At 33.9% G+C, this 129,010-nt stretch overlaps 1 protein-coding gene and 1 long non-coding RNA gene across 3 annotated transcripts; one reads left to right on the plus strand and one right to left on the minus strand.

Annotated features, from left to right (window-relative positions):
• Positions 1-17,135: 17,135 nt before the first annotated feature.
• LOC127540173 (uncharacterized) lies at positions 17,136-56,406 on the minus strand. Of its 2 annotated transcripts, XR_007948106.1 has the most exons (5): positions 55,888-56,406; positions 50,920-51,016; positions 49,655-49,787; positions 49,505-49,555; positions 17,136-22,001 (listed from the first exon to the last, which is right to left on the minus strand). It is a non-coding gene; the product is annotated as an uncharacterized LOC127540173 (long non-coding RNA). The 2 variants fall into 2 exon arrangements; XR_007948107.1 differs by lacking the exon at positions 50,920-51,016.
• Positions 56,407-58,737: 2,331 nt separating this feature from the next.
• PCDH10 (protocadherin 10) lies at positions 58,738-119,207 on the plus strand. Its single transcript, XM_051964540.1, has 5 exons — positions 58,738-62,345; positions 64,072-64,130; positions 64,711-64,817; positions 74,048-74,353; positions 114,308-119,207. Exons 1-5 carry the CDS (start codon positions 59,697-59,699, stop codon positions 114,325-114,327), a joined length of 3,141 nt encoding a protein of 1,046 aa, XP_051820500.1. The 5' UTR covers positions 58,738-59,696; the 3' UTR covers positions 114,328-119,207.
• Positions 119,208-129,010: the final 9,803 nt, after the last annotated feature.

A 129,010-nucleotide genomic window follows, 5' to 3' on the forward strand; every position in this document is an offset into this window, starting at 1 on the left:
AAGCTTGGACTTTCCTCAAAATTGTTAAAATGGAATGTCTAAAAGGAAAACACTTGGATGAAACTTTTATCACCACAAAATTCCAGACATTGTTCCTAGTAAAAGACTGTTTTACCTTGGAATTATATCATCATTGACTCCTGTATCTTTGCTCTTGAATACTGACAGATGAATTTATTACTCTGGTGTCTTCAATAGTGATAAATATGTCTACAGACATTTCATTTCCATAAAAATATACTACAATTAAGACACAGAGGTTACACTCATCTGTCACAGTTCATACTGGAAAGGAAATCATAGATGCATAGTTTTTAGGGCTTAAAAAATGTCAAGATTTTCTATTTGAGGTAATGATTATTCTTGGTTGTGTTTTTAAAAGAATAATTATATTCTTTTTTATTTAAGAATCTCTGAAATATTTCAATAGGCTAACTGTTCCAGAAGAAAGGATTACTCCACAAGCTGCTAGTATTGATATAAAAATTCAAAATAAGGGTGGCATACCATGGAGCAGAATTGAGATGCTTTACTACCATTCTCTTCCAACCTTCCAAAGAGAGGTTTCAATTATTTAAATGACTCTTCCCTCCAGCACCTGACCAGTTATGCAGGATAGTATTCAGATAACACATCACTAGGAATATTATCAGCAGACTACACAGTAATAATATATTAACCTAGAAGATTAGGGTATTAACCATTCAAAATTATGAAGAATTTATTTATAACTGCCATCCTCCCAAAGGAGTTGAAATGTAGCTATCAGCTTAAAAGGGGGTGGGGGTGTTTAGAAGACTTCTGTTTTAGGGGAGATACTTGGGAATATATGCTAATTCCAAATATTTTCCTGGAATAATTTCCCAGGATTTTATTTCCTCTGAAAATGCTATGAATATATATACTACAATCTATCATTTATCATCTTTGCATTTAATAAATAACATTTTTCACCTTTGAAAAAATACAATTTTGTGATAGGTCATGTGTGAGAAAATGATTTGTTTTTCCTTGGTGACTTGAAGTTTTCTTATGCAAATATGGCTATGGATCTGTGATTTTTGAATGAATGGGTGTGTTCTCTCTCTAGCATCCATACTACAATGCACCCTCACCCTCTTCTTCTAAGTATTTCTTGCTCATGTATCATAAATCCTCCAAAAATGAACTAACCAGTTTTCGCTTCAGTGAAAATTTCAAGGACACCAGTGCAACATGAAAACTGTCCATCTCTTATCCTTTGCACTGTTTTCATGACCCAATTTTCTCATTTTTTTCCCTACCTATCCTCTAAAATGTCTTTTATACTGTTTCTCCAATACAAATCATTGGTGAAAATATATTGAAGCCTACTTAACACTTATCATCTTTTTTTAAAAATTTATTTTATTTTATTTTCAGTTGCGAATTCTCTTCCTCCCTCTTCTCCTACTGCAACCTTATTGAGAATACAAGAAAAACTACACAACAAATATGTACAGTTAAGCAAAACAAATTCCCACATTATCTAGAGACAGAGAGACATTTATTTATACATATGCACACATTAAAATGCATATGTATATGTCTACATATGTATGCATTTTTTAATAATATTTTTATCATAAAATTGTTCTCCTGGTTCATTAGTTCAAACACATTTTTCTGTTTTTTCTGAATCCATCATTTTCATCTTTCATTACAGCAAAATAGTATTACATTGCATTCATATACACCTCATAAAACATGTCATAAAACATATCTCCATATTAATCATAATTGTTAAAGAAGAAACAGATCAAAAGGGGAAAATAGGAAAAAGAATAAAGTAAGTATAAATCTGCATTCCAAATACCTCAGTTCTTTATCTGATTACAGATTACATTTTCCTTTGTGAGTCCTTTGTACTTGTCTTAAATCATTGTATTGCTGAAAAAAGATGAGTCAATTAGATGTGTACAATGTTTTCCTGGTTCTGCTCATTTCAGTTTGCATCAGTTCACACAAAATCTTATCAGGTTTTTCTGAAATATGGCTGTTCATCATCACTTATTGAACAATAGTTTTTCATGACATTTATATACCATAGCTTATTTATCCATTCCCCAATTGATAGCCATCCTTTCAGTTTCCAATATTTTGCCATCACAAAAAGGGCTGCTATAAAAATATCTTGCCATTTAGATCCTTTCCCCCTTTTTATGATCTATTTGGTAAATAGACCTAGTAGTGGTCTCACCAGATCCAGCCATCTATCTTTCTACTGCATCTGTGTTGCTCACCTGAAATTCATAATCTTCTAATATTCCATGGTTCATATATAGACAAAGGAAAAAATTAACTTTACAGCAATGGAATTTTGTGACAGGCAACAGCTTGTGATTATTGCCTTTGAATAGCTTGCCCTATTTCCTATATGCAATATAAGCTCCTTTTCCTATTCAATTCCCTACCCAGTTCATTTTCCACTGTCAGTCCCTCTTTAAAATCCATATATAATTCATCAGCCTTCCCATTTAACTGCAAGTAATAATCTGGACAATATACATATTTCATCCACTTTTTTTATCTCATTTGAATGAAAGAGCTGATCTCATCTGTGTAAGCACTAACCTCAGGGAAGATCTCCAATAATATTTTGAGATTCAATGAAATTCACAGTATCTCCAAAAAAAACAAGAACATCTGGAGAATTTCAGCATGCATAAACAATTCTGCTTCTATCTGGACTTTTCACAGGATAGCCTCCATGACACTGACAAATACCTTTGCTAAGCATATGGTTTCCTGTTTTATTCCTCCCTTGATGCTGATGCTCAGGATCCTTGAACAAAGTTATCTCTGTGGCTCTATCGGCAACCCTTGTGTCAGAGACACTCACACAAAAGTTCCTGGACATAGTTTAGGAGATGTTCTCAGTCTCTAGTATGTTGCCATCACTCAGACAATTGAGAAACTTTCTCATTTGAAATTGCTTAAGATGCTGTTATCAACTCTCCCTGCAAGCACACAATTCGCAAAATTCAAAGGATATTCAGTTTCATTTACAGATCTAGGGAAGCAAATAGGGATCATAGAAGTTACTGTGGCAAATAATATAATATGCACTCTCCTGTCTTACTGTCAGAGGATCAGACCTATTAAATATTTCCATTCAGGGAACTCAAATACCTGAAGATGTTGTAGTATCTTTTTTTTTTTTCCTCTACCAATGAATCCTGCCCTAACTGAGTGTGCTATTCTTATTTTAGGGGGCTAGTTCATAACATCCCAGTTTCCATTTAACATCAATTGGCTTTTAGAAAGAATTTATTTCATGGAAACAGAAAGAACCATGTATTTATTTTTAACATTTCAGAGGCACAATCCCCTCCACGTTACCTCAGTGTCTGGAGAAAAAAAAACTCACAATTTACCTCAGTGTTTACACTTTATTAGCCCTACCAAATAGATGACCAAAGACAATATTGAGGAACGTACAAAATTACCAAAGATCTAGATCCCTTTAATGGAGTCCATTTGGTCTCAGTGGCCAATCTTATACCTCCATAATGATGTTCCAGAGAGCTTTGTTTGAGCTGAAAATATTTGTCTCCTTATGTGCAATTCAAATACTGTGGCACAAAAGGGAACTAGCTTTGGGTTTCTCCCTTGTGTGACACTCCTACAAATTTTCAACCTCAACAAATAATGCTACTCTCATCTTAAGCAGATCTCCTGCTCCAATATCTGCTTAAACCAATGTGAATTGCACAGACTGATCCATTCTCTTCCTCAGTACCTGGATTATATGCCTCCCACTTGCATTAACACATCATGGGTATAGGCACTTGAAAAACTTAACCTAAATCCCTTTCCTAATCTTCCCTATATCTCCATAAGTCTGTTTGGGGCCAACTGCTTTCAGTTATTTAAATTTTCTTCTGCAATTTGTAGGAGGAAAGGGGTGAGAAAAATCAAACATTCTTTCTGTAGTGCTACCACACCAGGGGAGAAAAAAAGATTTTAAAGTTTCCATATGGGAAATGCCTTAGTTGAAAAGAGTCCTCAAGGCTACTCTCTTTTTACTGGATAAAATGATTTTGATTTAAAAATAAACACAATGGAATCTCATATCTTCTAACCTGCTCAGTCAACTATGTAACAGTGAAGATTTCATCTCTAGTTGAAAATAATTTTCAAAAGCCTAGTTGTTGCTTTCTCATGTTTTTATCAAATATACCCTCCATGTGGGCATAGATAATTCCCAAAGTAAACTTAAGAAGAAGACTGATGATTTCTTCTCTGTCACATTTAATTTTAGCAGTAATGGCAGGCAAAGTATATATATCTTATATACTTGCACTTTGTTAACAAATTTATAATAATATAGAGAACAAAAAAGGTATGGTTTACACTAGAATTTAACTTTTTAGTTCACTCCAGAAAACATTTATTAAATATCTGCTGTGTGTCAGACATGCATCTTGGTGTTAGGGACGCAGCTTTTCTTCCTCTTCCTATTCATATTACTACTACTACTACTACCATCACCACCACCACCCACCAATAATATTAACAATTACATATTGCATTTTTATAGGATTTTAAGGTTTGCAAAGGACCTTACCGATGTAAGAACCTTACATTTTACTAGGGATATACAAACATTACTAAATACATGATGATACCATATAAATCACTACCAAATAAAGAGATCGGCAAAGGAGTACCATAAAAAAATAATAATAATAACATCTGTTTGAAGGTAGAAGTGAGGAGTAAATACATTCTAGATCTTAAGGCAAAGACATAACTGGATTGTTGTCCTATCACAATCCGGAACCTTCCTAATTATACACTCCCTAGACTATTCCAATCAGCATAAATATATAAGAATGAGAAATGTAATATTTAATTCAGGGGAAAACAAGTAGGCTATTTTGACTGAAACTTAAGAGTGCATAAAGGAGAATATGGAATAAGTAAATAAAGTTCGGTTAAGATTTAGATTACAGAGGATTTAAATATTAAATTGAGCAGCTGGTATTTTATCTCAGAAGCAATAGAAAACCATTTAAAACTGTTGAGCAAGAGGAATGACATGGTCAGCAATGTGCCTTAGCAAGATTATTTTGGCAACTAGATGGAAGCTGGTTAAGAGAATGGGAAAGGTTGGAACTGAAGGAACCAGTGAATCTAATTGATTACAATAATCTAATTGAGTGTTGAAGAACCAAGAGATAATCTGTAAATGTAAAGATAAGAGAGAGATGGGTATTATATATATATATGCTAATGACTTGGTAAATTGGTATAAAAGGTGGAAATCTAATATGAGGGATTTATTTTACTTTAAATCTAAAGGTAACATTTTCTCCTAAATAGTATATTCCATTTTAGAAAATTTTACTTAGAATGTTTTTCTTCCTATCCAACAAAATCTGTCTCTCTACAACTTTTGCCTTACTGTTCCTAGTTCTACAAAAGGCAAAAGAAATTTAATCCTTTTACAACACAAAAGATCTTTTATTATTTGAAGAAAGAAGACATCATTCTCCCCTTCCCTTAAAATCTCCTCTCCAAGTGAAAGTCTACTGTGCTTTTAAGAAATCTTTATATTTCATGGAAGTTAGTCTCATCATTGTAGTTACTTTGATCTTGATGTGCTCCAGGTGATCAAATCATGTTCAAAGTATTGTATTCAATTCTGGATATCACATTTTAGAAAGGACACTGACAAGTTGGAACAAGTCCAGATAATGAAAAATACATGGTGAGGAGATATAGACCTATGCTATATGAATTCTGGAAAAAAGACAAAAGTGAATAGTTAGAGAAGCCATGATCTTTGTCTTTAAGCTTTTGAAAAGTTATTCTATTTAAAAGGAATTACACTTCATCTGCCTGGCTACAAATTCACAGAGGTATCCTGGAAATGCTTGCAAGGGCTGATTGTTAAATTTTTTAGCATGAACATCTATACTTGGGAACTGGCAAACATTACAAATTAAGGCTTGAATTACAGTTTTATTGATTCTCTAGAATTATGAAAGTGATGAAGAAAAAGCTAACTATGCTGACTAGGCTTAAAAATGTGTTTTCTCTTGAAGAGCAAATTGTTAAGCATTTGCTAGCACACTTCAGTTCTTAGGTCTTAGGGCTGGCACATAGTGGGATAACACCTGCTCGTTGATTTGTTTTTGAAAGATGTTGGCTCAATATAAGGTTGTTGTTTTTGTTTTTGTTTTTTGACAGAACTGAGCAAAGTGGAATGGCCTGTCATATAATATACTGAGGTCCCTATCACCCAAGGGTTACAATCAGAGGTCAAATTATTTTCTCTAATCAGTATTATAGAGATCGTTCCTACCTAAATAGGGTATGGATTTATTGTACATTGAGATGGAATGGATCTACTCTATCCATTCCTACTATAGGTTTCTAAATGGTTCTCCAACCTGAAAACCTGTTTCCATTCACATGGATCCATAAATAGTTTCAATTTAATGCTTGCTTTAATTACTTATAGGGCACATATTCAAAATCTTTTTTTTTTTAAATCTGAAAAACTGTTGAGAGAAAATAAAATATTGTTAAATAAAAAAATAAAAATATACATATTTCAGTTATTTCATTGCTCTAATTTTACAAATGAAGAAATTGAAGAAAATAAAGCTTATCTAGGTTCACATAATAGTAAATGTCTAAAAAGGGATTTGATTTTGGGTGTCCCTAACTAAAGGTTCAATATTGTATGCACTAAGCCACCGAAGTGATGATGACGAATGTCATTGCAATAATTCATTAAGCTTTGAAATTTCTAACATATTTTCATTTGAGATTCGCAATAACCCCACTTGGGAGACGTTAGCAATGTTCCTATTTTATATTTGAGAAAACCAAATTTCAGAGAGGTTAAAGGACTGCAGTAGTCACACAGCTTATGGCAGGTCTACCTGACTGCAGCATCAGCATCCCATCCAGTACTCAGACCACAAACACTTTTTGTTATCACTGAAACATATTTTGCTATTTCATGCCACAAATCTAGAGGATCCCACAATTATAAATGTGAAGCTGGAAGGAAATTGAGGATTCATCTCATTCAATCTCCTTGCTTTAAGAAGAGGAAAAGGAGGTCTAGGGAAGCTAAGTAGGAAGATTAAAGTAATATAGAAAGTAGCAAGATAGGATTTGTGAACAGGTCTTCTCTCTGATTCCAAATATGGCACTTTATTATAACTCACTGTCTCCTCTATCCCTCCATTACATATAGTCAAGTACACACACACACACACACACACACACACACACACACACACAAAATCATACTTATACACGCCCATACTCATACATCCCCACACACACAGACATATGCACACATGTTGTTACAGTAGATAGAGCACTGGCCCTAAAACCAAGTTCTTTAGTTCAAATATGGCTGCAGACATTTACTAGCTGTGTGACTCTGGGCAAGTCAATTAATATCTGCCTCAGTTTCCTCATCTGTAAAATGAGCCAGAGAAGGAAACAACAAAACACTCTAGTATCTTTGCCAAGAAAACCCCCAAAACGGGGTCACAAAGAGTAGTATATAATTGAAAAATGACTGAACAACAATATTTATGTATGTGTACATATATATATAATGTGTATATATATATATATATATATATATATATATATATATATATACACATTATATATATATATATGTATATACTCATGTTGATATATGTGGTTACCCCTTTGGCTTTATCAGGCACTTAGGAACATAGAATCATAAATTTACAGCTAGAAGAGACCTCAGACACTATATAATCCAACTCCTTATTTTACAGATAAGGAAATTGAGGCCATATAGGTAAGGTGATCTTTTGTTATTTACAGATTATGAACATTAAGAAATGCCTCTCCAATTTCCAAGATTCCATTGCTTTGCAACTCAGATGAGAAATCTCCTGAGCATATTGCAAGATTCAACCTTCTCCCACATTTTAACTCTTTTTATATGGATTTCTATATTAAGCTTTTAAGTCCCTAAGTAAAGTTCTTTGCTGATATTTTGATGAGGTGTTAAATCTTCCTCTGCTATTCTTATAACTGACAGTTATTTTTCCACTTCAGCTTTAAAAGAGACTATTGGTGAGGTCATACATTGGAATAACTGTTTTTTTTCCTACTTTTTTTCTCTGGCTATGGACCCATTATAATCTACCAAAAAGTGAAAATAGTTGTCAACATGACAGAAAAACTCTTTTTCATATGCTAGAATAGCTTCAATAAATTTGGAGTTCTTAAAAGTTCTTTATTATAAGGTACTGTATGCTTACCTCTGGTAGCTTCTTACAAGACTGAAAAACATTGAATCCTCAAATAACATCCTTTTAAAAATTATATGCATCAAATATATGACAAGCCTTAAAAATTCTGATTATGAACTTTTACTTGGTTACAGTTAATATCATACGAAGGAAGTTTTACTATGAACATGATAAGATTTTTTTTTTCCTTCAAAGGGGATATGAGTTTTGCAACTTAAACTAAAATGAGGTTATAGTATCCAATAGCAAAGGCCAAGTTTTCTTCTTCAAAAACAAAACAAAACAAAACAAACAAACAAAAAACTCTGCATGTAAGCAAATAGCAAGGTATTTTTGCCAGCTAAAATAAAGCACCCAAGCAGCCACTAAACTGATGGGATGAATGGGAGGAGAATAACATTTTTTTCTTCTTTAGCTCACCTTTTATTCTGATTTGTATTCAATCACATGCTGGCAAAGAGATTCTTGGGAATTTTTAACAAATAAGATGGTTTTACAGGACAAAGAGTTACAATCTCTGCCCCAAAAATGGAGGATAAAGAGGGGGGAAAATGGACATTACATTTTAGCCTTATGGTATTATTATTATTGCCTTTTTAAAAAGTAGATGTGGAAATCATGACTAAAGAGCAGAAAGAGCATCTTTTTTTTTTTTAAAGTGAGGTTTGTTAAACCATCCAGTATATCACAGAAAACTAAAGCTCAGATGGCTCACCGATAGCAAGGAAGAGCTAAAGCTGGTAGTAGAATGTAATGGTCAGTCATCCAATCAACAAGCATTTATTAGTCAACTACTATATATAAGAAACTATGCTAAGAGTTGGGGAAAGAGAGACAAAAGAAAATTAGTTCCTACCTTCCTGGGAAACAATATATGTCTGTTTCTATATATATATGCAATATACATGCATATAAGCTGTAGAGGTATGCTTATATATGTATGGTATATACATGTGTGCATACATTCATGTGTATATATACAAGTGCCTGCATATGCATACATAGATATCTACACACATGCATAACAATATCCTTATATTGTTTCCCCTAGTCAGACTTTTTTTGATGGATATTCATGCCAAGGACTAAGTAAATGGGTTGCAAAGGTCTAGTTGTCATGTGTCCCATAAGAGGAAATATAGATTTGAATTAAAAAGACAAATTGTAGTCTTGGTCCCCAGTGAGCAATGCTAAGTAAATGATTGCTTACTTTTATCCTAAGTTTTGATTTCTATAAAGCAGAGATAAAATCTCATCCCTAACTAATTCACAGGATTACATAATTAACAATGACAAAGCACTTAAAAGAATGGGCGATAAATCAAGCACGATGAAATAGTGACATTTTTAATTTAAGGTTTATATGATTTTTGTTGAGATCATTCATATGCTACTTCCCCTCTATTTCCAGCCTAAGTAACATAATGGGTAATCAAATATAGAACTTATCAATAAGAAATTGCTTCACAGATATAGAAATACATTAAACTCAGCAGGAAAACAGGCAGAGTTAGGGAGAAAGGAAAGGATCACTTAAGAAAACAGTAGAATCAGAAACAAAAATCTCAAATAATAGTCCTTAGCTTCAGTAGATAGATCATAAGGTGGAATATAGATTAAAAGAGAAAGTATAAAAACCAGGGATCAGATCCTAAGCTAGTTGAAGTGGGTTGAGGGGAGTGGACTGGACTGAGATCACTTGAGTTAGAACTTACTATAGTTGATAACATTCTTTCGATTCCATCTTCTATGTGAAAGGGGAGAGAGCTAAGTGAATAAAAGAAGTTAGAAGAAAATGCTCAATGAAACTGAGGAGGTTAGCAGAATAGATAAGAATGCAATATCAAACAATATGTTGCTTACCAAAAAAAAAAAAAAAATGTTCTTTGCCCTTTTTTGAAGAGGACCAAAGACATCATGGGTGATGTCTTGGCTTCTGCATGAAGTGGATTTAAGTGAGACATAGTTGCACAAAGATGTCAAATACACTTTCTCTTCTTGAGTCATCGAAGTCCAGAGGTAGAACAAAACTCAGGATGACTGGAGATGGTCCAGGATACAGTGGATGACCTAGGCATCTTTGAGGTTGAAGCAAGCCCTACATGCTCTACAGTGCCTGCTTCAGCTATCTTCATGTCCACTAGAACAAATTATTCTGATCTATCCATTCCACTGGGAAAAGTTTTGGGGTAGACATTCCTCTAATTCATTGACATGTTGTCTATTAGATACCTTCAATGGGGTATAACTTATCTGCCTGAGGTGATTTTACCAGGATATGGTTCTGGTGAAAGCCACAGCTTCTTAGAGCCATTGATAAGATTTGGGGGAGAGGTACAAGTCAAAGTTGATGAATAGTCCTTAAACCGGCTCAGAAAGTTCTCATATCAGAAGCACGAGGTCCCCCTGAACATGCCATGCATTCCACATTTGAAAAATGAAGGTGATTATTAAGTTAAAATAAGGGACCTATTATATGTCAAATTAAATTTTTAAAGTAGAGAGTGATCATCATAATATTGGTCAAAACAACACTAAACATAGACATGATTGAAAAAAAAAGACTAGGAAAATTACATTATTTTCAAAGGCACATAAATAATTTGATATTAACTCATATATTAATATGTACTTAATACATATTAACTGAAGTTATGGCATTTTAAAGAAAAATAACTAAATACAGGGAAAAATAGATAGTAAAACAATGATAGGAACTTCAATGTCCCTTTTGAAGATCTAGATTAATATCACAAAAGATACACAAGGGAAGATTTAAATATATTATTTAAAAAATTAGATATGATAAGTTTCTAGCAATTACTGAACTAAAATGGAACTAGAGCTTACTACCTTGAAACTGTACTAAGACTTTTGGAACAATATAAACACATACACACAGACATCTAAGTATATACGTAGAAATGATTCTACTCTATTAAATGTTACTCTCCTTTTCTCTAACCCTGCCTATTTCCCTGATAAATTTAATCTATTTCTATAGCTGTGATGCAATTTCTTATTGATAACTTCTATATTTCATTACCCATTCTGTTACTTAGGGTGGAAGTAGAGTGGAAGAAACATATGAAGGATCTCAACAGAAATCACATAAACCTTAATTTAAAATGTGGCAATTTCATTATTCATACATGCATAAGTATATGCCTGAGTGAAATGGGAAACTGAGGACTGCGCAGAATAATAATTGCGGGAAATTCAAGACTCAGCACCAAGGATCTGTTAATTATTAAGGCTCTGGGAAGAAGAACAAAGACTTGTTTTTCTAGCAGAAATACCTGAAATAACCCCCTTGACCATTTCTTAACTGTTTAGAGAAGAACATAACTAATTATTTAATAGCCTGGAGATCTTCAAGTCTCCAAACTAGCTATCTCTATTTGTTGTTTGAGGAAGTCTGAGGTAAACTAAATTTCCTTGGTTATTCTAGAAATCTTCTAACCCCTCTGGTTTAATGGATTACTTACCTCTAAATAAATCTCCTTATTGTGAGGGATTATGTGATTTCTCATAAAATTATTAACTAATTTAGATTGACGCTATAATCTAAATTTTAGTTTATGAAGGTCTGATGGGTTTGGGAAAATGAAATTTTTTTGTACAAACCTTACAATAGAATGCTCATACTAGCTCAAGCAAGCATTTGTAAACCTTGTAAAACTGACCATCATAAATTTAGGTAAACACATCTGCAATAAGTCAATTATATTGACCTGGCTAGAATTTAGCAAACTTGTGCTACTTCCATTTGAGCAAGCATTGAGCAATGTAGTAAAAATTAACCAGTTAAGGGGAGGGGGTGAGTCATGGATTCTTGTTGTTTATTACTATATAATCACCCTTAACTTCTGTGAAATCAGCCTCTTCTCTCAGACTGCCCATTTCTCACAAGATTCTAATAAAGCTCCTGTTCTTCATTTTGAGAAATCTCTGAGTAGTCACTTTGACTTAGGACTTGCCTTACCCCACATGCCTATATAAACAAATGTGTGTATGTGTGTGTATAAATATATATACACATATACACATATCTAAAATACTTTTACAAAATTAGACCATGTGCTAGAGCATGCTAACCCTCTTAAACAAATTCAAAAAACAGAAATATTAAGAATCCTTTATTTAGAATAAATTATAACCAAAAAGGAGCTTTTAAAAAAAGGATTTGTAATCCCTGGCAAATTCCAGGCCCGCCAGAAGAGTTCATTTTTATGTTAAATTCTCATAAAGTTTTAAGATTCTTCATCCCATTGATGACAATGCAAACATAACGTTTATGTATCAGGTACAGGATTGGAAAAACAACAGAAATAACAAAAGATATTTAAGAACTGAAATTCTCTAAAGTTTCAAATGACTTATGGATTCAAAATTTAATGCTTTTCTTATGGCTCTCTTGTTAATAAAATCAGAATCCCAAGATTTGAACTAATTGTCACCAAATAACCAAATTACTGGAAAAGTAATCTTTAAGAGGTTGTATTAAATTGTGTTGAAATGTGTTTTATGAAAGATTTTATCAAGAACATATAAAGAACTACAAGAGATATTGAACTAGAAGATCAAATCCATTAAACAAAAAGCCAGTTAAGAGCTGATTGGAGGGAAAGTGTTTCCAGAAGACCAGATGGCTACAAAGGACATCAGAAGTTCATGATAAAATGTGATGATTAAGTGGATATTGGGTGCAGGTCATTTCTAACCCAATAATCCTGTCTTAGGAAAATCTGACTTTGGACATTCTTAGCTGAGAGGTTTCTTTTCATGGTCAGGTTGAGCTTGATTCCTTGTTCCCTTGTGTCCTATTTGCCCTTAAGGATTTATCCCATCTTTTCAGGGATTTCCTTGCTGTCTTTGTATGTATCTTGCCCTTTTTGAGGGAAATTAAGTGTTGCTTACATGTCCCTACTCCTATTAGAGTCCATGTTACTGATACTGTCCATGGTTCTGCAGTGTCTGGAACTGACTTAAAAGCCTTGCATTGGTCTCTGAAGCAAACTCCTGACCAAAAGAGAGGAATATCAGCCTCTGGAAAAATTTAGATCCATATATTCTGTTCTAAGCAATTTCTAGTACTTCCCCCTGCACCTTCCTCCTCATTCACTTCCACACTAAACTTTTGAGAATGTTTGCTTTGTTTCAAGGACATTTTTGCAATCTCTCCTTTCCCGTAGTTCAGCTATTTCGTTCACTCTAGTTTGAAGATCACTCAGCAGCCTGCTTATGCTGGCTGGAGGCAACTTAAACCAAACCTGTGGTTTTGCCAAGGAGGTGCCAGCATTCTGCTATATATCACCTGTGACCACTATTCTTTCTCTCTACCTAACCACCCCCTTCCTCCATGTATATAATCTTTGCAATTTACCTCTCTGGACATTCCTGCCTCAGCAAGATAATACAATGTCCCGATTGAAATTCCTTGACCCTAAATAAAATGATTCACTATTATTATGCTGATCAACTCGTTGATTTGACTTTTTTTAGACTCAGATATTTCTCAGATAAGTGGAGACCAAATAATTTAACCCTGAAAAATGCCAGTCAAGCACAAATCATAACTACAATAAACAATTTCCTCAAAGCAAATGACAACAATTAGACAACATATTAAAACAGCTCTTTGGAGAAAATTTTTATCTTTACTAAAAGAAAGATCAGCTCTATTAATGAATTAGGCATTCAATAAATTAAAAAACAAGAAAAACAAGCAAAAATGAAAAATAGAACCAAACATGAAAAGAAAAATTCTGAAAACAAACAAAAAAGCAATAAACAAATCTGAAAACAGAAAAAAAAATATTGTTAATCAAATCACTAATTTGCTTTTTAAAAAGAGAAGGAAAAATAAGATTTCCAATTTTTTTAAAAAGAAAGAATTTGCCAAAAAAATATACAAAAGAAATAATTAGAAATTATTTTTACCAATTATACTCCCCCAGTTGATTAAAAAAAATAAGATGGATGAATATTCATACAATGTAAAACACTCCTATTAAGAGAACAACAAACTAATTTGAATAACCTAATCTCAGAAAAAAGATAATTGGCAAATATTAAAGGAACTTCTAAGGAGTTAAAAACCTCTGGACCATATGGATTTACAAGTGAATTATGTAATATTTAAACTATAATTAACATTATATAATTTACAAATTATATATATATGTGTGTGTGTGTTTGTGTGTGTGTGTGTGTGTGTGTGTGTGTGTGTGTATCTTCTAATATTGTTGGAGAGATTGTAGAAAGGTAGTCACTTTAATGCACTTTTGGTAGAGGGATGAATTGGAGCAATAATTCTGAAATCAATTTGAAAAAAGACACAAAGTCATTAAACTGTACATATACTTCATATTCAGTAAAATCATATACATAGATAGAGATACATATAAAGTGAATATATATATGTGTGTGGATGTTTGTATGTATGAATGTATATGCAGGTATATGTTCCCAAAGAGATTTTCTTTAAAAGAGGGAATGTGCTTAACTCTACAAAATTCTTTATAGAAGCACTCTTTTTTTGTAGTGGAGAATTAAAAACAAAATGATTCCTATCAATTGTGCAACAAATGAAAGAATGATGGTATATGATTATAAGGGGAAATTATTCTAATTCTATGAAATAACTTAAGTTTTAGATTGAGCAAAACTTGAATGATTTTAGGCAGAATGAGGTAAACATAAGCAGGAGAATAAGTTATATAATGAGTATGGTATTATAAAGAAACAAACAAAAAATATGAAGGATTTAGGTATTCTGATCACTGCAATTGCTATTCCAGTATGCTTCCTACCTCTTGGCAATAAGAATCAGCGAGATGTTTAAACTTATATCTCTTAAATATTCCACTAAATACTTGTTCCATATGCTTTAAAAAAAAAGCCATAGTGATTTGAATAGTCTAATTTCTATAAAGTACAGATTTACATTTTCTTCCATCTTTCATGACAATTAATTTTTGAAATTAGTTATTGATATCAATATACTGATGGAAAATACTGTTGCTTAATATGTGAGGTTAATAATCATAAAGACATCAGCTGGATTTCTTCACTAGTGTAATTTACCTCTTGACATTGTACAGTTAGTGTTGAATCAACAAACTGTATGATAAGTATAGAGTATCCTAGGAGATACTGCTTTTGTGAACTTTAGCAAATTGCCTAATCTTTCCTATTGCCTCAATTACCCTATCTCTAAAGTGATCAGTTAGAATTAAAAGACTTTCAAGGCTTCTTTTAACTTCAGATCAATTATTCTATGATCTCATGATGTATGGTTTATTATTAATAAAATAAAGAATTTAGCTATATTGGGTGTCTCATTGTTTTCAAAAACAAACACTTTTTATCACATCTGGAGAAAAAAAGGGATTTTTCATCCTACAAATGGTTTAATAATATCCAATCAACATAATGCAACCAGACTCAGTGTCAGAGGCAGTTATTAGACTTGGGTTTTCGTTCTGACTGATGCTAGCTGGGTGTTGTTGGGCAAGTCATGTTAGCACTCTAGGTGTAAATTCTTCATCTGTAAAACCGTAAAAACCCACTGCCTTAGAATTTAATAAGAAAAATTCCTATTTCTTTACAAGACATTCTTTCTACTATTTAGTCCATTGCATTGCAAGGTGAATTCCTTAAGGATAGGAACATTTTTTTTTTTTTTCATTTTTGACTTTTTAATCTTGGTTCCTAGCACCAAGACCTCACATGTAGCAGGCACTTAATTAAATCATTGAACGGAATAACTTGTTTACTTTGGTCTATACTGAATTGGTCAATTCTAGAATGTTTTAAAAGAATAAAAGAAGTACAGTACTTTGGGAACTGGAAATAGGCAGAAAAAAAAAAAAACCACCAAAACACCAAAACAAAACAAAACTAGACTGTTTAGAAGAAAGCCTGCTTTAATGAATAGATAAGTGATCTGTAATTAGCATATCAAAGCAATAGCTTCAACCATGCTGGTCTCTACTTACTTTGTAATTACATGGTTTGTATGTAAATGATACTTCTGTAGTGCTAAAAAAAAAAAACCCAAAAAAAAAACAGTTTTCTGTCCCAAGGAAGTAAACATTTCTCTTTCACTTTAGTTTAAACTATTCATTTACTTGGTAAACCCCTTTACTCAGTAAGTTAGGTAAGCAAATTCAGATTCCTGAAGTTTGAGTTTATGCAATTTAGTCATTCTCTCTTTCTATAAGTTTCAGACATTCGCAACGATTAAATCCTTCCTTTGAATCAAGCGTGAGTTGCAAGAAAGCAAGAGAAACAAAGAAAAAGAAAGAAGGAAAGAAGGAAGAAAGGAACAAAGGAACAAAGGAAGAAAGGAAGAAAAAAAGGTAGGAAAGGAAAGAAAGAAGGAAGGAAGGAAGGAAGGAAGGAGGGAAGGAAGGAAGGAAGAAAAAAAAAAGAAAGAACTCAAGACAGGTGTCCTTAATCTCTTATTTATTTATTTATTTTTTTGGCTAAGGCAACTGGCGACTTGAATAGGTCACACAGCCAGAAAGTGTTAAATGCTTGAGGTTAAATTTGAACTCTAGACCTCCTGACTTCAGGGCTGGTGCTCTATCAATGGTACCATCTAGCTGCCCCAGGTATTCTTAAACTTTATATTTGTGATTAACCTCTTCAGCAGTCTGGTAATACCTATGGATACCATTTCAGAATAGTGTTTTTAATACAAAACCAAAAAAAAAAAAAACCCACCACATTATAAAGAAACCAATTCTATTAAAATAAAGTTATTAATATATTTTACAGATTCCAGATTAAAAACTGACTGTCCCAAGAGGATTTAAAAAAAATGATAAAAGAATGGGAGAATTATGAATGTATAGAATTTTATTTTCCATTTGAAAATCATGGAAATCACGAAATGATTTCTGGGGGTGGAAGAGTTGCAGCCAAGGTGAACCTCCACTTGTTCTGCTCATAGTTCCCCTTTTGGGAATGTTAATTCACAAAGAAATTATTCTTCACTTTCTTATCAAACAGAAAGAAGGGTCAAAACATTATACCACAATTGGTCCAATGCAAATAAATTTATAAAGGTGAAACATGAAAGTTAAGTGGAACCAGGCACAGAAAATCAAATTAGCTTAAGGGTTTAACTATGCACCCCTGGAAAGAAAGGTTATTCATTGTTGCAAATACAAAGTAGTCTCAGACTAGTCTAATTAATGAATAGAATTCTTGTCTCTTTTACAATAGACCTTTAAACTTTTTCAACTCAGCAGGCTAGAAATGACTTCACTGGGGGTTCCAGGGCTTATGGTCCTGAAATGGCAGCTGTTGTTTTCCTTAATCTAGAAAGAATCTCTGAGTCACATTTGGCCCACTACTAACATCCCACTTCTAGACACATACATATATACACAAGCCCACACATGCATAAACTTGTTTACACACACAAAAACAGAGTCACATCATTAGCTTAATATAAAAAAAAAATTCAAGAGAGAAGTAGGATTTCTTTTTTAAAAATAATTAAAAGAATGATACCAATTAGTCATTTATTATTTCCCTTATTGTCTTTCTATCCCCTGTGCCTTACAGAGTGCCTGGCATATCCTTAGGTGTTTCATAAACGTTCATGCAATTTGATCATTCATTTATTCATTTTTGTCTTAGGAAATCTTATTATTGAGCAGATAAGAATTATTTGTGATTAACACATTAACTACAGTCAAGATATAAATTCACTCTTAGCTATGGGGAAAAAGAAACTACCTGTTTAGAAAATAGTGAAATAAGACAGAAAGTTTAGCTCATTAAAAGTCATTTTTGGATCATATTTTGGCAAATATATATATATGTAGGATTATGCATTAATTAATGTATGAATTACAAATATTACAAATAATTATCTGCGCAAAGACACAAACCAAGGCTAGATTTTTAAAAATTCAATAGTATTTAAGTTTTCCAATTATATGTAAAGATAATTTCCCACACTCATTTTTGTAAGATTTTGAATTCCAATTTTTCCCTTCTTCAATTACCCCAAGACAGCAAGCAATTTGATATGTTATACATAAATAATCATTTTAAACATATTTCTGTATTAGTCATTTCATGAAAGAAAAATCAGAACAAAAGGGGTAAACCATAAGAAGGAAAAAGCAAGCAAACAAACAACAACAACAACAAAGGTGAAAATAGTATGCTTTGATCCACATTTAGTCTCCATAAATTCTCTCTCTAGATGGCATTTTCAAGGACTGAATTTTCATGGACAATTAAGGGACCAATGAAAATAACATTCTGATGAATTGCTTCTCATTTCCACCAATATCAACTGAACCAGTTGCAGAATGAACTTCGGTTACAACAATCTCCCATCCCCACACTAGTTCATACTTAGTCAATTCACTACATATATCAATTATAATAATTATATTGAGGAATCTTCTACTGAAAATGTTTTCTCCAGCTCCCACTCTGCCCCTCCAAATTAATGATTCCAACAAGTTTTATACCTTCTTCTCCTTATCAAAGAATAATTTCTTTTCAGAAGGAAATGAAAGAAATTAAAAAAAAAAGATTTCTCAATATTTATTAGACTGTTCAATTAAAAGAATGATGTTAATATGTAATGCTGGAGAAAATGAGCAAGATAGAGATTAGAGAGTATTTAATAGTTTATTAAATGGAGAGATATACTGGGATCAAATGGATCCATGGTTTGGTCCCAGGACTGAATGAGACTACCGTCTCCAGGAATCCAGCAAACAATGTGAGTTCTCAAACATGTGGTTCAGAAGCAGGGGGTAGACTGAGTTGGGATGGACTTAGGGTACTGAGAGCCAGACCGGAACTCTGACAGGGTGGGGTGAACCTCAGAGATGGGATGACATATTCAAGGGGAGTTACCCTGGACATGGGGAGAGGCATCTTGATAAGACAATATCTGATATTCCAATATTTTGGGATGGAGAGAGGAATTCTGATATTCTAAAACATAAGATCTTTTATCCTTATCAGGTATTCTGATAAAGAAAGAGGGGAAGTTTTGCAGATCAGAGAAACAGGGAAACTGAGTCAGGACTGGGTCGGGAGAATTATGGAAACTGAGAACTGTGGCATAACAAATAGTCTGGGGATGTCAAGAAATCACTGGACCACATTAAATATTTAATCAATGTTACACTAAGGGAGAATTGGGTGACAGCAAGATTATTATTATCAGGACATATTTGAGTCCCCAGCCTACATTCAACAATACTCTATTACAATATTTCAGGATGAAGAAAAATGACCTTTGAACTTCATTATACAATGATCCAATGTTCAACTAAATGACATTCAGAGGAGTACATTCATAGGGCTTTTTTGGCCAGTGAGTTTGTCTGAATACTTGAAGAAATGGGAGGTAGTATGGTACAGCAAATTTGAAGTAAGAGGACTCGAGGTAAATTATTGTATGTTTATTATCTAGCTGATCTTTGTCCAGTTACTTAGTCTCTCAGTGACACTTCTTTCCCTCATCTGTGAAAGAAGAAGGGCAAGTTTGGATTTTCAAGATTTTAACCTTTTCTACTTCCAACCCATTTTCCTGAAGAAATTTTTACTTGACTCCAGGCAAATAGGTACATAAAATGGATACACAAATCAAACATTCACTAATAATAAATCAAAATTGTATGACCCCTATATTTAATTATGAAATCACATGTGGATCAAAAACTTTATAGTTTGGAGATCTTGTGAAATAGGGATGGTCAAACTCTTGATGGAATAAATTAACCAGGGAAGGATTATTGTCTGTTGCCCATTTGTTGGTTCTCTGTGAAGCTTGCAGAATATTATAAATATACAGAATGTGTGAACTAATAAGTATTCTCTTACTGAAAAGAAAATTATTTCTCAATTTCAAGGTTCTATGATTTTGATGGTATAAATGCAGGACACTATTACTTCTTTAGGACTGAGTTGATGGTTTCACTGGATTGTTATGGAAAAATTCATCCCTCCCATAACTACATTAGGAGTGACCGTCTCCTAAAACTGGTTGTACCCTTAACCTTCACCCACCCCCCAAAAAATGACAGAATCTATAACTGAGTCCATAGATATCAAGGTTTCTCAAATGTGTCTTTTACCATGATCTATGAAGCAAAAATGTCACCTGTGGAAATGAATTTCTGCAAGCTATAATGTTAGTTAATAGGAATATATGATTAAACTTAAATTTTCACATTTTTGCTTCACATACAGCCTTTCAGGACCTTAACAAGTTAGGTTGAGCTATATCTGGATTTCAGAGAAGTGAAGGGAAAACCAAGCAACCCACTACCAAGAGAATTCTTTCATATTTCTTTGCTCTACTACCACTTCCCAAAAGATCCTCATAGAAAACCTGTCCTCATTCAAGTTCAGACTATGGATGAAGGGTTGGTCATTAGCTCCAGCTTCCTGATTCTGCAAACAGAGCTGGGCTCTGGGTACCAGCCTCTAGAAATGAGGTTACTCTTCTCGAATTTAACAGAATTCACTTGGATGGATAGGGCACTCTCCCAGTGTCTGCCAACTCCTTCTTGACCCTCTCATGTCAAAAAGACTTGCTTTTGGTGAATTTCAAGAACTTGTTGGCTTTTTCTCCCTAATCTCCAGATGCACCCTGCTTGACATCAAAGGAATTGCCATTATCCTGAGAATCCATCTCATTCTTCTTAATTTTCTATAAAGGAGAGGATGCCTTTTTCTCTTCCTTGCTTTGAGAACCATTTTTGGAGTCTGAGGCTTTTACTTCTTCACTTTTGGGGCAGTGACTTCTTGGCCAGAGGTAGCATTTCTCCCTTCTTCCCAGAGATTGGCTTGGCTGAAGGATCCTTCTCCTTTTCTTCACCCTCCCTGGGAGGACTTGACTTCTCATTGTGGGAGGGTGGAGGGCAAAATTCCCTGGCCACTAGGATAGAGCTCTTTTTAGTTTTGGGGTTTTCTTCTCTTCACTGAATCTGCATGGGTTGAAGTAGACAGCCATTCTTGGCTTTGAATATTTTTGGCCAAGATGGGTTTAGAAAGGGCTGCATTCCCCATTTCAGATTCATTTGCTTGATGGTGAAAGTTCATCCTTTCTACTACTGAAGATCTCTGAGTCTGAACTGCTGTTCCCGGTGGTTACTTTGGCCCCTGAAGATGAGATTATCTTCCCCTACTTTAGGGACAGTCACTGCTGCTATTGTTGCTATTGCTGCTATTGCTCTCCCCAGCTGTGGAATTGGCTAATTTGGAGGGAACTCCACAATTTTATCTGACTTATCTGGTGGATCAACTGAAATCTAGGCTAAAGTTTTAAATGGAGTCCTTCATTTCTGTCTTTTGGAAGCTTCATCCTCTAAGTTGCAACCAGTCAGGTTCAAAATCAGATATGGAGCTTTTAGTTTAGTCTGGCTTGTTAGAGGAAGGGTTGCCTATCTTGGATAGGAACTTGAGTCCCTTATGGTCAAGCTTCTTCTGCTTCTGTTGTCTTTTTCAATAATGGAATCCTCACAGCTATTTCTATCTTATGCTGCTTTGTCAGGGATGGTTGATTTCTCATACAGAAGGGATACACCAGGTAACTTGATTTTTGTTGTCTAGAGGCTAGTTGGTCTCTCCCTTTATGACTGGCATCAGCAGAAGCACTTGATTTCTTAACCTTCTTGGCCGCTGTTAGGCTGCAACTTCTGCTTTGGAGTCTTGGAAGATCTATTGAAGCAAAAGGATAGATATCAAACAGGAAAGTTATGAAGGCATTCTGTTGGGAGGTTCCTGTAGCCTCAGCAATCTTGCTGAGTGGCACAAGACATTGAACATAAAGGGGAACATCTGTGTGATCCTTCTTACTCTGCCATTTTCTAAGTCTGAATGCATCACTAGCTTGAACTAGAACTAATTTTTTTTTTAAATTAACTATTCCCTAGTAGGAAGTTACTGGGAAAACTAAATAAATTCAAACTCCCTCTAACAAGTTAGTACACAAAAAAAGAATGGAAGTTTCTTGAGAACCAATATTAATTTTTTAAAAGTTATCTTTGTTTTGTATACCCTTCACACAGTACACATAGCATATTAATACTATTTACTTCTGTTCAGGGCTCAGAGGCCATCTATTATCTATAAATGCCTTTAATTTTATAGAAAAGGAAATTTAATTCAACAAGCATTTACTTAATACTTCCTATGTGCCAAGCATTGAAATGGGTCCTATTGATTCCAAGAGAAACTTAAAACAATCCCTGATCTCAAGAAAATTACTTGCTCTTGGAGGAATTTGAATTACATTGGAAAAACTCATGATCTCTTGGGGAAATCAGAGTAGGAGTAAAAGAATATAATTTTCTTCATAAAAATTAAGCCAATAAAACATTATTAGTGATTGTAAGGTACAACAGCAAGAAACTAAATTTAGAATCAGAGAACCTGGGTCCATGTTCTATCTTTGACACTTATTTTATATGCCCTTTAACTTCTCGCCTCTCAAATTTCTCACCTTTAAAATATGGTCTTAGAGTATATAGGTGACTACAAAATTCCATCTAGATCAAAATTTATGCTACAATGACTTCTTTATAAATTAAAAAAGAAAAGATGATCTAAATGTGGTTTGTATATAATTTAAAATGTTATATACATACTTGAATGTATATCATTAAAAGTTTTATAAAGCCTAGTTCAAATTCTTTCCAAATTTGAAATTACCTGACCAAAGTCAATAACTTGGCAAAGCAGATGCTGTGAATATGAAGGACACACATAATATTTACATGAAAAAGAAGAGTAAAGCTGAGAAAAATGCCAATAAATTAAACATGAAAGTAATTCATCAGAATACTTGGGACCTATACATTCCAAATTTAACTTTAGATAGAATGATCTTGTATTTATCCAAGATTACATGAGAATTAGCTGTTTCAAATAAAGAAAAATTTCATTTTTTAAAATTTGATCATGCAAAATAAATTTTTAAATTTATCTTTTAATAAATTTCCTTTTACAAACAGATCACGTCAAACATGGTAGCTCAATTTTTCATAACTTTCCCTATAAACACTACTATGTCATTGTGATTCTGAATTTCGAGTCTAGGGCTCAGTTTTTTAAATATAGATTCTGTCATATAATATTAATGTAGCTATTCATGAACAAGTTATTTTGTCAATCCTTGTTAGTAAATGATGTGGGAGTAAAAGGGATAGAAGACAATGAGAGACTCAGTGATTTTTAAATTCCTTTATAGCTTTTTCTGTGTGTGGGGAGAAATACACCCTCAAACTGTTGAATGATTAGGGTTTGCCAGGCTACTCACTGGAGTTTTTAAAAACTATATCTTACATTTTCATTCTCAGACTCTACATTTACTTCTCTCCCACTTTGTTCCTTCTAATCTGTTCTATGTTGTAATACAGAAAATTGATGGTTATTATAGGAAACTAGATCTGATGGCTGTTCAAGAGAAACATTAGACTTATTCACTGTAAAGGGCTCAAGTAGGAGACCTGGGGTGGAGAAGGAGGGAGATTACAGAGGCAAATCTAAGACTCATTAGTGGAATGTACAAATAATTAGAGATGTTCCAACTAAAAGAAGCTGACTAAAATATGGCAGATTCCCTTTCACTGAAGACCTTCAAGCATAATGAAAGTTATCCATTTTTTTTGATATTTTGTAAAAGAAATTTTGTCAAGTTCAGATTAGACTAAATCTTTTCTCAAAGTGTGGTCCAGAGGTCCTCTAGATCCTTTTAGAAGTGTTTCTAAAATCCAATTTTTTAAAATAATAATAACATGTTTACATTGTAATATAGTAAATATCAGTTGATATTACTCACATAAATAAAAACTCTTCTGGTGGAGTTTTCAATTATTTTTAAAAGTGTAAAGGGGTTCTCGTTCCAAAAAGATTGAGAACTTTTGACCTAGATAAATTTTGAAATCCCTTTCAACTTTGGGGACTGTGATTCTGTGATTCTCATGAAACTTATAATGTGTAAGGTTTGAGAGTAGAGAAAGTGACAGGGTTGGTGATAGTAGTGGAGGCAAGATGCAGTTGAAGATAAAGTTCTTTTTTTTGCAAGCCTATAAAAAGATGCAATGGATTACCTTCCTGTCTTTGATGTCTAGCAAAATCTCAAAAGCTCAGTCCTCCACAACCGGCTTCAGTCATTTTCATAAAAACTGGGACAAACAATTCTCATTTACTCATTCCCTAGGGAAGTCTTTACATGCTTAGAATAGATATTCTCCCTACAACCCAGAAGAATTTGAGGTAGATCAATTACTCTCAACCTGGTTTAACACATCTGCCCCAGACAGTTTTACCTGGGTGTTGCATCTGTGTATACTACAGCTTCTTGAGCCACAGGTGAGAGTTGGGGGAGAGGTGAGCACCAAAAGTTAATGAACAGCCCTGAAAAGATCTTAGTAAGCCCTTATTCCAGAAGTTTTAGTCTTCCTTGAACATTCCATATTCCTCATCATACTTCTTTCAAACAGAGAAATCAGTTTTTAGATACAGAAATTAGCATAAAATACCTTGATCTTAGGTTAAATGAATTATCCTAAGGCTTATTCCTCCTAAACTATTATTCAATAATCTTTGATTCCTTGAGTTGAAAAGAAACCTCGGTTGTATGTGTGGGGGAAATAGAGCCTTATGGTACCTTTCTTGGCCTCTTAATTTTGGGTGTAAACTTTCTACGTGTAAAGTAGGAAGAATTTTTTGATAGCTAATTCCAATAGGTCATTGAAGTCAGATTTAACGTAACTTAAAGATTGTAAGAGCTTTAATAGTATTTTTTTTTTATTGAACTTATTTTTCCATTTACTTCTATTTTTTGTTTGTTTGTTAGTTTTGTATCCTGGATGGTTGATGGTGAAGACTGACTGTGATTTAATTCAGATGTGTAAAGAGTGCCTGAGATAATGATTTTTTTTTCTAGGTATGAGTTTTAACACCTTTATTTGTAGTGAGTTACAAGAGGATTGATATAAGCCATCTATAAATCTATTTTATTTTATTAAAAAAAAAGATTTGGTCTTCCCATTTTCTCAGTCTGGAAATTCAGAGACCCAATTCCACTACTAATTGACACTGGAACTTTAACCTACTCAATTTTTTCATTCTGGTCAAGTATGCCCCTCAAAAGGACCTCTAAAGGCCCTTCAAATCCAAAAATCTCCCCATATTAATGAAGAATTTGCAACACATAGCTTATTTGCACAGCCCCAATGCATCTCAGAACTTCAAAACTCAAGAGATCCACCAGCCTCAACCTTCTAGGTAGCTAGGATTAAAAGTGTGTACACCATACTCAAAGAGAACATTTATTTTAGTTTAGCTGACAAGGTGCTTTCTGGAATTGAGGACAATGATTATTTAACATACAAATCAAGAGTTCACTCCTTTAAGGGACATAATAGAGAAATAATACAAAGAGGCTCAACTGCTTTAATTGGAGTAATTTTTCCATACTCCAGAATTTTGTATAGAGAATAATTGAATCTCAGAGCTATGATGGATTTGAAAAACTATCTAACCATCCAACCCATCTAAATAAGAATATTCTCTATATCATATCTAGTAAAGAATCATTTAGCTTTTGCTTGAGACCATCTAGTTAAGAAGAATTTACTAAATCTCTAAAAAGAAGACTTTTTATACTTTTGGTAGCTCTAATCACAATCACTAGGAAAGTTTTCCTTATATTGCCAAGAAAATTGGGAAGTAGGGGCCAGTTTCTCTCTGTCTTGGTGTCTTTGTCTCTCTCTCTTTTCTCTTTTTCTCTCTTTCTTCTTCCTGTTGGTCTCCTTCCCTCTTCCTCTCTCTCTCTTTCCCTCTTTCTCTTTTCTTTCTTCTTTCTCTCTTCCTTCTTTTTTCTCCCCCTTTTTCTTCCATATCTTTATTAACTGCCTACCTCCTATCTACTGAATTAAGCCTAAATTACACAACTTTCCCTCCAACATATGGAAAGTATGTTGGTACAATGGGGGGAAAAAAAAACAATTAAAAAAAGAAAAAAACACTGCCCATACAGTCACATGACTTTTTTTTTTTTTTTTTTAAATGAGGGACTTCGAGCAAAGAGCAAGTCATAATTTCTCTGGCCTTCAGTTTCCTGTTTTGTAAAATAAAATGTTGGTCTAGAAGGCCTCTAACTCCTCCAGTTTTACTTCCATTTTTTTCCCCATGCCCCACTTCCCAAATACTCCCCCATTGATCTATTTTATATTCTAATCAAACTAGACTGTTTATTGTCCCCCAAATGCATTCCATGACTGTCCTTCTCTATGCCTTAGTTCATTTTGTTTCCTCCTAGAATACTTTCCTTCACTATCTTTATATGTCCAAATCCACTCTATTTATCATGGTCTATATTATATACTACCTCCTTTCGCATAGCAGGCACTCCACAAATCATCAGTTAAATGTTGAACTTACAGGAGAAAAAGGTTTGAAGGGACAAAAAATTCCTTGGTATATCATACAAGTCTTGACTAGAAAAAGAGATAAGTTTAAGACTTTGGCTAATTAAAAACTCAGATATATACCAACAGGAAAATATGATTGCCCATTCTATGATTGTTTCTGTCTGAATAGGAACTCTGATAAATGGAGTTCAGAGATATCTCAGCAATATTCTTTTCATAAACATTAAGTTTAGAAGGGAGGACAAATTAGGAGACTCACAAGAAAGAAGTATTTACAAAACATTTTGTTGAGATGATGTAAACAAACCTTTGCTGAATCACTACATTTGCTTTTCCTTCCTCTAGCAATCCATTTTTATATCGTCAGCTGTGACTTGATCAGATTTTTCATTTTAAAAATGAAAATATTCAATAAATCTGAAGATTTAATGTTTAGTTTATTGACATATTCTCTGATTCTCCTTGGAAGATGAGAATGTTCAGTGTATTTTTTTGGCACTGGCTCCTAGAATTAATTTCTCAGCATTCTGTTCGCATATCAGTAAAGGGAAGGCTACAAAGTAGAGATCTGATCCCTGTCATTTTAATCAGACCTCATAGCAGGGTGGGGAAATAGGATGGAAATGCAATGAAGCAGTCATACCACAAATGTAAAAACAATAAGGTAACAGCTTTAAATTCTTGTAAAACCAACTCGATGTTAATTTACTTTGTTATCTAGTAATGCTTATTTATGTAAAGAAAATAATTTATAACAAATTAAAAATATTTATCTGATTGTCATTAATTTTGCATTCCACACAATTATAAAAATAATTTTATTTTAACAAGTAAGTTCACTCTCTTCACCAGTTAAATTATCCCTATCGATTTAGGTATTAAAAGGTTTATTTATTAAAAATTAATTCAGCTTAAATCAACAAACACTTATTAACCAAATACTAAGTTTCAGGCACTGATTTTTTTTTTAACATTAGGCACATAATGATAAAATCTCTATTCAGTAACTCTTCTGGTTGACAATACAGTGGAAACAGCAATGGCTTTAGAGACAGAGGACTTAGGTTTAAATTTTACCTGAATTGCTTTTACTTATGTGGCATTAAATAAGCTAATTTACCTGAGTGTGACCCTATTTCCTCAGCTGTAAAATGAGAGAGGTTAAATTACATGGGCTGTAGAGTCTCTTGCAGTTCTAAATCTAAGATCTAGAACTCTAGGTCATAATTTCCTAAATGAATGTAAACCCAGTCTCAAAGTCTATTATTGCTTCGGGATTCTTTCCTTATGGGTGATGGAGATCAGTATTCTCAGCTTGTGTAAAATGGGATGAAGCTGGAGAGAGAGAAGAGCTCTTAAGTTCTTCATTAATCGAACTTCCAGTTTTTTCATGTCCCATAGTTGTTTGAGTTACTTCTGGCTTGGGAAGACAGAAGATGTTTATTCTACTTTAGTTTGCTGAAGGAAAATTATTTGGAAAGAGATGAGTGGACTTAGCAGTCCCATCATGTCCCTGTCCCCAGCTAACCATACTGTGGGGATTTTTCACTCTACTTTGCATCTGCTACCTACCTAGTTTCAACTCTAAGGAACAAGATGCTGCTTCCAAAATAAGCGCATCACTTCTAGCCTCATCTCATCAACTTGCTGCTAACTCAAGACTTGAATGATATCATTTTTATCAGTTTCTTCTCTCCTATTTGTAGGGCTGGATGAACATGGAATTCCTATCAGATCAATAGATGTAAGTTGCAAAAAGACAAATTTAAGAAAAAAATTTCCTAACATACATGCATGTATGCATTCATACATACAAACACATATAAATATATGTGTGTGTAGGCTTGAATGGTGTCTGAGGGTATTAGTGGCTCTGAGACTGTAATATCACTTTATTCTAACTTCTAAATTGGAAACTAGGAACAGAATGCCCTTGTTCTATAATTTACAAATATCTTTTACTTCCTAAAAGCACAAGTATTTTCTGTTTATTTGGGAGAGAATTGTAATTGTGCTTCACCTCATTAGGAAACTCTGATGATTTTTCACTGAAATTTCTTACATGCATAATTTTAAGATCATGCAAGAGAACTAAGAACAGTGGGTAGAATATGTTAAGCAACAGAACTGGGCTATTTGTAGAGAACAGAGAAATCCTAACAGAGCAGACTTTCTTGGGATGATGGTAGGTTCTTGATCACTGGAAGTTTTCAAATGAATTTGGTATTCCTTGATAGAGAAAAACAAAAATACTTTTTAGGGGTAGCTAGGTGGTACAGTGAATAGAGCACCAGCCCTGACATCAGGAGAACTTGAGTTTAAATCTGGCAGACAATTAACACTTCCTAGCTGTGTGACCCTGTGCAAGTCACTTAACTCCAATTGCCTCAGCCAAAATATATATATATATATATATTATATATATATATATATATATTAAAATCTTTTGATTATCACTGTCAAGTAAGATAAAAGACAGAAAACCAACTGTCAAATATGCTTATCACTATCATGGATGATGTCCATTATAAAGATTCAAAAAGAAAGAAGGATTCTCTATAGTTTGTGCTCCAAGTATTACTGGTTACAGAAAACTTTGTAGAGATTGCATCAAGATATCCAACACTGCAGATTTTTCTCAGCAAAGATTCAAAAGAGATCATGCTAATGATTTTGAAGAGGAAAAAAAATATATATATATATATTTCTATAGTTTATACAATGCCATGCAGTTGGATGGGCAGACCATTGAATTAGTGCATCATTATCTATGCTTTGGATAGGCATTGTAGATAATGGGCCAGGATCAGAATAGAATAGGAAGATGAAAGTTTATTGCATTTTGGAAATTATATAGCACTTTTAATACTCTCAAAAGGCTCCTTGATAGGGAACCACTGTATGAAAGGGGCATTCCTTTTTAACAATATTCTGTCAGCAGGAATAAAGGGATTCAAATCATAGAACACCAAAATGTTCAAAGAATTAAAATTTGAGATCGTCCAAAAGTCAATAGAAAGGCTACCCTAGTTCAAAACCATTTCACCTCATCTAAACTCTTATAATTTCCTTTTATTTGAAAACTTAGCTTCTTGTCTCTCTCTTCTCCAATCCATCTTCTGTGAGCTACCAGCAAAACTTCCAATAATACATTCAATCATCTCACACCCTTGCTTGAGAATTTTTGATGGATCCCACTTGCCTCCAGGAAAAAATAAAAATAAAAAATAATAAAAAACCAACCAGTCTCCTCAGCTTTTCACTTAAAGGCCTATTCAATCTTGCTCTAACCTACCCTTCTAGACTTATTGAACATTATTCCCTCTAAGCCTTCTATATTTTAGCAAAATTATCCTATTTGTTCCCTAAATTCTATTCCTTAACTCAGGTTCTATACAAATTATTCCTCATGTCTGGAATGCATTCTATTTTCTCCGGTCTTTCTTCAAATCCCTAATTTCTTTAAAGCTTACCTCATTCACCATGTCCTAAAACTGGGGTTGACAAACTGTTCTGATGTTACCTCTGATATCAGAGGTAAGAATGGTCTTGGTATTTATTGACTGTTATTGTTGTTGTTGAGTGGTTCTAGTCATGTCCAACTCTTCATGACTTCACTGGATTTTTCTTGGCAAGATCCTGGAATGGTTTGCCATTTCATTCCCAGCTCATTTTATATATGAAAAACTGAGATATACAGGGTTACACAGCTAGGAAGTATGTGAGGCCAGATTTGAATTTAGAAAGATAAATTTTCCTGACTTAAGGCCTGTGACTCTATCCACTGTCTTACCTAGCTGCCCTATTTATTGAATAAGGTACAATAACCATAATTTATTAATTTTTAACATAATCTATACATCAAAATATAAAAAATTATAGCTTAAAAATACTAACATTTTATTTTAAAATGTTAAAAAACTACAATCTTAGCTATAGAAAAAATAGGTTAAATTTGACTTTCATACCCTTCTCAAAAGGGACATAGATTTATGTTTACATATTTTATTTTTTTGTTTATTTCATTTTGTTTTTGGAGAGGCAATTGGGTTTAAATTACTTGATCAAGGAATAAATTCCTTGAATAAAATGTGATAATGCAGATGAAAGGCTAGATTTAGTTTTACTGAGTAAGATCAGTAAGAGCTGGACTCAATTCTCAACTCAGATGCCCAAGAACTTAGAACAAGTCAATTTTCTGAACGTTAGTTTCCTTATTGGCAAAATTAAAAAAAACAAGACTTGATACCCTGTAATGTCCCTTGTCACTCGCTATATATTATCCAAAAGCAAGGACTGTTTGTGTGTGTGTGTGTGTGTGTGTGTGTGTGTGTGTGTGTGTATGTGTTTCATTATATCTAGCACTGTCTTCCCCACCTTGTTTCTTTTATGGAGCTGTCATGAATAAGGAATTCTCAATATGAAACATGCTTCACTGATGAAGATCAGCAATTCATCTGTAACATGTCATCCTAGAAAATTTATTGGGGACACTGAAAAGTTACTACTATTCCATGATTATACTTCAAGGAAATAGAGAAAGACCTTGACACTAAGTTTTCTAGAGTATAAAAGCAACTTGTTATATACTTATTCCATGCAGTTTTTTAGCCTTGTACACAGAAAACATTTTTTAAAATATTTTTAAATTCCCCAATGAATATTGATACAAAAATTTGAAATAAAATATTAGCAAAGAGATTACAATAATTTATTACCAGGATAATACACTATGACCAAGTAGGATTTATACCAGAAATGCAGTGCTGATTCAATATTAGGAAAACTATCAACAGAACTGATCATATCAATAACCAAACTAACAGAAATCGTATCACTATCTCAATAGATGCAGAAAATATTGACATTCTTATTAAAAACACTGGAGAGTATAGGAATAAATGGAGCTTTTCTTAAAATGATAAGTAATATTAATCTAAAATCATAAGCAAGAATTATATGTTAATAGGGATAAGCCAGAAGTATTTTTAATAAGATAAAAGGTAAAGCAGGATGCCCACTATCACCATTATCATTCAATATTGTACTAGAAATATTAACTTTAACAATAAGAGAAGATAAAGAAATTGAAGGAATTAAAATAGGCAATGAAGAAACAAAACTCACTCTTTACAGATGATATGATGGCATACTTAGAGAATCCTGGAGAATCAACTAAAAAATCACTGGAAACAATGAACAATTTTGGCAAAGTTGTAGATATAAAAATAAAAGCACATAAAACATCAGCAATTCTATATATTAACAACAAAGTCCAACAGAAAGAGATACAAAGACAAAATCAATAAAAATAAGAGTAGACAATAGAATATTTGGGAGTCTGCCTGCCAAGACAAATCCAGGAACTATATCAACACAATTACACAATGTTTTGACATAAATAAAGATCTAAACAATTTAGAACAGATCAATTGTTCATGAATAAGATAAGCAAACATAATAAAAATGAAAATTCTACCTAAATTAATTTACTTATTCAGTGACAAATCAATCAAACTACCAAAAATTATTTTTACAGAGCTAGAAAATAAATTATAAAAAATTCATCTGAAAGAATAAAAGGTCAAGATGTCAAGGAAATTAATGGGGGGAAATGGAAATGAAAGTGACCTAACCATACCAGATCTAAAAATATATTATAAAGCAGAAATCATCAAAACTATTTGATACTGGCTAAGAAATAATGACTATAGTAATCTTCTGTTTGCTAAACCTCAAAACTCCAGCTTCTAGGATAAGAACTCACTATTTGATAAAAACTTCCGGGAAAACTAGAAAATAGTACTGCAGAAACTAGGCATAAACCAACATCTCCTACCATATACTAAGCTAAGGTCAATATCAAAGGTGATTAAATAAGCAAATCAGAAGAGCAAGGAATAGTTTATGTGTAAGATCTAAGGAAGGAAAGAATTTATGACCAAACAAGTGACAGAAAACATTATGAAATAAAAAAATTAATAATTTTTGGTATATTATAGTTTTAAATTGCATAAAACCAATGCAACCAAAATTAGAGGGAAAACACAACACTGGGAAATAACTTTTACTATCAGTGTTTCTGATAAGGACCTCATTTTTAAAATAATAGAGAACAGAGTCAATTTATAAGAATACAAGTCATTCCCCAATATAAATGATAAAAGGTCAAAGGATATGAATAGGCAGTTTTCAAATGAAGAAATTAAAGCTATCTATAGTCATATGGAAAAATGCTGAAAATCGTTATTGATTAGAGAAATGCAAAGTAAAACAACTCTGAGGTACTACCTTACACTTATTAGATTGGTTAATATGACAGAAGAGGAAAATTATAAATATTGGAGAAGATGTGGGAAAATTGGAACACTAATGCATTGTTGGTAGAATTGTGAAGTGATCTAACTCATTCTGGAGAACAAATTGGAACTATGACTAAAAGGCTATAAAAATCCCAAAGAGATTATTAAAAGTATGGGAAAGGATCCATATGTACAAAATATTTTTATAAAGCAGCTCTTTGTGTGGTGGCAAAGAATTGGAGGGAAGAAGGAAGAGGGGAGGATAGGCAGAACAAGAACAAGAAATTAGATCTATAACAGAAAGGATGCCTTATTTCTGCTACAATCCATGCTAGTAGCTTGTCCAAAATACTTCTACATGGATACACACACACACACACACACACACACACACACACACACTCTTGTCTTTCTTCATTTTAGTCTCATTTTTTTAACATGGGTAGTAGCTCAATCTATGTCAAAGCTTTCACTATTTTTACTTTTTAATTTCAGATAAATCTGCTGGCCCTGACATTAGCAAACCCAACTATTTCTTGTTAATCTTCTTTCTTCCCCTTCTCCCTGAATAGTTTTCATCAGGCTGCATGTCACATATAATCCCAGCTAATCATCAGTAGGTGATAGCACTGAAGAAACTTCCCTACATTCTAGGGAAAAAAAAAATTGGGAGCTGAGCTTTCTGCTACCTGCATAGTAGCTGGGTTTAACATTTATGTCCATAAACTTTTTTTTTGATATACATCACTCCAGGTATGTCTGTTGAACAAAAAATAATTCATTTGAGGAAGGTAAATTCGAAGAATCCCAATTCCATGCCATTTTCAAATTTACAAAGCAATTTATTCACAAAAAAACTTTTGAGGTAGGTAAAATAGAGTCTTCATTTGTAGATGACTAAACTGAAGTTTAGAGAGCTAAAAACATTTGGCAAGAACCATAAAATTAGTGAGTGAGAGAGGAAGAGTTTGAATTCATCTATGATTTTAGGTCCAGTGTTCTTTTCATTGTACAATGAATGTACATTGAATATTTTCCTTAATTTTTTTTTAAATTTTTCTGTGGAGAGGGAGTAAACTGAGAGCTACCTGGGTAAAGGCTTAACATTCTGGAAGTTGATATCATTATTTTCACTTCCAGCACTAACATTTTTGAAGGACATTGATGAATTGGAAGAGATCCAGAGGAGTGTGACCAGCATGGTGAGATTACTGGAAACCTTGTCATACAAGGATCATTTGAAAGAACTTAGATGTTTAGCCTCGAGAAGAAAAGTCTTCAAAGGGACTTGACAGATATCTGTGAAGGACTGTCATGTGAAAGAGGGATTCAACTTGTGCCAATTGACCCTAAGAGGCAGAGCCAAGAGTGATGGTTAAAGATGGCAAAGAAGCAGTTTTCAGAAGTGATATAAGGACAATCATTCTAATAATTAGTCATCCAAAAGTATAATGAGCTTTCTCAAGAGGCAGTGGTTTTCCTATAATTGAAGATATCCAAGTGAAGGCTGGGTGACCATTCATAGACTCATCTATTCAACAAATACTTTTTAAGCAATTGATATGTTTAAGTCACTATATTGTCTGAGACTCAAAGATATTTCCTCTTGAGTTAAGGAAAGCTTCCTTAAAAAAAATAGCTTTGTCCATAAATACAATGGATTCTCATAAGGAAAAAGTGGGTTATAGGGAAACTTTAGTCAAGGGTATTGAAGTGGAAATTCATAGTGACTTCTGAGGTCCCTGCTGTCTCTGAGATACTGGGAGAATGGAGTGGGGAGAGACAGACAAAGAAACAGAGACACAAAGAGAGAGAGAGAGAGAGAGAGAGAGAGAGAGAGAGAGAGAGAGAGAGAGAGAGAGAGAGAGAACCTTCAAATTTCTGTTGACCACTTGATCACTACTAATTGTGGGATACTGTAGGAGAGAATTCTATTCAAGGAGAGGGTCTCTGAGGTTTCCATAAGAATGTAGTCTGTTTTATTGGCATTCCAATGATGGGGTGGGAAGGGATTGGATACATCTGAGATGTGCCTTCCAGTTAGAGAAAACATATCCTGAAGCATGACAAGGTTCTTAACTGGCTCAAGAAAATTCCTTAGAACAAGGCCATCATTGTAATTTCCCAGAGCCATGAACCAGTCAGAGGAGGAAGTTTGTCCTTGGACAGTATTGCTATCATGCTCTATATTTTCTATAATGGGGCAAAGTCCCTGCTACTCATTCCTTTTAATAGTTCCATAGTTATATAATGTATCTTTGAGGGACTTCACAATCACTTGGGACAAGGGGCACTGTTTTAATGTGTATAATAACTAAATGTTCTATGCTTCCCGTCCTTTCCCAACAGGCTTTGCCTTAAAGAATTAAAGCTTTTTGTTTGTTTCTCAATTTGTTTTTCTGAGATCCTAAGTAGCAAAACATGGGCTAAAAATCTCTAAGAATTCTAGGCAGCTGGTCCTCCTTGAGGGACCTCACCAAACCATAAATTGAAGTTGTGTTTCCCCAGACACATTCTTAAATGCTGTTTGTTACCTCAGCCAAAACCCCAAAAAGCCATCCTCTTTCAGATGAGAATCACTCTCCATCAAGCCACAATGAGGCTTTAAAAGCTTCCCTCCCTCTTCTCAGTCTGCCTGAAGCCAGGGTCACTTCATGGTTCTCCAGTGAAACCAAACCCTTCTGCTGAACTGACTACTAGGAAGACTTTCAATTTAGTGGTTAATGGGAAATCTGCTTTAAATGGTGTGGCCCACCAGGATTGCCCAGCTCAAAGCAAAATAAAACCAAAATAGCTGAGGTTTCTGTTTTCTGTCAATGGGGCAACAGCCACCACAATTTAAACCTCTGAGAGAAGCCCAAACATTCTCAGTCAAACATAAAATTTGTTCAAGTTCAGCTTGCCTTCCAGGACATTCCTCTACAGAAAATATTGAAGAAATCAGAAATGACTGCTCCTTCTCATACTATCCCTCTGTCAACAGCCACAGTTCAGATCCTCTCAAAGTATATGGTGAGTCCACTTACTAGTTATACCCCTGGGAAGAATCTGAGTGCTATGTAGTCAGACAATGTACCTATCTGTATTCGCTGGAGCAGGGGACAGCAATCTCCAGCATCTCCTACAAAGGTAGGATATGAGATGGTCTTCACCTTGCTAGGTCAATTGCTAGGCTAGGTAGCCCTTCCCCCACATACACACACAGATGTCAGGAAAAATAGATCAATGCTCTTTATGATCTGTCTCTGGAGTCCAGCAGGGTGACACTAATAGCTCAGATTGAGCAAAAAAAGAACTCAAAAAGGAGGAAGGGAATTTAAGTTTACAACCCAAGAGATAGCTCTTCGAGGCTCTTCCATCTTTTCATAGCTTCATCCTTCCCTGCTGTCATTTTAGAATCTGGTTGATTAGTAACCAAAATAACATCACTATGCTAGAATCAAGTTACAAGACCAACAGAAGTTTAGAATGTTCTATGATAGGTTGGGTACAAATATTCCATATGAACATTTGGGGTGGATTCTCTAAATTTAATCATTTTATGTTTCTTTTCAGCTACTTCAATTCTGCTTTGCTCTTACAAGACAGATCCTACCCTGATAAGAGCACACCATGCTGGGTGGTACTATGGCAGTGTCTCCCATGTCACACAATCAATCCAAAGTTCTTAAAAGAGACTTCGAGAGTATCTTTATATCACTTTTTTTTTTAATTGCCGTGTAAACACCTGCTTTCTCTAAAGATTCAGATTATTTCCAGCTCTGCCCTCCATGACTTTCACGTCATCCCCTGCATTACCAATTCACTGCCACAGATGGCATTTTGTTCCGATTTTGTTTTGGAGACAGAATATGAGGCAATAATTCCTTAATTATCAGGATACTTTTGAGTGGGGAGGGAAGAGACCCATGTCAGACTAGCAGCTTGATACCTTACTAACAATGTCACCATGTGCAAGTTACTTAAACTCTCTTGAAATTTAGTTTCCTCATATGTAAAGATAGAATAATGATAATGGCACTACTTCTCTTACTAGACTATTATGAAGACAGTGCATAGTAAATTATAAAGCACAATTGGAGTTTTATTTTTTTTTAAAGATTACATAAATGATAGGGAGTATTGCACAATATTTTAAAGAGTGAAGAAAACTTTGGTTCATATTCTATCTCTGAAACACACTAGCTGTGTAAACCTAGGAAAAAATCAAAACCAAAAAAAATTAAGTTTAAAAAATGAACCACCTGCCTTAATCTCTCAGTACCCAAGGCAACTTTTTAAATCTCTAAGTAGCTGAAAAAGTGCTAGCTTGCTTTAGTAAGAAGAATTTCTTCATCAAGAAATTCTACATATCAACAAAAGCTCATGACCATATAAAAACCCAAGATTTAATAGACTGTTGGGAGACCTTGAATATAAATATGAATCATTATTATATACATGTTATTATTCTGAGCCATTATGGTCTAATGGAAAGTACAATGGCCTAGGTTTTCTATCCCATTCTACCACTAACTAAACTTTGAGTAATCCAGGTCACCTCTTGGGTCTTGGTTTCTTTATCACTTGAATAAAGTGTTGGACTAGAAGACTGTGTTTATTCATAATTTTCTACATGTTCCAGCAGAACGTAAATATTCAAGGGCAGAAACATTTTTTTCTTTGTATCTCCCATGAACAATGCTTAGTACTTCATGGCTTAAATGTTTGTGGAATAGAATTAAATAATTCCCCTCATTTATTTTTAGATGTTAAATATATCCAAAGTATCTGAGGGAAGAGGATGAGGAGAGATATCCTCATACATATGACTAGGTATGATCATATAACATATAATGTATGATCTACCATTATTATAATTCTTTGATATAATACATTTTCATAATACCCTAAAATACTTGAATTTTAAAGCTACATGAATGTTTTTGTAATGTTTCTAGATTCCAAAAACTATCAATAAATGTTTGTTGAAGTGAATTATGAGTATATAGTTCCACTATTGAGCTGATCATGCTTTTCTTTCAAGATTCAAAACCAGAATCTTCCTTTGTAGACTTTCCTTATAACTTTGTACCCCTTAGCCCTGAATTTTCTTTCGTTTGCCTGTCCCTGCATTCTCTCATCCTGAAGACACCAAATGGGCAGGGAACATAGGGCTTATGCAGCCAGGATTGTAATAATTTTTTAACAACTAGGATCTCTGAGAGAAAAAAATTAAATGTGTTTAGGATACACTTTTATGTTTAATATACACTATTTGTATTTTTTGAGATCACTTTGTTGAGATAATCATCAAAATAAAAATCAAGCTCTGATTTGTGGCATTTGCTTATTTCCGAGGTATAAATTATCACAAAGAAAATTTAACAACTGGCTTTGCAAGTCAGTTCAGATTTTCTTTATAAAATCCCTGTATTAATCCCTAGGGAATTAATATAAAATCAAGGCCTCCAAAAGGGAAGGCTGTAAAAACAAAGTACCTTACTCTAAACATTCCAGAAGAGAATGGGAGAACACTTAAAAAGAACATGTGGGTTGCAACATGAAAAGTGAGAATGCAGTATGATATTGCAGTATCATGAAGTCAAAGTTCAGGGAAAGGAAAGGGAATGTCAGTGACATCTCCTACTAACCAGTAGATTCAAGCTATTGCCTGGCAATTTTCCATGAAGCAAAAACTAACTTTACCAGGAAGAGCATGACAGTCTAACATGATGAGATTGTTGTTTTCCCTCTTTTGTGACTAACACTGAAAAGATGCTTGTTAGTGATTTTTAAAAAATATCTTTGGCTGTTGCTGCTGGAATGGAGAGAGAAATAAATAGATAAGAATAGGGTCTAAGATATTTTGTTAAAATAATAAAATGTTTTGACACTTTTTGTATTTTTAATCCTAGATTAAATGAAACATGACTAGGGATTTATGCATAATCTAAACTAATCTGTTCCCCCAAAACACTTAATCTAGAAGCCTTGATACTTATGGCACCACTTGGTGGCTTATGCAGAGACTGCACACCAAATAATTTTTAACCCCAACAACCTTCTTTTTCTACCTCTGGTTGGTGTCCATTAAAAGTAGCTGTTCCTATGTAAGGAAGGATGATTATGTGCAATTCCTGTACTTCATATTATATTTGTGGAAGTTCTTTTAGAAGATTTCTTAAACTGAAATCATCCTGATAGTATGCTAGTCAAATGCTATGAGAGTAAACTGATGATTTTTTTTAGTGTTTTATATGTTTTATCGATGTATTCATGTTCTTATCAATGTAGCTACTCTTAATATCAATAAAGATCACAACTTCTTCATGGCTTCTTATTATGGAAGAGTCTTGTTCCTATATTGTAATAAATTCTGCAGAGAGGATTATGTAATACATAATCTTCTTTGGGTTTGCATATTCCTGTATAGCACTAAAGGTATCCATCTTTCTTCATAATATATGAGTAATCTCTATGTCACCGTGCATGCTCTCATTGATACCTTTTCCCTACTTTTCTTGTGGGAAAATAAGCATTGGAAATAAGTTCTAGCCTATTTAAAATCCACTATGCCTCTTTCCATTATGCCAGTCAAAAGCTATTAAATTTCAACTCAACTATTAAAAATTTGGGACTTATTCCAGGATAACTTTTGAAGGTGTTGGTTAATTTTGACAAAACTCATTAAATTTTAAAATTATAATACAGCACATATTGTGATTGATATGTGCCAGCTTGAAACAAAATGGCAACTAATATATTTTCAAGCATGCCCTTTTTCAGTCACAGAAGTAACTTAGCAAAACAAGAGAGGCATTTATTCATTCAATTGATATTTTTCAAAGGCTTACAATTTATAGAAATTGTGCTAGAAACTGGAGTAAGGAGTGGAATAGAGAAATTTAAATTAAGAGTTAAGCCCTTGAGTTTTCAATCTGGTTGAAAAGCTGAAACCTGTTAAGTTGTGAAACAAATACGTTATACAAAATACATTACATAGGCTCTCCCAGGTGAGGTAGTAAGGTTTAGGAGGGAATAAAACATTAGGCTTACAACAAGAAGACTTGGATTCAAATTCTGCCACCAATACTTATGAAGTGTGTCAGCCTAATTTATTCACTTTAGCTTCTATGTGTTTCAGGTACCTCCCTAGGATTCATCCACTACTTCATAGATGATATACATAGATGCATTTTATAGTGTGGATGGAATTCCACATTTGAAGCTTCCCTACACAGTATATATTTTCATCATATCAAGTAGCACTGGGAAAACAACTGATTTTTTTGGAGGGTGAGGCAATTAGGGTTAAATGACTTGTTCAGGCTCACACAGCCAGTAAGTGCTTTAAGTGCCTGAACTAAACAGGTCCTTCTGAATCCAGGATTAGTGCTCTATCCACTGTGCCATCTAGCTATCCAGAAAATAACTGATTTTGGTTGAAAAGCCTGACCGCAAAAATGGCTGGAGAAATTTAGCAACTTATGAAAATACACTGTCTTAACTTGAACTATGATTATAGATTTCAAAGAAAAATCAGATGGCTATGAAATAAGTGACAACTCATTTTCCTTGTTTTCCTGTTAAAACACAAAAAAACAACAACAACAAAAAACTTCCCAGTAAATTTTAAGAGCTAAGACTTAGAGTAAAAATTAAGGCACATCAACACATCACGGGGAAACTTACCTTTTGTGAATGATAATAAATATGATGCTATGCTCCAGTCATGACTTTAAAAGTCATCCAGGAAAAATTTTAATTAACCAATTTTTAAGGTTCAATCTGAGTGACTCAAGTGCATATATGTGTGTGTGTGTGTGTATGTATATATATATATATATAGAATTTGTTTATTTTTTGCAAGGCAATAGGGGTTAAGTGACTTGCCCAAGGTCATACAGCTAGTAAATATTAAGTATCTGAGGCTAGATTTTAATTCTGGTCCTCTTGATTTCAGGTCCAGGACTATCCACTCCAGAGGTCCTCAAACTACGGCCACCGGCCAGATGTGGCAGCTGAAGATGATTATCCCCCTCACCCAGGGCTATGAAGTTTCTTTATTTAAAGGCTCACAAAATAAAGTTTTTATTTTTGCTATAGTCCAGCCCTCCAACAGTTTGAGGGACAGTGAACTGGCCCCCTATTTAAAAAGTTTGAGGACGCCTACTATACCATCTAGCTTCTCCCTACATATAGAATAGAGAGTAACTACTCTGTTACCATGTAAAACATTGCAGCACAGGGAGACAATCTCTAAGTTAAGCTATTTAATCTGGCCTACCTTTAAAGTTTCATTTCCATGTAAGCAAGAATTCTTCAAGTCAAAGAATATAACAATAAACATTTCTGTATTATTTTCTGTTGCAATTAGAAGTTTTATGAGATCCCAAAAGTGCAAATTAGTTTCAGAATAATTATAACATGACTGGAATTCCAATTGATTTAAGCTAGACCTTTGGGATATAAAGTGATTTGAGAGAGCCAGTGTCTAGACCTAAAAATTTTACTTTTAAAAGAAGGTAAAGTCCTAACTTTAATAAAGGGTTGTTCATATATAGAGCCAGGGAAGCACAAAGCTGGAAGATGTCTTAAGCCAAATATCACTTGCCTTAATTTTTCTGTTGATTTCTTTCCTTGTAGGAGGCTTACATATCTCTTTTCTGATCATCTGAAATCTGTTCTCCCAAATTCTGAGGCATTTCAGAATATGACAGTGTTTCCCTTTTCCTCAATCTTAAATTTTAAGATGGAGCAGCCAATTCTTTCCAAAGTTCTTACATTTCTATTTTGCAATCAGTACCTCCTTCTTGGTAAGAATCAGATCTTGGAGAATAGTTCTCTTTGCTTCCTCCATCTTTCAAAGGATGAAATTACCATAAAGGCAAGCCAAGAAATGATTAGCTGCTTGGCTTTTGGCAGAAACAGAGCTTCAGCAGATGTCCAGATAATTGAAGTCTCCCATGACTACTACATCATGCCTCTGTGTTAAGCTTGGGAGCAGCTTCCTGAAATCTTCATCTATTTCCTCTTTTGGGATAGGTGAATTTTCAAGTTTAGTAGGGCTCAATCTAACCATTATCAAGCTAGCATCCCTCTCTTTAAGTTAGAACATATCCACACAGAGATAAAGACTTGGATTCTAGAAGGAAAATAATTCATCACAAATCAAGCATTTCTGCTTGCTTACCTAATGGATGCTGCACTATAAAGAGTCACCTTTCCTTAACTTTTTTTTTTTTTGCTTCTTCAAGTATATGTATATGCCAAGTTTTGCTGATTTATGTTATCCATTAACCTAGAATATTTCCGATGCCACTCAAGGGCGCTGGTAATCCTGAAAAATCCAATTAGGAAGTACGCAGTGTTGTTTCTTTTTATGAATTTTTGATTCCTATGATGTGTGCTTATATGCATAAGAATATGAGTTCTCTTCATTATATATAATCTTTAGGCATAATTCCCTTAAATGTAACGGTTTCAAAGTGAGTATTATAGCTTTAGAGAATACTGATGCTACTTGTAAATTTTCCAGGAAATTAAAATGACATACTATCTTTGATTTAGAATCAGAAAATTCCACATTTTGTACTATTTAGAAATCATGGAATGTTTGAAAGAAGATTAATGCTTTAGATGAAAGAGAATGAGTATATGAAAAAGAAACTAGCATGAATCCAGGTCAACTTTGAAGATTTACACTGTCTCCACACTATTTTGCATCAGTCATAACCTACCTACATTAAAAATTTACAAGGGTTTACTAAATATAAACACTAAACAAATCCCATTTTTAAATTATATTTCACCAAGAACTTTTTCCCCATTCATACACCTATTCATTCATTTAGTCCCCCTCTTTTTAGGGGAAATATATTTAAAATTCCTTAAATACAAATTTAAAAGGCTAGAAAGAAAATAGAGTAGTTATAACAAAGAAGAAAGTTCTTAAATTAGGTAGCAAACTATCTCCTTGTACCTGTTCAAGAATACCATAGCTATAGTTACAGTCCCCAATCTGTTAGAATATATGCATATATTTACATATATCACATATGCATGTATATACCTATGCATATAGATACACACACACACACACATATAGGTATATACACATACATACAAAACACAATGGGTACCAGGCAGATATAAAGATTAATTTCACAAATTCTAGCTTAACAAAATGCAAATTTCACTGAGAAAATAGTAAGACATGTTGCTCAGTACTACTGGTATCAGATTATTTTTTTGATATTCTTCATTTACTGCATTTTTGACAAAGATTATGAACTCATGGGTAACTGTCACTTTGTCCTCACAGGCATCACAGCATAGCATGTAGAATCCTGCAGTTAGAGGTAATAAAAATTAGGTCCAAATCCTACTTGTCACTCTGACTAGTTGTGTGATCATGGGCAAGTAATTTAATCTCTCTGAGCCTCAATTTCCTTTTATGTAAAATAGGAATAATTAACAAAAATCATGAAAAATAATAATAATAGCAACCAATGATAATGATGGTGATGATTTTTTTTTAGTCATGCTCAAATGAGATAATGTTTGGAAATCCTTTTTTCTACCTTTAAAAGCACACTATAAATGTTGGTGGTAATTTATAATATATTGCGCAGGAAAGGGGGAAGAAGAGAAAAAAATTTGTAATAGACAAAAAGCATTAACTAGTAGGGGGATTAGGAAAGACTTTCTGTAGGAGGTGCCATATGAGATGAGTTTTGAATCACAATAGGGATTCTATGAGTCAGAAAAAAAAGAGTCTTTTAAGTATGAAATAGCAAAGGTATGCAGGAAGAAAATTATTTATATTTCTATATATTTACAGGCTGAGATCATGGGTGTATTTTTACACCTTTCACTTAGTTTTTCTAAATCTGTTGAAATGAATAACTATTTTAAGCAAAAAATGTCTTTGCTTTGTATCCCTAGCACTAAGCATCTAGTTGGTGTTTAATAAATGTTTGTCAACGGATTTATTAAATTAAGCTTAAAAGGCAGCTTTAAATCTGATTGTAGTTGGCCTTGAAAGTAAAGCTAATGGTTATGGAAAGATTTTTGAGCAAGCAAATACTATAATCAGTGCAGTAGGAAGATTGATTTGGCAGGTATATGAAGGATATATTGGAAAAGGGAGAGAAACAGGAACATGATGTAGGATGCTGTTATGAAGAAAGGGATGTATGAAGAGAAAGGAAAGGAGAGACATTCTGAAAGTCTGCTCCACAGGGCTTGGGAATTGAATAGCTATTGGATTTAGGGAACAGTCAAGAACAACTGAGGAATAGCTTGAATCACTTAGCTTAGATGACTCTCAGATTGGTTTTAATACTAAGAGATTTGGGGAAAGTTTAGAGATTTTTTGGACTAAACTAAAAAGGAGATTTTTGCCTTGTTTGCTACCTAGCCTTAATCTCTGAATGGGTGCAGCCTCAGTCACACTGAGATCTGTTGAAGATCTTAGCTAAAAAGGCCCAAGTTCTCCCATTGCATTCAAGGCCATCTCTAGTTGTCCTGATCTACATCTTGCCACTGGACCCAGATGACTCTGGAGGGGAAAGTGAGACAGGTGACCTTGCCCAGCTCTCCCACACTTAAATCTAATTCACTTGCATGTCACGGCAGCACTTGCCAGATGCCATGATTCTTTGAAAATGGAGAACAAATAACAGCAGACACATAACACTTTGAAGTTTGTGGAGTGCCTTATGTACTTATATGTCTCTTGAGTCTCACATGATGCCCATTTTACCTTTGTGAACGCAGAGATCCAGAGTCCACAGTCATATGGCTTTAGAGAGAGGATCTGAATGGAGGCTTTACTAATTTCAGCTCTTTTACCTACTGTGCTATGTTGCTTCTCCATTGGAGCCAAGAGAAGATGGGAACAATCTAAGGCTTGGACACAGCTACACATTACACCAGTATTTTTAGTTAATTGGTTTGGAAAAGTATCAGCTATAAGAGCGACCAAATAAAAGAAGTTGAGAAACAATTGAAAACACATAACCTATTAAGGCTAAGTCAATAGAATCAACTTTGTATATGACATTGCATTAGTGACAGCTTGAAAGGAAAGCATTTCAACAATTTCCTTCTAACTTAAGCTTATACTTTCTGAAAATGAACATGTCCCATGGAGGGAAAAAAAGTGATATGAATCCAACTAGTCTCTATGTTATAACTTATTAGGGATTAGCTGGTTTAAAATGCATAACAATTATTCTAAGTTGAAAAATTGTATTATCTCTATACATAATCTTCACTTTTTCTTTTTAAATTAAAAAAAAATTTCTGGTTATATTGTTATGTATATTAACTTTTAAAAATATACATTTCTTTATGAATCATAGTGGAAGAGAAAAAGCAAAACAAAAGAGAAAAATCACGAGAAAGAAAAAAAAGAAAAAAAGAAGTGAACATAGCTTGTGTTCATTACTTTTCTTTACCACAAAATAAATTTATCACCAGTTCCCTAAATTCCTGAAATATATTCCACTAGATTTGGGATCTCCTTGGCAATACTCCTCCCAGTGATGCAGTTTGTAACCCATCTAAGCTTGTCTATCTTCTGTGCTTCCACAGTTTGTTATAATAGTTCTATAAGAGGTTTGTTTGGGAGGTTTTTTCCTTTGTTTTTTGTTTTTAATCTCGAGGATACTGATAGAATATAAGGACATTCATCACCTATTTTTCTCTTTTACCATTTGTCTAACACATTTTTCATCAGAAATGGTTAAACCAAATTATATTCCTGTAAAACTAAGAATACAAGAAATGAATGGTTATCTATAAAAGATATACAAAATAATAAACAAGAATAATACTATATGAGGATGTATTCTGATGGAAGTGGATATCTTCGACAATGAAAAAAATCCAATTCAGTTCCAATTGATCAAGGATGGACGTAATTAGCTACACTCAGAGAAAGAACACTGGTAAATGAATGTGGACTGCTTGCATTTTTGTTTTTTCTTCCCAGGTTATTTTTAACTTCTGAATCCGATTTTTCTTGTGCAACAAGAGAACTGTATGGATCTGTATACATATATTGTATTTAAGATATACTTTCATGTGTTTAACATGTATAATGTACTGCTTGCCATCTAGGGGAGAGGGTGGTAGGAGGAAAAGGAAAATTTGGAACAGAAGTGAGTGCAAGGGACAATGTTGAAAAATTACCCATGAATATGTTCTGTCAATAAAAAGCCATATTAAAAAAAATAAACAAGAAATGGAGATCTTAACTAATTAAAATTCAGAAAGAAAGACTGAATCTAGTTGCCTGTAGGAAAAAAATTATATTAAAAGTTTTCTTTTATCAATCATTTAGATAACAGATAAAATTAGAAGAAAAATTGATTTTTCAAATGTTAGCATATTCACTATGTATAATTAAATTTATCTTAGGGGGGAAAGTCCAAGCCCAACAATGTTTTTGTAGTTTAGTTAAATATTCTATGTTTATATGTACCTGATTTTCTAAATCAATTATTTTGCTACCCAAACCTTTACACTAGAACCTGTCAATGAGACTTCAGCACCTTAATTCTGTTAAGGATTTAGTGATTTTTATTTTCCCCTGGGTACATTGCTGGGATTTTTCAATAAGTGTGGCCCATGGGCTGAACCACAAAAAATAAACACAGAGGATAATACAACAAATAAAGCACTAACTTGAAATTATTAGAATTTGACTCAATCACTTATTAGATGTGTCATCACACAAATTTTTTAACATCTGAAAGTCTCAGTTCTCTTATTTGTGAAATAGTGATAATATCTGCTTTACAATATTAATAAGAAGAAAGCACTATAGAAAGTATAAATTACCATAGAGGATATCCCTAAAGCCTTAGTGCAGTTTTAAGCTATTAAAAGTTTAAACTACCCTAAGACCTTGGGGATAACTTAGGTAAATGCATCATTATGATTGTGATTACTATGATTCTAATTATTATAAGAAAACATATTAAAGGAATCACCAAATTCATGGATTCTCCAGAGAAACTGCTAGCTTAGGACAAACATATCAACAGTAACTATGAAATAATGATATTAAAATTCCTAATAATAATAATCCTAAAAAAAGAGACATAATTTTTTTTTAGAAAGTAGAATAGCCACTCATCCTTCTTCTAAGCCCAATTGGACCCACCTTAACACAAAGAAATTTCATTTCCCAACTAAGAAAAGTAGATCTCTTGTTTCTTATCTAATTGCTCCTCTACCTGACAGAATAATGCTCAAGTGAAGGGATCAACAATCCCCAAAATTGTTCTATCCTCTAATCCTCCAAAGGAGAAAAGCATGGTGGGATAGAGACAGGAACAGAGAGTCAGAAACAGAGAATTCTGATCTTCTATTAGGAATGCGAGAGAATGACTGAGGGAGCAAACATTTAGAAAAACTTTTTTTAAAGTTCTACCTATTATTTTGAATTGAATTAATTAGTCTTGACTTTAGTTATATTCTTTTTTTTTTTTAGCATCTAGGTTTTTCCTGTGCTACCATCATGAGGAATTTTTTAGATTCTAAACTCTACTAATTCTAAGCATTAGTGGAGGTGTCTCTCTTTTCCAAAGAAGGAATACATGCGAAGTCTTATGCATAAACATATAGTTGTTTTATCAATCTCAAACATAGGGGACTACTATTTTCTGAGTCTTATTATTCATTCTAAAAGAGGGAGGTGGAGGTGGAGATGGAGATAGAGATGTTAAACAAGTATGTCAGCCATTTAAAGAATCAAAAGGCAACTTGATATCAAATGATTGTATAGGATATCAAGGAATGCCGAATAGGCAAGCTCCCAGGACAGGACACTGAGAAATTTGTAGTAAAGAGTACAAACTTGAAAGGAAGACATTCTTAAACTTTTTGAAATGTATTTTAAAGTTTACTTTAAAACATAGTTAAACAATGTCTGAATATTTTTCAGATTCAAAATAACATGATTTAACTTTATGGGAAAATATTTCTATACTACTTCTGATCTGAAGAAAGCTTCAAAAATAGGATCCTATCTCACATAAAAGATTTAATATTTAAGTTTTATAGGCCAGGTTTACACATAATTATACAAAAGAACAGGATTGTTGGTTTTTATTTAATTCTGTGATTTTAACTTTGGTTTTTAGTTCAAACAAAGCTAAATGTTTTGAGTTTTTATTAATGAAAACTGAACATAAATGCCATAAAAATACTCCAATCCTAAACTGGCAAAGTTCAATTTTTAAAATGGTAATTAGTCTGATATCAGGAATTTCAGGAACTAGGGATAAAGAATATTTTCCTTGGTTCTTTCTTCTGGCTTATTTCATGTCTCAGCTAAAATCCCATCTTCTAAAAGCAAGTAACTTTTTCTAATTCCTCCTCAATTCTACTGTATTTCCTCTGAGATTATTTCCAATTTGTCTTGAATATAACTTGCTTGCATGTTGTTGTTGGCATGGTGTGTATTCCATTAGGTTGTGATTTTTTTCCCCTTTCTTTGTATACCCAGAGCTTAGTTCAGTGCCAGGCACATGAATAGCACTTAATAAAGGCTTGTTGACTCAATTTAACTTGAACTCAAGTAAGATTCACTTGTAGCAAGTTGCTTAGTCTTCTGCACATTATAATTTCTGTATATGTAATGGTCCGTATTTTCCTCCTCCCTATAAATCCATGTGCATTATTTAAAAAAAAATAGAACTAACCAAAAGCAAGACAGACTACTTCCATAATCAGGTAATAGAGGAAGATATGTACTTACTGGAGATTTTTCAGTAAGCATTGGATGAACTGTTGGGTATGATATAAAGGGTATTCTTGGTCAGGTGCGGGTTTGCTTCTTAGGTTCTTTCCAACTTTTGAGATTCATTGATTTTTTTACTCTCTTTAAGAACTTTTAATCAAACTTATCTATTATAGTATGTTGAACATTTTGTTTTGTTTTGTTTAGATTTTCTGTCATCTCTCTTATATGTACGTGTTTTGCATATTCAACTGAAGTTAAAGGTTACTGATAGAAAGATATATTATCTCTACCTCTTTGACATTTTCCAATCATTCCTAGGGCTGGGATTATTCCATAACAAGTTCACTGTAACTGTCCAGTCTTTCTATTGTTTCTCTATTTATTAAAGACTCACTGCAACTCATAATTAGGAGGAGCAGATGCCAGAGAAATGCCATCAAGAGAGATATGAAGAAGATAAGAAGATAGTTACATCAAAAGAAGGAAAAGTCTCAGTGACTCCTTGAAAAAAAGAAACTGCAGGGCTTTTGCATAAATTTGAGAACTTTAAGACACTATTCAATCCTAAGTAAATCTAGGGGTAAATTTTAAAACAAAAATAATGCAATTTTATATCTGTATGGAACGTGGAAATTGTGTAGTTCAAGTCTGAATTGTAAAGAAAAAAGTTAATGTGTAAAATGAGAAAAGTCTTGTAAAGAAGCTTTGAGGTTCAAATCAGCATTGATACCAACATACCTGTGTAACCCTAGATATTCATGTCCCAGTTCGGGGCCTGACTCTTGACACCTGTAAAATGAAGAGATTTCATTAGGTGATCATTAAGTTTCTAAGCATCTCAAAATCCTATAATATTAAAAAAAAAAAAAAAAAAAGAATAGATTCTACCTTGGTCCTGTCTTTCAATTTCTCTAAATAATTAGGAATTTGTTACTAATACCAGACAGAGCATGTCCTTTTTTTTAACCATTGAGAAATATTTATAAATAGGGTTCATCCAATTATCAGAAAGAAACATCACCTGAAAGAAAAACAAAACATATTTTGATAAATTTTATTATTTGATAAAATGTATTATTATCAATAATAATAGATAAATTATTATGATCTTCTAAAAGGTCCTGGTTAGTTTTTGGAAAATGTAAAGTAGACTAGAATCTAGTCACATTGGCATTATATATTAATTATTCCAGATATGTCTTGTTTTCCCAATAAGATTGCATTTGTTTTTTATGCAAAAAAGATTCTAAAAGATTACAAACTAATCTTTAGGGGGAACATATGCATTGATGAGACTCCATAACCAGTGGAGTGTTGGAGTAACTGGAGCAATGCTCCATGCTTAATAAATGCAGTTGGTCAATATGGATTGTTTCAACAAAGAAAAGCAAATCACAGGGAAAAGAAAAGTTTCATGGAAGTCAGGAAATTTGCTATCCTGTGTAACCTTTTTTAAAAGAAGGTTAAACAAGTAAGGAATGAGAAATTCTCATTCTTTAGCTGGAAGTTGGAGGCCCTGGAGAGTCATACAATAACAGCAGGATTGGTATATTGTTTGTTTTTATTCAAAACAATATATTTCGTTATGTTTTTCTTTGCTACAAAGGAGATTGCAATTTTGTGGTTGAGGTGAAAGAGTTAATATTCAGAAATGAAGTAGAAAGAAAAAAGCGTTAATAAAACATTTTTTAAAGTGATGTTACCATTTTCTTAAGTGTAAAATGTAAATACTCATACTCATACTGAACTACCACAAAGCCACAATCAGCTTTCCATGGCCAATCTTTAGTTATTTTTCATCAATTTTCTTCTGATTTGTGTTTTGTCTTTTTTTTTTTTCCTGCCGACATGAGTGCCATGCAAATTTAATCATTCACTTTTTTAAAGAATATAAGCCACCACATAAGCACTAAATCTCTCAATCAAAAGCTAAATGGAAGTGAAAACAATAAAGGGCATAATATGAAGAATGATAAAACACTACTGTTTTCATTTAAACTAAGGATCAATTCAGAAACTTGCATAAATAGGAACAAAAACTGTATCTTGTTTTTATAAGTTGTAAGATCAGTTTGCTTATTATTTTTTAAACACTTTTAACCACTGTTGAATTAATTAGCTAGGTTCAGTAGCCCCATCATCATGATGTCTACCCATTATCAAAGAAGCAGAGATATTTTCCCTTAGGTTCTGTTCTTTTTATTCATTGTCACTTCCATTCATCAAATCCATTTTCCTTAGGATAAGTTCCTGCAAGGGAAGAAAATGTCCATATATAATTTCACTTAGCAAAGAATTTATGAAATCTAGTGCAAATCCTCATCAATTTTCCCATGCCCCAGTGATTAACCAACCAATTGTCATTAGGGTACACTAGTGCTGCCCACTTGTTAACATTGTATAATATTAACTTATTATACAGAAACCTGGAAAAGGCCTAAACTTTGTAATTATTAATTATATTTGATTAATTCACCAAATTAAATACAAGAAGTTTTTAAATAAAATGAGACTAAGATAAATCATTTTAGAAATATGACTTTTAAATCTACATGTTAAGAAAACATATTGAAAGGAATGATTCCTTCTTTGGAGACTTAAAAGCCAGCCATGCAATACAATAGAGAGAGCAGAATTCCTTCTGAGGCAGCTGGGAAAAGCTGCCTTTGAATTCTTTAATGATGGGGAGTAGAAAGCCCTCTATCATGCTGTTTCCAAACTATGAGTGATCATGTTTTCTAAAACTAAATGCTGCTGTTTAAACAGTCAAAGCACTTTGCATACATTTTCTCATTTGTGTCTCAAAGGCCTGTGAAGTAGATGTTGTTATCTCTATTTTACAGGTGAGGTTAAGAAAGGTTAAGAAAAGATATATCATAACCAATGCAATTCAATGGACATGTATTATTAAGCATGTACTATATGCATGATTGAAAGGCAGTGGAGGATAGTAGAAAGATGGCTGGCCTGAATAAGAACATCAAAATCAACCATCAATACATACTGGCTGTGTGACCCTGGGCAAGAAAGGCACTTTAACCACTCAATGTATATACCAAGCATCTCTCTAGGACTGTCAGGAAGGAAGGGAGGAAAGAAGGAAAGAAACAAGGAAGGAAGGGAGGAAAGAAGGAAGGAAGGAAGGAAGAAAGGAAGGAAAGAAGGAAGGAAGGAAGGAAGGAAGGAAGGAAGGAAGGAAGGAAGGAAGGAAGGAAGGAAGGAAGGAAGGAAGGAAGGAAGGAATGTAAGCCATGATGTGTACAAAAATAGAAGGAAATACACACACACTACACACACACACACACACACACACACACACACACACAATGTTGGAATATCTCCTTAAGGAAGCTATTCACAACTAGTGAGTGTTGGAGGTAGGACCATGAAAGGAGGTCTTCACACCTCCAAGTCTAGCAGTCCATCCACTCCACCAGAAACCTCTGGAGTCCTACAAGAATTTCAAGTGCCACCATTACTGGCTGACAATATTATTTGAAGCCCCTTTTGAGGACACCTCTCTACTTCTGTCTAGAACTTGCTAACTCTCCTGCTGTATTCCTCAAATCAAGGGGCAGCCCCTTAGAGAAACAAGCAATTTATGCTTTCCAACTAGACTAAACATGAGGGCTGCCCTCATTTTCTATCACTGGCAAATAAGAAGAAAACCCATGGGGGAGGAGCAAAGAGACCTATCCGGGAAGCTTCCCTGGCACACAAATAAACTTCATCAAGCCTTGCAATTAATTTCAGAGATTGTTCTGTATCGACCTGGATGTTTGAAGCTGGATTTTCTGCCTCAGGGCTCCATCTGTAAAACCCACACATCTCCCTGTTAGTAAAGGACTTGGCTTTTTTTTTTTTTTTTTGGTAAATGGTTCTGTCTTACAGTTCTTCTTTACAATCCTAATCACATCATTGATTTCAGTAATCTTTCAGTAACAATGCTTTTTTAATGCTGCGAAAAGCAGGATTGAGTTTAGAGTTCGTTCTTATGTATATGAGAGTGTATGTTTGTAAACCTGGATAATTAAAAGTAAGCCAAGTAATGTGACTCTGGAGATCTCAGGATAAGAAGCTGCCAGATTAAGGTTTTCTTTAAAATAGTGAAACTGTTAACTCTATGTAAAATGTTAAAGACCAAGAAATAATCTCTTAAACAAGCCTTCAGAAGGGGAAATTCAAGGGACCTTTTTCATCAAAGTATTCATATTACAAACGATAGTAGCCTATTCCTCTTACATGAAAGGATCATAGATTTAGAGCTTTAAGAGACCTCACAGGCCATATAACTAGACACCCCCACTCCCCCTACAAAATTTAATATGAAAAAAAAAAAAAACTGAAGCCAATGAAAATGATAAGCCCCAAATCACATAAGTAGCAAACATGAGAGTTTGGATTTAAACCTAGGTTCACTTGCCTCCAGAGCCAATGCTTGTTCCAATGCCCTTTAAAACACAAGTATCATATTAAACTCTTTCTGTGATTGATACTCCCACCATCCATTTCAGAAACTGTGAAAGATCATTCATCATGTGAACCAAGTAAGGTTTCTGAATGTCTCACTCTTTGAGGTGTGGGGATCTGCAACACTTTTAGGAATGTATGTGAGTGAATAACAAGAATGTTTCTTAAAATAATACAAGAACAAAGCATTAGATGGCTTCTGAGTTCCTTCCCAGGTCTAGATCTATGATTTTATGATAGCAATGTCAAGGGACAGCAAGCAATTTTAAAGAAGGATGAATTTCTAATTCCTACCTGCACAAGGCTGCCTAGTTAGGTAAGGTAGGCTAATATGTTCTGCTGGTATGTAAGAGAAATCCTGATAAATAAAGGGCTAGGGGTGGTGGAGGCAAATATCACATACTGAATTTAGGCATTTCTATTTCTGAAGGATAGTTTCCAATGAAATGCATATGTCCTAAAGCTTAATCTTCCTTTATAAAGTAACTGTTACCTAAAGATAAGCTGAGTGGACAGGAGACCATTTTCCTAAGTAGTCTAAGAGAAACCGGGTAGTGGACAAAAAAAAAAAAAAAATCCACATCTGAAGCCAGTATCACAAACTAACAAACAACCGAAAACCAGGCAAATAAATAAATAAATAAATACCCAATTTATAGATAGTCATGGACTTCTTATTAATCAATACCTCCTATTGAAGAGTACAGTGTACAGCAACCCAGCTGAAACAGTATTATTAGAAAATGATATAGTGAGCATTAGGATATATAATTCATGGTGCCTTCATTTGCTCAGACCATCGTGAAAAATCTATAAATCATTTTCTTGTGCATGTATTGCCTAAGTGCAATTTGTCATTTTGCATTACAGTGCTGCTCCAAGTCGTCAGTGCTTTTAATTCACTGTTTAGAGTTTAACAAAATGCTGGCCCTGACTGATGACTGAAAGGGCAGAAAGATGGGAAGCTCTATCCTGGCAAGCAGTTTCCACAAAATGGAGATGTGGATTCCTCCTTGAAACGTTTAGATAATAATGTAGTTTTACCCCGCCTAAAGCAACATCGTATCCTGCCCTCTAAGAATAACGACTGAACAGATCCCAGGTGATTTTAATGCAACACAAGGTAGCAATCAAAATAACCATTTGGAGCCAATGAAATTATTTTGCTCAGTCCCAGAAACTCCTTTAAAAATGTAAAAGTCAATCTTGGATACTCAGTATCTAGATACATTATTCGTGGCAGGGGTCCAGCAGGAAAATGCCTTCCCTACTTAGTTAGGTTTCACTCCTAAAAATAAGCGTATTTCATGCTTTCCCGCAAAAGATGCCCTTGGTATCCTGTCCTGATGAAATGCAGTTTAAATATCCTTCATGTTGGCTCTCCTCTCTGTGCCTGCCTTTCAAGATAAATGTCAGAGATCGCTTTTTCTAGTGGCTGGGTGAGTTTGGCGTTGGAAGGACCGTTAATAATCACATCCAGACTTTATATAAATACGTCCATATATGTATGCAAAATTCGTGTATGTCTATATGTGTAAGTATACACACCAATACAAACATGCACACACATATACGTATTCGTTCAATTATAACACCTCACTTAAATCTCTGGACACACGGCAATAATAATAATAATAAAAAAATAGGAACAAATTGCTTTCAAGCGGCCTTAAATTACAGCAAATACTCATTCATCCGTCCTCTAACAGGTTAACTTGGCTGCTCCCTCCTCCCTCCAGCTCCAAGGGCTCGGAGCACAGAAATCCTGCAGTCTGCTAGAGAAGTTTGAGACAATATTTCAAATAAACATTTGTTGCATTCCAGTGGTTCCCCCACCCCTCCATCCTTTGTTGTAGCAATTAGAAAGTCCAGTGAAAGTCCACTGTCCTCCCTCAAATCCACAAGGACTGCCTGGATGTAAAAATAGATTTCGATAAGTACTGTATCTTTGCAATGATAAAAAACCTCGCTAGCCCAGCTCCGAGATTTCTGATTCCCACTGACTCAGGCGATGGGAACGTTTACCATGGGAGTAAACACACACCAGATCTAAGCGACATCCCCCCCCCACACACACACACACGTCCCCATCCCTCCCCAGCTCCTAGATCTCAACTCCACGGTCACTAAAGCTCCCTAGGAAAAAAAAAAAAAAAAAAAAAAAAAAAAAAAAAAAAAAAAAAAAAAAAAAAAAACATGGCTAGACTAGTTCTTCAGCCACTTCAAAGCGCGCCTGAGCCACTACGCTTAGTAGTACCTTACTGCATTCCTTGCAGGGGTAGGATGCTGAAGTTCGAAGCTGGGGGCGGGAAGGGAATGGAAACAGCGCCGCGGAAAGACAGTAAATAAACCATTTGCACTTTACTAGGCACTGCAAAAATGCACCCCCCACTTGAAAAAAGCGCCAAGTTTAGTGAGGGGGGAGCAGGGATTTAGGAGTTCGGGGAAGGGAGCAAAGGCGGGTTCCATCAGCAGCACAGCCCTCTCGTCTGGACCGTGGGTCAGTACCAAGGACGCCAGCCAAAGCAGAAAAGCGGGATGTGCCTAGATGGAGACAAGGGGAAGGAGGGGAGGAGGGATGGAGGGGAGGGGAGACAGAGGCTCTAGGGACCCTTTCAGTTCGTACTGCCGCCTCTTTCGAAAATACCCACCGTGCAGTAGTTCGGTTCCGGTCGAGCAACAGCCGCGGAGACTGGGATCACAATAAGCGCAGTTTATTCCGGAAGCGCATAGGCAATTTTTTTTTTTTTTTTTTTCCACAAGCGGCTGAACGATCTCTTCAGAGGTCTTGAAAATCAGGAGAAAGAAGCAGAGCCTGGAAAGAAGCGTCTTATCTTTCCCTAGCCAGGGCTCTTGCGAGCAGCAACCTGCTTGTAGTGAACTTCTGCGGCCGCTAGGAGACGCCTGTAACCCATATTTGCAAAGAGGGCTCCCCATTCAGCTACATCTGGTTAAGGAGGGAGTGGGGGGCGGGGAGTGGGGGGTAGAGATAGGGGAAGGCAGTTTAAGTGGATGCAGTGGTTATTTACAGCTACATCTGCCTCTGTCGCCTCGAATTCATTTTCATCCCTGTATGTTTTGGGACAGGACTCAGTCCATGGGAACTTCATTTACATTTTAGAAAAAGAAACCCCCGATCCTTGTCAATCTGCATTGCCATTCAGACCTCTCTCTCTCTCTCTCTCTCTCTCTCTCTCTCTCTCTCTCTCACACACACACACACACACACACACACATGCGCGCGCGCACACAACCACACACAAACATGCAGACACGTCCTTCTCTACGTGGATGTACACACATTAGGAAAGGACTGTCAGAAGGGGAAAAAATGCTACCGGATCTGATGACTCAGCTTTAGGATCTCAAAATAGTGTGTGTGTGTGTTGTGTGTGTGTGTGTGTGTGTGTGTGTGAGAGAGAGAGAGAGAGAGAGAGAGAGAAGCGATCGGATAGCTGTATTAATATTCGGACACACCATAATCGCCTTTTCATCGATCCACAGGTCCTTTTATAAACTGTAGCTCCTTGCTCAGCCTCAGACGTGACGCTAAAACATTTCATCTGCTGCGGTTGCCTCTAGGTTCTGGTCCCCTCTTAAATTTACTGCAGCTGGGAAAGGATTAGCCATTTTCCCCCTGGCATCCCATCCTTGTAAACTGCTTAAAGTCGAGACCTATTCCCGTGAAAAGAAGTAGGAAGAAGGACTGGAGGAAATGTAAGAGATACATACTTTATAAAGGCGTGCAAGTGCATAATCAAAAAAAAAAAAAAAAAAGTAGGGGAGAAATGCAGTATTCTTAGCCCTTAATAGCAGCAAATTCTCTTTAAATATCCGTCCACAGATGCTTTGCGTTTCTCGGCAAGAGACATGCCCCTTGACTATATGGTGTAGTGATATTTTCTGGATCTTGTTCTACTCTGAATTTTTGAGAATTCTTTCTTCAGGAAAAAAACGAAGAGGTGCAGGGCTTTTAAGTGCATATGGGAATCAAATGATAGTTACAAACGACGACTGCTTTCTCGTTAAGAGTTATGAAGATGCCTTTTCTCTGAACATTTTCTCCAAATGTTTCATTAAAAAATGAAGAGTTTGGGGACTTAAGTAGCACTATTTTAACTTTACATCACCCAAGTACAGAATGCTACAATGGTACAGAATGGAAGAGGCACGTATACTGAGCTGTCCAAAAGCACTTTCCAGTATAGAAAGCTCCACTTTTAGTTTTGATTACCCGAATCACACACACACACACACACACACACACACACACACACACACACATTTACTAATATCGCAGAAGTACAAGTATATACAAACGCTATGTAGCTTGTGCGTATATTTCGACAACCAGAACTCTCCGCTCCTGCTGCATTGGTCTTTTGCTTGGGTGAGGTAAATTTCCAATGCAAGGTTTACTATACGGTAATGAAAGTCCATCTTGGTTACAGGGGGTTATCTCCTTTCTAAACAAGGAAGAAAATCGCTAGCTTTCTCTTTCCTCTCCTTGCTTTCTCTTTCCTCTCCTTGCCTTCTCTTCTCTTTCCTTTCCCTCCGCCTGTCGAGTTGCTGTACTACGCCGCGTGAGGCGTAGGGATATCTTAGGTGATTCACTGAGCCTTGATGTACAAGGCAGAAAAAGCTAAAAAGAGCATTTCAGCAAAGGATGGAGAGGTGTGGAGTAGAGATACGGTAGTGAAACTACTCGGTCATTTATCAAAGGACTCGCTTTGATTTTAGGTGCCAAGGAAAGTTAATCCATTCTGAAACCAACATTTTATGCAAGTAGCGATTATCTTTAAAAGAACAGAGAGATAGAAGCTGTCAGCACAAATGGTTTGGCGGGAACCTCTGGGCTTCCCAGAACCCTTTCCAATACCTTGCTCCCCTAACTCTTCGGTCTTCACCATGATCCTTATTCGACCTTTTCTGCAAACTCACCCGCTTCTTCCAAGTGCAGACTAATCCCTGGCAGCAAAATTATTTGCATTTGTATTATTTCCCTTACAGCTCTCAATCACGAGATCGTACTAATTAAACTTAAGTCAGTCAATTCACTGCAACTTTCCCCCCGCCTTTTGCCTGGAGCCGAAAACAACTATTTCTATGTCACTGAGGGAGATGCAAAATGGGGAAGGGGGGAGGCTCAGTTAGCATGCTAGGAAACACCTCTCCAAGGAGAGAACATTGCTGTTTTTGCTATGATGCATTAGTGTTGCTGATGCAAATAGGGGAACCTCTATTCCCCATGCACTCTCTGCAGCAGGGGAATATTAAGTTTCCGAAGCAGAGGTTCCCCTAGCAAGCGCTTCGGGACCTGCAGGGTTATTCTCGCTCTCACACTCACACACACATTCCCAGACCTGTTCTGGAACCAAACTCTCCTCCTCCTCCCAGCCCGGTTGCCTGATGACGTACCCTGCTTGACGTCCGGTCTATCCAATCAGTTTCTACCCCAGTGGGTGTTGCTGCTTGGCAATTGGTTGGCAGATGGAGGGCGCTGCGCAAAAACAGAGAAGCCGAGCGCTCGGAGCTCAGAAACTGCCAGCAGAGATCCCAGAAGCTGCATTTAAGACTGAAGGAGGGAAGCAGAGAAGAGAGAGATAGGCTAGAGACAGAGAGGGAGAGGGAAAGAGAGAGGGAGAGGGAGAGGGAAAAAGGTTAGGAAGAAACGGCAGGCAAGAAACTGCTCACCACATTTTTAAAGAACAAGGCTGAAGACAGTTAAGAGGAGAAGAGATTGGAAATGCCCCTAAATGAAAACAAGGGGAGAGAAATATCAAGAAGAGAAATTCAACCAGAAAACCGAAGGGAATGAAAGTTTCATGCTGCAAAGCATTGGTGCTTTTTTCTACATAAAATTTTGCTGGTTACAAACATTTTTTTTTTTGCTTGCGCTTTTTACCAGTGGTTTATTATTATTATTATTTTTTAATTAAGAGGCATGTTCAACGGCTCCAGCGGCATCTCTCCCTTCTGCTCCTCTTCTTCCTCCTCGTTCTGCTTTTCCTTCTCCTCCTCCTCCTTCTCCTCCTCCTCCTTTTCCTCCTCCTCCTCCCATCAGCAGGAAGACAAACCGAGGACAGTCTTGAAATACCGAAATTTCCTCCTTGGGATTTGCCTGCACTGCCCTGCGCCAAGACTATCGGAATAAATAAAAGAAGCTGAAATACTGTATTATCATTATCTTATTAATTGGCCAGTGGTAAGATTACAGATGAGGAGAGGGGACGTTTGCCTTCCTTCGTGTGCCAAGCGCGAAAAAGGAGAGGCTGTATGGTGGGGGCTAGAACCCTAAAATGAATCAAAAGGAATTCTAAATCTTTCCAAGACACCCCAGCCCCGGCAGTCTTGCCACATAGTGCACTTTTATTCGTATTTTTGGAGGATTTTGCTAGGGGGTGGGGTGCTTGGGGGGCTGTTGGCTGCGGAGAAACCTTTCCCTTTTTCCCCATTGGAGATGATTGTGCTATTATTTTTTGCCTTGCTCTGGATGGTGGAGGGAGTCCTTGGCCAGCTGCACTATACGGTGCAGGAGGAGCAGGAGCATGGCACGTTCGTGGGCAATATCGCCGAAGATCTGGGCTTGGACATTACAAAACTTTCGGCTCGCCGTTTCCAGACGGTCCCCAATTCGAGGACCCCTTACTTGGACCTTAACCTGGAGACCGGGGTGCTGTATGTGAACGAAAAGATAGACCGCGAACAGATCTGTAAACAGAGCCCTTCGTGCGTCCTGCACCTGGAGGTCTTTCTGGAGAACCCGCTGGAGCTGTTTCGGGTGGAGATCGAAGTGTTGGACATTAATGACAACCCACCAGCCTTCCCAGAACCCGATCTCACCGTGGAGATCTCAGAGAGTGCCACACCGGGCACCCGCTTCCCACTGGAGAGCGCCTTCGACCCAGACGTGGGCACCAACTCCCTGCGCGACTACGAGATCACCCCCAACAGCTACTTTTCTCTTGATGTCCAGACCCAGGGCGATGGCAACCGTTTCGCCGAGCTGGTACTGGAGAAACCGCTGGACCGGGAGCAGCAGGCGGTGCACCGCTACGTGCTGACCGCCGTGGACGGGGGAGGTGGAGGAGAAGGAGGAGGGGCAGGAGGCGCCGGAGGAGGGGGCTCACCCCCTCAGCAACAGCGCACGGGCACGGCCCTGCTCACTATCCGAGTGCTGGACTCCAACGATAACGTGCCCTCCTTCGACCAACCCGTTTACACTGTGTCCCTGCCTGAAAACTCGCCCCCAGGTACTCTGGTCATTCAGCTGAACGCCACGGACCCAGATGAGGGCCCGAACGGTGAGGTGGTGTACTCCTTCAGCAGCCACATCTCACCGAGGGCGCGGGAGCTCTTCGGGCTGTCCCCTCGTACTGGCCGCCTGGAGGTGAGTGGGGAGCTGGACTATGAAGAGAGTCCTGTCTATCAGGTATATGTGCAAGCCAAGGATTTGGGGCCCAACGCCGTGCCCGCACACTGCAAGGTACTTGTGCGGGTGCTGGACGCCAATGACAACGCACCCGAGATCAGCTTCAGCACAGTCAAGGAAGCTGTGAGTGAGGGCGCGGCACCGGGCACCGTGGTCGCCCTGTTCAGTGTGACTGACCGCGATTCTGAGGAGAACGGGCAGGTGCAGTGTGAGCTGCTGGGTGACGTGCCGTTCCGTCTCAAGTCCTCCTTCAAAAACTACTACACTATCGTGACCGAGACCCCGCTGGACCGGGAGGCAGGGGACTCGTACACCCTGACAGTGGTGGCGCGGGATCGCGGCGAGCCCGCCCTGGCCACCAGCAAGTCCATCCAGGTGCAGGTGTCGGACGTGAACGACAACGCTCCGCGCTTCAGCCAGCCCGTCTACGACGTGTATGTGACCGAGAACAACGTGCCGGGCGCCTACATCTACGCCGTGAGCGCCACCGACCGAGACGAGGGGGCCAACGCCCAGCTCGCCTATTCCATCCTGGACTGTCAGATCCAGGGCATGAGCGTTTTCACTTACGTGTCCATCAACTCAGAGAATGGTTACTTGTACGCGCTGCGCTCCTTCGATTACGAGCAGCTCAAGGACTTCAGCTTTCAAGTGGAAGCCCGGGACGCGGGCAGTCCCCTGGCCTTGGCCGGCAACGCCACCGTCAACATCCTCATCGTGGACCAGAACGACAACGCTCCCGCCATCGTGGCGCCCCTGCCCGGGCGCAACGGGACCCCAGCGCGCGAGGTGTTGCCCCGCTCAGCGGAACCTGGCTACCTTCTCACCCGGGTGGCGGCGGTGGACGCGGACGACGGAGAGAATGCCCGCCTCACTTACAGCATCGTGCGGGGCAATGAGATGAGTCTATTCCGCATGGACTGGCGCACGGGGGAGCTCCGCACAGCGCGCAGGGTGCCGGCCAAGCGCGACCCCCAGCGGCCTTACGAGCTGGTGATAGAGGTGAGGGACCACGGGCAGCCTCCGCTGTCGTCCACCGCGACGCTGCAGGTGCAGCTGGTCGACGGGGCAGTGGAACCCTTGGGCGGCGGTGGTGGGGGCGGAGCAGGAGGGGGTCCTGGCGGAGAGCACCAGCGCCCCAGCCGCTCGGGCGGCGGGGAGACCTCGCTGGATCTCACCCTCATTCTCATCATCGCTCTGGGGTCAGTGTCTTTTATCTTCCTACTGGCTATGATCGTGCTGGCGGTACGCTGCCAGAAGGAGAAAAAGCTTAACATATACACGTGCCTGGCCAGCGATTGCTGCCTCTGCTGCTGCTGTTGCTGTGGGGGCGCGGGCGGCGGGAGTTCCTCCTGCTGCAGCCGTCAGGCTCGGGCGCGCAAAAAGAAGCTCAGCAAGTCGGACATTATGTTGGTTCAGAGCTCCAATGTGCCCAGCAACCCCGCGCAGGTACCAGTGGAGGAGTCCGGAGGCTTCGGCTCCCACCACCACAACCAGAACTACTGCTATCAGGTCTGCCTGACTCCAGAGTCTGCCAAGACCGACCTGATGTTCCTCAAACCCTGCAGCCCTTCCCGGAGTACTGACACTGAGCACAACCCCTGCGGGGCCATCGTCACTGGCTACACTGACCAGCAGCCCGATATCATCTCCAACGGCAGCATACTGTCCAACGAGGTAAGGCTCAAGCGAAAGGACCACCATCTATCATCTCCTCCATCAGAAAGCCTCCTCTAGCCCGGCACATCCATCACTGGTGCACCGTACTCTCTCTCGCCTCGGCTGCCCTGTGTATTTATTTATTTATTTAATTTATTTATTTTTAGGATCTTAGCTTCCTTGTAATATTGGGGAAGAGGCTGGCACTCTCCTTCCTCCTTGTATAACCAGATGCTCCCGATCCTCTGTGCATTCTCCTCTCCACAATTATTTTGATTCCCCCTCTCCTGTACCCTTTTCTCCACTTTTACTCCTCCCCACCCCCCCTTCCCTCCTCTCTTCCTTCTTTCAAACTCCCTTTCTGTCCATTAAGTTCCCAGAAAGCCAGTGTGGGGAGGAGGAAAAGGGAGGGATGGAGGGGGAGTGAGTTCCAACACACATTCAAACATCTTTCCTGCTTTCTGCGTCTGTCTGTCCCAGTGTTTAATAAAGTGGATTCTCATTTGCTTTGTTTATCAATGCTTTCAATCGCCTGTAAACAGAAGTTAAAGTGTGTTTTAACTCTACACAGTTGTCCAAACTCAAATGTATCTTTGATCGAATGAGTTCCCTTTCTTCTGAATTCCCATTGCAAAAAGAGCCAGCCAGCAGTTCTCTACTCTGGACAGCAACACAGACACTGTTGCAGCCACATGCCCACACCGTGTGAATTTGAATGAAGCTGGTCTGGCACTGCCCGTTGCTAGATTAGACTAAAGGGATGGTTTCACAATCATCAGTTCAGCTATATTTCTCTTAGTTAATGACCAACCTCTTGCTTTTCTTGCCACTGTTCTTTGATCTTTCAATGCTGTTAGCATTCTTCTTAAAAGCATTTGGCCAAGCAATCCAGATTCAGTTTTTTAAAAAAAAGATGGAGAAAGGGCAAAGTGCAAAAATGGGGGTGGGGATTTGGAGGGGGGCAGAGAGTGTGTGAGAAGTTGGTTTAGACACAAGAATGTGTGTGCCCATGAAAGTGTGTATGCTGTGTGGGAAAAAAAAAAAGAGTGCAGTGGTTGATTGAAAGAGAAAAAGACCTCTGGGGTTTTATGAACTCTTCTCTTGGCAGGTGCTTTACTCACTTTGAGAATTAGAGCTTATTAATTGACTTTTCATGACTATTTGTATTACTCATTTGTATGGAAGCACATTTTGAAAATAAAGTGACAAAAAGAATTTCCATGAAAATATTCAAACTTTTTTTTTCTTATTAAGAGTGTGCTGTTTATTTTTATTGCATTAACTAAGTATTCACTCCAACACATTTATTGGGCCAACGAAGAGAGATTATACATTAAAAAAAAAAAAAAAGAAAAAGGTTAACATTAGCAGCTATGGGTAGAGTGGTATATGCCTCATTTAAAATTAAAATCACCTTTGAAATTTGAGGTCATTTAAAAATAGTCTTTTTTTTTTCCTTGCAAAGTCTAGCTTTATCCCCAACTCCCACCCCTTTCATCTGCCAGGCTCCTCACCTTTAACAGAGCTAAAAAAATCAGTTCATAATGTCTGCATGGTTGCAAGTTTTCTACCTTCCTTTCACTTTTCCTCCAGCCATTATTTTGAGGTCTCAAGATTGCCTCTCTAAGTGTTCAGATATGTAGCAATGGATACATATCTGCTTTTGAGGCTATTGTTTTCTTTTCTTTCTTTCTTTTTTTTTTTAACATTTGGAGTTCAAATGCTTTTGATTTATTTTTTCTAGACTAAACATCAGCGAGCAGAGCTCAGTTATCTAGTTGACAGACCTCGGCGGGTAAACAGGTATGGAATAACTTTGCTCCTAGAGTGGTGTATGAAGACTTTGTGACCTTCTTAGTGATAATATAAAGTAAGAAGGGCAAAAAAGAAGAACTTTAAAAGCATAGAGTTAAACAAAAATGAAATCATAATTACACTGATGTTTAGAAATCAATATAGTAATACAACGTGTATGTCTTTGCTTCATTTACACATAGGTAATTTAGCTTAGATTTCTATAAATCCACACACCTTGGCACTTTCTAACATTATGTACTAACTGATCTGGGTGTGATTTTATGTAAGGGACAAGAGCAAATAATTTTAAAATATGGATACTTTGGATGGCAATAATAATGAGAATGTGATTCAGTGAAATCAGCAAATGGACTATTATTAGTCATTATTAATATTATGATTATTAGTGCTGATTGCTTTTCAAGCTTAATTAAGAATAAGAAAATCAGCAACTTGCAAAACTACATGCTAGCAAAAGATCTGTACACATGCAGCACCATCTGTGGCCATGTGATGGCAGAAGAATATTTTCCGAGTTTCTTCTTTATGATGTTTATTCTAATACTAACATTTTTTGCACTTCTAGTTCTGCATTCCAGGAAGCTGACATAGTAAGCTCTAAGGACAGTGGACATGGAGACAGTGAGCAAGGAGACAGCGACCATGACGCCACCAATCGGGGTCAGTCTTCTGGTGAGTGTGACCTTAGGTGACTAGAAATGTTTGCCTTTTAGAAAAAGATCCAAAGAGTATAATCTTTTAGGTAGTTTCATGAATGTTATCTATATGTGTATGTACACATATATGTATATGTATATATGTACACACATGTGTCCAGAATGTATGTTTGTATGTATCATTCAGAAAGGCATAGATCAGGAAGTAGTATGATGCTTTTTTGACAGTCTTTAAAAAGGTAGATAAGCATTGTAACTTATGTAGAAGTAGATTTGGTTTAAATATAATTTGGGGGGATAGTCTGGATTGGAATATTTAAGTCTTCCATTTGTAAGGGAATTAAAGAAATCATCTTTTTTTTTTTCCAAAGCAAAAAGACATTAATTTTTCATTCTATAGATCAAGCAACTAAAACTTAGAGATGCTAAGATCAAGCCACTTATCAAAAGTCACACACTATAAATCATGGATTGAGGTAGAAGCTACTTTTCTTTCTTCATGAAGCAGTGAAATTGCCACTATATCAACCACTAGATAGGACATGAGAAAAAATTGTACCTAAGCGAATGGAATACATATTGGAACATTTCTGTTTTTAATATATTTTGGTGGTCAGTTTTAGAAAATGTGATGTGATAATGTATTTATGATTATCTTTTCCTCTACATGATGTATTAATGTTGTTTATCTCATAGGTTTCTAATCCATGGTTTTTGCAGACATGGAGATAAAGATATTTCTATTCTAACATGTTAGGAGAGTCATTGAAAGGCCTGATTTTATTTCCACCCCTATAAATATTTTAGATTTCTAATTTGGGGAGAGCATAGTTTGTATTTTGTAGAAAGAGAAACAAGACAGTCAATATTATTCTTGTGACTATTAATAACATATGTCGCTTGACCATTCATATTTAGCAAAGTTTGAGAAGACTTCTTTGTCCTGTTTCATTTGGGACCATAGAATCGTGGACAAGTCTGAGTCCTTATGTAAACTGTTATAGGGACCCCCTATTCCCTTATACAACATCGTGTTCAGAATCACTGAGCAGTATTGGAGCAGTGTAGCAAGGGGTTTTATACTTCCCCAGTTCTCTTGGCAGTGGTGGTTGCCACAGGCCTCCTACTTGGCTAATATGTAGTGTGTCTGCTGCTGCCCTTTGCCTTGGGAAACCCAGGCTGGAGGAAGGGAAAAAAAGGAGGAGCTGCTCAAGGGTCCTTTATGTTACTGCAAGTCATTAATATGCAGACCTAATGAGACTTGAGAAGTGCCAAGAGTCCCTGGAGGTCCCTGCCCCTTGCGAGCCTTCACGCTAAGTGAACAGAGCATCTATTTAGTGTCTGGAACCTGACAACAAACCAGATCTTGCCAGAAGTTTTATCTGAGGACAAAGTCCCTTTCATTTTTGGCCTATATATGGGATATGATTTATTGTTTTCTTTTAAAAAGCTATGTATTTTGATTTTCCCATTCCTTTTTCTGAAAAAAAAAAAGTAGGGTTTCTGATATAGCAGTCAGCACTCTAGTTATTTTTATTTTTGTTTTTTTTAATTAAAAGCAGTGTCATCTCTAAGTTTATTTATATGCATTTCTTTCTTTTTTTGTCACAATTTACCACACAATTCCCGTGTCAATGAACATTTCTAACAGTTTAGACCATCAGACATAATTAGCTATAATAACTTAACAGGAGAGGAGGAATAAACAGCTGCAAAAAGAGTTGAATTTGAAAAATGGATGGGAATTTAATCTTATTGTTGTATCTTCCCAGCAGCTATTTTATTTTAGAAGAACCAAGGATTGCCACTGTGGTAATGTTTCTGACAAATTCTCCCTGAGGCCACAAAGCATTTGAAAAAAAATTAAAATGTTCCAATATGAACTTCTGGGACACATGATAAACTGAAGCTATTTGTTCATTCTTTCTTGTTTTCTTTCCTTTGTCTTATCTTTTTTTTTTTTATCAAAATAAAAACTTTCTTATTATAAAATTAAGATTGAAAATTACTCTTTTGAAAGTATATTTATTCATTTTGTGGGAATTCCATGGATATCCACAAAATGTGTGATGCAATATTAAATATTAGGAGCAAAATCACTTATGATATAAATATGTATTTTAATGAGATGTAATCTCTCCAATGATAATTTTTACTTAAAAAAAGCAAACAACAGCCGCTTCTATATATTGAAGGGTATTGGAGTGGATGGAACGCTGGATTCAATCCCCCTTCTAACATATAATTGTTGTGTCTCTCATGGTAATCCACTTAATTTATCAGTGCTCAAAGCAATTTTCCAGGACTATTAGTATAAAAGAAAATTCATGCTGGGTCTTCATAAGTTAACAAAGTTTTGTCAATTGGAACTACCCTATACTAGTGAAATCACAGGTCTTGTCTATCTCCTTTGTATTGAATATTAAAATTATTTTCTTTTAAAATCTTACAATAAGTTGTCTTTACAGAATATATTGCAAAACACTAGGACTGTTAAACTCCCCCAAAGAAAGACATCATATTGATAATTTCTTTTTTTAAAAAATCCTATTGCCTTCTTTTAATCCGAGGATAAATGTAAATAATATATCAGAAGTGTAAGGAATCTACAGGTTTGCAGAGTAAGAAAAGCAAATATTTAATGAAATTTAGCAGTTTCCTTAATCCAAAATTGATGCAATTAACAGATTATCGGGCAAAGAAATATTGGATAGATATATTTATACTTTTGTTATACACACACGCACATATACTTTCTTATATACCCACCATTAATTGACTTTTATGTGGTTGTCTTTCTGGACTTCTTTTATTTTGAGTTTTCTCATTTCTATTCATAAAGATATAGATAAAGAAATTCAAAGCATTGATCTCTTTCTGTTATTTATCTATCTATCCATCTATCCTTCTATCTATGTATCTGTCTCTGTCTATCTGTCTGTCTATCTATCTATCTGCCATTTATGCTCTTTGTTGAGCCTTTCCTCCCTTTCCTTCCCTCCTCCTGAGGGAGGCTCCTCACAGCCATAGATTATCACCAATCTTTTGCACAGAGGAGCTTCACACATGCTGGCAGCTGCAGAGAGAATCACATGAGCTTTGTCAGTTTCCCTCTGCACCTGGCCCCATGTGGGGAAACTCTTCTGCTTGATCACTGCTCTGTGGCACTTTCTGTCTATAGCCTTGTCAAGGTGCTTCCCGAGGTTTTCAGTGTGCTATTGATGTATTGCTTAGATATGGCAGGGAGCCAGGGAAATGTGGTAGGTTCATGCATAAGCAGCTCTAGGGAAAATCCGAATTAACTATCCTTAAAATCACTAAGATATTCAATATGTTTAAAAAAATACTCTGAAATGATTTGTGATTTGAGAAAATGTGCCAATAACTTGAAGAAAGGAGACTTTTGTTGATTTACAGAGCTAATAAAGCATCCTGGGGGAGTAAGGACCCAAATGTTCCCAATGTTGTTGGTTTAGCTGAGATGTATATAATATCATTTATTTATTATACATTAATTGTGGATGGCAATGGGCTAAGCCATGAATGAAGTTATATTTCTTAGTATTTTGTAGGAAAAAGGTTGAAAAGGCAATCCCAAATAAGGATGTATGTTGGAATAAATAGTTTTCAGTGTCACCAAGTAGATACAGATGCATGATCAACTGGGCTCAGACCAACTCATTTTATATGGGATTCTAACAAATGTTCAGCTATTTGTGGTTTTTTTTTTTTGCTCTTTTGAATTTTAACTTTTGTTCCATTGGCTTACTTCGTTCATTAGTTTCAGAGGCTATCTTTCAGAAAACTGGGAGAGTATTTGGTAGATATTCCTGGAAGTATGTCTTCTAGATGAAATAATGAGAAGATGCTGACTTTTGGTACTGCTACAAAAGTAAAAAGTCCTTTGCATTGAAATCAGTCTATTTAAATGAAAATAATTACTAAGAAAGTTGTTTTTCATCTTGATGTCTAATGTTTCATATAAGAATTTAATTTAAAAATCTCCTTCCCCTGAATTGCAAATAAAGCATGTTTTTTGCTTCATTTTTTCATTGGTGACATAATATTAAAAAAAAAAAATACAACAACCAAGAATTCAGGTGAAGATCCAGAGACATCTTCCTTTTTCCACTCCTTTCAGATTCTAGATGCAGGCAAATCATCTTCCATGTTGTTATGGGGGAAAGACAGGTTTCAACTTGTCCACTGTGTGGAAAGGTTGCTTTCTGGTTTCTGGTGAAGTGGTATGATACAATTCGATATGGAGAAAATATCTGTAAATGAAAGAAAAAGAAAAAGATGAAGTGTTAGGAGAGAAATTAGAGGAAAAAAAATTCTCCTAGGTTGTGCAATTTTATGATAAATCTAGAGAGGACAAGTCTATTCTCCATAAATGTTTTTAAGTATTGTAACAGTGATGTCTTTAAAAGTAGTGTGGGAAGATTTTTTTTTAATTTTCAATTTCAATTCGTTTTATGTTTTTAAATATCTTTGCTTTCCAATTAATATCCGATTGCCTTAGAGTTAAAGTACCTAAAAGTAGGACTGAAGGTGACCTAGAAAAGTGAAAAATGTTGATATCCTTGATATTTATTTAAACAATTCAAAGATTGTATATTATATGTGTGTGCGAGTTCTTTGAATGATAAAAATGATATGCATAATTTTGTGAAATTAGATTCAATAGAAAAATAGCACAAATTGCGGGCAGATTGTCATATTTTTGAAATTACAATTTGTTTTCAGTTGTGATTTTCTATTTTCCCTAATCATAAGAGAAGACTTACTCTCTAGCTGAAAAATAGGTATTTTAAATTTTGACTAAATATATCTTTGCATAACAGGCAGTCTATCACATCAGCTGTCATGCATCTTGCTAGAAATTATTTCTGAATGGTGAAAAAATAAATATCTAGGGAAACAGATTTTAAAGGAAAAGATATTCTGAAATCATTTTCAAACTGACCAAAATATTGAGAAATCAGTGTATTTCTGCTAATGTAACCTCTCTTGGTTTTGATATAGTGAGGGTAGTATAAGAATTAAATAGCAAGTATTAAATTAAGCTTTCTTCCTGGATTTTTCATTTGTGCTCAAATTTAAGAAAAAGATCAGATTTTTTTAGTGTCAGAATATTATTATTTGTAGACCACTCTATATTAGTACCTAATAAACCTGTTCATAATTAATATGTATTCAGAATGCATAAGCAAAACGTAACATAATACTGTGTATTTGTTAATTGTCAGTATCTATATAACTGTGAATTGGTGATTTTTGGTGGACTGTTTAAGTTTTTATACTGAGATTTTTAAAAATCTGAAATGCTTACAATGTGTGTGGATAGTTTTCTCTTAGAAATCAGGGCCTTTGCTTACACAGCCATTCTAGCTGTTTGCTTTGCCTTGCTGTGCTCTAAAGACTGTTACTTTCCCAAAGAAAAATAAACAGAGGGTTTTTCTCTGCTTATTGAAACATCCAATCTCAACTATTTATAGCCACTTGAACTCATTTTATAACAGAATTCCAGAGTTTCCAAAAGAAAGGTTATTTTAGAAGGTCAAAGGAAATTTTTATACTTTTACTAGAGTGATTATATGAACATATTGAAGAATAGATTCTACAGAATTTAAAAAAGAAGAAAAGAAAAAAGAGCCAAGGAGTTTTTTAGACATTGCTTTCTCTGACCAAATACTCTGTTACTGCAAAAGCGAAGGATTTTTGACAGAATCATAGGTTTAATCCATGGCATTATGAACATTCACTTTTTATAACAAATATTAATTCTTGCATAGATTCACTTTAAAATGTAATTTGAAAATCCTTCCAGAAAACAATGTCTGTTTTTAAACAAGAAAAACCACAACAGTCATATAGTGATAAATGGCATTATCTTACACTTTAAGAATTGCAAAGCTCTTTGCATATATTATCTCATGTGATCTTAACAATAATCCTATGAAGAAAGTTCTTATAGTATCATTTTACATATGAATACACTGAGGCATGACTTAAGTGACTTTCCCAAGTTCACTTGGCAATTCACATGACAATTTGTCTCAGTTCTCATGCAAAATGTTCTATCTCTAAGTCTATCTTTCTATCCACTAACAAACAAGCTTCCACATAACACATTTTCTTTTCCTTTAACTATTTGCTAAGTGCACAGTGAACATTTTCTTCCACTAATACTGATTGATAACTTTGTTAATCTAGACCTACAGTTATTAGGAGATTTTCAGTTGCATGTTTGCGTGCAAAGAATGAAAAAAAAAAAAAAGGCACAACCTCAAAAGAAAATATTAAATACAAGAATACAGATGTATAGGAAATAATGGGGAAGCAAAGCTAGTACACAAAAAAGGAAAGATGATAATTAAAAACCTATGCAGCTATTGTTGAACATAATATTTCATTTTATCCTTAGAATTCTTGCTTAATGTGCTAGAGGCTACATTTCTTTTCCTTCAAAAAGGAAATTCAGCAAAGATATAAGAGCAGCCTAGGAAAAAAGATAGAGATGACTAACTAATATCAAAGTAGCTCTTTAAAAACATCTAATTGTTATTGAATTAAAAAAATCAAGATTAAAATTAAAAATTATGTTGCTTTGGGAAAAAGCATCAAACCTCGAGAGAGGGGTGTGTGTGTGTGTGTGTGTGTGTGTGTATGTGTGTGTGTGTGTGTTTGCAAATCATCAATACTTCTTCAGCTTGCAGTCTTAAAGTGATACCTGGGCCATTGCAAGGTGAAGTACCTAGCCCATGGTCATCCAGATAATGTTAAGACAGAGACGTTTTTGAATGTAGGTCTTTCTGACTCTACAGTTAGCTTTCTTGCCATTATGTCACATGGCTAAATATTAACAATTTCCTCAACTTGACATGAAGTTGGTCACACATAAAATGTCTTATTGTTAGAGGGTGACTTAATTATAATAATTTCCTTGGTAGAGATTGAAAATATCATTTATATGACCTTGTGAATGAAACTACCAGTTTTGTCTGATACTTGCCTATTCCTTTTGATCTTTATAGCTCATGTGTTAAAATAACTATTTCTTCCTGCCTAGATGGCTGGAAGTTACATTAGGAGAATTGCCATTTTCATTAATACTACTTTTATCAAAATATGATTTATGAGCTTTCTTGCATGCTATAGGAATTTCAGTTGAAGGCACACCAGGGAGATTTAACTCTTCTTAATTTTCTTAATTAATGAAACATATCTTCCATCCCCTGCACTATTTTCCTCTTTGTTTTCCATTCCTCCTGACAGAAATAGTATAAAAGACTGAGCTTGTCAAAGGTCTTCTATACCATTTTGAGTTTCTTTAAGCTATTTCTAGTTTCTTCTATAATCCAAGCTTCAATTCACATTTGCATTCCTCAACAGCTGACTGCTCACTAATTTATTTCCAGACTTCTGCATACCAATTATCAATGGAATGTTAGAATTGGAGGCAGACTTGGTATCGTACATAGCTTAATTTAAAATAAAAAAGCCATTATAAAATGAGATTAATATGTGATAAGAACCCTGGATTTTCTTCCTTTATAAAAAACCATTTACCTAAATAACTGCTCTTATCTCCTGAGTACTTGTGGATAATACAGAAGTGTTTCCTATTTCTGGGAAGGAAAATAAAATGTATTTTTTCTATTTTCATCATACCTATTTCTCATATAAAACAATTTATGATGCGAGGTAAGCTAGAATTTTAAATAATAATAATAGTAATGGCTCATAAGCTTAGGTTAGTCAAGATCTGATTAATTAATTAAAGATAATCTAGTAATCATTTGAACCAAATCTTTATTTTGCTTTCTTTTGGTTTTAATTAAAAATAGAGTATATTCCACCATTCCTCAAAAGGGAAGTACTAATAATTTAATAACTAAAATTGAGTTCTGAAATATAGTTCATGAATGCTTGTCCACACTTAACAGAAACATAAAATTGATTTTTCTTTGTCATTCCAAATTGGGAGTTAAGTGATAAACAGTATTCAATACCATCAGAGACACAAATAGGGATTTTTCCCAGTGAGGCAAGTACCATAAACCATGTCTGGATGCAAGACATGAAACTGTTGGGGATGGGGTTGGTAGGGCAGGACAGAAGAGGAGCTTGCTACACCTAGGTCTGAGAGATGACTACCTTTAATTAATTACTAGTTCTAAACTAATCTATATCGATGTATGAGCCTGCTAAACTTGAGTCTGAACAAAACCTTAACTCCTCACCCCTAACTTACACCTGTATGCCACTTAAGAAAGAATACTCATCTTAATTAATCTCACGTGTTTGCCTGGCTTCCCAATAGAAACTATTTTGTATCATCCCATTCAGAGGAAGTCTTTGGGAATGGTATTTTCACTTGAAACCTTAATGGCATTAAAGTATTTGTAAATAAACAGCATTGAGTTGGCTGGAACAAACAGTTGCTGGTATAGAACAAGTAATAACCTATTTGCCAATAGGATCTACAGCTAGGTCACTCTGTATTTTGGCTCTGGAGGGTCACTAATTATAGTAATTTGCTATAGGATTCTTTCCAGGTAGTGAGTTGTAATTAGGTGGTGATAATATGGACTATATTGTCATCAGGAATATCCTCTTAAAGAGTTATTAAGTAGATGTAAAAATGGATTTTTCCCTTGTTAAGAAAATGAATTTCATTTAGATATTTCAGCTGACCAAGATATGCTAATTTTCCTGATCTTTCTATGGGATTCTCATTTTGCTCTATGTCAGAATTTCAGACTATACTTAAAAAACCCCACAGTTCTCCCTTTTAAATAACACCTCCATTAAAATACCAGTAGAAAGTAATGTTCAGTAATCATTATTTAAAAGTTAGAAAAGTCTTTCATCTGAGTTATTTCAGTATCATATTTTCCAGAGGATCATAAGTGTTCTATTCTCCACCCACCCCCAAATCTGATAACTCCCTTGCTTGTTCTGAATAATATCAATCCCATTATTTTTCTCAGGGACCTTAATGAAATGTACCATGGTTTTTCAGTGGTCTGCCTACCAGAAACTGCTTTTCTCTTTTATGTATAGATTAGTATATGAACTTTAGTGATAATCTACATAATTCTATGATTCCAGCAATGTTACATTCATTTCATGATGATTCTACCAGTCCCTCTCCATGCTTCTTTGGTTCTAGTATCGCTCTCAGTTTTGTCAATGATACTAAAGCTCCCATCTACACTTTGTTTTTTTTCTGTCTTATAGGAATGGATCTCTTCTCCAACTGTACTGAGGAGTGTAAAGCTTTGGGCCACTCGGATCGATGCTGGATGCCTTCCTTTGTCCCCTCAGATGGACGCCAGGCAGCAGATTACCGCAGCAATCTGCATGTCCCTGGGATGGACTCTGTGCCAGACACTGAAGTATTTGAAACTCCAGAAGCCCAGCCTGGGGCAGAGAGGTCATTCTCCACCTTTGGTAAAGAGAAGGCCCTTCATAGCACTCTGGAGAGGAAGGAGCTGGATGGACTGCTGTCTAATACACGAGCGCCTTACAAACCACCATATTTGAGTAAGTACAATGCTAAAAGCTATGTGAAAGGGTTCTCTGCAGAAATAAAGCTTGGCCTTCCTTTCTGTTAGACAATATTCAGGTGCCACTGAAGAGGAAAATGATCAGAAAGGCGGGTTCCAAACATTAAGACACAATAGAAGCATGCAAAAGCTAACATCTATAGAAGCATACTTTCTAATTTGGCCAAAAAAGAGGTTTCAAATGCCTTTCACATTCTTTTTGGAAATTACTTTCATGCTTATTTATGCTCATGTTTTTGATGGAGTAAAATAAGGTAATGGAATGTTTTATTATGTTAATTATTTGATGGCTCTTACTTCTTTTCTTAAAACTGAATTATTTTCATTCTTCCATGGTGGCATGGAAGACCATTTTAGGGAGCTAAAGCAAGAATAATTTATCCTTTAAGTGCTATTAATTCTTGGCTATTCCAAAGATATATTTTTTTCCTATTCTGTCTAGGTGACTTCTTAGCATTTGTGTGAAGTCATGTCTCCAATTATAGTCAGTACTGAGGAAACACTGAGGAAGGGACACTACTTCCTCAATGTGATTGGGAGTGAATGGGTATAGGCAAATCACCCATGTATTTCTTAGGGTTCTTCTATCTTTGAGATGTTTTTAAAATCATAATCAGGACAGTTCTCTAGATGTAGTATTATCGATCTGGACAATAAAAAGTAAAAATGTCCTTTCTTGAATATAAGCTTTCATTCGAGGACTTCAGATTACTTTACATATAAAAATCATTTGTTCTCAAAAGCATTCATTAGCAGAGAAGCAAGAAGACAGGTTATATCATTATTTCCTTTTAAGTAATGGATAAATGTCAGCGAAAAGTCAAGTGTTTTGGTCAAGTCTGCATGAAACAGTATTTGAGGAAGATAAAACCTTTAGCTTCTTGATGAAAGGTGGTAACATTTTTCTTTAGAGAGAAAATTTAGTTAAGAATAATTCTCTCATTTGGAAGAGTTACTGACTATCTTCCATTGGAAAGATATACGAGAATCAGAATCTGGAAATATAAGGGCTCATTTCTAAAAAAAACAAGTTTTGTTTTTTAAAGAAAATTCAAATGAGATGAAAGTAAGGGGGAAAATCTTGAATGTAAAGGAAGGAAAAGAAAACTATGTCCTCCTAAACAATTATGAACTTAGACAACAAAACATTGTTGGATTTGATGCTTCAAGTTTATTGCTATCTAGAATAAAGAATTGGCAAATATTAGAGGGCCTTTCTAGTTTAAACATTGATAGGGAAACCAGTAGACTCCTTGTAGCTATCAAGGATTGTCTCTTTCTTATTTCTTTTCTTTTCAGAGACATTGATGCCAGTCTTTATCAGATGATCAACTATTTATCAAAATCACATATTTAGAAAGACTAACAAAATCCATGACATATTTGTGCCAAGTTTAACCTTCATGTTGTCTCTCAACATGTAATAACATAGTAACTGTGTTTATATATATAAATATAAAATTTGAGTAATTAGATAAGTTAATACAATCCATTAATATGTAATTAATTCCTGGTCGCCAATAGAACCTTTTAAATTTCAAATTAGACATAACTTGTCTTGATAGATCGATGGCCAGCATCAAGTCTGAATGATCTCTGACATTTCCTGGCTGTATGACCCTTCTCAATTCACTTAATTTTTTTGACTTTATAAAAGAAGTTTTCTTATAATCAACACCATACACCAATATCCTATGTGCCAAGTTCAAAATAAAAGCACAATTCAAATTATATTATTTTGCATCTTTTGTATTTTTAGTAGTTTGTAAGTTGCCTTATTAATGAAATATATTATTTGATCAGCCAGATAATGACTCATTTTTTATTACAATTTGTATAAAAACAGAATTAGGTGAATCATAATGATAATATTAATAGTTATTTGAGACACTAAAAAATTCAAGCCACTGAGTAAAACATTTTTTGTTCTCTAACTTTATACTAGTCTTTATTTTGTCTGATTATCATAGTTGCATAAATATAATTTAAGCATACAATTTTCTTTGGTCATTATTGATATCAAGATACCTTCAATTTAACTGTAGGCTTTCTTATTTTTTATTATAAGGAATAGCGTAACATAAGCATATAATTTCCTATTATTTAATCTTTCAGTAAGGTACAATAAATATAGATGTGGGTCTTTTAATATTGATTTTGTGTTATGAACCCCGTTAGCCATCTGATGAATTCTACAAATCTTTTCTGAAAATAATATTTTAAAATAAATTTAAATATATAGAATTATAAAGCCAATTTTACTGAACCACAGTTAACAAAATGATGAATAAATAACAAAATAATGCATATTTTATGAACTCCTGATGAAGAGCCCCCAATACGATTATGGCAGTTCAAACAATACAAAAGGGGAATACCATAATATTAAGTGTATTATTGAATATAGCTTGTGGTGAACAAAATGAAATCTAGTCTTTGTACTTTATTTGATATAAAAAAACTAAATCTCAGACAGTAAGAAATAACATGTTCTTGGTGCTTACACTAAAAGTATGAATTAAAGAATTTGATTAGATTTTTTTTTTTGTCTCTTGAAGGGGAATACACATGACATATGATGGAAAACTTAAAAAAAAAATCTTTCTAAGTAAATGCCCATAAGTTTTGACATCCTTTGAAATATTTTGATTAACAAATTGTCCTTGCCAAGTGTTTCAAAAGTAATCACACAAGCACAAATACTTTCTAGCTCTGGATAAGTTGCAATTTAAAATTCATAGTGCAAATGATGCCTTTCTAGTTCTTTTTTCTTAATCTTATGATCAAATTCTATGTGTGCTTTTTAGATGTTGAAGGAAATCTTAACATTTTAGAAATTATTTAGAATTTAGAAAATTCTTTAAGTCATCAACTGACCAATGTGAATTTCTCTTTAACTGATAAGCATTTGAGCAATGGAAGAAAATTTTCTGTTTTGAAGCTTTAATTTTAGTAATTGTGAAAAGTGCTAAGGGTTTTGGAAGCCAAACACATTAATCACTTTGCTAGGAAGAAGTAAATTAAATATAACAAGAATTTCCTTTTGTCCACCACAAAAGAACATCAGGTTCATCTCTTAGTCAGACTCTGGCACCTCAAATTGTCCAGACTTCACAGGAGGGGTTGAAATGAGGATATGACAAATAAGGAGAGAGCCGCAACATCTATCTTTCTCTGTTCCCACTTCTCATGATCTATCTTTAGTCTTAGTCACCCATTTATCCAAAGTTCTTTCTGATCTACTATGTAATACTATCTTAGAACTCAAATGTGCCTCTAAAGTGATATGGCCACTCAGGCTTAATTGAAAAATAGTTTGACCTTTATTCAAAATCATTCATGAGCAAATTATCATTAAGGCTATATTTTTAATACATAGTTATATTCCCTCTGACATTTACTTTTTATGTGACTATGGGAAGGGTCTTTAACCTCTAAATTTCCTCATGTAACCCTATAAAACAATAGATTTTGAAAAAAGTTCTAATCAGTATTAGTGGAGTGATATTCCTTAACTGCAGCAATGAAATCCCAGGTTGAGAATTTTTTTTAAAGTACATAGTTTTAAAATTAGAAAGTGAAACATTGTCATTAAAGATATTATTTTCATCAAAAATTTCTTAAGTAATCACCAGCCTTGTGTTAGGAATTAATACAATAATATTGTACTATTAATACAATAATAAGTATCTCTATTGGCCCTTGCTCTCAAGGAGCTCTGTGTGTGTTTGTGTGTGTGTGTGTGTGTGTGTGTGTGTGTGTGTGTGTGTGTTTAATCAGTAACAATGGGGCAATTGAGGAAAAAACCTTAGGTAAAAGATGGCCTTTGATCTGTTTTTAAGGGAGCAAAGGATTACAGAAAGTTGGTGTGAGGAGAGAGAACACAGAAGTAGTTTTTGGAAAACTGTTTATAGGAAATTAAAAGATTCTCAGGAATACTGTATGGAACAGACCAATGAGGAATAAGTATAGACTTCAAAGATAGGCTGGAACCAGATTGTGAATAGGCTTTAAATATACAATAGAGAGGTTTCTTGTAAGGATGACACAAGTACCCCCTTCTTATTTAAAAAAGAACTTGAAAATGGATACATATTTTGAGTATGGTAGTAATTTTTTTTTTTCCCCTGGGTTACAAAACTAGCTTCTAAAGTAGGAGATAACTTTTGGTTAAATATTACCTTTTTAAATACTCCTTTTGGTGAAATACTACCAAAAACATACACACTGAGATCTCTCTATAAACGTATTATTCATCTTTAAAATTAAAAGGTTAGATTATGTCTAATAGTAACTCAAAATTTAATTCAGATCACAGATCATTTCCAAGACACTGACAGAAATTTCATATGAATTCTCCTCAATCTTTGATACAGGGTCATTGACTAAAGGGAATTGATTTTTCTTTATACAGCTCTAAAATATAAATCTGAATTATCATTTAAATTTCTTTGCATACAGAATTCATCTCTATATAAAAAGCTATATATTTAGGTCCATGATTTTCTTTTTAAGAAAGTAATATATTAAAAATTTGTCAGGTACTTGAAAGCCATTAAGTATTATATATTTGATATGCATGGTAAAAGAATTAGATTACATACGATATATCGTAATGTTTTACTTTCTTGTAACTAATTAGTGGGTGTTTTGCAATCCATTAATCATCATTTTCCAACTACTCAAAAGAAATTCATGAAAAAGGTTTTTGTTTTCAAGTTCAATATGATTTTTAATTGTCATAAAATAAGGACACAGAACTTAATATTAAAGTACAGTGAAAATTGATTCATCTAAATAGTCAGAAAAGGAAACAAAAAAAAATTAGGTGGTAGATTTATAATCAAATATTAAATCATTATTTAGATTCTTTATAAAATTATAGTTAATTTTAATTATATTTCTTCCCTGGACTGTATTTTCTTGCTGCTATATAGTAAAAATGAAAAAAAAAACTTTAGTATTGTTGTTTTAAAATTAAATATTTAATTTCAATTTTAAAATATAGGATATAATATAGGACTCTGAATACGCCATATGGTAAACCTGGAACATAAAGAGCAGAATAACAAAAATCTGCTTTAAAAAAAATGCCTTTGATTTCACTCAGAAGAATTCAAAAGATGTAGAAAATGTATGAATAGTATACAATATAAATTTTTTACTACTCAAAATGACATGATGGTCGTTTGGGAGTTAAAATGTTTCCACATTATAGCAGAATACAGAGAAGCAATTATCAAAAGATGTAGTTTGGAAGTAGCATACTGGTTAAAATACCCTTCATCAATAGGATTTCCTGCAATCATATAGAACTTTTATAATCATATTTTATAATTTATAATCATAGTCTTTAAAGTGCAACTTTTCCTTTAAGAAGGAAGCAATCAAATGTGATAGGATTTAGTGCTGGAGGGGACAGCAGATATGATTTGGTTTAACTCCCTTTTTTTATGGATGAGTACCAGAAGGATGAAGTGGCTTACCCAAAATTATATCGACACTAAGTAGCAGAGTTAAAATTTAAACCTGAATTCTCTGATTCTAAAGGCACTATTCTTTCCACTGTATCACAGGAGTTGATTCAACTTTTATAGAACCTGGACGTGAGAGAACTGAAGAAAGCGTAGAAATTATTAGGTACATTATAAATGTATGTAAGCCACTTATTGAAGATGAGAGTGCTACTTAGGAAATATTTAGGAAATAACTGTAAAGAATATTTTATTTGAGACAATATTAAAAAGAGCTTGGAAAAAGAAGTAGATTGGGAGCCAGGAAAGTTAAATTCCAGTTCTGGTTCTTCCATTAAGATAATTGTCTTGGCTTTTTTGTTTATTTGTTTCTTTGTTTAAGGAGGGTAAGGTAGAGAATAGTTGAATATAGAAACTGAAGGTTTCAAAATTACATCTAAATTCTAAAAGATTGTCATGATGATAAATATAATAATAATGATGATGACAATAATTGAGATGCTTGCAGTTAGCCTATAGAAAGTGATCTCACATTCTAATGTTTTTACTCAACTAAAAAAGAGTGATTTCCATTACCACGAACATATTCAATAGCCTACAGAATATTAAATGTAAAATAATAACAACTTTTCCCTGGATCATTTCTATCTGAAGTCCACTGCAGAGATGACATTTTTGAGTGATAACCACAACAGTGTCAATGCTAGATGACCATAGTGGGAATGATGTAGAAAAGATTTTGATCTAATTATAAATGGGTCATTGTATCTTCAAAGGTTCTCAAATCTCAGGTTCTGTGATTCTATACTAAGGAAATCTTTAGTAGGGATATGTGTCATATTTTAAATTCCAGTCTAAATTACCAATTGTCAAATTATAGGATAAAAGAGTCTCACTTTTCTTAATGTGAAAAAAGTCTTAGGGTTTTTAGCAGATCACAAATTTGCTGTTTGCTAACAGTGAGATAATACAACTCAAAACCAAACCAAAATGACCAAGCCTGTGTACAGTTACTGTGTCCAAAGTACAAGAATTAAGAATTACCCTATTTTCTAAATTTTTTTGTCACAGCACGTCTCTTAACTGAACTCTAAGTTTCCTCTAGATTCCAACATTTTATATGTGTTTGAACTGTAGGAACTCATGCAACTTATTTTATTGCTCTAAACTTTGGAAATTATATGTAAAATAAGACAAATAAAATGTAATTCGTTACCCCACTTTCTCCAAAATTTTGCAACTTGCAATAGCTGAATTTTAAAGATGTATTATTTTAATATTTGAAAATTTCCTAGACAAAACCAAAAATTATTCTCATAAGAATTTAAAGGAATAAAACATTAAACATTGGCATAAATCTTATTAGAACAAGTTACACTAAGCTAATTCTGTTTAATTGATAAAGGACAGCTGTTATATGTCTTTTCTAATAAAAGAAAGTTAGAAATCAGGATGGAAATAACTATAAAGGGGTGTGTGTGTGTGTGTGTGTGTGTGTGTGTGTGTGTGTAATTCTAAATCTTTTGCTTTCTTCCTAGACTTATAGAACTAGAAGGAACAATCTTAGGAGAATCAATCTGCTATCACTCCTATATTTATCAACAGATTGAGAAGAAATTAAGTTCATGTACACATGAACATTAATAGAAATAGAATAGTTCTCTTTAAATAAGATGTCTCCTCTCCCTATCACTGTCTGTTTGCTTAAATACAAAACTTACCAGAAGTAAACATAGTAGGCCCTTTTCAAAGCTGAGGATTTTTATAGTTACTGTTTATTGCATCTTATTTTCCAATTTTTAAGTGAAGTTCTATGTCTCTTCTGAGTTCTTAATTCTTAAAACATAATTAGAATCTGATATTAATAGGGTAGCTAATATAAAAGAATATTGCACTCTCTGATGCCATTTATTTACCATATTATGATGTCTGTTCTGTGATGGTCATGCTTATCACATCCAAAATAGAATACCGCTATTTGTACTCCTATATCCTTTTATGATATACTTCATAAAAAATCGAATCAAAACAAAACAAAAAGAAAACCCAATTTCATTCATTTCAGTTGAGTTTTTGGATATTTCAATTCAACTAAATTTATAAAGTATTTATTTTATACTAGATACTGTTTCTTGTTTTCTGGACACATGGTTCATTAAATGAACAGTTCCTACTTATGCTTTTTTTTTTTCTCTTTAAGCAAATGCTGTAGTATTTTTTTTTTCCAAAAAAAAACCAATTGTTGTTCAGTGCTCTATTTTTATTCTCATAGTTTCTTCATGTCTATAAAATTTTAATTCTGTGTCTATTCTTTATGAGAATGCATCCTAATTTGTAATAATGACAATTTTCCTTGAAACAGTTTATTTATTGAACTAAATTATATTTGGCCTTAATGGTATAATTGCCATGATGGCTACAGTAAATTTTCTTAGTCCAGAATTTAAACCACAAAAAAGTCATATAATAGAAATTCTTTGTGCATTCTACTTTTATAGGAGACAAATACCAATCGAGTAATTAGTATAATTTCCAGTCAATCTCCTCTACCTTTGCTTATTTTTTAGAATTATATAATGATTATTGATGCAGCTAATGATAATTTTAGGGAAGGAATAATCCTAAAATACCCTCTAATGTTTTCAAAAGAAGGTGAAGTTTTATTAACTAATGTTTCATTTTTCTGCCTTAATCAGTGCAAAATTATCTCTTTTTATGTCTGTAGATTATATTTTGAAATTAGGTAGTTTAATAATACAATGAATCTCCTTCCATTTGATGGAGAAACTTACTAATTTTTCTCTTTACAATGTTTTTTTATCTTCATAACTTCCTAAACTATTTCAAGAACTGTATAAGATGCCAGAATGATATTTATTTTCTTTTTACTTGTCAACCTATTTGTCCTAACTTAAAGGATTTATCATAAAGATTCTCATCATTATTATTAATCTTAGTATTAGTATTATGGATCCTTTTAGCTGTGATACACTATGTTGTATACTGTGATATTCATGGTGATACACTATGAATTTCTTCCAGAATAATGTTTTTAAATGCATAATATAAAATGTGTATAATTACAAAGGAAACTAATATTGCATATAGTTAGCCACATATTAAACACATACAAATACACACAGAGATTTGTGGAATACAGGTTAAAGTGTGTGTGCTCACACATATACTTATGCTAGTAACTTTTTTTTGCATCTTATTTTGATTCTGAACTTAACAAATACAAGGTAAAATAGGCATCTTCCTGTGAACAAATGTGTGTGTGTAATGTGTATGTGTATAAATATACATGTATATATATATATATATATATATATATATATATATATATACACACACACACATATATATGCATATAAATGTAGTGTGTGTAATGTGTGTATGTGTATGTGTGTAACAATAGTGGTAGTAATAGAGAAAACAAATGGATTATTCATGAAATAGCATATCTCTATTATATATAAATGGCTTTTCAAAAATACATCTTCCTTCCTTATCCCATCCTGTTCCTTTTCATTCTCCTACCCCTAGCCTATTTAGAAAAAACAAACAAGCAAAAAACAAAGGAGAAACCAAGTTCTACTAATAAATATGTGTAGTCACACAAAACAAATTCGCACATTGGCTGTGTCCAAAATAGCTTATATTTTGCATTTTTTTTAATCCATCAGCTCTCTATCAAAGTGTATATAATTTCATTCTTTATCTTCTAAAATCATTGATAAATGTTCATGAGTCATTTAAAGTTGTCTTTACAACGTTATTATTGTATCTAAATTGTTTTCCTGGTTCTACTCACTTCTCTCTCCAATAATTAGTGTAGAGAGATATAATCTATTCAAAGTATTCTGAAGCCATCCATTGTCTTATTTTATGTAGTTCAAATTCAAATAATTTAATTGTTAATATTGTTATAATCTATTCTCACAGAATATGCAACTATCAATTCTATATCTCCTCATTTATTTTGGATTCCTGAAAGGAGACTCAATACTCAAAATTATTGCTTGCTGATGGGATGGTATATTCATTTCTGAGGCTTTCTTTTCCTTCTCCCTATATAAAATCCTTGACTGATAGAAATTTTCCTTTTTTAGTTGTTATTTATATCTGTTTCTGAATTTATTTTTTTACATCAAGATTTTGCACAACAGAGTTATAGAAATGCTGAAAGTAGATTCTTCAATAATATTTAAATAAGTTTTAATCACTATGTTTTAGAGGATTCTATTGACTTTGTCTATTATTTGGCTATGATTTTCCTTTCTATTTAATAAAATAGAATGATAAAATTCAGTTCAATAAACCTCATACATTTTCTTTGGGGGAACTATTTCACATTCTAAAAAAGAAAGCATCTACAAGATTCACTTTTTTGTTGTTCTCTATTCCTCAGCTCTTTCAACATTATCACATCATATTTCCTCCTTTTATTTCTTTGTACAATGAATCTGATGTTTTCCAGATTACTCTAAGGAGCAAGGAAAAAAATGCGTTCTAACACTGGCTTTGATAGTTACTAGCTCTGTCACCTTAGTCAAGTAACTTTTCCTCTATGTGTCTCAAGGCAATCCTTGAAACTGAACTAAGTCACAGAAAAGTAATCTCATAGACAGGTAATCAATAGAAAACTAATCTGTGTTAGCTGATGGAGTTTCCATACCAAAAAATTCCTCAATCTTATGAAATCATAGAACTCAGCAACTTTTTCATTTCCATTACTATTCTTTCCCATGTTGCTTGTTTCACATGACTATTTCTAAATAAGAGATTGCTATAATATTGTCTGGTTATATTCATTAATTTTCTTTGTCTATTCCAAAAAGTTAATAAGAGAAATCATTTCATTTCACAATTTTATTCATATACTTATCTATAGAGATAAAGGATTGTTACAAACTCATGATGAGCATGATAGCACACAATCATAGACTAAAGAGAGAAGATTTAACTGACGAGCATTGTTCGTATATTTGATCATTTTTCTTTTTCCACCTCACTCTTTTATAAATTATCTCTAGATTTGATATTAAGGATATTATTTCTCATACCCTGCATTTCAATGTGCTAGACATTATTACACAATAATATTTGTATATTCCTCATTTTATGTTGCAGATCATTTCCATCCTCTTTCTTGTTTTGTATATTGGAAATAAACACATATTGACATTCTGACCCTCAAATGACTCTTACCAAAGAAGATTCTCAATTAAAATGGGAATAAAAGGATAATTCAAAGAAAGGAGTAAGACCAGGTGATTGTGTCCTTGATGCATCTTAAAGAAGAATTCTGGGTCTACAAATGAATTAATTAATGAAGATGTGTTTAGCAGGCTGGAATACTATTGGGTCTCAAAACAATATTATTAAATATTACTTAATTCTTTTTTTGGTGCAACACTAGTTTTGGTTGGATGGAGTGCATGCATGGAAGGATATTTCCAGATTTATAATGGGATTTATGTAGCATCATGTTAGGTAATATATCCGGGTAGGGAGAGGCAGCATAGCATTGTGAGTAGGATGAACTTATAATCAGGAAAACCCAGATTCAAATTTTACCTCTGTATTTCTTAGTTTTATGATTCTAGGCAAGCCATTTCAATGCCTTGAATCTCAGGTTCTGAGACTTCTTCATTAAATTTGGGATCTACTTTAGTGAAAGAAGTTCTCACTACCAAAGAAAACAGATCCTTTGCATATTGACATCTCTTGGTATATAAATCCTGTGTGAGAGGTTCATAAGATATGAAAAAAATAATCTTATGAGTTTGAAGGAAGTTAAATAAATTGGATAATGAATGGAATGGAATGAAAATAGTTGAAAACAGTGCAGCAGGTAAATGCAACTTTTCTCATAGTTTGTTTAATTATATTTCAGTCATGTTCATCTTTTATGATACTGTTTGAGGTTTTCTGGGTATTTTAGAATGGTTTGCTATTTCTATCTCCAGCTCATTTTTACAAATGAGGAAACTGAAATAAACAGGATTAAGTCACTTGCCCAGGATTGCAAAGCTAGTAAGTATTTTAACCTGAATCTGAATTCAGGAAGAGGAGTCTCCCTGACTCCAAGTCTGGGTCTATTCAATGAACAACTCTGCTGCTCCAGAGTACAAGTCCTGTTTGAGCTTTCTGTAATTTATGTAGGAGGGGTACTAAAATTGCCTTTTTGAAGTGTGATGATAAATTATAGACATTTAAAATAAAAGCATAGTATGAACATACTGTAAAATTGATGCTTGTCATTAGTTAAATATCCAAGGTGAAAAGGTAGAAAAAGACTAGAGATCTGAAGTTGATAAGTTTTGTCACATGGGTTTTATTTTTATTTGTTCACTAACTTTTTCTATATCCCAGGACACTTTCAGCCTCAAAAGAGGCATAGATTAAAAATTAATCCACAAGTGTTAAGATTATAAAAGATGTAAATTAAAGAGATAAAATCTAAAATTCTTTAAAAGTTTATCCAGAAATTCTATGATGTGTAATTTGAATTAATAATCATCATTTTCAAAGATTTGGCTTAAATAAGTTACTAAAAATATTTTTATTTAGTTATTGATATTTTATATGTGCATATACATATACATTCCTGATATCTATGTATATGTTTAAAATATCTATGTGTATATTTATGTCTATCAATACATATATTTAGCTATAATATCTAACCAGATCACATATGTTTGTGTATATTTTACATGTATGTGTATATATGTATATGCATGTATATATAACATAATATACATGTGTGTATATCTCAAAAGCATCCAACATCTTGAATTAACTAAGATCAAACTAAGTTTGCATTAACACATATTCTTAACTTAATAGTTCCTTTATTTAATTTATAGATGCTTTATAAAAAGGAACTGATAATTCATCAAAATGGTATATAGTAAGCTTAGCCAAATCATGCATTAGGTTTCTATTTAGCCTTTGGCTCCTAAGGTTAATTATGGTTCTATTTTACTTGTCATTTAGAGATCATGATCCCCCAAGTTTAGGTAATGACATTAATGGGTAGGTTCCTATTTACCAGGAAAATAGGAGTTTGACCTGAGGGATTGGAAGTTCATCTGAGACTTCAATAGTTGCCTTAGTTGCAGACATATAATAACAATTTATTAATTTCCTGCTGTATCATCATTTTTGCTTTTTCTTTATTTTGAGAACATGTTAGAATTATTTAGTTGGATCCAAATTTATATAGTGTTTGTTCATCATGATTCAAAGAGATAGGAATTGGACCTATGATTTCTAAGGTATAAGAAATTCTCAATGGAGAAAATTCTGATTAAGTGCAAATTGGCAACTTCTTTATGCCTTGTACTTACAAAGTTGCCTAAAGCATTGAGTAGTTAAGTAATTTCCTCAGTTAAGTGAAACAGTTGCTATGTTTTAGAGGTGAACTTGAATCCAAATCTTTCTGTGTGGATTTCAATCCATGACAATGCATTCCCAACAATTATGTTATATATGGTTATATTCATATGCAGTAGTTTCTTTTTTTTTAATCATTGGATAGTTTTAAGAGTTCTAAAGTTTTATATATTAAAATTAAGATAATATTAAGGATTACAATGTTTGACCCAGAATTATCATCAGTGTAGAAACTCCCTTAACCAGATTAGCATATCCTGGAAAACTTTTATTCTTAAAAAACATTTCTTAGAGTGGAAATTAAATATCTTGCTGATGGCCAGTGAGCCAAAAGTATCAGGAGTGGGACTTGAACTTACTTCTTCCTAACTTGATGACCAGGCTGCTATTCATTATTTTATGCTACCTTTCAAATATTATATCACATCTCTATGTATTTTCTTAGCTATTTCCTCATATTAGTATAATTGATTGAATGTCACTTATAATGTCACCTTTATTCATCTACCCTTTAGTCTGGGGCATACAAGTTGTAAATAAATCAAATCTGCCTTCTCTTTTTTATTAGTCATAAATCACCTTAGAATACAGTATAACATTTTTACAAAGTAGATGTCAAGACTAAAATCCACATCCTGACAGATATTATCAGGACTTTAATGTAAATAAATAAGAATTAATGGTTGATTCCTCAGCATATAGTTTTGGAGAACACAGGTTGAATCTGAATCTTAGGAAAAGTAAGATAATTTATATGGTGTATAAGTTAAATGGGAAGGCAGATAAACAACATTAAAGGAAAGACACACAGAGAGAGACACACAGAGTCTTCATGTAGTAATCATTTAATAAATATGGGTTTGAGTAAATTTATCTGATATATCACTTTATATTTATGGGAGGTGGTAATTGAAAAAACTTGAACAAGAATAGCACAGTTTGAAATTGTACTGGAGCATTGTGACTCAAATCACTGATAATGGAAAAAGAACCTTATAGCAAAGAAATCATGGAACTATGGATTCATAACTTCATATAAATTATTGCATTATTTTTGTAGGGATTGACCTCAGAAGAGACCAATACAATGTTTTCATATAAAAAAATTAACATTTGATCAATTGTTTTACTCCAAAGGTTATATCATTTATGGAATGAGGGAATTGTACTTCTTATTTCTATTGTTCCTTCCAATGCTAAAATGCCATGGTATATTCATTTGTTTCTCTTTTTTCTCCCTCTCTCTCTCTCTCATTTTCTTTTGCTCTCTGTCTCTTTCTCTCTGTTTCTCTCTGTGTGTCTCTGTATCTCTCTCTGTCTCTCTGTGTGTCTGTATCGAGCTTTTTGTCTCTTGTCTCTTTTACAAGGCTCTTTATTTTAGCTTCTCAGCGATGACATGTAGCCTTTCAGAGATGTCATAGGAAGGACCATAAATTTTGAGCTTGAAGGGTCCTTGGAAACTTAAATCTAATCTCCTCATTTTACAGTTGAGGAAACTGAATTCCAAGGATTTAAATGACTTATTCATGATCTAAAGAGAGCAAGTACAGAGGCAAGATTTGAACTAATGCCCTTTGTTTGCCAATGCTTTTTTCAATTATCCCACTTTGCTTCTTAGTGTGTCGGTGATCTAGTTTTATTATTGCCTTCCTGAAGATTATTCATCAAATAATACAGTAATATTGTCATAGAAATAAATATTCAAAGATATAGACACGTGTATAATATGTAATTAGTGGGGAAAATGTGAGGTTTGCATATATATTTCCTGGATTGCCATGGTCAAAGAATTCATAACCTCTTATTTATTTATAATGATCAACCATCTCTGCACTTAGTTTGAATTGTGATTTGAACACTTTGAGTTTATACTCATATATTAAACTCCATCTAGAAAAATGAGAAGTTTTAAAAAGTAGTTATTAAATGACCATATGAAAATAGTCTGTATCTAGGTAGAGAGACAAACAGATGTGTTACTAAGTAAAATGAAAGCTTCTTTCTTCAAAAGCTTTTAGAGCAACCAGGAGACTCATGATGGTTTGGATAGAAATCCATTTTATTGTGAAAAGAGAGGCTAGAGAGTCTCTTCTTGTCCCTTTCAGCACTATACTTCTGGCTTTTTATCTTCTGAGTGTACTTCTCTTTTAACTCTATTACTGTCTGAGGAAGAAAATGAAGGAAGCCATTTGATTTCCACTTTAAAAAAAAAAAAGCAAGAAAACAGAGTAAGAGGAAGACAAAAGTAAGCCTTCTGCATTATCCCCCTTTGTTCCCTGTTTATATCTCTCTAGTTAAAGTCTTTTATACCTGTCTCTCTCATTTTCACTGTCTCTTACTAACATTGAGTCACAATGAATGCTTCCTAAGATCAGATCTTGCCACTGATCCTTGATCTTGAAAATCACATAATTTTTCTAAGTCTCAATTCTTCATCTCTATAATGGAGATAATACTTGTAGTAACTTCTTCACCTATCTTTTTTGAGGTCTAATGAGATATCGATATCTATGCATATATGTATGTGTGTATTTATGTATATACCATATATATGTATAAATACATATGTATATGTATATGTGTGTATCTTTATGAAGTATGTTGGAATATATAAATATGTTATTCTAGCAAAAATTGTTATTTCAGTATTATATGGCTTGTAGGGCAAGAAGTTGGTTTCCTGAATAGTTTTGTTTTGTTTTTTTCTCCTTGAATTGCATTAGACTAGAAATGTCACAGAGAAGAAACCAAAGTATCAGAAATTTGATAGGACTTCTAGTTGAGGTAGCTGAGGTGTCTATAGTGGCAGGTGAAGCTGTTTCAATTCAATTCAAGTCAGTTTAATAAATATTGATTTTCCAGTTGCTCTTTACAGGTATTGTATTTGGTACTGAGGATATAAAAACAAAAGTCAAACTATCCTTGTCCTTAAGAAACAGGAAAAAATAGTAAAATAAAAAGATAATTGATGGAGGAAACGAGGTCAATAACAACTGATGGATCTGGGGAAGAAGGGGAATCTGATTTGAGGTTTAGAAGTCAAATATTCTGAAATGTGAAGATGAAAAGAAAATGCTTTCTAGAAATGGGACATTGTTTGCATAAATATGTAGATAGCAATAGCAATATGTAGTTGTAGGAAAAGTTAAATCTAATTTGGCTGAAATGAAGAGATTCCAGGAAAGGAAAGGTGAGTGACATCCAGATTATAGAGATTATAGAGGAAGTATTTTACTTTATGGGTAGGGGGTGTTATTTTGGCAATAGTATGGAGGATAGGTTGTAGTCTTTTTGTATAAAAATACCTTTTTTTAGGTTTTATTTCTTTAGATGAATATAGAAAACGGCTATGTATTGCCTTAAAGGTGATAAATTATCAGTGTGAAGGCTTAAATATTTTCTGTATAAAATAAACTCATAATACGAATAATAATGATGATTAATAATATATTTTCATAGGTAAACCAGATAATTATAGATTAAGTGCCTACTACCATGCTTCCACAGCACTGCAGCCTTCCTGGCAGTAAGCAGACCTGTTTCTGTTATGGTGAGATTTCTACTTCTGGGATCATAATGTTTTCCTCTGTGTAACTTTTAGAAACCTCATTGGTGCCAGCTGCTTGCAGAATGGCTGCTCAATTGACTAAAAATGCAACAGAGTAACTATTAATGATTCAAGGTCAAGTTGGGAAGGGCACAGCAAATGCTGTTCTGAAACTTATTACTAGCTCATACTTTCATACGCATTTTGGAAGATGTAGTGAAGAATATGATAATTACATTTTGGGATAACAGCTACTTTTGAGAATAAATTAAAATGTAGCCAGGCTTTCATCATTTGGAGGCCTGGGCTAAGAGTAGACTCAATAAAAGTAAAATGATAAAGATGTATTTCATCTAGGAAAAAGAATCTAATATAGAAACACAGATTTGAAAGTGCTCCCTAACACTAATAACAGCAAGTACCATTCCCAGGTTCCTAGCAATGGATAGGTGGAATGTAAATGGTGTATATATAGCCTACACATAAAACAAGGAAAGAGGTATAGATGATGATTCTTCTCCCTGTTAAGTCTTAGGGCATTAGTTTGTTTGGAATAATTCCCCAGTAATATTTGGAGATGCCTTAAAAAAAGGATATTGGCAGATTGTGGAGAGACAAAAAATTATGTTAATAAGGGTAAAACATGCCCATTTTAGAGCAAGTAAAAGAGAGGAAAAAATATTTTTATGAAACCCCATAGCTTTGCTGTCACAAACTCCAACCTTCTTATAAGTCAAGGAACACAAAATAAGACTGAAGAATCTCAGAATCTATCAAAGAATATTATAATGAATCATTAGAAAAAATGGATTAAAATCGGCAGTGAAAAAAAAAAAACTACCTGTAAACAACATCGGATCATAGATTTAGAGCAGAAGAAATTTTAGAGGTCATTTATTTTTAATACCTTTTAGAGGTCATTTGTTTTAAATATCTTATTGAGCAGATAAAGCAACTGACCCTTTGAAAGATGAAGCATTTTGCCCAAAATCATACAGGAATCCGGGACTGAAAAGAACCATGCCTTTACACTCCAATTCCAGTACTCATTCCACAGTACCATGGGACTTTCCAACTACAGTAGTTGGAAAGGAATTTTCCAATCATCTAGGCCACCCCCCTCATTTTTTTTCACATGAGAAAAGAATAGCTCCAGTTATGATTCATTACAATGGATTCTTATCCCTTAAGAATAATCTATGAATAAAAATTGGGCCAGCTCTTCTTACCACATTACTCCATGGTATTAAGATTATTCCCCAGGCAGATACAACCTAAAATATTGGTTCCTAAAACTATGTCTGGGGCAGATAATCATTTCAAAGATTCTATCTTTAATGAAATTGATTTTAAGGAAAAATATTTAATTTCAAATTATTCCATTTTAATTTCTTCCACATTAAACATAAACTGGAGAATACATTAAAAATCAGTGACTGAACATTTGCCTTTTAAAAATTCATATAATATAGGTGAAGTCCTTTTAAGAGATAGCTACCTGATCTTGCCTACTAAAAAGCCAGCTGAAAAAATGGAGTTAGAGAACAGTTTCTATCTCTTCAAATCAAAGTGAGATGTTCAGTAGTCACTAATTTGTAAAATGGAAAGGTTGGTTTTGAAAGTAATTTTAAAAGTGATCTCATCTTGATATCTAGTCCCAGAAGTGATCAACAGTTTCTATTTTTTTTTAACCATGAATATGTGTCTAATTGTTATCCAAAATTCTAGATAAATTAATATAAGCATTCCTAGGGCAACCTTCTAGGCAAGTTCTTTGAATGCTAATTTAAATCAGGTTTCTTCTTAGAAAGAGGAAGATCAGTCTTAGTTTGGGACAGCATCTAGTAATATGAGTAGGATTCTATTTTAGATGTTTTAAGGTAATAGGATCATAGATTTAGAATTGTAAGAGAATAGAGACTTCTTTTTTGTCTATTTTTCCAGCATCTGGCACAGTTAGTAATGTAACAATATCACAGAGATATTGTGAGGCTAAAATGGATAGTGTGTATAATATGTTTGCAAAACTTTAAAGTACTATGAAATTGTGAATTATTGTTTATAAATATTTGTGAGAGAGGATTGTCCAAGATCACACAAGTATTAAATGGGAGAGCTGGAATTCAATTTTTTTTTCTTTGATCTTATTTCTATTTTTTTTCCACTCTAGCAGAGTTCTGTTATTATTTTCCAGCTTTCCATTTTTAATATTTGGAAACTGCTATACATAAACAAGATGATACATATTTTAAAAAGCACAGGATTTATCTTGTGTCTTATTTGTTATTGTGGTTGACTGGAATGTTTTGCAAACTTTTGCCTCAGTACAATTCCTTGGGCAATGGATATAACAAATAGAATTAATCATTGAGACCGTATATGTTTATGTGCATATGTATGACTTTTAGAACACCCTGTATATATGCACACATATGTCATATAACCTGCTTACCAAAAGCTCTGAAACCATTTACAAAATGAAGACGATTTAGAAATTGTCTCTTGGTTATGAGGTAATAAATATAAAATTAGCATTCTGCAGCTCTTCTTTTTTTTATTTCATGAATTCCTCATTTTAAAAATATCTACAATAATGGAAATAATTTGACGATTCCTCCAACAAACAGCACAGAATAACATCCGTTATTCCTCTTAGTGGCTAATGCTACCTGAAGAATATTAATTGAATTTTCATAGTGCAGTGAATAGAATAGCAAATAATGACTGGCAATGGGAGAAGGAATAGCTCTTCTCTTTCAACATAAACAAGTAGAACATAAATAGCCAATAGTTTCAGATTAATTCCTATGTGTGTGTACAAATTTTTGCTACTGGATGAGTCAAATTAACTTTAATTTGTACAGAAAAATTGAAATTTGGGTTTAAACATGCTGGTACTAAAATGAGATTATGCCGTCTATTCTAAAAAAAAAAAAAAATTGACATGCGTTCTTTCATGTTTTGTTTCTTTATTTGTATATATATATATTTTTTTTGTTAGGAGGGGAAAATCCCTTCAAAAGTCTTACCCCAGGCACTGAATATTTTATCTAAGAATTCAGAATTCTTCTATTAATCCCAACTCGCTTATATAACCACACCCAGCTCTCTGAGTCAGTTCCGAGAGATTAGTTCAAAGAAGTTTTCTGGTAAAGAAAATAAATCAGTAAGATCTTCTCCCAAAATATTCCAAAAAGTATCATCCCAATGAATGTTACCAAAGAATATGCATGCATAAAAAGATGAGAAACAGGGAATCTTTTTTTTCCTTTTTGTTTCCTTCCTAAAACCTCTTTTAATCTTGTAAATCCAATTCATTCAGACATCAGATTTACACTTTTATCTTTGCCCTTTAAGAAACTGACAGAAATCATAAATGCTTCCAAGGTCCCTGAAAAAAATAGCTCAAACTTAATTTTCTTCTGATGGTTTAATTTTGGGAATCGCCATGTCATTTCCAAGTTTAGAATCTTTCTATATGCTTTGTACTTTCTCTGCTAACAAAATTCTCCTTTATATAATTTATTTAGACAACTTAAAATATGCTTGTCTATTACTATACTCTCAGAATGCCTTTTCCAGTGGCTCCACTCCACTTAGAATTACCTGAAATCATAGCCTCTGGCTTGTTTCTTAGATTTCCATTAAACTTTTTCTTTTGAGGTAAATGCCATTTTTAATGAAATCCTGAATCTTGTTGCTTTCTATCTCCTATCCCCACCCCTCACTAAGTACAAAAATTAAAGTTTTAGAAACAGATTTTTCCCCCCTTTAGGTTCATCAGAGTAAAAGAAGCTATTGTGTATTTGAATTTCCTATGGTTCTCTTTCAAAATGTGTAGCTTTTTAATGATAGTATTATGCTTAGTTTTGTATTTGTAAACAGCTACTTGAATAAGTAGGATAAAATTTTAATTATCACCAATGCATTTTCCATGCCAAAAATAATCTCCCATTTATAGTATGTTGATCAAATCTACCAATATGAAGAGATACCTGGAGCTTTTCCCAAAAGAATCAACATCTGGTGATTGGTACATGTCTCCTTTCTGTAGTGAACCTATATCTTCATATGGTTATGTGTTTTTGTTCAATCATTCTATCTTGCATGACTCTTTGTGATTCTGTGTACCACAGGGCACTAATACCATCCATACGTTTTCTTGGCAGAGATACTGTAGTTCTTCATTTCCTTCTCCAGTGAATAAATTTATGATCACTTTACTAATAAGTATCTGAGGATCTTCCTGACTCCAAACCCAATGCTCTATCTGTTAAGCAATCCAGCTCCCTCTAGACTGTACTATATAATGATATTCTTAAAGTCCTGTCTCTCTTTTAGCACCATCTTTCCCTAGTATCTTATCCCTTTTCTATCACTTTCCCTCCTTTTTCTCCTTCCTTCTTCTCAGAGATATGCCTCTCAGCCATTTAGTGGAAACTTGATCTTGACTTTCTAGGGGATAGGCTGTTCATTCCAGCCCAGTTTCACCAGACTAGGAACATCCCCCTCCTCCCAATCAAAATTTTCCCAGTCATCAAAATTCCTACTTAGTATTATGACTAGATATGATAGTTCCTTTGGAAGATAAAATTGATAGCAGTGTATTAGCTGGATTGAAAGATCAAAGTTGAAGCAGGAATATTGATTAGAATAATTTTTAAAAAGAATGGAGCTTTTGCATAGTAATTGTTGAGTCTGTCAGACTTAACAACTTGTAACAGATAAATAATTTGACATTGCTTCAATTGTGAAAAGGAGAGTGTTTGTTAGTAAAGACCAAAAACCAACAAAAAAGATCACAGAAAACTTAGTGTGATGATATAACTAATTAAAAAAAAACCATCAGCAGAAAATTATATAATATAATTATGAAGGAAGTGGTAACATTGACAGAGAGGAAGATACAATCAATACAAACAGAATTTTGAAAGAAGAGACTATGGAGTTGGATTAAGGGTAAAGAATTAAGAATAATTTCAAGATTTCAAGTTTGATGACTGGGAACATAGTGACAGTAACAGTAATTGATTATGTCAAAGGCAATGACGAATAGTAATCACAAGATTATGGGGGTAGGGAGAATGGGGGGTATTCAGTCATTTATTAGTGGTATCCCACTCTTTGGGACCTTATTTAGGGTTATTTAGGGTTTTCTTGGCAAAGATCCTGGAATGGTTTGTCATTTTCTTATTCAGCTTATTTTACAGATGAGGAAACTGAGACAAACAGAATTAAGTAATTTAAGTTATCTAGAGTCACACAGCTAGTGAGTGCCTGAGGCCAGATTTGAATTCAGAAAGAAGAGTTTTTCTGACTCCGGTTTTGGCACATTATTCATTATGCTATCCATCTATTTTAGGAAGATTGGGAGCAAGCCCTGTGTTGTGTTGGAGTATGAATGATAGCCATTGAATTTTGTCATTAACCATCTTTGGGAGGGCTATTCAGCTGATTAGTGAAAATAGAAGACAGATTTTAAAGGGTTAAGAAGAAAGTTTTGAAGTAGGATAGTAATGCTATAGACTATTCCTTATAGGACTTTGACTGTGGAAGGAGATAGTAAAGAAACTTGAACAAGGGGGAAACAAGCTTTACTAAAAATTTTTTTTTTTTAATATAGAGATTCACAGGTGTGTATAGACATAGAGAAAAAGCACCAAAAGTAAAATAAGCAAATGAAATTTCAATATATGTTTGAGCTTCAGAGCCATAAGACCATTGACAATTCAGAATTTCACCTAATAATAGATATTGGTGATTTTAAAAAAATTCCTGAATTCTTTGGTTTCTTATGAGTTCATTTCTAAATAAGTAAGCCTAGGCACCTTTGGAAAGAAATTTATGTGACATGTTGGAGGAGAAGAAATGTGACTCATTCCTCCTTTTTAAGACAGGAAAAAACTCACAAAAAAGCAAATATTTAAGTTGCTTTCTTTTAATTGAGTAAGAACAGCTTCTTATGTTAATACAGTCTGAGAAAAATAAAACAATCACCTAATCGTATTATTAACATCCTTATTAATTTGTAGTCATTACCTTTTCATTTTCTGTATATTAAAATGCACAAAAAAATCTGTGATTACCTTATCATGGAACTTATGTTGTGTGTATTCTCCCTACTAATGCATAGAGTATTTAATCAATGATTTATTAAATATGTTCTAGGAGTTTACCTAAAGCACAAAATAGTTGCCCCTTGCTCTTAGTTATAAATATAGTAAATGTCAAAAGTGAGACTTGAATCTGCATCTTCTAGGTTTAATTCTACTTATGTATGTTAGAAATTGTGAATAAATCTCTAGGAACTCTACATCAAGTTCCCAAACCTTTTTACTATCATTATAGGATATTCTTTGGAGTGAGGTTAATTTTCTATTATCTTTTATTTCTGAACTTAGTGCTTTGTATGGAGTAGGTACTAAATAAATGTCCCCTTGTTTGATTTGATCAGACACAAACACTTAGCCAGTATTGGAGACTATAAACAACTACTTTATATAGTCCCTAAAGTGGAGATTAGCTTGTCATTAGACATGTTTGGAAAAATAATTTCAACTGAGCTAAAAAGTCAGAAATCAGATGTCTTAAAGAACAATCCAATTCTCAAGGTATCAACTTTATATAGGTGGTTACATGACAAATACATATATATGTAGCTGTTAAAACACATAGTTAAAATTCACTCTTGGTCAACTTATTTCCCAAGCTCATTTTCCTAGTAAAGATAATTTGAAATCTTTGCTACTCCAAATGACTAGATTCTCATGCTGTCACTGTTTGTATGTGTGTTTTTTCCTTTTAAATATACATATGTATCTACATCATATATATACTATATATATACACACACATACACACATACACAACCACACACACATAGTTTTTTATAAATCTCAAAGCTTTAAGAACATCTGTAGAAGCAGGGGACCCTGTTCAGCTTCTGATTTTCCAGTTTCTCTTCTTGTTTTGTAGAATAGCTTAATTCCTTGCCCTATCAAACATCTCTGAACTCACCTCCAATTTTTTTCTAGTTTCTTGCTGCTCCCTATTTTCTTTTGCTGACTTTAACTTGATTCAGCCTTTTGTTGTTGTTGTTTTCTTTTGTGTTTTAATTTATTCCTTGATCCAACACACCCATTTCAGTTTTGTCTTTTATTCTCTGCTTCTCTGACACCTCACATTCATAGCAAAAAGATATCATATAATATCTCTGATTTCAGCCTCCTCATCTGTAAAATGAGTGGGTTAGATTCAGTGGTCTTTAAGGTTCCTGCCAACGCTAAAATTCTTTATCCTAAGATCTTATTTTGAACATATATGTAAGGAAGCCTATCTATAATAAACAAGTTATCTAATGGTGAGAGAATTATTTATCATGTTTGTAGGTAATTGTAATCTAAATGTTAAATGAGGTGAAGTGTTTTTAATAAGTGAGGTACAATATGTAATAAGTATATTAATTCACCTTTATTTAATGTTTTAGATCCCAGTTTTTCAACCTGTGGTTAGCGACTCCCTATGCAAATTTGTAATTGATGTTGAGGTAGTGAAATTATGATTTATTATTAATGTTCATCTATTAAATGTACATGTATACCTGGGGTCACATAAAATTTTCTCAGTTAAAAAGGAGTTGTGAGTGGAAAATGTTTAAGAAGCCCTGCATTAGAGTTACAAGAGAGATAGTTTAATGGATAATCTGTTGGAAACTAGGAACAGCTGGACTCAGATCTTACATCTGAGCATAAAAAGCTGTATGACCAAAGGAAAGACACTTATCTGCTCTGATTCTCAGGTAACTCTCTAACCCTCACCTAACAAATCAGAGTAAAGTTGAGATCACTATTGGGGAAAGCAATCCTCACACCAATGGAATAACTGATCTTTGATGTATTATGTTATTAGAGTTACAGATCATCTTGTGTACAGCATGTTATATAACTGAATGGGATCTGGGGAAAGAGATTTAAATTCTAGTATCACAATTTAATATCTTTGTTACCTCACTTTCATTTCTAAGAGTTATTTCCATTTATAAAATGATAGAGGTTGGATTAGGTGTTCTCTAAATATTCCTCCTGCCTTCAGTCCTATCACCTACTTATGGTCATCACATCCCTTACATTCCTGTGATGTAAAATAGACACATATTCTAGCATTCCCAGTTTACAAATGAGAAAATTAATGTCTAGAAAAATGAGATTTATCCAAGATCACATGTCAATCCTCTATCTTATTATGTTTGTTTATTTTGTGTTGTTTTTGAGGTTCATGGGGGAGATGGCCAGGAGACAAATCTTGAATTTAGATTTATATTTGAATAAGGAAACATGGTGTGAAGAGAAAAATGCTAGACTTAAAATTAGAGAGCCTGGGTTTAAGTTCTGATTCTGCTAATTACCACCTGTGTAATATTGAATAAAAATCACTTAACCTTTGAAGACTTTGGTCTACTTAGTTGTAAAAAGATTTGGTTAAACTGAGTTTTCTAATGAGGTCTTGCAACTCTAAACCTAAAATCTTACTGAAAAAGATATAGGAATAATGAAATTTAACCTTTAACACAAGTGGAACACCCTTTTTGGAGAATCTTAGTGTTGTTATGATTCAAGCAAATAATAATGTGAAGTTATTTGTTGATCAGAATCAGAGTTCAGTTCTAATTACTTAGAACAGTTTAAACAAAATTGTTTGAAAGTAGATCCTCAAAGTTTCAAGGATATGGATCAGACAGAACAGCTTATTCTAAGTACAACCTATTCAGGAATCAATTTTGCATCCTAAAAGGAATAGATCATTTGGCTTTATGTGGGATATCTTAGGGAAATGTATTTGGTTTTTATCTAGAAGTCTAAACCCAATCAATGAAGTAATGCAATGGATAATGATAAAAGTCGAAATTTTAGTCATCAGCCATGCGATCAATGGAAAGCTGCTAGTTTCAAGTTAGGGGAACTATGTTCAATTCCTGAATTTGCTTTTTAAGAGCATTCTGCTACTCTGGCCAAATCATTTCCCTCAGTTTCTTCCTTTGTAACTGGAGAAGAGGGGGTAGTAAAATTATCTCTATGGTTTTTTTCTAATTTTAAATCTGAAATGAATATTTCATTTAAATGACTTTTTCCACCTAATCTTTCACTTTAATTGTGCAAACTTTGAAAATATTGATGAAACATGTTTTTGAATTGTATTACCCACTTCGACAAATTTTTTCAGTAATTAATGGAAGACAATTTAAGACTTTTCTCGATTGCTCAGTTCATCATGATGAACCCCAGTGATTTACTTTTCGATTAATTCATTCTTCATTCATCAAATCAATCAATCAACAATAATCTATAAAGCATTTATTATGTACTAGGCTGTCAGAATACAGTGTATTTGTCTTTAAGACACTTTTTCCTTCCACTAATATTGTTTTTAAGCATATATAAGGACATTTGTTAGTTTCTGGGGAAATTACTAAAATAAATAAGACATGGATGTATATATAAAGGGTGTTGTAGTACCTAAGTTCCCCTTCATCCCCAACTCAGTTATCTAGCCAAAGAATTCAGTCGTAGATATAGGGTTTTAATCTATCTATAAGGTATACTAAGCTACCTGTAAAATTGCATCTATATGGGCTATATGAATCAAGTTAAAATTCTTTGAATGAAACAATAGGCAAAGCTAGTGATAGGTTTGAGAAGAAAACCCATGTTTAATGCCTCTGAGAGCCACAAAAGGCTTTGTTACTAACTGTATAAATGGTTCCAAACCATAGTCCAGAAATGAAAGTACTGGCCTCTTGGGAGGGCATTGATCTTAAGTAGTAGGGAGGAAACATTTTTTTTTCTCTTCCTCCTTTTCTCCCAGCCAAGCTAATTTGAAGCAGATATATTTAAGCAGTAGGAAATGTTACTTCCAAGGAGAAGAAACAGATACTTTAGACAGTATATACAGAATGACAATCATCCAAGGAGGTGAGCAGTTTCATGGAACACAATCTCTAGAAGCACCAAGGAGAGCTAACTATGTACTCAGAGAGGAGATAGCCTTGATAATTAAGGATTGGACCACAGAGGGAATGCCAGAGAAGAGAAATTACTTCCAGGTTTTGCAGTACAGCATTATGAATTGCTTTGACATGAATGATCCTTCAAAACCATTATAATTAAAGTTTATGCCTTTTCCTACAAATGTTGTATGTTTTGTGGAGAAACTATATCCCTTGGTTAGAGAGAAAAAGACTTTTTCTATGCCATTTTAGTTAATGCCTTTTTACAAGATGAAATTTGTCTACTGATCAATCTGTTAATTGCAAGCACAATAGTGGTTGTTCATTAGATATAGTTTATGAGTACATATTTGCAGGAGACCAAATCCTGCAAGTATCCTTGAAGTAATGGTTGCCTACTAAGGAATCCCATCTTTCAGGGAGAGAAAAAAGATGTTCTCAGTCACTACTGTGATATATAAGGATATATATCTTTTATCTTTCTGTCTCCTGTATGCTTTGTCAACTGTCATTTCCCTTTCAATTATTTCCAGGTTCTTGATTGCACTTTAGATAATTATAGATGCCATTCATATATCATTTTATATATACATATAGATATTTCATTTGAACCTCAAAAAAAACTTTGCAGGTACAATTATTGTTTATAAATGAAGAAATTAAATTATATAGAGAGTTAGTGACTTATACCTGATGATGCTTCTCGTTTTCCTGATCCCAAGTTTAGTGCATCTACTAGGCAATGCTTAGTTCTTTTAGGTTTCCAGAAGATCCAGTACTTAGACCCACCGTGTGTTCTTCTTTAGGTCTTTAATCCTACAGAGACAATGGCATTTTATGATTCATGGATATATAAGTATTGCCAGGAGAGTGTTAAGGTTAAAACAATGGACTTTTGTTTCACAGAGAAATTTGGGGTCATTAAAACTCCTGTAGAATTTTGCAAACTCAGCGCAGCTCTCTTCCTCTTGTTGAATTCTGGGTTTGGCTTATTGTTCATGGACAGGGTGTTTAATATTCATGTCATTTAGGAAACTATGCAACATTCTAGGACTTGATGTAATCAGGTAAAATGATTCACAAACAAGATCATCTGAAAACTCACAATTTGTAAGGAACCCCTCTTCTATGTGGGCTGTATATTAGACTGTTGAATAAGTGGGCTTTATTTTATTTTTTGGTAGTGTTATTCAGTTGTTTCAGTGGTGGGTGATTCTTTGTGACTCCATTTGGGATTTTCTTTCTTTCTTTTTTTTTTTTTTAATATCTTTTTATTGATAGAACACATGCCAGGGTAATTTTTTACAGCATTATCCCTTGCATTCATTTCTGTTCCGATTTTTCCCCTCCCTCCCTCCACCCCTTCCTCCAGATGGCAAGCAGTCCTTTACATGTTGAATAGGTTACAGTATATCCTGGATACAATATATTTGTGCAGAACCGAACAGTTTTCTTGTTGCACAGGGAGAATTGAATTCAGAAGGTATAAATAATCCGGGAAGAAAAACAAAAATGCAAGCAGTTTATAGTCATTTCCCAGTGTTCTTTCTCTGGGTGTAGCTGCTTCTGTCCATCTTTGATCAATTAAGGCTCTCTTTATCGAAGAGATCCACTTCCATCAGAATACATCCTCAAACAGTATCGTTGTTGAGGTATATAATGATTTCCTGGTTCTGCTCATTTCACTCAGCATCAGTTCATGTAAGTCTCGCCAGTCCTCTCTGTATTCATCCTGCTGGTCATTCATTTGGGATTTTCTTGACAAAGCTATTGAAGGGGTTTGCCATTTCCTTCTTAAGTTCATATTGCAGATGAGGAAACTGTGGCGAACAAGGTTAAATTACTTGCTCAGGGTTACACTGTTAGTAAATGTCTGAAGTCCAATTTGATTCCAGAACTGGTACTCTATCAACTATTCCATCTACCTTGTTCTAAATGGGCTTTTATTGCATTATAAATTAGATACATATTTAGTATTGAAGAGTCCAACATTTAATCCCTATTTTTTCCCTTTGCTCCTATTCTATATTTCTATGATTCAGTCTTGATGTTTCTATAGTTGTTCAAATTATGTTTGTTGTAAATAGAGTTGAGATTTGGAAACAATAAATTTTGATAATAATTATGATAATATCTGTGATCTCAATCAAAAAAATAGTGGTGATACATATCATAAGACTAACTATCTTGAGTTACTCTCCTCTTTAGCTTCCTTTAAGTACACTGCAGGAAGTTCTCCATGTGTTCATCAGAAGTGGGCTGGCCATTTAACAGATTAAAATTTTTAACCATGGCAACTTATGAAATTAAAAAAAAAAGTTACAGAAAAAATTTTTGTGTGTCTAGCCCCAGAGGGATTCCTATATTATTTTTCTAAGGATAAATGAGCTCTTGTATGATTTTTGTTTCAGGTGATTTGAGGTCTAAAGGCATCTCCCTCTGGGAATAGTCTAGACTTTCATCAATAATAAGGAAACTTTCCTTACCACTTCAGGGTTCAGGAGTGAAAAGATTTGATTAAATGGCAAATTCTTAGCAATTCCTAATAAGGCATGAGGATATATTTTCAGGCACTCACATCCTCACACCATTTAAGTTATTTTGCCTTTTGCAAACTTCAGCTTTTTCTAGAATTCTTTTATTAGGATTTACATATGGCACGATTTAGAAACAATTTTAAACAACAGGAAACTAAGGTTATTTCTGCCCTGACAACATAATACACATATTTTCTAGGCTGTCCAGAAAAGTAAAGATCTATATATTTCAGTGACTAATTGGCAAAAATACTTGAGAATCACTCAGTAATATTAAAAACAAAACAAAACAAAAAAACCAAACAAACAAAATCCACCTATTTCTCCTCTCTTAGAAAATAACTTTCAATCTTAGAAGTTCTCTTCACTTCCACCCCCAAATACTTTAACCTGATCAGTGAGAAATCAAGAATTTAAAAATGATTTTGTACCCATCAAACATATATTTCTAATTTTAGGACACTACCAAAACAAATGATTGATACATTTCAGAAGTTTTGTACTTGGAAATTAGCACTAGTGATATAGTCTGGACATCTAATGAAGAAGATCTAAGTTCAAATTCTGTCTTTAGATACCTAATTAATACCTAATACCTGAGTGACTGGGCAAGTCATGTAGATTTTGTAAGATTAGGTTTTCTCATCTGTAAAATGGTAATATAACAGAATCTAATTCATAAGATTGTGTATCAAATGAGATCATGTATGTAATGTGCTTCACAAAAATTAAAGTAAAATACAAATGATAGGTATTATTACTTCTGTGAGAGATAGTGTGAAATAATCAATAGAGAGCTGGCCTAAGAGCCAGAAAGATCTAAATCTGTTAATGCTTTCAGCAGCCTTATAAAACTATAGATTGCCAAGAAGGTGGTGATTAGAGAGATTTTCCTCATTAGGGCTTTCTCCATACTAAATCACAGGTCCAGTCCCTATCTTATGGATAGTAGTAGTAGTAGTAATAGTAGTAATAGTAGTAGTAGTGGTAGTAGTAGTAGTAGCAGTAGTAGTAGTTGGTAGTGATAATAGTGGTGGTAGTAGTAGTGGTAATAGTAGTAGTGCTATTGGTGGTGGAGGTGATGGTGGTAGTAATAGTAGTAAGAGGAGGAGAAGAAAGAGGAGGAAGATGAGAAGGATGGTGAAGAGGAGGAGGAGGAAGACAAGGAGGACAAGGAGGAAGAGTTCTTTATTCTTCCTCTACCATGATCTTTGTAACTTTAGAGAGATGATCCAATCTCTTGGTCACTATTTCCTCATCTGTAATACTAGATGAGATGAACTTATAAAACCTTTGCCAGGTCTACAATTCTATAATTCAAATTTTCTTCATAGGTTTTTATATTAGGCAAGGGTCCAATCCATAGCTGAATATGAGTCCTCTCCATAATGTACCTGATAAATTGGGGAGGATCCAATCTTTGCCTAAAGACTTGAAATTTTCAATGTCTCCTTTTCTTTATTTTTTTATAAAAGCTTTTTAATTTTCAAAACATATGCATCGATAATTTTTCAACATTAAACCCTGCAAAACAGTGTGTTCCAATTTTCTTCCCTTCTTTCCCCACTCTCTTCCCTAGATGGCAAATAATTCAATATATGTTAAACATGGTAAAATATGTTTTAAATCCAATATATGCATACATATTTATATGACTATCTTGCTACACAAGAAAAATCAAATCAAAAAGAAAAAAAAATGAGAAAGAAAATAAGATTCAAGCAAACAACAAAAAGAGTAAAAATGCTATGTTGTGATCTACACTCTGGTCCCACAGTCCTTTCTCTTGGTGTAGATGGCTCTCTTCATTACAAAATCGTTGGAACTGGTCTAGATCATCTTTTGAAGAGAGCCACGTCCGCCAGAATTGATCATCATATAATCTTGTTGTTGCTGTGTACAATGATATCCTAGTTCTGCTCATTTCACTTAGCATCAATTCATGTAAGTCTCTCCAGACCTTTCTGAAATCATTCTGCTGGTCATTTCTTATGGAACATAATATTCCATTACATTCATATACCACAACTTATTCAGCCATTCTCCAATTGATGGGCATTTACTCAGTTTCTAGTTTTTTGCCACTATAAAAAGAACCGCCACAAACATTTTTGCACATATGAGCCCCCTTTGCTCTTTTAAAGACTTTTTGGGATATAAGCCCAGTAGAAACACTGCTGGATCAAAGGGTATGCACAGTTTGATAGCCATTTGATCATAGTTCCAAATTGCTTTCCAGAATGGTCGAATCACTTCACAACTCCACCAACAATGTATCAGTGTCTCAGTTTTCCCACATCCCCTCCAACGTTCGTCATTATCTTTTCCTGTCATCTTGGCCAATCTGAGATGTGTGTAATGGTACCTCAGAGTTGTCTTAATTTACATTTCTCTGATCAATAGTAATTTGGAACACCTTTTCATATAACTAAAAATGGTTTTAATTTCTTTATCTGCAAATTGTCTGTTTGTATCCTTTGACCATTTATCAGTTGGAGAATGGCTTGAATTTTTATAAATTTGAGTCAATTCTCTATATATTTTAGATATGAGGCCTTTATCAGAACCTTTGAATATAAAAAGGGTTTCCAAATTTATTGCTTCCCTTCTAATCTTGTAAACATTAGTTTTGTTTGTACAAAACTTTTTTAACTTAACATAATCAAAATTACCTATTTTTTTGTTCAATAATGAATTCCAGTTCTTTTGCCAAAAATTCCTTCCTTCTCTACAGATCCGAGAGGTAAACTATCCTTTGTTTTTCTAATTTGCTTATAATATCACTCTTTATGTCTATATGAACCCATTTCGAGCTTATCTTGATATAGGGTGTTAGGTGTGTCAATGTGTAGTTTCTGCCTAACTAGTTTCCAATTTTCCCAGCAGTTTTTGTCAAATAGTGACTTCTTATCCCAAAACCTGGGGTCTTTGGGTTTTTCAAACACTAGATTACTATAGTCATTAAATATTTTATCCTGTGAACCTAACCTGTTCTACTGATTGACTACTCTATTTCTTAGCCAATACCAAATGGGTTTGTTGGTTTATGCTTTGTAATATAATTTTAGGTCTGGCATAGCTAGGCCACCTTCATTTTCATTTTGTTTCATTAATTCTCTTGAAATCTGTTCTTCCAGATGAACATTGTTATTATTTTTTCTAGCTCTATAGAATCATTTTTGGGCGTTTGGTATGACACTGAATAAGTAGATTAAGGTAGTGTCATTTTTTATTACATTAGCTCGGCCTACACATGAGCATTTGACATTTTTCCAGTTGATTAAATATGATTTTATCTGTGTGTTCAATGTCACTTTTTGACAACTCTGATTCTTACAGCAAACCTCAATTTATCCCTTTACAACTTTCATCCCTATCTCCTAGTTCTGATACCCATGTCAGAGCAGAACAAATCCAATCTCTCTTCAGTCTTGAAGACTGAAGGAAGGAAAGAAGAAAGGAAGGAAGGAAGGAAGGAAGAAAGGAAGGAAAGAAGGAAGGTAGAAAAGAATTCTATCCCCACCTAACCTTCTCCAGTGATTTTACTATATAAACCATTACTTAGAATTTAGAAACTTCTAACATTTCATTTTGATGCTAATGGTCCCTTTGTCAGTGTGCATTAACATTGATGAGTTAATTACTTATTTTAACTTATGATTTTGCTTAAATCTGCTTCAAGTAAATTCAGCAGTTGATAGCTGTTGTCATATTAAAGAAGATGAGTTAAAATAAAATCTTAGAGAGGAGTCAGAAAGTTAACTATATATATATGTGTGTGTGTGTGTATGTGTGTGCGTGTGTGTACACACACACGCACACACATATATACATATACATATATACAGTTGTTAAAGATCTTTCCTATGAAGTTGGACTTTCAAAAAAGAAAATATTTTCAGCTTGAGGTTGTTTCTAAGGATTTCTGGATAGCTCTCTGGAAGAAGAACACACCTGACAGCATTTTGACAGAAACTTCTTAGTCTCTTTAGCTATGTAGTCCTAATCTTGCCTGATGCTATTTACATTTAATTTATACTCCCTTTATCTGTATTGCATCTCTAGAGAACACACACACTACAGTCTATAAGGTTGCTAATCCCACACTTTTGAATAAGAAAAAGGATGGACTTCTCTGTGTCCTGGTGTCTTCCTGATAGTAAATTAAATGCTTAGTATATTGAATCAATTCTTTGAGACCCAAGAGTAACATGTAAAGTAGTAGTCTTCGTTATTATGCAGCAGGTTTGGTGGTAAAATTGGCTGAATTTGTATTATTTCAGAAATTGCATAATTATTTCAATTATTGCAAATCATTGGTAGATACTTTTTTTTAACCAATAAATAATTGCTTGACTTGTATGATGCCTTCATTTGATTAAAAATTTACTTTTTTTTAGGAAAAAGAATATAATGTATAATGGTTTCATCATCTTTTTCTAAAAGAGAAAATGGAATTAGTTTATTTCCATGTTTAATTGTGTTTACTAGACACTCCTACTGTTTGCTAATGTGGTAGAAAAGATTCTGGAGTCAAAGGACCTTGATCTTTTCTTATTACCTTTGTTACCTTACGCAAGTCATATCCCTTTTCTGGGTCTTAACATCTTCATCTAGAAATTGGGGATGCCGTTTTTAGATGATTTCTAAAATGTATTAATCTCTAGCTCTAAATTCTAAATATTTTGCTTCAAATCTTTATATTTCTTCCTCCCTTCTTCTCTTCTATCCTCCTTCCCTCTCCTCCTTCCTTCCTTCCTTCCTTTTTTCTTCTTTCCTTCCTTCTTTTTTTCTTCCTTCTTTCTTTCCTCCCTTCCTCCCTTCCTTCCTCCTTTCCTTCCTCCCTCCTTCTCTTCCTTCCTTTCCTTCCTTCATCTCTCTCTTCCTTCCTTTCTCCCTTCCTTCATTCTTCCCTTCCTTCCTTTTTTTCTCCCTTCCTGCCTTCCTTAACACAACCAACTTACATAGTGCTTTTTTGGATTGTGGGGGTGAGGCAAAATAATTTTTTATTTTCTGCTCTCTGAAGTTATTTTTAATATTTGTCTGAAGGAATATAATACAATCCAATCATGAATAAACAATGTAAAGTTGCACTTAAATAATGAGTTTGCAGATAAACATGTATAATATTAAGCCAATTATAATACAGCCTTATGGTTTTATGATGGGAAAAAAAAAATTGTCTTTTAGTTAGGAAAGCTTTTTTACATCCCAGCTCACTCACTCACACTTATTAGATGTGTGAATGTCTTTAACTCATTCTAGCCTTCCTGAGCTTCAATGACCTAATCTATAAAATAGACATAGTTTTTACACTATGTGAATCAGAGTTGCTGTAAATAAAGTGATTTTCAGACTTTAAGGCACTTTCAAAACAAGTGACTCTCATCATTAATCAAATTCTTTCTAGAATAATGGTATCTGAGCAGTTCCTATGTCTATTAATTAAAGGATTCTCTCCAAGAGAATTCAGAAAAGTTGCAAACAATCAGAAGTTCAGAAAGTGAAAGGTTAAAGGAAATGGGGTTATTGAGCCTAAAGAATAGATACTGAGGGACACTTTAAAAAACATCTTTGAGTTTATTTAGAGTTATTACACAGATGATGATGAGCAGCTGTTCCTCACCTCCACTGAGAACTAAAAGAAAGAGGAAATTGGCTTGAATTACTGCATGCAAGATTGAGTTTACACATAAAAGTTTCCTGACTATTAGGCTCATTAAACATGTGAATAGGTTTCTTGAGGAGGTTAAAAGATCTTACTTTTTAGAAGTTTAAAAAAAAAAAAGATTAAGAGATAGTTGAAAAATGGACATACTTAGTGGCAAGGAAACAGCTAAAACAGCTTATCAAGACAAACAAACTTCTATGACCTATCATAGGATAAAGCTAAAAATTTTATAGAAGAGGCAGTTTGACATGGTAGAGTACTTCAAATTAAGGTCTAATTTTGTATCCTGCTTCTGACATTTCTTATCTGTATAATCATGTGGAAGCCACTTCAACTCTCTTGTGCCTCAGTTTCTTCATTTGTCAAAAGAGAATTATAGGTTTAGTATCTATCTGAAAAAGATTATTATGTGTCTCAAATAGGATAATTTATATATGGTTCTTTGCAAACCTTGAAGTGCTATATATAATGGGAGCTTTCTACCATGCAAATAAGCTAATGGGAACATTCAGATATCTAAACTACTTTCCATTTTAGCTGAGTATTTAAACTTCCTTTCCCCTAGGCACTTAATGTATGGTTGTGCTCCTTGGGATAATGTTATTTCGGCTAATTATGTTACCAATATGCATAATCCAAAGTCATTTTTTATCACATGGGTAATTAATCAGTACTTCTTTTCCATAGGTTAATTTCACAGTTTGTAAATTATTAAAGGTGATTAAAGGATTTCACAACTTATGAAAAGTTCAATGTGAATGACAACTCTTGTAAAAATATCTGTAGGCTAAATTATGGGAAACTAGATATCTGTGCCTTTCTTTCATTTTGTTTGATCTTTTAGACTATTTTCAGGCATTGGGGAAGTGATTTAAGTCTGCCACTTATACTGATTACTTTAATATAGAATAATAATGATGATTATTTCTTTCTTCACTACTGTATTTTTTAAAAATTTCACAGAAATATATCATTCATGTGAATGACCTTACATAAGTTAGTTAATTTGCAACTACCATTTGTTTTAACCTAGGGAAAGACAAACAGATACTATGGAAAGTATCATTTAACATGTCCTCAAATCATCTTTATAAAGATGAGATGTTAGCTTCTCATTCTCTTACCTCTTGTTTGGAGATTTTAAGACACCTCATGCTGCTCTTGAAAAGAGGTATAGCTAGTTAAGGCTGATCTGGTTGTTTTCTTATTTTAACTCATTTTTCTTGAATGAGGTGGTTGCTATTAAACTCTTATTTTTAAGTAGATACTTTCATCTACAAAGATAGCAAGTGCCTCCTAAAATTCTATGTTCTAAGATAAAGCCATTGTTATCAAACCTTAGTTAAGTTGCTGTAGTTGGCTTTTGATTGGATATTGATTCATGACAGTAAAGTTGTAAAGAATTAGAAATTTGGCTAAAGTTCCTTAATAATAACCAACCACCCATTTTGCTTGATCTTGAATTAATGTGTAACTACAACAGTAATAATAGAATAATAATTTGAATAATTATTCTATAATAATAGAAAATTTATAGAAATAAAATAATCAAAATTTATGAAATAAATATGCCTGTAAATGCTTCTAAAAGGTCATCACATGAATACTCCATTTGCCTAATATGTATGTAAGCCAGTGTTAATCCAGATAGCCCAAAAAGAGCAATCAATATTAAAATCTTGGATTTTCAGCTGGAAGGGATCTTAAAGGAACTATTCTAGTCCCTTCGTTTTATAAATGAAGAAACTAAGACTCTACTACGTTAAGGTCACATCAAAGGCAAAATTTTGGGTCCAGGTGTTTTTACTCTAATCAGAGGGCTTCTTTTTATGCGACAATGTTGCCCTTGAGAGTTCAAACGCATTTTCACAAAGCCCTGAAATACAAAGTGCTTATAATTTTTGTCATCCCATACTCTTCCTCAAGTTTACTTAGCAGGGGTGTTAGAGCAACTCTTCCATACCATATGATCATAAAATAGTAGATTTAGAGATGTAAATGACCTCCATCCAACTGCCTCATTTTACAGATGGGGAAACCAAGTTTCAGAGAAATTACATGCCTAGCACTTCTTCTATATTCTGCATCCCAGTATTTTTTGTTTACCCTTTCCATCCTCAGCTCACATACCTATTGTGTATTTACATGTCAGGATTCATAAATAGCTATCATTAAAAAAAAAAGGTAATTATTTCTAGAGTAATAAAAAATATGAAAATAAAGGTACAGTAGATGGATCCCTGAAAGTCAAGTAAAATATGCCTTTTTGGAACTTTAGTTTACATTTTATATAAGTTTGTTATAATGTGTGCCGAACTTCTGGGTTTTTATAATTATGAACCATTTGAGTACTACAATTAGGCAGTGCAGCCAGATGAAATTAAATGAACACATCATATCTATGCTAATAGCTTCTCCCAAAGGTAATCTTCTAACTTAATTGTGAATGATATTTTACTAATTTAAAACATGTGCTAGATTGACTAATCTTTGTATTTAGACTGGGATGTGAGTTTCCAGTAGGCTCTCCTCCCCCCCACATCCCTCTTTTGCATATATATGGAAGGAGTCTGTAATTCAAATTGTTAACTTGTGAGCTTCTTTCACATTTGACCAGCTTTTATTCCAAGAAATCTAATAGGTACAAAATGTGAAAGAATTGGAATGAAATTTATGAAAAAGTATTTATTTAACACAGATTTTCCTTCGGGGGAAAGAGTAATGTCACTTTTCTTTGTTTAAAAAATAGGTAATATCGGAACAGAAGTGAGTTCAAGGGATAATGTTGTAAAAAATTACCCAGGAATATGTTGTCAATAAAAAGTTATAATAAAAAAATGATACAAAACAATGACAAAAAAATAGGTAATATGTCCTTTAATACTGCTCAAGTATATCATTTGTTTTTTCATAATTTTAAAATATTTTTTTAAAAGCATCATTCATTTCCAAATGCCATCCACTGTAGTAGAGCTCTTCTTTCTAAAAATAGTAATAAATTACACATTTTCAAAGCCCTGCACATGCATGATCTCATCTGTACCTAAAAGTCCTATGAGGTAGGCTCCAAAGCTATTGTTATTCCTATGAAGATTGAAGCTCAGAGGTGTTAAGTGTTTTGCCTAATGTCACACAGCTAATAAAAGTCTAAGGCATATTTCTGCTTATGTGCTCACTCACATTTTAGTATTCATTTTCATTGGTCTTTCTCTTCTCAGAGAAATATGTGGTGCCTCAATGATACATTGGAGTACTACTCTACTACTATTGAACAACCAGAATACTTTTCTAGGCAGTCCTGAGATCATAGGCAGTATTTGAACTCAAATCTTCCTGAAAATGCTTTATCTATTATTCTATGCTACCTTTCTGTATAACAAAAATGACAAAACAAAATATACTGACAGAATATTTTGTGTATCTTCCTAGATTTGTAGTTCACTTATCTATGGGATCACTATCAGTCTTTTGGAGTCTATATTGACGCCTTTTTTTTTTTTTTTTTTTTTTTGCTTTGATTTACATTCTAATTTTATTATTTGAATTATCAGGTAAATTATCTTGTTTCTGCTTAATTCTTTCTACATTAGCTCTTATGGATTTGAATACTTGTGCCTTAGTATTCTTTTATATCCATCATTATATCTTACTGTATTTTACAGCACATTGGAGTAAAAGAAAGTGGATTTGGAGTCAGTTTGAGTTTATATTTATTAGAACAAAAAAAAATGTAAGCAAATAGTATAATAAAACCTCCTAGAATTCATAGAAGAATAAACATTTGCTTCTTCAGGAATATTTCCAATTTCCAAGTTTTTTGGCTCTCCTTCCAGTATTTCTGCCACATTTTAAGATCAAAGCTATAATTTTTAATGTTTTTCTTTCTCTGCCAGATTGAAATATAATATGGGAGAATTCCTATAGCATTGGTTTTGAAATCATGTAACAAACTAGATTAAATAAGCTTAGACAAGTAACAAAGGGAAACCAAAAGGTATCTGTAAACTGTTATATATTATGACATACAGGTCTGTCTCATTATCTATTAAATCAGCATGAAGAGTTTTGGAATGAATTGATAAAACAGGCAAGAAAATATTCATAGATTACTCAGAAGATTGTGTTTATGCATTTTAAAACTTCTTTCTCCTCTTTTTTTTTTTATTCATTTTGATTTTGGTCATTTCAGAACTATAGGGGGATGACTTGTTAGGGTCACTGATATTTTATCTTAGTCCAGCCCACAGCTCTGTGGGCAGAAATAAAATGGTGTTGCCAGAATCCACAGGTGACGATATTGAGATTCATTTTGAGAATCTAACCTAGTTAGTGACTTTTTGTCCTAATGGATGCAAATGGGGTCTCACTTGTGATAATTTAGTTTATGCAATTTCATTTCTTATGTTCCTGAAAAATGTGAAAATATAGATTCAGAATCAGTAGACCTCAGTATGAATAGTAGTTCTATTGTGATCTATTTGTGATCACAAATCATAAAGTTAATCAACCTTGCTTGGCCTCCTTACTTTATTCTTATTGTTCAGTTGTGCCCAACTCTTTGTGATCCATTTGGAATTTTCTTGTCAAAGATCCAGCTTCTTCTCCAGTTCATTTTATAGTTGAGGAAACTGAGGTAAACAGGGTTAAATGACTAGCCCAGGTCTGAGTACAGATTGAACTCAGGAAGATGAATCTTTCTGACTTCAAGCCCAGCACTTTATCTATGGAGCTACCTAGCCGCCCAGTTTCTTCCTCTGTAAAATGAAGGCATTTGTATCATGTGGCCTCTGTCATTTTTGCCACCTCTAAAGCTGAGAGCCACCAATCCTTTTTGAGCCTCAAGAAATCTTCTCTTTCCATATATTGCTGAATATGAATATGAAAATCACGGTATATGAGGGAATAAAAAGGTTTAAATGTATAAAAGTATTTTGAAAATTTTAAAACACTATATAAATATATGATCATTTATTACTGCAAGTTAAAGAAGGATGTTTCTTGAACATGACATTAATATTAACTGATATGTTTATAATGCTTCACAGTTTACAAAAGTGCTTTCAATTGCAATGACTTTCTGAGATTAATAGGATACAGGCATTTTTATCCTGTCTGCATTTTCTTGGTGAAGAAACAAAGGTCTAGGAAAGTAGTATTAAGACGTTTTTATAAAATGGGAATCTCAAAAAAGCTTGTGCTATCTAAGCTTTGTTTGTCCACCAAATGAGGCTAAAATAAAGGACAAGAGCCACTTTTTTTTTCTGAGTGTTTTTTTCTGTCTCTTTTCTGCAGCACGGAAAAGGATATGCTAGTCAATTCTACAGGACTTACCTGACGCAGCATGATTTGCACAAAAAGTCAACCAACAAAAGCATCAACTTTTCAACTTCATTATCTTGGCCATCCAGTTCTGTGTAACTGAGAATTCGATTGCTATTGGAGTCACCAGGGCCCACAATCAGACCGAATTGCTCTCAGCAGGCCTGAGAAATGAGTTGAAATGTGCAGAATTGTAGAACCTTCAGAGGCAACTGACCTTGCTTCTCTGATCAGTGTGTGCCTGTTTACAGCACTATATATCTTTCTCTCTCCAAAATGTCACTGAGCCCTCTAGATGTTTATATTCACCACAAGAAGCCAATCGTACAAGATAAAGGAAATTTGTGCATTATAAATGCAATATCACTGTTTTAAACTTGACTGTTTTATATTATTTTTGTGTGATCAAGTGTTCCCCCAACTATTCCAACTTTACAAGAGAGATTGTGATCATGTTCTTTTCATCTGTGGGTCATCGAAATGTTGTTCCTCCGAGGACCCACAAAATATCAAAGACATTCTCTGTAGTTTATACACCGTGTTGCAAAGTGTTTACTGTAATATTTCAAAGCTTCTAAATAAATATAAAATATATATATATTATATTATATTATATATAATTTTCCTGAAAATGTGGTACAATTTAGTTGATTTTTAAATGGATTCATAGAGTTCACAGCATACACTCAAGCAAAAAGGTAATTCAGGGTCCCAAAGCTAACCTTACTAAGACAAAAACCATCTTTAATGGCATTTCCCCAGTTTTCATAATCTTGATCAATCCTATTTTTTCTTGTTTTTTTTTTTTTTTTTAACTCTAAGCGATAAAATTTTGTCTAAAACTTGTACTGAATTTTCAATGCCAAAGACACAGCTGTCAACGTTACCAGGCTGAACACTGACTATGTTGTCAAAGGATTGAACCTTTACATTCTTTTGCTCCTATTTCTATGGTGTTTAATTTAGGATCATGTAGAATTTTGTATAAGGGAATCTATAAATTCTCCTGTATATGTTGTTAAAAATGGAAACTAAAACTTAAAAAAAAATTGGGTGTCTGTACATTTTGCAATGTAAAATATGTAGCTGAAAAATATTATTTTAAGAAACTCTTCCCAAATCATATAAGTCACACAGACCTTTATTTTACAAAGCTTTGTGGAAACCTAACTATATAGAAAGTAAACTTTTTATAGATCTCTTTATGTGACATATAGAGAGATAAACAAATATTATTTTGTCCTGATAAAACAGCAAATAAGTTAGGAAGACTTCCATTAATATTAAGACATGAAATTATGGACATGATTCATTAAAAATTCACTTGTAGTTTAAATGTATTTGGAATGTTTTATTAATGAGAAAAGTCTTCATGAAACCAAGCCTTGCAAAGTAAAGCTTGCCTTACTTTTATGTCATCAGAGTTAATGATTAAATTTAGTGAGATTCATTTCCCTCGGTTTTACATATTTTATTGTTGTTTTCCTATGGCTGTTTATTATGTGTTAAAACACATTATAAAAAGTGTCTGTGTTTTCAGCAGATATGTTTAGAAAAGCAATTAATGGAGAGAGAAATTAGTCTCATTAGTTTGTAAGATAATCTTCCAAGGAAAGACAGAAGCCTCATTCCTCACCTCTAGCCTTTAACTTCATGTGCCCATGCAGAATTTTAGAAATGCTTTGAAAATATTTATCTTTAAATTTAATTGGTCCTGTATCTGGTGTTTTGGCTATTAGACCTATTTAAATGGGGAGTGATAACTACTTAGAACTGATCTTTCCCACAATTGATTTGTATAATTTAAAAATAATTTTTAAACTTAGTATTTATTGCCCATCACTATTGTAGTTCACCAATATTTACACAGACGGTGTATATACATTAATTGTATATGTCACTCAAAGGCAGAAATCCTACATTTATAAACAAATAATTTTTGAATACTTCACATATTTCAGAATAATTAGCACATCTTACAACCTGTTATTGGGATTCATTTTAGGTAAACCTAAATCCACAGGTAAAATGACTCTCCTGCCACTAAAATTCAGAAATAAATAAAGTATTTGGATACCTACAACAGAACTATATTTATTTAGGTTTAAGTAATATGATGAATCACGTATCTTCTTAAAGGAAAGACTTTTAATAAGGTTTGCATTGTATTTCATCTCTAGAAAGCTGCCTATATGTTGTCATTGCATATAAGGAAAGATTATGATATTCCTTGCTGAAAATCTTTACTTTACTTTTAGGTCTTCCATGCATCAGGATCATTTTACCTCCTTGGGGAAAGAAACAAATCTTTTTTTCTTCATTACAGGTCCGTTAAATTAGATTTTATTTCCTTTTTATTTACTCAACACACCTACTCCATGCAATTTGAAAGGAATCAAAAATTATTTTTTAATTATTTGACCCTCTGCATGAACAAATGTATTCTCTCCCGGGCTTAAGTCTGTGTAATATCTATTTATATTTTATTTATTTATCTTAATTGATGCCTTAGGGATTTATTCTCTTAGGTTGGACTTTAGTAATTGAATTCTACCATGAATCTTAAAAAAAAAAAGACTTCCAACAAATTATATAATAGAATTTCATGATTATAGAAATAAAATGACATAATTAGGCCCCTAATCAACTATCTATTTAAAGAAAGCATGAGCTAGAAGTCATTGCAGTTCATAGAAAGTGAGGAGTGAAGTCAGTTGGCTTCAAAGTTAACAGTGAGAAGAGAATTAAACTCAGCTGATGAAAATTGAAGGGTTTTTGGTTGCTATTTGTATTTCCTGAATCCATATAAATATATACACATATATTTATATGTGAGTGTATATAATGTGTGTATACACACATACATATACATAAGTGAGTACAGATATGTATGCTACATAAATGCATATATATTTTATTTAAATCTGGCTATCCCATTAATCAGAATATATTCTTTTGAAATTCTCCTATATATACTCTAGCAATCAAATAAAAAATATGGTCAGATAATTAAACAAAGTCTTCCATCACATGAAATTTTCAGAAGGGAAATATAAAACAAAATCCAGTTATTCATTTCACCCCCTCCTAGCTAATATGTATAGTCTTTAGAGCAGTAGGGAATCAACAGATTTTCCTGTGGAAATAATGTCTTAATGTTTCAAAAGTATGTCAAATGACAATTTTAAAATATGTTTCATCCACTTGTAAACATCCTAATTTATAAATGGGAATCACATTGTGGAATCATTTTTAATTAAACATTGAGAATTTACACTGGAGTTCTTTTACAGGCATATTGATAACAGATATACATATAAAATGTATCCTCTTTCATGGGGCATAGTGAGACAGTACGTAGATATTGTTTAGTGATGATATTAAATGCAAAGCCTTTATCAATATGTATTCTAAATGGAAAAAAAAAACTGAGATAAGACTGATCTAGTGAATTGGAGCTTCCTGTTTCAGGTCTGAAATGGACTTCTGAAAATATAGAGGTAAAACAAAACAAAAGAACAACAACAACAAAAAAAAAAAAAAACTTGTTACTACAAGGGAGGAAAAACACTAGATAATAGAACCTAGATTTAAATTCTAGCTTTGCCATTTTTAACTTGTGTGATTTTTGGCAAAGTCACTTCATCTCACTGGGTCTTCAATTTTTTTCAAAATAAGTAGATTGAACTAGAAGATCTTGCCAAAATTCCATGCTAACTATTGATTTAGGATCCTAAGAACAAAAATAACTTATCTTCCTCATTGATTTTATCAGGGCTTTCCTACAAAGGCTTAATTATACTTTTTACTTCTTAAAATAAACAAAAACATTATCAAAAGAAATGAGATTTTCCTTTAAATTAATTAAGCACTCAAATATATTCAGTGTTATTTCTAATTATGATAAATTAGTCAGGTTCTTGACTGCTGATGACCATAAAATAGTAGATTTACTCTCACTGTACATTATTAAATTTCCAGATGGGTTTTAAAAACTTGAATATTCCTACATGAATGTCAGTTTGATTATTTTAAAAGTATCATATATTTGTTCTACAGTTTATTGGGTTCTTGAAATTAACAGTGTATTTTTTTTTGGTGATGAAGGCTTTGTACTTAAAATCCTTGCTTTGTTTTCATGTTCCTTTCTATCCAACAAAGAAAAAAAGACAGCATATCGTATTTGGACACCATGGAATAGATTATAACTTTACATGTATTTAAGCTTCAACCCTCAGATAGACAACAAAATTCTTACATAGTAGATGATGAAGCTGTTAAGATTTTTTTTTCTTTCACAACTTGGCAAAGATTTTAAGCTCTAGCATTCTATGAGAATGCTGAAAGATGGGCGCCACTAGAGTATTGCAGGCAATAACATGACTAAAATCTTAATAATTTTAGTGTGCATGCATGACTTTCTAATCACTGTTATTATTTTTTAAGTATTTGTAAATTTAGCAAAATGACTTTTATTTCTTAAGAGCTAGTCATATTTTAAGTTTGATGTTTTATAGTCCAGATGTTTTTGAGTGATGTGCAAATACTGCATTGATAATGCAAAAAAAAAAAGTTTCTTTCACATTTGACTCAAAAATTTCTGAATAAATAGAACTCAGACTTTCAACACATTAAAACAAAATTCACCCTTGAGCTGAAAGCAAGCAGGGAAATTGTCAGCTCTAAACACATTTTTGAGACAGTTATCTGTGAGTGAAAACAGGGTATTCTATTGAAAGATGAGTTTTAATTCTAACTATAGTGTTTGTTACTGTGAATGCTATAATACATAAATAAAAATACGAGTGTAAATGTAATATATTATTTTATACTGCTGTATATATATATATGTAATAAATAAAAGTAGGATACATATTCTGCCATTCTTCCATGCATGGGTTTTCCACTGCCTCCCATGGGGGCATTGAATAAAAAGTAGTGGCAGGATATGGCCCAAAGATAAAAAACAAGCAAATGATAAGTAACTTTTCATTTAGTATCTTCAGCTTCAACATCATAGCCGTAAGGTAACATTGCCTCACAATGAACTGCTTTTGGAGAAGCACAACACAGGTTATTCAAAACAACTTTACTCGCAATAATTTGAAGATTGGCTTGGTCACTGTCTTCTGCATAACCAGACACTCAAGCTTTAGAACACTTTCTCTATGAGATCATTCCTTTTCATTCTATGACTTTCTTCTATAAAGAAATAAAAAGGGTACATATATATGAATACAAATATTCTCATTCCAAGTATATCTAAATTACAAAATTCTGATAAAAAAAAACTTTGTCTTATTCACATTTTTAGAAAGAAAAGCTTTCAAATCTAATGTCAATTGAAACAGCATAATGGTGTTGGGAGAGGGGAAAACAATTCAACCAGAAAATTTTCCTGCCAGAAATCTTGAAATTCTAGCTGCTGAAAATCTTCCTGAAGCAAGATGGAAAAAGACTGTGAAGGTCATAGAAAAGCTTGATTTGTTCTGAAGACATCGATCCCTTCCTATTCATTATATATTTTCAGAAATTTCAAGTCAAAATCTAACACTTTAAATTCAGGAATGGACCTTTTTAATTATTAAATGATAATAATCCTAGGTTGAAAATGACCACTGACAATGATGTTTAAAAATCTACATAATAAAACAAAGTAAAAATTCAGTTTCTATGTAGGTTAGTTTACTGACTTTCTTTACCTCCCACACTGTAGGTCCTATCTCCTATATGTCTAGGAGCCATCAATATTAGATTTTCCTTTGAATAGACAAATTCCCCAAACAATTTGAGCCTTCCCCATACGTTTTCCCTTTTCTTTTAGCATTTAGTAGAAATTCACATTTGCTAACTGTTCAGTTAGGCAACTATGACAATAATAATAATAACAATAATAGTAACTAACATTAACTTTGAGAATTACTTTATATATACCCTTTCATACTTGAATATTTTAAAATTCCATGAATTCATAGATATTGGTAATTCTTTTATGAATGCCTGGGTCCATCCCTTTGTTCTCTAGTAAGGGATCCTCATGAGTTACTTTGGTCAAAAGAAAATGTTAGCTGATATCTGCCTTCCTTTCTCTCTCTCTCTCTCTCTCTCTCTCTCTCTCTCTCTCTCTCTCTCTCTCTCTCTCTTTCTCTCTCTCTCTATCTCTATCTCACACACACACACACATACACACAAAGAGAGAGAGACAGAAAGAAAGACAGAGAGGGAGAGAGAAACAGAGAGAGAGAGAGAGAGAGAGAGAGAGAGAGAGAGAGAGAGAGAGAGAAGAGAGAGAGAGAAAAGAGAGAGAGAGAGAATCATTCTTCACCTAGAAAGAGTAAAACCACAGTACAATGAAAAAAATACTGTGTGGAATCAGATCAAATGCAGTCTACTAGTTGGCATTTGTGTGATCTAGGTCAAGTCATTTAACTTTTATAGTTTTTAAAATGAAGGGGTGGACTTGATGGCCTTAGATCTATGAGAATATAATCCTGTGAATCTTTCCAGATTGATTATATCTTCCAGATTTTTTTTTTTTATTGCTGGCTGTTATAGTCATAAAGCACCAATACCAACTACAAGTCAGTATGATTCAAGGAGATAAGACTGGAACTTACATTCCCTAAGAAAGTTTTTATAGGGAATTGGTTTGTAAAAATGAATTTAGGATTTGGTATATTTTCTTGGATAAGATGTATTATGGAACCTTCATATTACTCCTTTCCTTTTTAACTAACATTTCACCCAACCAAGGGAATTTGAGATAAAATCAATACCTTTTCTTCTTTACTTTTACAAGGTGAAGAAGTATAAAGCTTTTCACACCATTGGGATCAATAAAAAAAAATGTACCTCAGGTAAGGTAGAGCAAATGAGTTGTTTTCACAAACTGCAAATATTAGCAAGCACATAATCAGAATACAGGAAGGCAGTCCTATACTTAGAATCAATACAATAATAAGAAACAAAAATCTCATTTTAACTTCATCACCCTATTGATATATGTCTACATGTCATGAAATCTTATTTTCTTTAAAGAGTTGAAAATGAATATCACCCAGAGCCTAATGGAGAGATAAAGTGTGGATACTCAATACTTCACAAATAAAGGACTATGGAGTAGTATAATGTATAGAAATGTGTAAAGAAGTATGACCACACAGCTAAAAACCAAAACAAAATGGTTAGCTTGGTATGTTTCTGTATAATACATATGTGTATATACATAGATTTATATATATGAAGAGAGAAAATAGTTGAACAAAAATACTAAAGTATAATCCACAAGAATGAAACATAGGGAAATAATAAAATGGACAGGAAACAAAAAATAAAAAAAGGAATTGATTAAAATAGAACATTTTGTTTAAAAAAAAGGCAATAAAACCAAACTTTGTTTTCTTCAAGTAGCTATTTAAATGATTACTGGAAAGTTGATTACATGAGATCACTAATGATTCAAAGGACAGAACACAGACCCAAAAAATCCTGCCATGGATACTGATATGACAAGGAGTGAAGTAATGACCACATTAGCATTTCATAAAACTCTTATCTATTGGCACTAGAAACTGTCTCTTCTGGTGAGAGGGCTCAGTTCTATCTGAAACAGGTCAATATCAAAGCTTTGTGAACTGTGGGAATTGAAGTTTGGGAGATTGTTGATTAGGGCTTGAAGTAAAGAAGGAGAAATTCTATATTGCCTTTAAGTATAATTCTGCCTTCTATTTGGGTGAGAGAATAATAGAAAATAATAAAAGAAGTGGATAACTTAAAACAGCCTATTTAAACTGATAAAACAAGATTTGTTTTCCTTGGCATGAATAGAGCAAAAGAAAATATAATGCACAATTTTAAAATGCCTACTATACTCAGACAGTGGGGACAGCTGGGTGGCTCAATGATTATTGAACCTGGAGCCAAGAATATCTGAATTTAAATTCAGGCTCAGACACTACTTATATGATCCTGGGCAAGTAAACCTCTGTTTGCCTTAATTCAATGGAGAAGGAAATGGCATATCGTTTCAGTATGATTACTGAGAAACATGATAGGTTTGGTGTGCTTTGATTCACAGGGTCACAAAACATGAGTCATGACAACTGACTGTACAACAGCACTTAGAGAACTGTGCTGTAAGATGCAAAGTTTAGGTAAAAAACAAAACAAAACAATTTCCTCTCCAATTTTCCTTGCTTTCAAAGAGATTCAAGTCTAATGAGGGAATAAGACACCATGATCTAGAATAGACATTATTACATGATAAATGCATTAGATATATATAGAAATAAAAATAACAGAAAGTGCTACATGAATGACAATAATTATAAACTTCCTTGAAAGCAAATGAAAACGAATATATACTTAATTCTCCTCTCCTCCAATACCTACAGAGTTAGAGACAATGCTTATAAAACACTTTGTGGAGAAAAAAAATTACCTTTTCAAAAAGTTCTTTTTAGAAAATCAGCCCTCTAGAAGAATTCTAGTATAGAGTGCTATTATTGATTTCATTTTTATGAGGTGGGTGTTTATGGTTGAATAATTTTCTTTTAATGTTTTTAAAACCAAGAAAAGGGGTTTCATTTTCCTATGCTGCATTCTTCCAATTAGTATGCATACACAGATTTTTTTGGAATGATATAAAATAATTAATGTATGCATAATAAGCACACAGTCCCTGCATGTATAGTTCTATAGTGATCACTAGGATCGTAAGTTGTTTGTATTTATGATCCTCCAATCCTAACAGATATACATAATGAACTAATTATTAACACTCTTACAAAACAATTTTGTTCTAAAATATCTTCTTTTTGTCATGAAGACAGATCATGTGATAAATTGTATATATCTCTTTTCAATGTGGGAAATTATGTACTTCGTTCTGAAGTAACTTTTCTCATATATCCCAGCAGAATTCAGTTTCCTGGAAGGCAAGGGGGTACTGTCATTTTTGTCTTTATATCCCCAGTACCTGACATGTAGTAAGAGCTTAATAAAAGTTTTTGAATTCAATTTTCTTAATAATAGCTAATCCAAAACAACCTCAACAGACTTCGGATAGAAAATGACATCTGCATGCAGAAAAAGAACATGGAAATTGAATGTAAATCATCACATATTAAGCTCACTTCTTTTTTTTTTTTTCTCTTGTGATTTTTCCTTTTTGTTCTGATTTTTTTTTCCAACATGATTTATAAAGCATTGTAAATTAAAAATAAATTAAATCAAAATTTCAAAATAATAGCTAGTATTAAAAGTTTGCAACATGATTTAGAAACATTATATTATTTCATTCTCATAACAAACCTGGGAAGTGGTTGTTATTGTGATCTCCATTTTACAGATGAGAAAACTAAAATCACAAAAATGAAGTGAATTGACCAGGATCACATGGCTTGTAAATGACTGAAACTGGATTTGAATTCAATTCTTCCTGACTTTGGATTCATTGCTCTATTATGTCACTAAATTGCCAGAAATATGACACCATATTCAAGTATTTTGTAAGAAAGTCAAACTATCTCTTATTTCAATCTCTCTCATTCTTGGTGGAATCATTGTTGGTTGTTATCTTTTTTTTTTCCTTCAAGGCCATGATTTTGGGGTTAAGTGACTTGCCCAGGGTCACATAGCTAGAAAGTATGAAATGTCTTAAAACCAAATTTGAACTCAGGTCCTCCTGACTTCAGGGCTGGTTCTCTATCCATTGCATCACTTAGCTGTCCCAGGTGTTATCTTCTATTTAATCTGTGACTCTTATTATAATGCTTAATCTTTAATAGTTTGTAACAACAACAAACATTTTAAAAACATTAAATTTATATGGTGCTTTAAAATTTACATTCATGAACCTATTTTATCTTCAGAATGATACTATAAGATGATGACATATTTAGCATTTTAGGTTTGTAAAGCACTTCACATATATTATTTTATTTGATCTTCATAACAATCGTGTATGGTAAATAATATTATTTCCATTTTACAGAGGAGTAAACTAAGGCCGGAAGAGGTTAAATGACTTGCAAATGGTAATACAGCTAATAAATATCTGTTATTGCAGTGGTACTACTTTTACTGAGCCTGAAAAGGAAAGCTTACATCTTAAGACTCCCCCTCCAAAAAAAATATCTATTTTCCTATGGGAAAAATTGATCAAATATTAAATCTTAAATGGATAATAGCAGGAAAGCATTTTGTTTCAAAACCATTTCTACTTGAACCTCTTTAAATAAATGAAAAGAATGAAATAATAATAACATTTAATATCATATAATGCATTAAAAGTTTTGCAGGAATGTTTAATTCATTAACTTATTTAACTCATAGTAATGTTTTTTCTCCATTATCCCATACTGGCTACTCTCCTCCCCACTCCCAAAATATAATTAGGCCTTGTCTGAGCTAGAAAATGTCTAAAACAAGGGAACAAATTTGGAGGAGGGAGCAAAACCAGAAATGTCCAATGAATATCAGAGTCAGGATTGGAAATAGACAAAATAGTCATCTTTAGCACATTCTGGATAAGCAGACGTAATGTGAAACATTTGACAGATAGTATATGCTTAATAAATGCTTGTTGATTGTTCAATTGATCCAAAATTCCTTTCTGGTTCAGACAAAGTTATCACTTTTGGTTTTGCTAGACCTCCTGGGATGCTGTCACTTAAAAGTTCCAGGCTGTAAAATTTAAAAAAAAAAAAAAAAAAAAACAGATATTGATGGTAAAATCTCCTGCCTAATCACTTTCCCTTAAAAGTTTTGACCTTATAATGGTAAAGATTTCCCAGATAATGAAGGTAGAGTTAATATTGAAGTACAAAAGAATGAGAATTTATCCTTAGGGATTTTCAAATTGAGCATAAAAGTAACTTTGACTAGGAACTTTTTTTTTTCCTGTTCAGATCTGTGATTTCATGGGCATATGGAATTCCCTAGCAGTTCTTTAATGATTTATGGCCTTACAGAGTTGCCTGAATCACTGAGAATATCAGCTATGGTCCCACAATCTGTATGCATCATACAGGACTTAAACTCAGGTCTTACTGACCCTGCTGACAATCTATAATCTGACTTTTTCTTCCTACCAGGAAAATCATGAATCCTGACTCAGGACTCCAGAGATACAACTCTCCAGCTAGAGATTTAATCCACTCAGTTTTGATATTTTTCCCATGACAGAACTGCCTGAACTGAAAGATGAGTAAATCAATCCTCACATTAGCTCTTTCTATCTGACCCAGTCCATGGAGCCACACATTAAATCACCAGGTTCTAGCCATCAGATCAACTTGTCATCTGTCTACTTGTTGTATACATAGTCTCTTTTTTCTTTTCTCCTTTTTAGTTCCCTTAGGAAATAGTAATCCATTCAGTATTATCACTACTACTAGAAAGAGCATACCATCTTCTCTATTATCTGCTTTTCGGCTCCATTTAAAATCTCTGGGGCTACCTAGGAAAGTCTTCTTCCCTGCCCTTCACTTGTCCTAAGGCAGAGATTCTGAAACTGGTTTTCTTGCATGGATTTCAGGAAATGCATTACTTAATGTGTAAAAAAAAAAAGTATATCTTTATTTTCACTAAGCTTTAACTGAAATAAGTATTTCTTCTAATTATTTAAAAATATTCTGAAAAAAAAAAGAGCGTATAGCCTTTACCAAACTTCTAAAGAATTTCAGGACCCCCAAAAGGTGAAGAATTCCTGCCCTATAGAATATAATATATGAATATATATATGTGTGTGTATATATGTTCATATATATTTATGCACATATTCAGACATGTATACACATATATACACATACATATATATGCATATACACACACATACACATACAGCCGTATTTCTTCAGAGGAAAGAGTAACTCATTTTTGTAGTTGTTTTTTAATTTGTATCTCTAGTATCTAGCACAGTGACAAAACACAGAGATAGGGAATGGATCTGTGATTTCTCTGGTGTAGGGAATTCCTGACAAGAAAGTTCTCTTTATTAATGTAGGCTATCACCTTCTCTGCAATGTATGATCTCTGAGATTTCTTAGAGCAATAAATGGTTAAGTGAGTTGCTTAGGGTTATACAACCCACGTATGTCAGAAATTGAACTCCCATCCAGATTTTCATGATTTCAAATATGCCTATGGCTAATATTTCCACTGTTACATCATTGCCGTTTGCATGGCACAGTGTAAGGTACTTAATATATGCTTAAACAATTGCTACACCATATTATACTGCCTCATTAGAGAGACTGCAATAAAGTGAATGAGACAATGAGGAAGACCAAGGGTATACCAGAACTAGTTTGAACTGACTCATGAGTACAAATTGTTAAATTTTCAGTGTGAGTTTTGCTCCTTAGAAATCAGCAAATGCTACAAATGTTTGATTTATTGCTTTGATTATTATCTAAGGTTTAAGAAAGTGATGGAGAAAATGTTGAAATTTTATATGAAACTTAAATGTACACTGAGAGTACTTTTTTTTTCTCTTTGTCTAGAGAAAATGTTGAAATTTTATATGAAACTTAAATGTACGCTGAGAGTACTTTTTTTTTTCTCTTATTCTAGAGAACGTATCTATGAATACATATCTGGGAAGAGCTAAGTTAAAATCTCACCTTTGACACTAGGACTCTGGGGAAATCAATTAACATATTTAGACTCAGATTCTCTTTATAGAGTTAATTATGGCTTTGAATATGTAGCAGTAGTAGTAGCAGCAGCTAATAATGACATTAGGTCTACAGTAGTAAGTCAAAATTGAGAAATCATCTAGGAATCAATGGCTCCACAAACATCTATTAAATATTTACTTCGTGCCAGGCCCTATGCTAAATACTGCATAGTATCTTGGGGGGAAAATATTTGACTATAATATCTTCTGCCTAACCCGATCTGATACCAGAAAAGTTCTCTCAGACAATGAGGATGTAGTTTGCATGGAATTCAAAAGAATGGGAATTTATCTTCAGGTATTTCCTAGCTGAGTATAAAAGTTATGGAGAAAAAGGATAAATCTGTCTCGCTCATCTATCATTTATCTATTTATCTATCTATCCATCCATCCATCCATCCATCTGTCTGTCTGTAAGTCTAGATATCTAATGCCCTCAAAGAGCTTATCTTTTATCAGAAGAAATAAACAAATATGTATATAAGTAAATATAGAATCAATACCAAATAGATACAAAGTAATTGAGGAGAGAAAACAAACAGCAACAGTTGGAATTCTCGGGAAATGTTTCATGTAGATGGTGGAGTTTGGGCTGTCTTGAAGGGAGCCAAGGATTCTTAGAGGTGTAAGTGAATAAGGGATGTATTCCAGCTGTGAAGGTAGCAAGTATAAAGTAGTGCTTTCACATTTTTCTTTTCTAATGCAGACAGCAAACAAAAATCAAATCTTTATCATATAGATGCTTAAATTTATTGCAATTCTTTTTGTTTAAATTTGTTTTTAATCTAACTTGGTAATGATAGGCAATGAAGACTTCAATCAGCTGTGTTAAATCAAACTATATATGTAACAGTCATCGTGGAGCAAAGGAGAGTTAATTCCTTTCATTGTCCTTTAGGTCATTAATATATATGAAAATACAATTTGATGCTAGCTGGAGTCTTTCTTCCCCTCATTACACTGGGTGATTCACCAAATGATGCTAGTGTGATTAGTGCCTGAAACTTGTGTCCAAGTTGTCTCAGTCTGCTCCAGCTTCAGTGGCCGAGGTCAATTTAATTACATTGTGCAGGACAGAAACCAGGCCGTGTGGGCATTGCCTTTGCCACCAGCAGTTGACACCTGAGTGTTAATGAGCTGGTAATTAAGAGCTGGCACAGACAGACACATTTTCCTGTTTGGGACTAGGGTTACCATATGTTGCTACATAGCTCTGTGTGAAATGCCTTTAATTCACTTCTAGAATGTATGACTAGCATTAAAAAAAAATTTAAAAGACCTCAAGATTTTCTTCAAAATACGTTTAAAAGCCCCACACAACTGCTTTAATGACAAAAGAATTAGAATTTCTTCTTACTGTACAAGGAATGATACGTTTTTTCTTCCAATGATATCTTTGGAATATAATGCATCTCAAAAAATTCCAGAATTGTTTAACACTACTATTTATAATTCCACAGCACAAATTTTAGTCTTTGTTTTTGGAAGAAGGAATAAAAAAGTTTTCTGTCAATTCTTGTAGGTGCTGTTATTATGAAAGCTTATCATGTGAGTGAGAAGCTTTGTTGCCTATTAATATTAAAATAATCAGTATTGATGTGGGCTGCAGCCCGGTATAGTGACAAGAATCCTGTATCTGGAGTCAAAAATATCCGCCAAATCCCAGCTCTATCAGTTATAACCTATGTGATACTGGTCAAGTCATTTAACTTCTCCTGGATCTCAGTTTCCTGAAGAAATATATATGTGGATAAAAACACACATATGTATTTGTGTGCATAGTGTATTTGCATGTATATGTGTGCTGACATGTGTTGTATGTATGCATGCATATATTTAGAAAACACAATATACACATGCATTTACAAAAAATACCTATGTCTACTATGCGTGTGTATATATTATATATATATGCATATATATATATACACATATATATGTGTATCTGCACATATACAGATGTATAATATACATGTACATGTAAACACATAAAT

This window comes from Antechinus flavipes, chromosome 6, assembly GCF_016432865.1.
Source record: "Antechinus flavipes isolate AdamAnt ecotype Samford, QLD, Australia chromosome 6, AdamAnt_v2, whole genome shotgun sequence".
Lineage (NCBI taxonomy): Eukaryota > Metazoa > Chordata > Mammalia > Dasyuromorphia > Dasyuridae > Antechinus > Antechinus flavipes.

Bases quoted from the DNA above. Each gene is read 5' to 3' on its own strand.
- PCDH10 (XM_051964540.1), top strand. From the start codon at position 59,697: ATGATTGTGCTATTATTTTTTGCCTTGCTCTGGATGGTGGAGGGAGTC. The intron at 64,818-74,047 runs GTGAGTGTGACC...TCTGTCTTATAG, and splicing joins CAATCGGGGTCAGTCTTCTG to GAATGGATCTCTTCTCCAAC. The intron at 74,354-114,307 runs GTAAGTACAATG...TCTTTTCTGCAG, and splicing joins TTACAAACCACCATATTTGA to CACGGAAAAGGATATGCTAG.